The sequence below is a fragment of the Panicum virgatum genome, chromosome 8N (genome assembly GCF_016808335.1).
Source record: "Panicum virgatum strain AP13 chromosome 8N, P.virgatum_v5, whole genome shotgun sequence".
In the NCBI taxonomy this organism is placed as follows: domain Eukaryota; kingdom Viridiplantae; phylum Streptophyta; class Magnoliopsida; order Poales; family Poaceae; genus Panicum; species Panicum virgatum.
The window spans coordinates 19,430,697-19,574,875 of record NC_053152.1 but is presented as its reverse complement, the minus strand read 5'-3'; the positions used below and the strand labels follow the sequence as shown (position 1 = coordinate 19,574,875).

The 144,179-nt window shown below is 45.6% G+C and overlaps 2 protein-coding genes, 1 long non-coding RNA gene, 1 other non-coding gene and 1 pseudogene across 6 annotated transcripts; 3 read left to right on the top strand and 2 right to left on the bottom strand.

The window, feature by feature from the left end:
* Positions 1 to 19,836: 19,836 nt before the first annotated feature.
* Positions 19,837 to 19,975, bottom strand: LOC120687105. The gene has a single exon (XR_005680601.1). It is a non-coding gene; the product is annotated as a small nucleolar RNA Z247 (small nucleolar RNA).
* An 11,831-nt stretch (positions 19,976 to 31,806) lies between these two features.
* On the top strand, positions 31,807 to 36,112 carry LOC120684869 (putative disease resistance protein RGA1). Its single transcript, XM_039966734.1, has 2 exons — positions 31,807 to 32,811; positions 36,050 to 36,112. Exons 1-2 carry the CDS (start codon positions 31,918 to 31,920, stop codon positions 36,110 to 36,112), a joined length of 957 nt encoding a protein of 318 aa, XP_039822668.1. The 5' UTR covers positions 31,807 to 31,917.
* A 16,994-nt stretch (positions 36,113 to 53,106) lies between these two features.
* Positions 53,107 to 107,643, top strand: LOC120686105. Of its 3 annotated transcripts, none has more exons than XM_039968260.1 (16): positions 53,107 to 53,392; positions 53,490 to 53,608; positions 64,393 to 64,568; positions 64,682 to 64,943; positions 65,501 to 65,723; positions 65,828 to 66,026; positions 66,105 to 66,320; positions 66,978 to 67,391; positions 70,082 to 70,093; positions 70,369 to 70,433; positions 70,548 to 70,611; positions 79,197 to 79,610; positions 79,708 to 79,842; positions 79,934 to 80,082; positions 107,088 to 107,156; positions 107,294 to 107,643. In XM_039968260.1, exons 2-16 carry the CDS (start codon positions 53,563 to 53,565, stop codon positions 107,391 to 107,393), a joined length of 2,544 nt encoding a protein of 847 aa, XP_039824194.1. In that variant the 5' UTR covers positions 53,107 to 53,392; positions 53,490 to 53,562; the 3' UTR covers positions 107,394 to 107,643. The 3 variants fall into 3 exon arrangements, with proteins under 3 accessions (XP_039824194.1, XP_039824196.1, XP_039824195.1); XM_039968262.1 differs by having other exon boundaries at positions 53,490 to 53,874; XM_039968261.1 differs by having other exon boundaries at positions 53,107 to 53,874.
* A 492-nt stretch (positions 107,644 to 108,135) lies between these two features.
* Positions 108,136 to 113,598, top strand: LOC120686595. Its single transcript, XR_005680265.1, has 3 exons — positions 108,136 to 111,114; positions 111,202 to 111,351; positions 113,179 to 113,598. It is a non-coding gene; the product is annotated as an uncharacterized LOC120686595 (long non-coding RNA).
* A 19,254-nt stretch (positions 113,599 to 132,852) lies between these two features.
* LOC120684868 lies at positions 132,853 to 138,255 on the bottom strand (annotated as a pseudogene).
* Between the last annotated feature and the right edge of the window lie 5,924 nt (positions 138,256 to 144,179).

Sequence of the window (144,179 nt, the reverse complement as noted above, 5' to 3'; positions counted from 1 at the left end):
AACTAGAAGGGCAAGGTCATGACGTGCTTGGCTTGGAATGATCTTGATTTGGCATTAAGGGAGGATAAGCCTGCTGTTGCTGCAGGACAGTCTTCAGCTGCTTTGGAAAAGTGGGCAAGATCAGACCGCATGGCGCTTATAGTCATGTCTCAAACCATCAGTGCTGGCATTAAGGGCGCCATCCCCACCAAGGATGCGCAGGGAGCAGATCTGAGTGCTAAGGCCTTTCTGGCAAATATTGAGGAGAACTTCAAGAGCTCATCCAAGACTTATGCAAGCACTCTCATCATGAAGTTAGTGGCCTCTCAGTATGAGGGATGGCTTCCTTGTTCACTTCATCATGACCTCGCTGCCCTCACAGTATAGTGCTTTCAAGATCAACTACAACACCAACAAGGATATTTGGTCTATCAGTGAGCTGATCAGTTACTGTGTTGAAGAAGAAGAGAGGCTTAAGACTGAGAAGATGAAGGATGTGGTGAACATGGTTCATCACATGAGCATCAGTGAAAATCCTCCTAAGAATCAGCATGAGTCAAGTAGCAGCAAGCAAGGCCAGAAGAAGTTTAAGAAGAAAGGGAACCAGAATTTTGGTCCAAGGAACAACAACAAGTTCAAAGGCAAGCAGTCCCAAGGTGGAAAGATGTTGTGTTCATTCTGTGTTTCAACCAAGCATCTTCAGAAGGGCTGCTCAGGCTTTAAGGAATGGCTGAAATACCAAGGTAATATTAAGATTGATGTTGTTTCTTTCATTGATGAGATATCCTTAGCACATTTATCCCCTAATACTTGGTTAATTGACTCAGGTGTCACTGTGCATATTTCTAATTCATTACAGGTATTTAGTACGATCCGAACTATAAGAAGGGGGGAGCGAAGCCTAAGAGTGGCTGATGGGAACATGGTTGAAGTCGAAGGCGTTGGAAGCTTCTCCTTAGAGTTGCCAGGCGGCTTCTAGCTTAATTTAGATGATGTCCTTTATGTTCCTAGTTTAAAGAGAAACATTATTTCCATTTCACGTTTAGATAAATCTGGACATGTGTGTGAGTTTGGCAACTCGGTTTGCAACATTAAATTTCATAATATTAGTGTTGGCCTTGGTTATTTGCAAGGCGATCTTTATTTGCTCTCTCTTGATGATAATTATTCTGTAATGAATATCTGTGATGTGATGCATAAGCGTAAGTGTGATAATGAGACTTCTTCGAAATTGTGGCACTGTCGCCTTGGCCACATTTTGAGGGGGAGAATGGAGCGTCTCATTAAAAATGAGATACTTCAGGAGTTAGACTTTTCAGATTCAGAGCAGTGCATCGACTGCATTAAGGGAAAATATGCTAAGACTATTAAGAAAGGAGTGACTAGGAGTACGGGTGTATTAGAGATAATTCACATAGATATATGTGGCCCTCTCTCAATAACATCGGTAGACGGTTATGACTCTTTATAACATTTGCTGATGATTATTCCCGTTATGGACACATTTACCCAATCCAAAAGCGTTCCGACGCTTTGGAAATATTTAAGATTTATAAGGCAGAAGTTGAGAAACAGCACAACACTTCCATTAAAATTGTAAGATCAAACCGGGGAGGTGAATATTATGGGAAACATGCTCAATGTGGTCAGATTAAAGGACCATTCGCTAAGTACTTAGAAGAAAATGGCATTAGAGCGCAATACTCTATGCCAGGCGAACCATAGCAAAATGGAGTCACTGAGCAACGCAACCGTACACTGCTTGACATGGTACGGAGCATGCTCAGTTATTCTAGTTTGCTTGTGGAGCTGTGGATGGAAGAATTAAAAACAGCTGCTCACACACTTAATCGGGTTCCGTCTAAGTCAGTTTCCAAGACACCTTTTGAGCTGTGGAATGGGAGAAAGCCGTCACTTAACTATTTAAAAGTGTGGGGCTATCCTGCTGAGGCTAAATTATTTGATCCACAGCAAAAGAAATTAGATTCTAAGACGGTAAGCTGCCACTTCATTGGATACCCAGAAAAGTCTAAGGGGTACATATTCTACTGTCCTAGTCGTCACACTAAGTTCGTAGAAACCAGGCAGGCTATGTTCCCAGAGGACTCAGGAGTTAGTGGGAGTTTTCCAAGGAGGGAAGTGAGTCTCGAAGAACTACGGGTTGAGCTTCCTGATCCAGTAGTTCAAGAGCCCCACAGAGGTATATCAGTTTGTACCACCTGTCATTCCTCTTGTTCAGGTAAGTGGCACCATGCCTACTACTACTGTTCAGCAGGAGAACATGGAGCAAATGGTTGGGAACCAGGCGCAACCTGCGCCACAAGATCAAAATCCTCAACCAATTCCTCAACCAGTTGCGATTGAATCAGTAAGAAGGTCGCAACGGGCAAAGAGATCAGCTATTCCTGATTATTATGAGACATACTTAAGTGAGGATGTATATGATATCGGGAATGTAAGTGACCCTGCCACATTCAGACAGGAAGTGTCATGTGAGAATTCCACTAAGTGGATTGAAACCATGGAAGATGAGCTAAGGTCTATGAGTACTAATAAACTATGGGATTTAGTAGAAATTCCCGATGGAGTCAAACTAGTAGGCTGTAAGTGGGTCTACAAAACCAAACGTGATTCCAAAGGGAAGGTCGAACGATTCAAAGCTAGGCTCGTAGCAAAAGGGTTTACACAGAAGGAAGGAATTGATTATAATGAGACCTTTTCTCATGTGTCTACCAAAGATTCTTTTAGAGTCGTTATGGCATTAGTAGCCCATTTTGATATGGAGATACATCAGATGGATGTTAAGATTGCGTTCCTAAATGGAGACTTAAATGAAACAATTTTTATGGCACAGCCAGAAGGTTTTGCCATAAAGGGTAAAGAACATATGAGATGCAAATTAAAGAAGTCCATTTATGGACTTAAGCAAGCGTCCAGGCAGTGGAACCTTAAATTCGATGAGGTCATTAAGAAATTCGGATTTAAGGAGAATGATGTGGATAGCTGTATCTACGTCAAAGTTAAGGGTGGCAAATTAATAATTCTAGTACTGTATGTGGATGACATACTATTAGCATGCAACGATAAGAACATGTTGCATGAGACTAAGAATTTCCTCTCATCCAATTTTGATATGAAGGATCTTGGTGATGCCTCATATGTCTTTGGCATTGAGATACACCAAGATAGAGCCCAAGGAGTACTAAGATTATCTCAGAAAGCTTATATTGAGAAAATGCTTAAGAGATATAACATGGATAAGTGCAACACTTCACCTGTTCCTATTCAAAAGGGCGATAAGTCTAGTCAAGCGCAATGCCCTAAGAATGACTTAGAAAGAGAAAAATGAACAATGTTCCTTATGCATCAACTGTCGGAAGTCTGATGTATGCACAAGTATGTACGCGTCCAGACTTGGCATTTGCAATCGGAGTTTTTAGTAGATATCATTTAAATCCAGGATGGGCTCACTGGGTAGGTGTCAAGAAGGCGTTAAGATATTGCCAAGGCACCAAAGATTACATGCTTACATATAAGAGGACAGACAATCTTGAGGTTGTATGTTACACTGATGCTGATCTTCCTGGTGATGAAGATGATAGAAAATCCACTTCTGGATATATCTTCACTCTGGCAGGGGGAGCAATTTCATGGAGAAGTGGTAAGCAAGGTGTAACTGTTACATCTACGATGCAAGCTGAATTTGTGGCATGTTATGATGCAACAGGACAGGCAGTGTGGCTTAAGAATTTTATTTCGGCATTAAGAGATGTGGATAGTATCTCGAGACCTATCACAATGCACTACGATAATCAATCTGCAGTATTCTTTTGCGCAAACGATAAGTCGTCTGGTGCTTCCAAAGCACATTGACCTCAAGTATCGTGTCGTGAAAGATAGAAACCGGGATCGCACAGTTAAGATTGAGCATATAAGTACTACAGCAAACATTGCGGATCCGCTCACAAAAGGTTTATCACCATCTCTCTTTCAGAATCATGTCCTAGGTATGGGTTTGGTTGATACTTTTGATCAGGTCTTGGTTCAGGGCCATTAATATTTTCCCAAATAAGAATTAAGAATCCTAACAAAGTTTTTCAGTAAGGCTATGGATAATGTTGTCCCAGTATGCCGTTGTGCTGCTGACGATGCATTGGTCTGGTACTTGCTAATTTACGGAGGATGGATTTTAGTTTAAGTTAAGAATAAGTTGTTGACCTTCGGTCAAGGGGCAGAATGTTGGTTTTGTTTTTGTTTGACCTCTGTCAACAACTGAAACAACAGAAAAAGGGGGATAACTCATCCCATGAGTTTAGGGATCGGTTCCCAGCAACCAATCCGTGATTGCCTTGATCGGGAGGCAATCCTAAGCTAATTGGACTTGGCCCTGGGCCTACAGTGCTTATAAATAAGATGGGGTTGACCCAGGGTTAGTAACATAATCATTTCCACCATCCACCGATCAATCAGAGCACTAAAAGGCTCAGAAGCGCGAGCACCACCACCGGGGCAGTGCTGGTGGCGTCCTGAAGTCCGCCGCTACCCCGACAGGATGCTCAAGGAGCGTCTGCGCTACGTCCCCGACGCCGTTCACACCATCGACGACGTCACGCCTACACCTACTTGCACCAGCGCCGTGGTCGCCACTACCGCTGGCATAGACCGAACATTTGATTCCGCATTAGTTAATGTACTAGGAATGATCTACTTTAGATTAGTGATCCTGGTTAATCAAGTCAGTGCTAAGTTTTGTTAGTTTTAATCCTAACATTTTGATCCCGTTTTCTAGCTGTCTAACGAGCCCTCTATGAGGCGTCTCTGTATCAGTGGAGCTTGTTGCGCCACCTTCCCTTCCTCAAACAGTAAAAAATCACGGACTGCAGTGATCTCACATGTGCAACACCCTAGGTATTAATTAGGTGCTTCATCACATGTTTAAACCAAGTTTAAACTTTCAAATTTGGGTCAAATTGGGTCAAAACCTTCACCTGCTCCCGTCTCACACCCATGGGCGCTTGACGCATGGCGAGCGTAGCATGCTATGCTGTGCCACTTCTCCTGTCCTCGTGCACGGCACAACAATTAACTCCACCGCGGCCTTATCTCGTTCCTCAGCGCCCGATTCCGTTCCTTCATTCTGCCTCATCACGCCGAGCCGAGTAGACTCCATCGCCAGCTGAAAGCCACCGTCCACACCCCATCCCTTTCCGATTCCTCACACCTCGAGCCTCCTCGCCACCCCCTCCACTTTCCATGCCATTCAGCCGAGCTTCACCTGAGCCAAATAGGCCACAATCGACCCTCTGCACCACCTACCTCCATTAAAACTCCATCGAAACTTGGGCCGCCATCGATCCTTCCTCTTCAGCCATCCTCTGCTCGAACCGACCCTAAGTGTAAGGGTAATAAGAGGGGCTTTAAGCCACTTCCATGTCATCTAGAGACACTACTTGGAGACATAAACTACAATAATATGTCTTTTACATTGTCTCTTGTGGGGTATAGGAATATTAAATTTTTACATACAAAAATAAATAAAAGCTCATGAAATACGTGCGCAAGAGATAGGTTGGGCTCCAAAATCGACTCTTATACTTTGTTTCTCGTGCTGGAGGCGTCTCTTACGTAAGAGCCCATGACACTCTCTCACCTCATTTCTCTCTCATCCACATAGGACTGTTGCTGACATGGACAGCTGTAACACTCTAATTTAAATTTCAGCATTTAATAATAAATTTAACTGGCTTTATTTAATTTTCTAAGGTTTATTATGATTAGTCTTGCTTTTAATCTAATTTTTGTTTCACCAGTAATTAAAATTTTTCTAAGTTAAACTTGTTTGTGCATTCATGCTGGTGCATAAATATTATTGGTTGAGTGGATAGGGATTGAATTCAAAATTTAGTTTGAATTCAAATAGATTTGGGTGGTGTTTGAAATAGAAAAGAGAACAGAAATTGGAAAACCCAAATCAACCCAGGCAGCCCAGCAGCCCAGTTAGACGGCCCAACCCACAACCGCTCTCCCTCTTCTCCCCGCGGCCCAGCTCCCTCCAGCTCTCGGCCCAGCTAGCGCTCGCTTCCCGCTTCGGCCCGGTTCCGCACCGCGCGCTCGCCTTCGCTATCACGCCAGGCCCAGCTGTCAGCTCCTTCGCCCCGTTTCGCCCGCTCGCTCCGCGCACCAGCACCCGCGTTCCCGCTGACGAAGATGGCCCACGAGTCAGGTCTTTCCTCTTCCTCCACCCACGATCTTCGCCTGAGCTCTCTGCTCCGCCCCACTTCGCTCACCTCGCTGCCCTGTGGACCACCCCAACCCCGAAGCGCCACCTGCCAGCCACCCGAACACCCCCGACCATCTAGAAGTCGTTCCCCGCTCGGGATCACGCCGAGCAGCGCACTCTCTGCGCTCGCGCAGTAACAACCCGCCGCGATCCTTGCCGGGATCACGCACGGGCACGCACGCCCAAAATCCCCAGGCATCTCCTTTAAACACACCCCCGCGGCCCCCCTGCACTCCACCTCCCTATTCAACGCTGCCCCAAGCCGAGATCCACCCCACCGCTCTGCTCCGCCGCGCAGACCTCCCTGCGCCGCCGCAGACCGGCCACACCACCGCCTCCCAGGCCCTGCCCAGCACTTCAAAAGCTCAGCCGTGCATCCAGGGAGCTTCCCGAGCCCTCTGCACCGGCCCTAGAGCCCTGCCTCACTGGAATCGTGCCCGAGCATCGCCGCCGCAGGTACTCCGATCCTCGAGCAATTGCTCGCCGCCGTTGATCCCCGGACCCTCCTGACCCCTAGGCCATCTTCGCAGCTCGGCACCGCGTCGAACAGTGGAGATCCGGAGACCGGAGGAGCACGCCGACGAACCCCGCCGCCCAGAGCCACCGCCGCCGTTACACGTGCAGCTCCGAGCACCACCGTGCCCTGATCTTGGCCCAGGTGAATCACGCATGAGGCGCTGATGCTCCCAGGCTAAAGCCCCGCTCGATTTGACCCCCGGAGGGCCGAGTTCGGCCATCTCCGGTGAGCCTCCGCCGCGGGAGAGTCGTCTCCGGCGACTCACGCCGCCGCCCCGCGCCTCCACAGGTCCTGGCCATCCGATCTGTTTCCTGCGGCCGAGATTAGATCGCGAACCGTTACGTCCTCAGCCGCCGGATCGTGATCCAACGGATCAGATTCGTGCGTACCGCTTCGCCCTGGCATTTTTGCTAAAGAGTCCCTGACTTTTCCTTGAATCAACCCGCGGTCCTTCTCAGTTCAAAAGAATTTACAGATCGGCCCAGAATCTTGCACAGACCCCCCTCAGCTTTCCAGTTTTCGGGTCCGCAGTCCAGCCTTGGTGTTTTTGCGCGTTAGACCCTAGATCTACCCTTTAATTACATATAGGTCCCTGGTTTTTGCTGAAAACCCCTGGAAACTTAGTTTTTCTTGCAGAAAAGCCCCAAGAACCTGTTTTAAGCCTAGTTTTCGCGTTCTAGCTCCGTTTTAGGTGTTCTTTATGTCCACGCGATCGTTGTAATGCGTAGAATAGTTCTAGCTTAGTTTTGTTTGCTGTTTTTATGTATTGTTGTACTATTTCTTAGTGTTTGCTCCTGTTTGCTTGTATGTTTATGTTGTTGCCTTGTCTTTGGCCATGTGTTCGTGAGTAGACGTTGAGCCACCGGAGGAGCACCAGTACCCGGAGCAGCCACCTTCCTTTGAGCAGTTTGAGCAGCAGGAACAGTTTGAGGAAGGCAAGTATAACATGAACACCACCTATCACTTTTAAATACAATTTCACACTGTATTTTAATACTGTATGCCTATAAGGATTTCCTAGCCACAATTATCCTTTATATATATCCCTTGGGTTGCATTTTGGTTATTTGTGCTAGGTGCCATGCTATAACACACTCGATCCATTTTAATTAATTTGATTAATGGTATATGCAACTTAATTCTGGGAGTGGCCCGCTTGAGTGGCTCACGTCTCGTTAAAATTGGTTTTTCTAGAAACATGGTTTAGGGGGCTACCACGGTGCTTAGTGCTTGGTTGGCCACTCTCCTTAAGGACCGGTTCATAGAGCGACAATCTGGGACAACAGCGCTACCACTAGACTAGAATGGGACGGTCTTGGCTTACTAATTAGGTCTTTTTGGTTTGGAGTAACTTACCTGTGGGGCAAGGGTGGTAAGCTTCTATGGCCCTCGTGCTGAGTGGCCTCGTCTGTGCTTTGTGTCTTGACGCCCACTAGACCTGCTCCATCGTCGCCGATCCAACCCTCGCGGTTACTCCTTACCAACGAGATTCTTTGTAAAGGCCTCGTAGTGAGTTTGCTAGCCATCTCACCTAAGAAAGTGTGATGGACAACTAGCGTGGCTCACGACTTGTGGGTAAAGATGTGCAACCTCTGCAGAGTGTAAAACTGGTATACTAGCCATGCTCACGGTTATGAGCGGCCCAGATCCTCCTTTTGATTAGTGGGGTTATCTTCCTTTGATTAGGGGGGTTTCCCCGGGTGGCTTGGTTTGGTTTGGTTCTCAGTAGTTCATAATTAATTTTGATTAATTACTATGCAACTAGATATATGGTAATTCATCAACTTGTAGTAATTAGCTTTAATAAAATTTTGCCAAGACTTTAAAGCTAATGCAGTTGAGTCAGCCAACCTTAGAGCCTCATAGTTTGTGTTATACTTGTTGAGTACAAGTTGTGTACTCACACTTCCCTCCTCTACTCTTTTTCCTCTTGTTTTTTTTGGGGATACCCTACTGCTGCTCAGTTCCTGTCGACGCGAGGGAGTTCACTCAGAGCTACAAGGAGTACGAAGACTTCTAGGTGGTCGTCTCCCAGTCAACGTCCCTGTGGTGCCCAGCTTCTACGAGAGTTTTTCGTATATGTTTTTACACTTCCGCTGTATCAGACATTTTGTCATTTATGTAATAAATAACATTCGTACTCGCTTTATTATATCTTTTTACGTGATATGTGCTGTGATATACTGTTTATTCTGTTGTATATATGTGTGACTTGATTCTGACATGTATATGATTGCTCGGTTTGTCCTTTTATAAACCGGGTGTTACAGAGTGGTATCAGAGCTATATCGACTGTAGGACAAAAGCCTAGATAGAACTGGTCGAGTTTTAGGTCTGCTTCTCTCTAAGCCTTGTCTGTTGAAACTATTTTGCTATTATATCCCTTGAATCTAAGATTTTTACTCGTCTTGCCTTGATTTCTCTCTGTAGAATAGTTTCCGTAGATTCTGACCTGAAGTAAGTCGACTGACCATCATAGGTGTAAGCTAAATGACCCCTTTATAATAGCACGATAGAACGTTCTGCGACACGATTGTGTTAGTCGAGTTGTGTGTTAAACTCGGCTAAAGTGTAAATTTGTATGCTTGTTATGATGCAACATGTTTGATTTGGATTTTTGGATGATTGCATAGCTTAGTAGTTAAATTTTGTTTAATAAAAATCAGTCTTAAGTTAAAGTTAATTATTTGATAAATTGAGTTAGACCGTTTGGGTTAAGACCATACACTCTCTCCTGTCTAACTTATCATGCCTAAGTCTTCCTTGCAGAAAGATATCATATCCGTCTAAAATTATTTCTGCGATATCTTTGCTCATGAATCTTTTGCTGAAATTAGATGGTGAACACCAGGTGCACCGGTTCTGACCAGCAGCAGGGGCAGAACAACTAGGGTGCTGAACAGCCATTGCCGGTGCCTCCACCCTTGACTCCGGAGCAGTACTTCCAGCTCCAGATGCTGATGATGGCCACCCTGAATAACACTGTTCAGGCACTGCAGCAGGTTCACACGCAGCCTCCGCCTCCTCCACCACCGCAGACCTACGACAGGCGTGTGGAGTTTCTGAGGGGTCACCCACCGAAGTTCTCCCACACGTCTGACCCACTCCAGGCAGACGACTGTCTCTGTGCAGTGGAGCGCCAGTTGGACATCGCCCAGTGCGATGATCGGGAGCGTGTCCTGTACGCAGCAGGACAGCTGCGAGGGGCAGCTCTTGACAGGTGGGAGTCCCACCGGATTCAGGACCGCGAGGCTTTCACCTGGATCCAATTCCGGGAGCGGTTTCGCAGCCACAACGTCCCCGCAGGCATGATGAAGACGAAGAAGAAGGAGTTCCTTGCGCTTAAGCAGGTAAACTCAGATATAATCCTTCAGCATTTCCTTTTTGAGCTAAGATCTCCCTTATTCTATCTTTCTGAAACAGGAAAAGTTAAGCTAATCATTCGTCATACATCTTTCTTTTTCCACTTCAGGGGACTATGATGGTCATGGAGCACCGCGATCGTTTCCTTCAGCTCGCTTGCTACGCCCCTGCCGAGGTCGCAGATGACCGCGACAAGCAGGAGCACTTCATGGAGGGTCTTGAGACTGCATCCAGTACGCGTTGCTCAAACTCTGCTTTGATGACTTCAACCATCTGGTTGACAGTGCGCTTAACAAGGAGCACAAGCACCGGGAGATGGAGGATAAGAAGAGGAAGATCACTCCAGTTGCTTCCGGCAGCAACACCCGTCCCGCCTCCAGCCGCCTCAGCAGCAACAGCAGTACCGACCGCCCCAGCAGTACCAGCAGCGGCCCCAGCAGTACCCATCTCGACAGCAGCAGAAGGCGGGGCAGGGCTCGAGGCTTCTAGCACCTCCGACTCATGCCGCTCCACTAGCTCCGCCAGCACCTCAGGCTCCACGGCGGGCAGCTCCTCCTGCTGGACAGCAAGCTCCAGCACTCCCTCGCACATGCTATCACTGCGCCCAGCCGGGGCACTACGCCAACTCTTGCCCCCGGAAGGTGCGGGCGGGACAGCAGGGGCACCCAGCTCAGCCCAGGGCGCCAGCATAGGGTCGGGTGAACCACGTGACGGCCGAGTCAGCGACCGAGGCTCCTAACATGATTATTGGTACATTCATGGTCAACTCTCATCCAGCTACAGTGCTTTTCGATACTGGTGCTACTCATTCTTTCATTACCAAGTCATTTGCCGAGAAGCATGGTATACCAGTTTCTTGTATGAGGACAGCTATGGTAGTTACCTCACCTGGGGGCCAGATACATACCTGCTCTATATGCTCCAGAGTTAGTATTGTCATAAGGGGGGTAGAGTTCCGCACTGGTTTGATAGTTATTGATTCCTCGGGGATAGATGTGATATTGGGCATGGAGACCCTTACCAGATGGGGAGTCCATATTGATTGTGCTCAGTGGACAGTTCACTTGTCAGCATCTGATGGCCAAGAGGTGACGGTCAGTGCTACGGAGAATTCGGGATTTCTTCATCAGATGGAGGTTAGACCCACATATGGTATTCGCATGGTGTCTGAATTCCCGGATGTCTTTCCGGATGATTTGCCAGGTATGCCGCCTGAACGCGACATCGAGTTTTCTATTGATCTCTTGCCTGGCACAGCTCCTATTGCAAAGCGGCCCTACCGTATGGCACCTATAGAGCATGAGGAAGTCAAGAAGACTATTGATGAGTTGCTAGCCAAGGGCTATATCCGTCGCAGCTTTTCTCCTTGGGCTTTTCCGTTGCTGTTAGTAGATAAGAAGGATGGTTCAAAGAGAATGTGCGTCGATTATCGGGATCTAAACACAGTTACCATCAAGAACAAGCATTCACTGCCCCGTATTGAGGATCATTTTGATCTGCTTCAGGGTGCTTGTGTATTCTCGAAGATTGATCTGCGTTCGGGATATTTTCAGCTGAGGATCCATCCCGAGGATATTCCGAAGACGGCATTCACCTGCAAGTACGGGTTGTATGAGTACACAGTCATGTATTTCGGCTTAACTAATGCCCCAGCTTTCTTCATGCACCTGATGAACATGGTTTTCATGGATTATCTAGATGTCTTCGTGGTGATCTTTATTGATGATATTATGATCTTTTCCATGTCAGAGGCAGAGCATGAAGTTCATCTGAAGCTCGTGTTACAGAGATTGAGGGAGCATCAGCTATATGCTAAGTTCAGCAAGTGCGAGTTCTGGATTGACGAGGTTCCATTCCTCGGTCATATCATCTCCAAGGGAGGCATTGCTGTTGATCCGAGCAAGGTGAAGGAAGTGCTCGAGTGGGAGACACCGCAGACGGTGAAGGAAGTCCGGTCATTCTTGGGCTTAGCAGGATATTATCGGAGGTTCATTGAGAATTTCTCCAAAATCGTGAAGCCCTTGACTTCTTTGCTAGAGAAGAATGCAAATTTCATATGGACTGATGAGCGTCAGATGGCATTCGAAGAGTTGAAGAAGAGGTTGACTACGGCGCCAGTCCTTACTCTGCCAGACCAGAGCAAGAGGTTCACAGTCTATTGTGATGCTTTGAAGGATGGTCTTGGTTGTGTTCTGATGCAGGAGGGCAGAGTGATTGCTTATGCTTCACGGCAGTTACGCCGGCATGAGCTGAATTATCCCACTCATGATCTTGACTTAGCCGCAGTTGTGCATGCACTAAAGATTTGGAGGCATTACTTGTACGGGCAGCAGTGTGATATCTACACTGATCACAAGAGCCTCAAGTATATTTTCACGCAGAATGAGCTGAACATGCAGCAGAGAAGATGGTTAGAGCTGGTCAAGGATTATGACCTGGAGATTCACTATCATCCGGTTAAGGCCAATGTTGTGGCAGATGCTCTGAGCAGAAGAAGCTATGTCAACATGGCCGTGGCTTTCCAGATGCCTCCAGAGTTATGCGAGGAATTTGAGCAGTTGAATCTGGGTTTCTTGCATCATACTTCGAGTGCAGCATTCGAGGCAGAGCCCACTCTAGAGGCAGAGATCCGGCAACATCAGAAGGAAGATAAGAAGCTGCAGGAGATTCGTGAGTTGCTCAAGAAAGACATGGCTCCTCATTTCAGAGAGGATGATCAGGGAACCTTGTGGTACAAGAACCGGATCTGTGTGCTAGATGTGAAGGATCTCAGAAAGTTGATTTTGAGTGAGGCTCGTGATACAGCTTACTCTATTCATCCGAGCAGTACCAAGATGTACTATAATCTCAAGGAACGCTTCTGGTGGTATGGGATGAAGCGTTCAGTGGCAGAGTACGTGGCTATTTGTGACATCTGTCAGCGTGTCAAGGCTGAACATCAGAGGCCAGCAGGTCTGTTATAGCCATTGAAGACTCTAGAGTGGAAATGGGAGGAGATCACTATGGACTTCATTGTTGTGTTGCCTCGTACTCAGAAAGGGTACAACTCTATATGGGTAGTAGTGGATCGTTTGACGAAGGTTGCTCACTTCATTCCAGTGAACACTACTTACTCTGGTGCTAGACTTGCAGAGTTGTACATCTCTCGGATTGTCTATTTGCATGGTGTGCCCAAGAAGATCATATCTGACAGAGGATCTCATTTCACTTCATGGTTCTGGGAGCAACTTGAAGATTCGTTGGATACGAAGCTGCGCTTCAGTACCGCCTATCATCCTCAGATAGATGGGCAGACCGAGAGAACCAACCAAGTGTTGGAGGATATGCTGAGAGCTTGTGCTATTCAGTATGGTACCAGTTGGGATAAGTGCCTATCGTACGCTGAGTTTTCCTACAACAACAGCTACCTAGCCAGTCTGAAGAAGTCCCCCTTTGAGGCATTATATGGCAGAAAGTGCGGGACTCCTCTTTATTGGGATCAGATTGGTGAGAAGCAGCTCTTTGGCCCTGACATTATAGAAGATGCAGAGCAGATGGTACAGGCTATGTGGGAGAATCTGAGGATTGCACAGACTAGGCAGAAGAGCTATGCAGATGGCAAACGGAGGGACCTGACCTTCAGCGTTGATGATTATGTATATCTGAAGGTGTCCCCGATGCGAGGAGTCCGCAGATTCAACGTCAAGGGGAAGCTAGCACCTCGGTATATTGGTCCATTCAAGGTGCTAGAGAGGAAAGCCGAAGTTGCTTATTGCCTGGAGTTGCCTACCAACCTCTCTGGAGTGCATGATGTCTTCCACATTTCTCAGTTGAAGAGGTGTCTACGAGTACCTGAGGAGCAGGCACCACTGGATGGGTTAGATGTGCAGGAAGATCTGACCTATATTGAGCATCCGGTGAAGATTCTGGAGACATCAGAGAGGGTTCACGGAACAAGCGCATCAAGATGTGCAGAGTACAGTGGAGTCATCACAGAGAAGTTGAGGCTACCTGGCAGTGAGAAGATGAGCTAAGGAAGACATACCCAGATCTCTTTGCTAGCCAGTCCAGCTGAATCTCGGTGACGAGATTCCTATAAGGGGGTAGGGTTTGTAACACTCTAATTTAGATTTCAGCATTTAATAATAAATTTAATTGGCTTTATTTAATTTTCTAAGGTTTATTATGATTAGTCTTGCTTTTAATCTAATTTTTGTTTCACAAGTCATTAAATTTTTCTAAGTTAAAATTGTTTGTGCATTCATGCTGGTGCATAAATTTTATTGGTTGAGTGGATAGGGTTTGAATTCAAAATTTAGTTTGAATTCAAATAGATTTGGGTGGACTTTGTAATAGAAAAGAGAAAAGAAATAGGAAAACCCAAATCAACCCAGGCAGCCCAGCAGCCTAGTTGGCGGCCAACCCACAACCGCTCTCCCTCTTCTCCCCGCGGCCCAGCTCCCTCCTACGCTCGGCCTAGCTAGCGCTCGCTTCCCGCTTCGGTCCTCTTCCACACCGCGCGCTCACCTTCTCTGTCGCGCCAGGCCCAGCTGTCAGCGCCTTCGCCCTGTTTTGCCCGCTCGCTCCGCGCACCAACGCCCGCGTTCCCGCTGACGAGGATGGCCCATGAGTCAGGTCTTTTCCCTTCCTCCACCCGCGATCTCCGCCCGAGCTCTCTGCTCCGCCCCACTTCGCTCACCTCGCTGCCCTATGGACCACCCCAACCCCGAAGCCCCACCTGCCAGCCACCTGAACACCCCGACCTTCTAGAAGTCGTTCCCCGCTCGGGATCACGCCGACCAACGCACTCTCCGCGCTCGCGCAGTAACAACCCGCCGCGATCCTCGCCGGGATCACGCACGGACACGCACGCCCAAAATCCCCGGGCATCTCCTTTAATCACACCCCCGCGGCACCCTGCACTCCACCTACCTGTTCAACGCCGCCCCAAGCTGAGATCCACCCCACCGCTCTGCTCCGCCGCGCAGACCTCCCTGCGCCGCCGTAGACCGGCCACGTCACCGCCTCCCAGGCCCTGCCCAGCACCGCAGAAGCTCAGCCGTGCATCCAGGGAGCTTCCCGAGCCCTCTGCACCGGCCCTAGAGCCCTGCCTCGCCGGAATCGTGCCCGAGCATCGCCGCCGCAAGTACTACGATCCTCGAGCAATTGCTCACCGCCGTTGATCCCCGGACCCTCCTGACCCCTAGGCCATCTTCACAGCTCGGCACCGCGTCGACCAGTGGAGATCCAGAGACCGGAGGAGCACGCCACCGCCCGGACCGCAAGCTTCGTCCTAACGCCGCCGCCCGACCTCGCCGCCGACGTCCCTGCACGCCGTCCCAGCTCGCATCCGAGCCTCGGTGAGCTACACCCCGACCCCCTCCTTCTTCAGCGCTAGTTCCCGTAGCCTGTAGGCCACTGCAGGGGCCAGAACGTCGCACGCCGGCGTTCCGCCGCTGTGCGGACGTAGCCTCACCGTGGCGAGCATCCTGTAGCGCCGCGCAGCCATGCACGAGCCCCGCATTAGCCCACCCTTGCTTTGCAGATGCTCTACAAGCCCTTTGCAGCCTTGTTCCTGCACTGGCGCAGCCCGCACCCCGCACGCCGGCGAACCCCGCCGCCCAGAGCCGCCACTACCGTTACATGTGCAACTCTAAGCACCCCCGTGCCCTGATCTTGGCCCAGGTGAATCATGCATGAGGCGCTGATCCTCCCAGGCCAAAGCCCCGCTCGATTTGACCCCCGGAGGGCCGAGTTCGGCCATCTCCGGTGAGCCTCCGCCGCGGGAGCATCATCTCCGGCGACTCACGCCACCGCCCCGCGCCTCCACAGGTCCTGGCCGTCCGATCTGTTTCCTGTGGCTGAGATTAGATCATGAACAGTTACGTCCTCAGCCGCCGGATCGTGATCCAACGGATCAGATCCGTGCGTACCACTTCGCCCTGGCATTTTTGCTAAAGAGTCCCTGACTTTTCCTTGAATCAACCCGCGGTCCTTCTCAGTTCAAAAGAATTTACAGATCGGCCCAGAATCTTGCACTGACCCCCCCCTCAGCTTTCCAGTTTTTGGGTCCGCAGTCTAGCCTTGGTGTTTTTGCGCGCTAGACCCTAGATCTACCCTTTAATTACATATAGGTCCCTGGTTTTTGCAGAAAACCCCTGGAAACTTAGTTTTTTCTTGCAGAAAAGCCTCTAGAACCCGTTTTAAGCCTAGTTTTCGCGTTCTAGCTCCGTTTTAGGTGTTCTTTATGTCCACGTGATCCTTGTAACGCGTAGAATAGTTCTAGCTTAGTTTTGTTTGCTGTTTTTATGTATTGTTGTACTATTTCTTAGTGTTTGCTCCTGTTTGCTTGTATGTTTATGTTGTTGCCTTGTCTTTGGCCATGTGTTTGTGAGTAGACGTTGAGCTACCGGAGGAGCTCCAGTACCCGGAGCAGCCACCTTCCTTTGAGCAGTTTGAGCAGCAGGAACAGTTTGAGGAAGGCAAGTATAACATGAACACCACCTATCACTTTTAAATACAATTTCAAACTGCATTTTAATACTGTATGCCTATAAGGATTTCCTAGCCACATTTATCCTTTATATATATCCCTTGGGTTGCATTTTAGTTAGTTGTGCTAGGTGCCATGCTATAACACACTCGGTCCTTTTTAATTAATTTAATTAATGGTATATGCAACTTAATTCTGGGAGTGGCCCGCTTGAGTGGTTCAAGTCTCATTAAAATTGGTTTTTCTAGAAACATGGTTTAGGGGGCCAGCACGGTGCTTAGTGCTTGGTTGGCCACTCTCCTTAAGGATCGGTTCATAGAGTGACAACCTGGGACAACAGCGCTACCACAAGACTAGAATGGGACGGTCTTGGCTTACTAATTAGGTCTTTTTGGTTTGGAGTAACTTACCTGTGGGGCAAGGGTGGTAAGCTTCTATGGCCCTCGTGCTGAGTGGCATCGATTGTGCTTTGTGTCTTGACGCCCACTAGACCTGCTCCATCGTCACCGATCCAACCCTCGTGGTTACTCCTTATCAACGAGATTCTTTGTAAAGGCCTCGTAGTGAGTTTGCTAGCCATCTCACCTAAGGAAGTGTGATGGACAACTAGCGTAGCTCACGATTTTTGGGTAAAGATGTGCAACCTCTGCAGATTGTAAAACTGGTATACTAGCCGTGCTCACGGTTATGAGCGGCCCAGATCCTCCTTTTGTTTAGTGGGGTTATCTTCCTTTGATTAGGGGGGTTTCCCTGGGTGGCTTGGTTTGGTTTGGTTCTCAGTAGTTCATAATTAATTCTGATTAGTTACTATGCAATTGGGTTTATGGTAATTCATCAACTTATAGTAATTAGCTTTAATAAAATTTTGCCAAGACTTTAAAGCTAATGCAGTTGAGTCAGCCAACCTTAGAGCCTCATAGTTTATGTTATACTTGTTGAGTACAAGTTGTGTACTCACACTTGCCTCCTCTACTCTTTTAACTCTTATTCTTTTTGGGGATACCCTACTGCTGCTCAGTTCCTGCTGACGCGAGGGAGTTCACTAAGAGCTACCAGGAGTACGAGGACTTCTAGGTGGTCGTCTCCCAGTCGACGCCCCTGTGGTGCCCAGCTTCTATGAGAGTTTTTCGTATATGTTTTTACACTTCCGCTGTATCAGACATTTTTTCATTTATATAATAAATAACATTCGTACTCGCTTTATTATATCTTTTTACGTGATATGTGCTGTGATATATTATTCATTCTGTTGTATATATGTGTGACTTGATCCTGTCACGTATATGATTGCTCGGTTTATGTCCTTTTATAAACCGGGTGTTACAACAGCCTAATATACCCTTATTGTACCTGCTCTAAAATGGAACACTAGTTCCTCGTCCTCCCTGGCCCTTTCCCCACGCCGCCTAGCACCGCGCCATGCTGCCGCGCGCTGGCTACGCCCAGTCACACTGGCCACCGCCGGATGCATATTCACCTGTGGTTGACCGTCGGCAGCACCTAGTTGGATGCAATCCGGCTGGGATTGGGCACCCGGATCACCTGCAACCAGTCGGTCCATGTCACGAGGAAGACCAGCAAAATCGTCATGTACTGCACCTGCAGCTTGCTGCACACTATCTTCAAGTGAGGCATCAATAATATTATGATCAGTACAACTCACACCCCCTAGAGAATCAGGTAGAAGGAGAATTTCTTTTTGAAGGAGAGCACCAGCATTTGGATGAAGGTGAGCAAACGGAAAGACATTCTCATCAAACACCACGTCTCTTGATATGTAAACCCGGCCAGATGTGGGGTCTAAGCATTTGAACCCCTTATGCATAGAGCTGTACCCAAGAAAGGCACAACGAGTGGATCTGAAGAAGAGTTTTCGTGTATTATAGGGCCCAAGGTTGGGCCAGCAGGCACAACCAAAGGTTCAAAGAGAGGCATAATCAGAAGTTTCATGGAAGAGACGGTGAACAGGGGTGTCATAGTTGATAACTTTGCTAGGTAAGAGATTAATAAGATAGGTTGCTGTTAGGAACGCTTGATCCCAAAATTTCAAGGGCAAGGAAAACTTCAACAATATGACGATGTTTCCGTTGTGCACGCCCATTTTGTTGATGTGATGCGGACAGGAGACGCGATGGGCTATCCCAATACACTGAAAGAAGGAACCAAGCTTTTCATACTCACCTCCCCAATCGGTTTGCATAGCATGGATTTTCCTGCCAAATTTTTGCTCAACCAAGTTCTGAAAGTCTCAAAAAACTTGGAAAACATCATATTTCTTTTTAAGAAGATATATCCAAGTATACCTACTATAATCATCAATAAAGCTAACATAGTAGGTGTGTCTACCCACTGATGTTAGAGCCGGGTCCCAGACATCAGACGAAATCAATTCTAAAGGAGCAGTAGCAATTTTATTTGATCTCGAATAAGGTAGCTGATGGCTCTTGGCCAACTGACATGAATCACAAACCGACTTATTGTTCTCATCACTAACAAAGGGAAGATTATTATCACTAAGAATCTGATCAACAATGGGAGAAGCTGGATGACCTAAACGACTATGCCATCTAGACAGGGACGGCTTTGTGACACCAAAGGCTTCCTTCCTCAACTCAACTTCAGGAGATGACGGAGCTAGAGGGTAAAGGCCACCACGACATCTACCTTTGTGCAGAATTGCCTTCGTTGCCTGATCCTTGATAAGAAAGAAATTGGGGTGAAATTCAAGGAAGGCATTATTATCTCGAGCTAACTTATGGACTGATACTAGATTTTTATTTGCACTAGGCACATGAAGAATGTTCTTTAGATGCAGACCTCGACTAGGGGTATGTAAAGTTGTATGACCAATATTACAAATGCTTATACCTGATCCACTAGTAGTGTGCACTTGATCTCGGCCCGTGCACTTGTCATGGACTGTCATCTTCTCAAGTTCATTGGTGACATGGTCTGTGGCACCACTGTCTGCAGACCAATTGTTGTCAAAGCCATAATCAGTGGTCATGGCGCCAGCCACCTTGGTGTTCTGTTCCTCTTCATCTTCATCATACCGGTACCAACACCTGTCCGCCTCATGCCCAACCTTCTTACAGATGTTGGGGCCGGAGTTGCCTTGGCGGCCGCCACCATTGCCGCTGCGACCACGGGGCATGCCACGACCACGGCCTGCGATATTGGCGGATGATTGGAACTATCCCCCTTGTTGATATGCCGCAAGACGATAGTCATAGGACATCATCTGGGAGTACAGATCGTCGATGGAGATGGGATCTGCCCTGCTGAGGATGGACGAGACAAAGGGGTTGTAATCAATGTCAAGACCATTCAGAATGTAAGCTACCACTTCATCATATTGGACGGTCTTGCCGGCGGCAGCGGGCTCATCAGTGATGGCTCAGACGGTGTCAAAGTAGTCGGTGGTAGATGCACCGCCCTTCTTCAGATTGGCGAGCTGCAGGCGTAGGTTCGTCACCCGTGTGCTCGACCGCGCCGAGAACATCCGTTCCAGTGCCATCCATGCTTCAGCGGAGGAGGTTGTAGTCGCCACATGGCCGAGCACCTCCTTGGTGATGGAGTTCATCAGATAGCTGAGCAGGGCCTGGTCCTTGGTCACCCACGAGTCGTACTCGGGGTTCGGGACCTGCTGCTTCTTGTCGTCCTCGATGGTCTTCGACGGCTCCTTGATTGACCCGTCAAGGATCCCCAGGAGCTGTGCGCCACGGACGGCAGGCAAGAACTGCGCCTTCCATAGGTGGTAGTTCGTCCTTGTGAGTTTCTCAGAGACACTCGACCCTAGTTGGATCGGCGCCTGAGAGGAGGAAGAAGCCGTGAAAGGCAGTAGATGTGTTTTAGGAAGAAATGGCTCTGATAACCATGTGAAATTTGGTGGAACGTGGATTGCCAAACTCAGCACATCCACGGCTTCGTGTTAATATAGGCGCTATGGCCAGGATATACATTAGAGTTTGTTAGGATTACATGCGAAAGACTAGCACATCTATCTCAACTAAACTCACGCCTAACAAACTCAGGGAGAGTCCGGAGTACTACTCCGTTTACATTGGATCACAACTACTTCTAACAAATCGGTGATCACAACTACTCCGTTTACATGTGCTACTTGCCTCGTCGAATGTACAGGTTTTTTTAGATGAAAATGGGAGCAGTAGCGTCGTAGTGAACACGGTGAACCAGCAAGCGTCAAAGGCAAATCAGGGCAGCAAACAGAGCATTGCAACCAGTGGGGAATGTGGAAAAGGTTCTGCTGCCCCAACCAAGTGGTGGCCATGTTCTTGCTGTCAGCTGCTACGAGGACCACTGAATAGAATTTTACATGCGACTTAATTTAGATCTTTTTACTCCGGAATTTTACTCTTTTTTCACGGACCGAGATAAGAGTGGCTGTGGGAGGGGACCTGGAGACAGAGTAGAGATTTACTTAACCATCTGGACGGCAGAGTATGATGTATTTGCCTCAAAGTTTTAGTCTCTGCAACCCATCGTTATTCTGTGGCGCAGTGATTAACTTAATCCGATCCTCTGAACAGCGCATCACCTTGGTGACAAGCTGCCAACTGCGGGGCATGTGCTACTTGCTCCGGGAACTTAACCGCGACATGAAATGAATAGATTTAAGCTTGTAGTTCATCGGGATTCTGTGGTGTAGTGATTAATAACTTAACCCTCGAGCTAATAACCATTTCCCATCAATTACACGCATAACTATGCTCGATCCAACTCCCTGGTCAGACGAGACCTGCAAGCTTGCATTGGCCTCACGGCTGAGCACTCGCCTCTCGGAAGCGGCTGTTTCTTCTTCCAGTCATACGGTACGTGTGTCCTTCCCTTAATCTCGGGGGTCATTTCTTCATTGTCCGCTGATTGCTTCCAGTCACAGATCAAATCTGCATCAACTTGCGAGTGGAGACCTTTTGGCGTGCAACTGATTGGCCTTTTTCGTGCTCATGTTAAACGGATCTTCGAGGTTTGCCGAGCAAGCAGCTGGTAACAAAGGTAAAACTTCTACCCTTTTCTCTTAGATTCGTCAGCTTATGCTTTCATTGGCTCACAGGCGGAAGGTTCTTCCGCGCCACATGCCTGGGGTTTCTAGAGCTCTATTGCCTCATCCATGGTGAAAGGCAAGAAAATGGGTTTCATGTCTAACCTCTAGGCCATGCATCAATGCATCATGGCAAATGATTGACCTAGGAAAGTGGTGGGTGCTGGTCAACATCATTACATCAAGAAGAGCTTGCACCGTACCAGCTAGGTCCATGTGTTGTGTCGGCATAGCAGGGTGTTGATGAACAAGCTTGCTCATGCCCCTTACGGTGCATGGTAAGGATGCAAATGAGTGACTCTTAGGTGCACCTTCAACCTTCCAAATATTTATACTGTTTCTCTAAAATAGCACCCATTTGGAAGTGAAATGGGAAAAGACGAAGATGAAGCAAACTCACGATCCACAAAAGAAGCAAACAAACTCATGCACACCGCACCCACACACTCACGCACGCCCAGAGCTCTCGCCACGGCCACATCCTGCATGAGCTCCTGAAGACGTGCTCCCTGCTGACTCCATCACGCTAACGACTAGAACACCTATGTGCCACGACCTGGATTAAGTCCAACAAGGGAAGCTCCTAGCCCGAATACATGGTGAGAATGGGTCAAGTGCACTGTGGAGTAGCTTTCCGTTGAGTCCTCGCTGAGTCCTCGCGATAAGCTCCGTCCATTTTTGCCATGGTTATAGCCCTATAGGGATGACGTGGATTTGATGTGTTACTGTTTTATCCTTCTCTCCAGCTTTTTTTAATACTTCACTCCAACTAATTATTGACCCTTCTTCCTCACTAAGTCAATAAATCTCCAACCAATTATTGAATTAGTGAGGAAGAAGGGGAAGAATGAGAGATGGTCAAGGTGGAGAGGGTGCTGGTAAGCTTGTTAACGGGTGCTGACATTTAGGGTGATCTGAGATAGAAAGGGGACAAGTGTCCATGCATGTCATGGTCGTGGAAGGGGAATGATGGCAGGGGCAGAGCTTTGTTGCGACAAAACATGACCATGCCCCCGAGCTCTAGGCGCTTGGAAAATTTGCTTGAATCAATTCGCTCAATGCCATCAAAATTTTCATGGCTTTTCTTAGTGCCACAGAATTTGTCGAGATTCCCTTAGTGCTATTGAATCAAACTTATGTGCCCGTCGCCCACTACTGGATTGAACGGGGGCACTGAACAGGAATAGAAACGAACATGGGTGCGCCCAGTTCGTCAGTTTGTTATGTGCAAACATGCCATTTCACTTGATGGTTGTGCCTCTCCATCCAGCTTACTCCCTACGTCCTATATTAGGAATGCATTTCTAAGATTTTAAAAAAAAATTCACAAAAGAGTACAATTTTAGCATTAACTACATGCCTTATCCTTCCAGATATATCTTTTAGGAATTAATTATTTGCATGATGTAACTAACTCGGTGGAAATAGAACACCTTCTATGCCTAAATCAGAGATAATTATTAAGTGTAGTGCGGACATTTGCCAATAACACTAATATGTCTAAAAATTGCACTCTTCATGGAATGGAGGGAGTAAATAAAGTAATAGATAGAATCTAACGGAAGTGGCATTGAGGGGATAAAATTTTGATTCAATGGCTCTGATGGAATTTCATTAAATTTTGTGCCATGGAGGGAAGCCATGTAAATTTGGATGACACTAAAGGAAATGACTCAATTCTCTTTAGTAAACAGTAAACTTCACCTTTTAGTTATATGCTAACAAAAACGCTAAATTGAGTGAGTTTTGAGGATGTTGAAACTTGCCCACTCTGAAAATGGGTTTGAAGACCATGTGCGCGGCTAGCTAGTCCTTGACGGGATGGGCTGACAACTTAACTAGAAGTTTATCTTTCGGAGATCAAGTCTAGAACACTAGCGGAGATCCGTGTTACGTGTGCATTTGGATTAAAATATTTCTTGCATCTTGGTCAGGTTCTGAGCATGGAGCCGTGGAGGGCGAGCGCAGGGCCTCGTCTTACGTGTTAGAGATCTCCTAGCCTAGAAAATGCAAATGGTTGGCCCATTTGTCATACGTTGCAACCGTGCATGTTTTACCAACATGAGCATCTACTTAAGGATCGTCTCGAGTGCATCTTACTTCAGTTTGTCGGGCAAGTTAGTATTGATCTCCACCGGGCCAGTCTAACGACTGGGCCAACCTTGACTCGCGTCCTGATCGGGGACGCCCAGACCAATAGATGGCTGGTGGGCCCCCGTCGCGCAGTGCCATATATAGAGGAGGTGGGGACTGTGGCACAGGTCATGAGGTTCGTCGCCGCCACAGTGTTCCCACCGTCCTAAACCCTAACCCGATCTAGAGAGGGGGCTGCTGCTGCGGGAAGCCTACCGAAGCCACCGTCCTCGACACAGCGAGGACGTCACCGCCCCTGCGCCACGCCGCCAACGCCCGCGACTTCGAACCTCTCCGGCTCGTCCACGACTCCGTCGCCGGCGTTCTGGACATCGGAGTTGGGTTCGTATTCAACCATTGATGGTATGTTCTTCAAGAATCAGTGAGTAACCCGCCGATCTACTACCTAGTCGATCTAAAGAGTATAACAATGGCATCAGAGCCGGTCTAGAGAGTAGATCGAATTGGGACAGAAAGGATTCGGTCACGAATCGAAAGAGGGAGAAAGAAATTTCGATCTCGGATCGAAAGAAGAAAAAGAATAGAGCTCAAATCCTAACCCTAAGAGAAAGGACGAGAGGAGCAGGGACGCACCTGGCTCCATGCCGCCGCCGCCGGCCAACGACGTGCGCAATAGAACTCCCGAGACGCCGGCTTGCCGGTGCTCCACCGCCTCCGTGCGGGAAAGAACGGGCCGACGCCGCGCACACCACTCGGCGTCCCTCTGAGCGCGCGCGCACGGGCTCCAAAGGGCACCACCGAGGTGCCGCTAGACGGCACCGCACGCGGCTCCGGCCGCACGCGTGCACCGGCGAGGGGTGCCACAGTGGTGCAACCGGCCATCTTCCTACGTCACCTCCGTGCGGCGCTGAGAGAGAATAAAAAGGGGGAGGGCCACGGCCACGTGTGGGCGGGGCCGCTCCTCACCGGCGCCGTCGAAAGGGGGAGGGCCACGGCGATGCGGCGCCCCTGCGACCGCCATGGCTGCTGCCGCTCGGCGCTGTGAAAAGAAAGGAGGGGGAAAAGAAGCAAGTAAGGCAAGGGCTCAAAGTCCCGCGGCCATGGCGCGGCGGCCGAACCGGGCGGCGCGGGGGCCGGTGGCCGCCGGCGGCGCCGCCGGACACGAGAGGGAGAAACGGGAGTGAAGCAAATGGTCTAGGGTTTTCCAGGGAGAGGCAGCCGGCGCCGGGTTTTGACCCGGCGAAATCAACGGAGAGCCGTCGGATCCAATCCGACGGCCAGGATCAGCTGCGAGCAGCTAATGACGGATCGGGCCAAATTCGGCCCAGGTGGGAGGGCTCTTTCCCGGCCCAGGCCCATGCTGAGGCCTGGGACGCGGGGGCGCTGTCCGCCAAAATGGGCCGCGGGCCGGTTTTGCTGCTGGGTCTCGGTTTTTCGGCTTACACAGTAAAGTTTGTCAATTGTTTTACTCATTTTCAGAAGCATTTCCTATAAGTTTTGATTCTTTATTCAAATTTGAACCAACGGAATAATTTGTCTAAGAGAATGGTAAAGTTTTAAAGTGTTTTTGCTTCTAAATATGAGTATGTTTACATGTTTCCGCTGCAAAGTAAAAGTCTCATTCTCTATTTAAATTCGAACCAACGGGAAAATTTAAATAGAGGAATAGAAAGGTATTGATTTAAAGTTAAAGTATGATATTGTTATTTTCTGACCAACGTTGATGATAACAATATTATAATTTCATTGTGATTTTAAGTTCAATGTTAATTCTTTGACATTTTTGCATCAATTTTCAGAGAATAAAGAAAAACAAAGAAAAACTTATGAAAGAAAGAAAAAGTTTTCCGCTGCAATAAAGAAAAATAAACTCAGATGAGTTTTTTTTCCTGTGGGAAAAAGGAGCCTTTAAGTTTAAGGTTAAGAAAAGCTTCCGCTGTTGTATGTCAAAGAAAGGATGTTTTGGCACCTTTTTGCCATTGTAAGTGTCAAGTTAAGCATTAATTTGCTCTTAAAAGAAAAGAAATTTAAAGTTTATTATGATATTGTCATTTTCTGACCAAAGTTGATGATGGCAATATTATAATTTTTATTCTACTCATGTGTTCTATTTCTGCCCAATGGTGATATAGAATTGAAAGTAAAGGAAAGTTATATGTTTTATTTTTGACCAACGTTAAATTAAGACATATAATTCTTCCCAAGTAGAGAGAAATTAATAGACAAAAGTTGATTCCGATCGATGCTACAGATAAAGTTTTGATGTTACTCAGCTGTATAGTTGAGGTTAAGAAAGAAAAGTGTTTGTTCCATTCTGACTTTTAGTTGATATGGAAAAGAGATGCAACTGTTTTCGAAAAGTTTTTGGTTTCTCTCACTAAAGTTTTGCGAATATTTTAATTCGTTAAATTTTCTGATTAAATTGGAACCAACGGGAAGATTTAATCAGAAAAGAAAGTATATGTGCATATTTTAGTCATTGTGACTCAAATTTTATTACTATAAAGTGTTTTCCTTTGTCCTTCAATAGTAAAGATAATGGTTGAAATGAGTTTGACGCATGTTCAATTTTACCAACGTAGAATTAAATATGTGTTACCATTGCCTTTAAAGTTTTATACCGCATGTCAGAAAAGTTTTTGGCACTTGTACCATTCATATCCTGCATGGCAGGGGAAAGTTTTGTGATAACTCACGTGCTACTTGAGTATCACATAAAAGTAAAGAAGTCTGGGGGAGCTTTTAAAGTTATTCCAATAATTCCCATGCACTACTATAGTGGCATGTTGGATAATGACTTGAAAAGAATCGAAGGACAAAAGAAAGTTGTGTGCTAACCAATATTGCAAGAATGACTTGCAAAACTATAGCAAAATGAAGAACTTGATGAGTTCTTGAAAGTGCAACAAATCAAGAACTCCGAGGAGCTCTTGAAAAGAAACGAGGAAATAGTACTCCCATTATTTTGTATGACTTGGTCATATGAATAAAGTTCTAGTAATGAAATGCTCCTCGTTCACAAGTGTTAAAAATAGTTTCGAAATTATGGCAGTAAAGTTTGTGCCATATTTCGAGGGGAGAAAGATTAGAAAGACAAGAAAGATTAAAATTTAGAGAGAATTTCCCCAGAAAGTTAAATGCGATGCATTTTTAAAAGCAAAGATGATCTATTAAAGTGAATATGACCGACCGAAAAGGGAGTACAACAGTCATACTATTAATACCCCAATAATAAAGTAAGTGAAATTTCTGGAGTTTTTAGCTCGAAATAGGGAGAAAATATAGTTAAGCCTCAAATCAACCGAAAAAAGAAAAGGTGGTGCTTGAAGCATCTTACGAGGTTTGTAAAAACTGAACCGAGGCTTGTAAAGAACAAACCCAAACAAAAGTTTGAAGATATTCCATCTTTGCAATAGATGGGATTATCTGGGGGAGTAAAGTATGTCAAGAACTAAGGCTTAAAGAGAAGTGGGACTGTATGTTCACTCCTATGATTCAAGCACTGAAATTGTCTTAACATATGTTTTCACGTTGTATGAATGTCATAAATTGAGTTGTCTCATTCATCGACGTGACGAGAAGCAATGGAAGATATAATGAGACCTAAAAGTTCCAAATTTATTTTGGAACATCGAATAAGTTTCTAATGGAGCCAAGACAGTAGGCTATAATGGGTCTACAAGATTGAAACATGACTCTGGAGGGAACATGAAAAGTTGCTAAGCACGACTTATGGCAAAAAGTTTTGTGCAAAGAAAAGAATAAGTTATAATGAGACATTTTATTCAGTCTCATAAAAGTATTCTTTTAGAATCATAATACAATTAATGGCATTTTAAATTGCATCAGATGGATGGTAGAGCAATATCTCCCGACGGAGATTTGCACAAGAAAGTATATACATGACATAACCAAATGGTTTTGTTGTGAAAAGAAAAGAATATTGCAGTATCACTTGATGATATCAGATCATAGAATAGTAGTATCTAAAGTTTTATGAGAACAAAAAAAAGTTGGGTTTTAAGTAAAGGTCAATGCAAATTGACAATTTGCAAATATGCAAAATTCAAAAGATGGGAAATCCTTTTCCTGAAAAGATTCAAAGAAGGTTATTTTGACTCTAGTTTTGATAAGAATAATCTCGGTAAAGAGTCATTTGCTCTAGGAAAGAAAATTCACCGGAATAAAAGAGAAAGGGGGTATCAGGACTATCGCAAAAAGAATATTAAGAAAAGAGTTCTAAAGATATATAGTATGCATGCGAGTAAGCCTACGCCTGTCCAATTGTCAAGGGTAATAGTTTTGGAATTTTCAGAATTCCAGGAACCGTTATATGATCGATCAAAAGAAAAGGTTCCATATGCTTCAGCTGTTGGAAGCAAAATTAGTGCTCAAAAGAATTTACCCTGACATAGTGCAAGTATCCGGGACATTTTGGCAGAAGTCCAGTCCAGCAATAGATCACTGGAATGGAGTTAAAGAATGTTTTGCAATTTTGCAAAATATTGTCAGCCTCATGCTAAGTAAGAAAGGAACATGTACTCTCAAAAGGATGTGAGTAAAAGGAATTAAGTTTTGGCGAGATGTTTAGTGAAGCCTACAGTAGTAGCTAACACTCGCGCTTGGAGTTTTATTGTGGAAAAGCTCCAAAGCAAAATAGTTGTGATTCATGGGTTGTGTACCCAAAGTTTGGCGTTATATGAGGCTACAGGACAGGCAAAATGGTTAAGAAAACCATTACCCAGAATTGATAATGGTAGACAACAGCAATATACCATTCGAATGTTTTCACTCCTATGGCAACAAGTTAAGTGTGCTGCCAAACACATTGACAATGGCTTATATGTTGCAAAGGAGAAAATCCAGAATCATATGAAATCATGGAGCACCAAAGTATCAAACAAATGTTTGCGGATCCGCTTACCAAAAGGCCTACCGCCCAAGTCGACATGGGTTTTACGGGAGGCCTATGATTTCTGGATTACTAAAGGGCCCAAAGAAAGGTTAAGGTCTTGTTTCAATACAGAAAGGTGCATTGTGGCTGTTAAGTCTGACGGTAACTAATAACTGTCATGATGAGGCACGCCCTACATACTGATCTGCAATGAGATGAGACAAATAGCAAAGCGACTAAAGAGAAAGTAAAGAGTTAAGTTCAAATTGAGAAATTTTAAAGTACAAAGGTGATATCAAGGGGGAGAAAGTTAGTATTGATCTCCACCGGGCCAGTCCAACGACTGGGCCAACCTTGACTCGCGTCCTGATCAGGGACGCCCAGCCCAATAGACGGCTGGTGGGCCCCCGTCGCGCAGTGCCATATATAGAGGAGGTGGGGACTGCGGCACAGGTCACGAGGTTCGTCGCCGCCACAGTGTTCCCACCGTCCTAAACCCTAACCCGATCTAGAGAGGGGGCTGCTGCTGCGGGAAGCCTACTGAAGCCACCGTCCGCGACACAGCGAGGACGTCACCGCCCCTGCGCCACGCCGCCAACGCCCGTGACTTCGAACCTCTCCGGCTCGTCCACGACTCCGTCGCCGGCGTTCTGGACATCGGAGTCGGGTTCGTATTCAACCATTGATGTTATGTTCTTCAAGAATCAGTGAGTAACCCGCCGATCTACTACCTAGTCGATCTAAAGAGTATAACAGGGCATGCCACTGCGGTGCAAAAGCCTACATAGTGAGGTGCAATGCACCTATTCCATCGTTGTGCAGCACTGTGCTTCCAATGCATAGCCCCATGCCCCCACCCAAGTTAATGGAGAAGCTCCAACATGCCTCACGCTGCACCCTGCACACTGATCTTTTACTCTTCATTTTTTAAACGGAGGCATATGATTCAATCCTCTAACCCAGTGTCTTTAGTTTATCTTGAACTAGCAGAGAAATTATTACAGGGCATATCAATGGAACTGGATGATGTATCATTTCAATTCTTACAAGAAATCACAGATGGTTTCTCCAAGGAGCGGATACTTGGTGAAGGAGCATTTAGAGTTGTTTACAAGGTAAAATTTGGGCATGCTTGGCTTTTATAAACAAATGTATTCTCAATAAGTCTGGCCAATACACTGTGAGTTCTTCTAAATAATATGTTGTTCGTGCAAAGTCGCCAACAAGCATACAACAAAAAAATGGCCAACCTGTATTGAGTTGTACCGACATGTATTTGGCAGGGAGTGACTAAAAACGGTGATGATGTTGCTGTGAAGAAACTGAAGCCTTGTGATGTCAAGCTTGACTATAAGTAGTTCCGAAATGAGTTCTATAACCTCAGGAAACTCAAGCATGAAAACATTATACAGATTCTTGGCTATTGCTATGAAACAAAGGAACAAACTTTTATCATGCCCGATGGAAGTAAGATATCTGCTGATGAGAGATATACAGCGCTCTGCTTCGAGTATTTGCACAATGGGAGCCTTCAAAAGCATATTTCTGGTATGCTGCTGCTTCATTTTCAGCATGTCTTGGAAAAATATTGGGTATATTTACGTTTGATTAATAAAATTTTGTTTTGTACCGCAGATGAGTTTAGTGAACTTGACTGGCTCACACGGTTCAAAATAATTAAGGGGATTTGTGATGGTCTGAAGTATATTCATGTGGAGCAGGAAAAACCAATTTATCACTTGGACCTATAACCTAACAACATATTGCTAGATAAGGACATGGTTCCAAAGATTGCAGATTTTGGTTTGTCCAGGATCTTTGGTAACGAACTAACACGGATCACACAAAGTCCCTATGGAACACTGTAAGTTGAATGCCTCAAGTGAACATATCGTATTTTCTTATCCAACAAAACATGTTTATTAAAACATGGTTGCATGTGATGCAATGCAGTGGGTACCAGCCACCATAATACATCGACAATGGTGAAATCTCAGAGAAGTTTGACATATTCAGCTTGGGTGTCATAATGATAAGGATAGTGTCCGGACCCAAAGGTTACCCCAATTGTTTAGACATATCTTCGGATGAGTTCATTGATCAAGCGAGAAATTATATTTCTTGTTAACAGTACCACATTTTGAATCTATTTCTAGGTCATATTTACATTAGTGCTGTATCAGCCAAGCTTGACAGTTCCTTTAATCAGGTCCGAAAAGACTGGAGGAAGAGGTTGCAGGCAACATGCATTACTGATTCCGCACTAGAAGCATATTGCCTCCAAGTAAAAACATGCACTCAGATAGCATTGGACTATGTGGAGAAAGAGAAACATAAAAGGCCCGATATAGTGTATATCACTAAGAAGCTGAAAGAGATTGAAATTGGCAATATTGGCCAGGTAATTAATATTGTTTTTAAAGACATACAGTGGACAGCTAGGATAGGAAATAATCTTATTACATGCACAATCTTATGATCGGCTCCTATCTTTCCTGTAGAAGGATTTTTTTCTCAACAATACTCATCCCTCAATGATTCAAGACATATTGATTGATAGAAAGAAAGCTCAACTCTAAAACTGATATTGATTATATATGGCATATTGATCTATAGGAAGATAGCTCAACTCTATTATAGTGTATACTATCTATATAAATTTGGCGAAAAACTAATCCACGCATGAGACAACAACATGCAATTAGTTTCTTTTAGATACTAAATGATTTGGCGAAAAAACTACACTGACATGTCAACAATTATTGTGTAATATATGTTCTAGATTACTTCGTGTGTGGTAAAAAAAAGCTGAAATTTGTGTGCTATTTAAACATTATTTCATTTATTGCAAAATATATTATGTTTTATTATCCATTTTCATCAAACATTGACCTCCACAATAATTTGAATTACAAATTTCAAAGAAATTGTTAGTCGCAATGTTAACCTTGAAAATTATTTCAGTTACTTAAACAACTAACAGTATTAATCGAATTGGCTAGTTTATTCACAAACAAACTGAAATCTTGCAGCTTCCTGAGGTTTCCAGAATGACAGTGAGCAATAACAAGATAGAGATGAGCACAGAATCAAAGGATATCACTTGTCAACACCAAAATATTAATTTGAGCTCAGACCCTAGTTGCAATGAGCTGGAATATGTTGATGCACTTGAAACATCATTGGATATAATAGATGAAATAATTGTAGGGAGGACAGAAGAAAAGAGAAAACAATTGATTCATTGCTTGAGGCCATGTCACAAAAGATCACCATCCTTCCTATACATGGTATTGGAGGCATTGGCAAGACAACTTTTGCAAGATTGATTTACAATGATCCAAAGTTAAAATGTTATTCTCATGTATGGGTTTATGTGTCCCAGAGATTTGACTTGAATAAAATTTGTGAGTCTATAGTTTCACAGCTTTCAAGGAAAGAGGTGCAGGCTAATGAAGGACAGATGACACATTGTAGCCTCACGGAACTACTTTCTGGTAAGAAGATTTTGATTGTTTTAGATGACCTATGGGAGGATAATCAGTTCCAGCTGCAGGAGTTGAAGGATATACTATATCATGATCACAGCAACATAATTATTTTTGTAACAACACACAGTAAACATGTTGCAGAGAGAATATGTACTAACCTTAACCCATACAAGATATTGCCCTTAACAAATGACATGTGTTGGGATATAATAAAACAAATAAGTGGTTTTGAAGATAGAGATGACAAAGAACAGTTGAAGGGTATAGGATTCGAGATCGCCAAGAAGTGTGGTGGTGTGCCTTTAGCAGCTAAATCTCTTGGCTTCACTTTGCGGTCAATGAATTTTGATCAATGGATGAAAGTTAAAGACAGTGATATCTGGAATGAACTTGTTTCAAAGGATTTATCTTTGCCAAATCATGTTCTTGCATCTTTGAAGTTAAGTTATAGCTATATGCCTCATCACTTGAAGTCATGCTTTACCTACTGTGCAACCTATCCAAAAGGTCACAAGATAGTTAAAAATGATCTTATTTACCAATGGATTTCTATGGATTTCGTCAAGCCAACAAAATTACTCTCGAATATGCAGCAATATGAAAAGTATATTATGCAGCTCCTAGGACTGTCTTTTTTTCAACAACCAGTGTCACCTAAGGTGCGTTATTTCAGCATACAAGTACTACATTTAAATTTTTCTTACTTTTCCTTCAATCAATTGAAAAGAGACATACATATTGTAAGATTTGATAAAGCATGCTGACAAAATACATAGGACACTAGATTACGATGGTGAAGAGCCAATATTTTGAACAAATACTATCTATAATCATAGACAAATACTGGGGTGTCAACATTAAATTTATTAGTTTGTAGAATTGGTGGTTGGATGTTTATGTTTTTTTTGAGGATTTCTAGAATTTACCTCTTTTCTAGCGTGTCTTGTGAGGATTAATGTGTTGGCTTAAGGAGTTTTCAAATTTTTTGTTGAATTGATGGTTGGTTGTTTATATTTTGTTTTGTGAGGATTTCTAGGATTTACCTCTTTTGCTAGCTATCATGTCTTGTGAGGATAAATGTGGAGGCTTAAGAAGGAGTTTTCAATTTTTTTGTAAAACAATGTACAAACACAGATGCTTAGATACATGAATGCATACACCTAAAATATATGTACGCAATACCACCCCTATGAGCACTTTTGAGAGATTGGACAGACAGGTCTTGAGATTGACAAGTCACCATATGCTCTTGGTGTTTGACGGGCATGTCACCTACAATTGAATGAATAGCGTTGTTAACTTATAGAATATTTTTTGGAAAATACAAGGGCTCAGCTCATGCTGAGTGGAGGTCTCAAAACCTGATAGGTAGGTTGTATCGTAATGAACCTAATAACAATCTAAGTTATGCTCCGTTCACACGAGTCTTTAATTGTAATAATAAGATTATTTCTTTTCTTAAGGGAAAAAGTCCATAGTACTCCCCTCAAGAATCATCAAAGTCATGATAAGCCCCTAAACTATGTCATTTGGTCCAATTTACCCCTTAATAAGATTAATATTTTTTTATTTATCCATGCACAGGCAAAGTCTTGAGTTAAAATTTTACAAGATGATAGCGGAAATAATAACAAATTTTAGAAAAATATGTCAAAATTTTTTCATCATTATTTTAATACACTAAGATATTTAATAATAAATTAACCCTTATGATATAAAATTATAGAAAAAATAATGGCGGAAATTCATAATATATTTTTTGGACATACATTGTGATGACCACTACAACTTTGCAAAATTGTAAATTAAGATTCCACTTGTATGTGGAGAAATAAAAAAATTGTATTGGAAAAAGTCCATTTTACCTCCCTCAATTATTGTAAAAGTGAGCTTTTCCTCCCTCAACTACAAAACTAGATACTGTTCCTCCCTCACCTCTTAAAACTGGACACATGACCTCCCTCACGGTTTTTCTCGGTGATTTTTCTATTTTTTTATGTTTATTTTAGCTGGATCTTTGAAAAATTGTGGTAAATCACAGAAAAATCATAAAATGGAAACCTATTTTTATTGGACTTCACATGAGTAGATCTATATAGTGAACATATGATATGATATAATTTAGTACAAAGTTTTTGCTATACCTTTAGATATATACTTTTCTATAATTAATTCATAGCTACAGTTATGTGGTCCAATTATGGTGAAATTTTTATGGTAGGCTAATAATTACATGCTTGAGCTGTAGTAAAAATTTTGTGCTCATTGGATCATGTATGCCTGAGTTATAGATTTGTCTAGTTTTATCTATAGATTTATCTAGGTTTATCTACATAAATCTATAACTCAGTCATACATGATCTAATGAGCATGAAATTTTTGTTGGACTCTATGGCAGAACCGTCTAAATTAAACCAGTTTAAGTGCACTAACCATCATCTTTAGAATTAATCAGGTCCATTGCACTTAAAATGGTATAATCTTGACAATCTATCGTGTAATTCCCGATTCAGCTACTGTAATCAAGGATCGAAACATACACCGGAAGTCTTGCACGAAGATGAGCACAGATGATACAAGCATAGAGGGATTCTGAAATTTAATTTACAACACAGAGTTTTACAAATAAGATTGAAACATAAGTTAACTGAGTTCAACACGCAGCGGAAATTAAACAGGAGTTTAAATTTAAAATGCAATAGCTAAACAAATGACAATACAAGGTAAGCTTCACATCTTGCCCATCGATGTGTTGCCAACCTGCCCAAGCTTCAAGGAGAAGATGGGACCCACTCGATGGTCCAACCAAGAGGAAGAGGATGACCAGTTCAAGGCATAAATTCCTCAAAGTCAGCAGGAACATAACCGGCTCAAAGGGTTGCGACCACAACCCTGAGTATACTAATACTCGCAAGACTTACCCGAATATGAACTACACTTAGCCGACTCCTAAACATGTAAGGCTTTTGCTGCTGGGTTTGTTTTGCCAAAAAGTGACTAAAATATATCCTTACTTTCAATATCTTAGCCATTATTAGAGTTACAACTATTATTCTCTAGATTTGCAATGTAAGTAACCAATCAATGTGGAAAAACAATTGATTAAGCAACAACTATCATGTATGAGCACAATTCATCCTTCGTTCCAATTATTTCTTTTACTATGTGACATAGTGACCAAAGTTCTCTTATCCCAGAAGTATGGCGAATCAATTCGATTTACATCCTTGCAAGGGAAACCTAATCACACGACACGTGTGTGCCACGCCGGGCCACACGTGGCAACTGTTACCATGATCACCCCGACCCTTGAATCATGCCTACCAAAACCCGAGTGAGGAGCCCCACATGGCGAACCCGAGCAAACCCAGCGAACTCGAGGGTGACTACAACCCCTGTCATCATTCCAATCCCAGAGTAGAAAGTCATAGTTCAAAAAGTCATTGTGAATCAGGTGCATTAGTTTACCAATTTCGACTATCTTCTACTCCCAGCATGGACTAGTACTGTTTAAACTTGACCAACAATGCCAACAATAGTACGGTCCTCAATTTACATGGACGGTGTCATTTTCCAAACAACAACATAAGTACCAACCACAAACTCCCCGTCCGGTCTCCAGTTATTACAAGTGAAGCAACTCAAGCACTTGCCATTAGTAACAAGGTCCTATATCTCGCGAGTGATAGAAAATCACTCAACTTTTACCAAATTTCTAATTAGCAATGTATTTCTAATGACCTATGCATACTAGTAAGGACTCAAAGGTATCTAGGGAGAAAATATGCATACTAAGTTTTTAGGCTACACCTAGAATGTAAATATACAAATACATAACAAAATAAGACATTGCGAAGTTCTCGAGTTAACGGTTATGCTCCGGGGCTTGCCTTGTAGGTCAGCGGGGTTAGCGACTTCTTCCAGAGCTTGCTCGACTGCTTCTTCTTGCTGCTCTCCTGACTGCTGTTCCAGGACCGGCTCAGCAATCAACTCGTAGGCTATTTCGTTTGTTGCATCTACACGAATAAAAATGATGCAATGCAAGTATTAGAACAGTGGTGCAATGATATGATGCATGAGTGCCCATGATGCAATGCAATGTAATTAAAAAGAGATGACTGGCAGACATTCACTGATTAACCAAAGCAACAAAACAAACAAGCTTAAAAAAGAAAATGGTTTGGTGCTGATGTGTGGGTTCAGATTTCACACTCATTTTAGCCTGAATTGTTTTCTTCAAAAAGCATTACTAAACTTACTTAGAAAAGCCAAGCAATGCTATAAAGTAAGAAGGATTAACTAGAGACTTCTTTCAATTAACAAGCAAGCATAAGCAACTTATATTAAAACAACCAACACTCTGGTCCTAAAAGGGTTAAAACAATTTACACAGGAATAACACATTTTGTTGAAATTACCCAAGCATAAAAGAATTAATTAGCAACAATTTAAAAAGATAAATATATAGCTAGGAACTAAACAAATGCAAAAACTTAACTTGCAGACATGATCTAGTAACAAAAGCTTACCAGCATGATATGTTATTGATAAAGCATGCAACAAAATTTTCCAACATTTATTGATAACACAAAGTATTTATTTTAGGTTTAGCAAGACAAATTAAACAATTAAAGGTCAAACATGCACATAGCTTCTGCACATGAAACTTTTACAGAGAACTACACATGCCAAGAGTAAGCTATTGCATAAATTTTATGATTTTTGGACAAGCAGATGTGCAGAAATTAAATAAAAGCTTAAGTATTTCCTGCAGTTTTTGTGCTGGTCATAAGTTCTGACCCTACGTCAGAAGTGTCGGGCTTCTTCCGACAAGAGGTGCTCAGCCTGCCTGATTTAACCATGATGGAAGTTTCGACAAAGTGTCGGAAGTTCCAACAATTGTTGGAAGTGTCGGGTTTCTTCTGACAAGGGGTGCTAATACGGCCGGCTTTAATTGTGTCGCAAGGTCCGACAAGCACTGGTTCTGCACAGCAACGTACGCCATGAGGAGCGGTGGCGCGCGCGGCATGGCTGTTCCCACCAGCGGGAGGCTGACCGGTGGGGCGGCAGGCTTGCCCGCGGCCAGGGCCCGCCGTGTGGGGCCACACAAAAGCGGGCCGAGACGGGTGTGTGCTGGTGGCGGGCTGGCCATGGCAGTGAGGCCTTGTCACAGTGGCGGCGGTGCCGGAAAGGAAGGAGAAAAGGACTGGGAAGTAAGAGGGGACTGCGGGGAAGCTCACCGCGGCAAGAATCGGGTGGAGGATGGCCGGAAGGTTGATCTCGATGGGCGGCTGGGCTCCAGCGAAAGCGAGCCACTCCAGCCGGCCAGAAATCGGTCGATTTACAATGGAGAAGGTCTTAGCTGGCTGGGGAAATGATGGCCGGAGGTGCCGGACAAGGTGGGGAGGCTCTTGCCCCGCGGAATCGAAGTGGGGCTATGGCCGGGAAGCGCGGTACGGGCGGCGGCTCTGCTCCTGCTCGGCTCGACCCCACCTGAAGGAGGAAGAAAGCAGAGGGAGAACGGAAAAAATGGGATGCTGGGGAGAGGATAAGGGCGTGCTCGCAGAGAATGAGGATCTCTGGGCCGGCTGACGCGTGGTGGCCACCGAAACTATACCGGGTCGCCGGCATGGGCATGCTATGGGAGCAGGTGAAATAGGGGAGGGAGGTTCAAATGATTTTGACCCGCTAAAACATAAAATTTTGCACTACAACTTGAATTTCGGCCAAAACGAAAGTTGTAGAGGAAGAAAAGATCTAAAACATTGATGTTGGACAAAAGTTGATTTGACTTTTGGATTTGGGAGAAAATCGGGATTAACGCTCAGCTATGATTGAAATGCACTTAAGCATACAAGTTAACATTAATGACAAAGCTTAGGCTATAACTAGCGACTAATGTGCGTGATTAACACCTAGGGTGTTGCAGACTCCACATAAGTAGATTTACACAGTGAATATGGTATGCTTTAGTATAAAGTTTTTGTTGTACTTTTGGATTTATGATTTTTTATAATTAATTCATAGCTACAGTTCTGTGGTCCCATTATGGTGAATTTTTTATGGTGGGATAATCATTGCATACTTGAGATGTCATAAAAACTTTGTGCTCATTGGATTATGTATGGCTGAGTTATAGATTTGTTTACATAAACCTAGATAAATCTATAGATAAACCTAGACAAATCTATAACTCAGGCATATATGGTCCAATGAGCACGAAATTTTAACTAAAGCTCAAACTTGTAATTATTAGCCCACCATAAAAATTTACCATAATTCGACCACGAAACTTTAGCTGTGAATTAATTAAAGAAAAGTATATAAATAAAACTACAACAAAAATTTTGTACTAAATTATACCATATCATATGTTTACTCAATAGATCTACTCATGTGGAGTTCAACAAGTCATTTTATAATTTTTTGCGATTTACGATGATTTTTTAAAGATTCAGCCAAAATAAACATAAAAGAAAAATAGAAAAACTGCCGAGCGAAAACAGCCATGGAGGTCGTGTGTCCAGTTTTGAAGAGGAAGCAACTATGTCCAGTTTTGTAGTCGAGTGATGGAAAAGATGGCTTTGGCGATAGTTGAGGGAGGTAAAATGGACCTTTTACAATTGTATTAGGACATAATTTAGGGCCCAATTTGAACCAAGAGATAGTTAAGGGTGTTATTCGGACTATGGCCATACTTGAGAGGAGTAATTTGATTTTTTTCCTATAATGGGAAAAGTCAGTGTATGACTCGCTAGGAAAAAAAATTGTGGATTTGTATTGGTATAGTCATGGGCTTTTGATGTATATCATGTTGTTATATAATTTAAGTTGAGTTGAGAAATCCTAATACTTGCTAGGATGTACTTTTCATGCAGACTTTTGAAACCTACTATAATCAGGCTATGTTTTTCACCATGCACGATCTGGTGCATGACTTGGCAATTTCACTGCTTGGCAATCAAATTCTAGATCAAAGCAAACAAGGCAATACTAGGGGAAGCAGCTGCCAATATGCATTGCTCAGGGATTGTAGCAGGCCACTAGAGTTATGCTTGACTTCACGTGCAAGGTTAATAGCACTGCGTTTTCTTGAAGGTTACAGAAGCAAATTAAGTGGTGCTGCATTTGCACCTGCTAGGTCCTTGCGAATATTGGATTTAAGTGACTGCTTCATACAGAGGTTGCCAAATTCCATTGGCCAACTGAAGCAGTGGAGATATCTTAATGCTCCAAAGATCCGGGATAAAATTGTTCCAGAATGCATCACGAAGCTCACGAATTTGATTTATCTAAATCTCCATGGATCTAATATTACCTCCCTGCCAAAGTCAATTGGAGTACTAGAAAGGTTAGTGCATCTTGATTTATCAAACTGTCGAGAAATAAATAAATTGCCAGTCTCATTCAGGAATCTAGAAAAACTGGTGCATCTGGATTTGTCATGTTGCGGCAGAATTTTAGGTGTAATAGAATCCTTGCAGAGCTTGAGCCGATTGGAGCATTTGAACTTATCATGTTGTGAAATGATTGGAGACCTGACAGGGGCAATGAGTGGCCTCACAGGACTGCAATATTTGAATTTATCATGGGTCCCTTGTGTTGGATTACAACAAGTCTTGGTCAATCTCACTAAACTCAGGTATTTAAATTTAGAAGGTAGCCTGGACAACGGATTAGATGAAGCTATGTTTGGCAGTCTACTAGAGAGTGTCGGTACCCTATCCAATTTAGAGTACCTTAATTTAGGTTACAGTCTTCATCTGTGTACCATACCTGAAAGCATTGGGAAGCTAAGAAAGCTAAATACACTAGACCTCTCGTATTGCGGAAATCTACAGAGGCTGCCAGGTAGCATATCTGCAATTCATAGTCTGATATTTCTACATGTAACTGATTGCTCGAAGTTAGATAAGTCCACTCTACCTAAGAACACAAGTCGTTCAGCCTTGCTACCATATTTTGTGGTCCATGCTGGTGATGGTGAATCTAGCAGCAATCTTTCTGAGCTTGAGGATAAACATATCCAGCTTCCTTGGAGATAAGCAGGCTTGAGAACGCGAAGTCTGCAGAAGAGGCAAAGAGAATAAAACTTGCGGAAAAGCAGAGTATTGAAAAGCTAGGATTGGCATGGACTAGGGATGCTAAGAGATTTGCAGATGATGAGGAAGTTTTATCAGAACTGGTGCCACCAGACACGATAGTAACATTAACACTACAAGGATATAGTAGTATTAGCTCTCCATCCTGGATGATGAGTATTGCTACCTATCTACCTCGCCTGAAATATGTCACCCTGCGGGACTTGCCCAGTTGCACCGTCCTACCACCACTTGGTCAGTTACAAAACCTCGAGCGGCTGAAGATTGATGGAATGGGCAGCATTAGGAAGATTGATGGGGGCTTTTACGGGGGCAGAAGAGCATTTCCTCGACTTGATTACTTTCCCCTATCCCATATGGATTGCCTGGAAGAGTGGAGCGTGACATGCTCCAGTGATGAGGATGCTTTGAATGAGCTCGCGTTCCCAAAACTTGACTGCTGAGTATAGATCTCTGCCCCTTGTTGAGGTTCAAAGCGTGTTCGCCTCCAGGTTGGCACGTGATCATAGATAGAAGTGACCAAGCACTATTGTCGTCATTGGAGAACAGAGGCCACGTGGGTGTTTCCTCCTGTGCTGCCACCAAACATCTTTCCGTGGAATGCTGTGAGGTGCCTCTGCATCAGTGGATGTTGCTGTGCCACCTTCCCCGCCTTGCACAGTTAGAAATTACTGACTGCAGTGATCTGACATGCGGCTCAACAGATTTGCTACAATGTATCTCCTCCCTCGAGAGACTACTTGTGGAGGAAGATTGCAAGAACGGAACTGTGGCGCTTCCGGAGAGGTTAGGAGACCTCACCTCTCTTACGGAACTAAGCTTACTCAGTTGCAAAGGCATCAAAACTCTACCAGAGAGCATACAACATCTCACATGCCTCCGACATCTCAAAATTAATGGCTGTCCCGAACTTGTGGCGCTGCCAGAGAGGTTAGGAGACCTCACGTCTCTCGTGTATCTCATGTTACGCGATTGCGATGGCATCAAGAGCCTACCAGAGAGCATCCAACAACTCACACGCCTCCAACTGCTAGAAATTAATGGCTGTCCCGAACTAGTTCAGTGGTGCATATTAGAGGAGAATAAGATGAAGCTCGCTCACATCAAAGATATAGTACGTGCCCTGCCATTCTATATTTCAATCAGAGGAGAATGCTCTTTATTTGCAATGGCTATTCTTTTTTGCCATCATATATAGCATATATCGGATCTATTGTCAATTACCTATCTTAGAGGTTTGTCAGTCTTGCAGTAATGTACATATTATCATAAATTTTCCTTCCTTTTTCTCAAGAGGAAAGGTATTCCAGTTTTTTTACAGACAAAAATGAAAACATATAACGGTAGACTGATTTACAAATGAAAAACATACGCTTTCTAGTTCATAAAGACTAGTCTATCAACCCGTGCTCCCGACCGGTTAATTAGAATTAATATAAATTAAGATTAATAATTATAATTATCTATCTAACATCCTTTTTCTATTAAATATTCTAACGCATACTCTAAATATATATTTATCATTATCTAGTTACAATAGATTTTATTTTGCATGGCACCTCCATATGTATTCGATACATATTTAGTTGAAATATTAGTTTGTGAATTGGTACTATTATCTCTTCTATAATATATGGTGACATATATCGTGGGTAGTATTTTTATATAAACAATAATATAAATAATATACTGATAATGATAGAAATAGTAATTTAGAATTTATATTGGTGCCCTTTAATATTTCATTGTAATTCTATAATTTAAATTCAGATTTAGGAGTAATTTAACTTGTAACAATAATGACATAATTGGATAATTTATATATAAATTTAGGGTGTATTTGTTTTATTTTATAATGGCATAGGTGGGTAATTTATACAAAGATTAGAGGTTACTTTAGATTTTTTATAATGGTAGAGGTGGGTAATTTAGATATATGTTTAGGGGGTTACTTTAGTCTATTTTCATAATGCCAGAGGTCGGTAATTTATTAGAAAGGATAACAGATCCGATAGTTATTATAATTAGAGTTGTTGCATTGATGGCCGGATGTTTCTGATTTTTTTGAGAATTTATAGGAATTCTCTATTTTTTAGAGTGTCCACGTAGAATTCTAGGTGGCTTCATGTGGAGGCTCCAAAGAGCCCCCAATTAATAATAGTAAGATTGACTTATCAGCCAATTTCAACGCCTAGTAAATGCAAAGCTTTAGCAATTACAACACAAAAGGAAATCGCAAAAGCTTTCTTATCTATTTATTTTCTCAAATGCAAATTTGCTTTTCAGGAATTAGATGGCATTATGGCAACAGGTTAGAGATCAGCCACAGGTTTGTGATCAGGCATCCGTATCGACGGTATGTGACGGGCCGGGAACAAAAACTAAAGGTATGTTGCATGACAGTTTCTGCAAATTGGTGTCGCCGGATTTGGACCAGCTCGTCCACAATCATGATGAGGCTTAGGTGCTCCGATGAGGACGATGGAAGATTTAGAGGACATGACCAGGGATGTAGATGGCATTGATACGAGCCAACCAACACGTCTGATGTCAGTAGAATATGGATTTTCTAAGGCGCAAGATGACGGCAGTAAATATGAACGCGAGGCTTCAAAGCAATGGAGGTAAAAAAAAATTCCTAATATTTAAGTGCCATGTGTGCCTGCTCATTTGTTACTTTTCATCGACGTAGTTCCTTGCTTCTCCTTATGCAGAGAAGTGCTAAAGCTGTCAAGAGATTTTGAATCGTTAACGGCAAAGGATGAAAAGAGCGGTGCAAGTGAGGTTGGCCATGATGACAACACACTAGAGGATCTGCCACTGATAGCGCTGCAATTCAGCCTGGGAAGCTGGATCGGCTCTACTACTACGCCAGGAACCAGCAGATCAACCCAGAGGCGACGCAAGCCTGCAGCCGAGCTGATCCGTCGTAAGGGTGGCACGGCGAGACCACGCCACGGGACCCTGCTGGCTGCACCTCAGACGCCGCCTGTCGCTGGTCCATCCACCAGTGATATGGGTGTCTTCGGATCATCTGCTGCTACACACCTCACCAGTCTACAGTGCCTAGCGCTGCCACCCACCACTCCTCGTTCCATGTACACCTTCATGGCCACCACTCGTCCGCACCTGCACCTGCCGTCGACGGCAAGGACAAAGGACGAAAACGAAGCAGATGGAGAAGGGATCGAACGTTCTTTCTAATAAGTTGCTACATGCATAATGCCAACTCGTCGAGTAGTTATCAAACGAGCTTGATACAAGGTTCATATATATATATAAAATGTGTAACATGTAACAGTGGGATGAAAACAAAAGCTACGAGTAACTGCACATATCAATTAAATAATCTGGTTCCCGGAAGTAAAACTACTATTGTAAAATGCTACACTTTGCATTTTTTTAAGCCTTGTATGTTCGCCTAAAATGAGCGGTGCCAAACCTGGAAATGGGCTTTGTCGTCACAAACGTCTGACTCGTGCTGACCAATTCTGGCTTGCCAACAGTAAGAGAACTGGTTGCGTTGTGGGTTCACTGAACTTTCGGTAGTAGGCAAGAAGACAATAATTCAGTCGGAAAATATTTGCAGCCATATCATCAGAGACCGGGGATAACAAAGAAAAGGAGCTGTGGGAATCCCCTAGTTATGAGTCTGGGTTAGTATATACACATACACTACATGGAACAAAACCTAATCGTTAATCTAGACAATGCTTACAGAGCATCATTTAACGTCCTCTATGGACTATGGCTACTTGCTGAACTGATGAACAACCTAAAATAAGCCATCCAAATTGAATTTTGCTGTGTGTTGGCATATAGTTATCCCGTATCCATCCACACACTACTAGAAAACATGCCAAAGGTCCACTCCAAAAGTACCGGTATGAAGATGAACCGGTACCTATGCTGCTAGGTACCGGTTCATCTTCATACCGGTACTTTTGGGGTGGATGGAACCTATATGGATAAGCCTTAGGTACTGGTTGGTAATATCAACCGTTACCTAAGGTTCTCCATAGCTACTAGGTGGTAACTTTTACATTAGTACTGGATGGTACCACCAATCGATACCTTAAGAGCCTTAGGTACCAGTTGGTGTTACCAACCGGTACCTTAGGCTCATTCATGGGTTACTTCAAAAGAAAAATATCTATCTTCCCATCAGAAGTGATGTGTAGGTGAGATGGTAAGAAATATACACACGAGGCAAGAGATGCTGAGTTCGAATCCTGACCAACCTTTTTTGCCAAAAATATAGCTTTAGGCACCGGTTCTTTTACCCGGTGCTGATGACCGAGACTTTTCCAATAGTGACACACCTGTACCTAAGGCTCTTACTAACTGGTGCCCATGGGATTTTTTCCAATAGTGACAATTGGATGGGTACCCTCTCAATTTCTTATCTGGTTCCTCTACTTGTGAGTTCGTATATTATCTTCATTCCTACAAAAATTATTTGTAGGGGCGGACTTCGCATCCGTCCCTAGTTTTGGCTGCTAAAAATGCTATTTTTAGAGGCGAATAACACACCCACCTCTAAAAATGATTTTTAGGAACAGGTCATGGCCAGAAAACAAAAAAATTTAAAAATCCAAAAAATTGCAAAATAAAAAAGAAAAAAATATTCCAGTCAACTGGCCACCACCACAAGATTTGTAGTGTTGAGGTACCATTTTTTTAGAGCATGTGTTTCTTTGTTACTTAGCATGAGACTTACAATACTTTGCAAGAATGCAAAATCATTTTCTAACTCCATTCCAGGGATCTGCGGCTGGACTAGACTTTTCCCAAAATATCCCGAATACTTGAGCTATGCCAAGGTAGATTCTTTCTTGAGCACTGATTTTGCTTCCAACAGCTAAAGCACATAGAACCCTTTTCTTTCGATCGATCTCATATTGGTTTCTAGAATACTGAAAATTCCAAAACTATTACCCTTGACAATAGGACAGGCGTAGGCTTACTCGCATGCATACTATATATCTTTAGAACCCTTTTCTAAGTATGTTCTTTGTGATAGTCCAAATACCCCTTTTCTTTTATCCCATTGAATTTCCATTCCTACAGCGAATGGGTCTTCACCGAGATTTTCCTTATCAAAACTAGAGGTCATAATAACATTCTTCTTTGAACTTTACGGGAAAGGTATTTCCCATTTTTGAACTTTGCATATTTGCAATTTGGCATCTTGCATTTACCTTTACTTAGAACCCAAAACTTTTCTTTGTTGTCACAAAATTTTACATACCACTGTTCTATGATCTGATTTCATCAGGTGGTAGCCTAATGTTTTTTTCTTTCCACAACAAAAACCATTTGGTTATGTCATGTATATACATTCTCGTACAAATCTCCGTTGGGAGATATTGCTCCAACATCTATCTGATGCAATTCTAAAAGTGGTATGCCACCAGTGTCATTATGATTCTAAAAGAATTCTTTCATGAGACTATATAAAATATCTCGTTATAACTTATCCTTTTCTTTGCATAAAGATTTTTTTCACAAGTCGCGCTTGGCGACTTTCCATATTCCTTCTGGAGTCATATTTTAATGAGTTAAATACACCAGCGGCCCTCGAACTTGTCTCCAGGTGCCACTTAGGTCCACGAACTCGCAAAATCGAAATCTGGCACCCTGAACTTGTTAAGTTGTGCCACTTAGGTCCATACCCCTTCAAGGGGCATGAATATATGCAAAAATGCCCTTAAGTTTTATCATCTTCACTTCCATGCGCCCTCCGCCGCTTCCTCCCCTGCGCCATCTCCTTCCCTGCGCCCTCCGCCGCGCTCTCCGCCTCCTAGCTCCCTCCGCCGCCCCTACCCCTCCCTGCTCCCTCTGCCGCCCCCTCCCCCTCACTGCTCCGGTGGCTCCACCACCGAGCGCGTGTGCCGGCCCCGCCGACTCGGCTCCTCCGCTCGATGCCGCGATGCGCCAAGGACGGGGCGGATCCAGGCGGCGGAAAGGAGTCACGGTGGAGGCCATGGCATGGCGGAGGTGGCGGCGGCGCGCCGCCCCCTCCTCCCTCCCTCCTCCTCCTCCCTCCGCCGCACCGAGCTCGTCCCATCTCCCTCCTCGCGCGCGCTATTCCACAACCCGCACGCGGCCGCGAGCCCCGCGGGGGCTTCGGCCCGCCTCGCCGCCACCTCGGCCTCGTTCCCGTTCGCGGCGCCTGCGGCGCAGCTCCGAGCAAATCTGGGTGGCGGGGGAGGACCGATGGCGAGCAGGGCCGGCGCGAGGTCCTCCCTCCTCAGATGCGGCTTCCTCCGCCTCCCTCCTCCGGCACGACTTCCTTCGAGCAGCGACGACAAGCAGCGGCGGAACCCCGAGCCCACTCTCTCACCGGTGCTCCTGCCTCCCTCCTCCCTCCTACTCCTTGCCGGAGCTCGAGCGGATCTGGGCATCCCCCCGCCTCCTCGCCGGAGCACGCGCGGGCCGCCATGCCCGCCGCGCCCGCCCGCTCGCCGCGCTCGCCGCGCCCGCCTCACCCGCCATGCCCGCCGCGTTCGCTATGCGCGACGTGGGCGCCACGCCCGCCATGCCCGCCGTGCCGGCCCGCTCGCCGTGCCCCGGCACCAGCAACAGCGGCGGCCTCGCCTGCCATGCCCACTGTGGCCGCCGCGTTCACTGTGCGCGCCACGGCCGCCCCGCACGCGGAGGACAGGGGCTGCGGGACCTGCTCGGCGCCGGAGAGCTCGAGACCGGGGTCACGACCGGCGGCGGAGGTGGGGGCTGCGACGGAGAGGCACGGTGCGACGGCTGGCAGCGGAGGTGCGGCCCGCGGTGGAGGTGCAACCGCCGGTGGAGATGAAAGCCCAGCGCTCCTCGTCCTCCTTCTCGTCCTCCTCCTCGTCCTCCTCCTCCTCCGGCACTCCTCGGAGGACGCCGCGGAGGCCGCGAACTCTAGGGGGCAGCGAGCGCAGAGTCGCGGGCTCTAGGGGTGGCGGCGAGCGAGTCCGCGAGCTCCAAGGGCGGCGGCGAGCGCGGAGTCCGCGAGATCCAGGGGCGGTAGTCACGAGCTACAAGGGGGCGGCGGCGGCGGCGGCCGCGAGCTCCAAGGCGGCGGCGCACTGGCGGAGGAAGCAGGGGAGGCGAAAAATGGGGGGAGAGAAAGAGATAGAATGGGAGGGGGAGGGGGTGAATGTAGAAGATAGCAACTTTGGAGGAGTTTTCTGCATATATTCATGCCACGTGGCGCCATATCAAGGGGTATGGACCTAAGTGGCACAACTTAACAAGTTCAAGGTGCAAGATTTTGATTTTGCGAGTTCGTGGACCTAAATGGCACCTGGGGACAAGTTCGAGGGCCGCTGGTGTATTTAACTCTATTTTAATCTTGTAGACTCATTATAGACTATTATCTTGGCTCCATTAGGAACTTATTTTGTGTTCCAAATAATTTTGAAATTTCAAGGTCTCGTGACATCTTCCATGGCTTCTTGCCACTTAGATGAATGAGCGCCTCTCATGACTTCTCCAAATGAGGTGGAATCACCTTCATTTGTACTTCTTTACTTACGTACATTTCTTATCCTTTAACAATAGATAGCTAGACATATTGTTTTCTATATGGGGTTGTTGTTGCTCTACTTTACCAAAAAGCAATTGGTACTACAGAGTCTTGAGTAACAAGAGCTTGCTTGACTTTATTTTCTTTTGAATAGTTAACGATGGGTGTTGAACTACCTCAACATCTGTCGTCACCTCAACTTCTACTGTTCATACAATGCCAAAAACATATGTTGAGACAATTGTTATGCTTGAATCATAGAAGTGGACATACGATCCCACTTCTCTTCAAACCTTAGTTCTCGACATACTTTACTCCGCCGGATTATCTCATCTATTGTAAAGATAGAATATCTTCAAGTATTTGTTTGGGTTTAGTCTTTACAAGCCTTACAGGGTGCTTTAAGCACCATCTTTTTATTTTCAGTTGCTTTGAGGCTCAACTATCTTTTTTTCTATTGGAGCTGAAAAACTCTAGGAATTTTGCTAATTTTATGGTTGGGGTATCAATGTTATGACCTTCCCTTTTCAGTCATATTCTTGTTTAATAGATCATTCTTGCTAACTTTGAGGGCAATTTCTTTCTAAATCTTAGTCTTTCTTATCTTTCTCCCCCTTGAAATATGGCACAAACTTTGCATCCATAATTTCGAAACTATTTTTAACACTTGTGAACGAGGAACCTTTCATTACTTGGTTTATTCACATGATCAAGTCATGCAAAATAATGGGAGTTCCATTTCCTCGTTCTGTTTCATATGCTCATCAGAGTTTTCAGATTGCTATACTTTTGCAAGTCATGATTGGAATCTTGACTTTTGGTTTGTATACAACTTTCTTTTTTTCCTTTGACTCTTTCTAAGTCACTGTCCAACATAAATCTATTGAAGTTCTTGGGTATTGCTGGGATAGTTTAAAGGCTCCCCTAGACCTCTCATCTTTTCTGTGATACTCAAGTAGCACATGAGTTATCACAAACATCCCCTGCCATGCAGGATATGAATGGCACAAGCACCAAAATCTTTTTTAACATTTGGTATTAAACTTTAAATGCATCGGTTAACAATCAATACATTAATTTCAAAAATAAATCCAAAAACTTTGCTAACACACATGTTGAATTCAACGTTGGTCAAATTGAACATGCATATTACTCATTTGAACCATTATCTTTATCCTTACTATTGAAGGATAAGAAATCATTTGACAGTGATAAAACTTTAGTCACAATGACTAAAACATGCATATATACTTTCTTTTCTGATTAAATCTTCCCGCTTATTCCAATTTAATCAGAAAATTTAACAAATTACAATATCATGAAAAGCTTTCGAAGGAGTTACGTCTTTTTTTCTTATCAACCAAAGGTCATAATGACCCAACCTCTTTTCTTTCTTAACCTTAACAATGCAGCTGAGTAAGCTAAAAACCTTATCTGTAGCGTTGGTCGAAATTAACTTTTGTCTGCTGATTTCTCTCTACTAGAAAGAATTGTATATCTTAGTTTAATTTTGGTCAAAATTAAAACATACATTTTTCTGGTACTTTCAATTCTATAGCACCTTTGGGCAGAAATAGAACTAATGACTAGAATAAAATTATAATATTGCCATCATCAATTTTGGTCAGAAAATGATTTTCTTTAAGAGCAAACTAATGCCCAACTTGACATTTAAAATGGCAAAATAATACTAAAAAGTCAACTTTGATTTAAAACAGCGGAAGATTTCTGAAGCTTAAACATTAAATGTGACTTTTACCCACAGGAAAAACTCATCTTATCTTTCTTCATTACAGCGGGAAACTTTTCTTTCTTTCAGAAGCATTTTTTTATCTTTCTCTATTCCCTAGAAATTGATCACTTTGATGCAAAATTTGTCAGAGATTTAATTTTTAACTTGAACTCATAAAATTATAGTATTGTTATCATCAATGTTGGTCAAAAAAATAACAATACTATAGTTTAACTTTAAACAAAAAACTTTCTGCTCCTCTACTTAAATTTTTCCATTAGTTCCAATTTAAATAGAGGATGAAACTTTTACTTTGTAGCGGAAACAATACAAACATTGATTCAGAAGCAATAAATCACTGTACTCACTAAACAATTTTCATGTTGGTTCATATTGATTAGAGAATCAAAACTGTACAAATTCATCAAAAATTGTCTCTGAAAATGAGAAAAACTTAACCCAAAAGTTCACTATTGTCTTTGCTTTCAGCCCAATGGTCGAAAAAACTGGGCTTGGAGCGCTCAGCTCGGCCTGCTTCGGTCCCGCACGGCGCTCCCGCCGCGCCCAGGCCGCAACCTAGGCCTAGGTTGGGATTTTGGCCTGTGCTCGATCCCTCCTGGGCCAAGATCTGGCCCTTTAGCTGCTGGCCGCCCTTGACTTTCATGGTCAAAACCCGTCGGCCGCCACCCCAAACCCTAAATCCATTTTCCTTTCTTCCCTTTCTTTCTCAGACCCGAGCAGCGGCAAAGCCGGTGAAGGCCGGAGGAGCTGGCTGGTGCCGCCGTCGGTGGCCTCACGCCGCCACGTCACCCAGTTTGGTCGCCACGTCAATCAGGCCTGGAACTTCTTTTCCTTTTCTTTCTCCTCTTTCTTCCTCTTGCTGCAAGCGGCAGGGGTGGCCGGCACTGCTACTCACCGGAGGTGATGGCGGCTCCGACGTGGGCCCTCTCACCAGCGCGTGCGTCCACCGGAGTGTGGGCGCACCGCCATCGAGGGGCTCCTCGTCAGTGCTTTGCCGTGCATAGGCAAAGACCCGCGGCAGTTCTATCTCTCGAGCAAGCTCGTGGCTCTTTTTCCGCACGACGGCGGTGATGCGCTGGCAAGCCGGTGCCTCTGGAGGCTTTCCCACGCGGCGACAAGCGGCAGTGTGGGGCGGCGCCGAGACCGAGGTGTGTCCCGCCGCCTCTATCTTTGCTAGGGTTAGGGTTCACTATGTTCTTTGATTTTTCATCGAATTTCCTCTGTCTTTTCCTTTTGCCAACCCGATCTACTCACTAAATTGGCGTCTGATACCATTGTTAGGATCTCTAGATCGACTATTAATAAATCGAGAGGGGAAAATCACTTTTAGTACGGGAACCCTTCCCAATAGTCTCCGTTACCTCTATGGTGCCGTTGTTGACGCGCCGGAGTGGGTCGAGGTCGAGGGCGGCGTGGCGCAGGGGCAGCGACGTGCAGTGGTGGCGGGCATCTTGCCGCTCCCGGCACTCACTTGGTCGGTAGGGTCATGGAGGTGGGCGAGAGGGTACGATACTGTCTTAGCGTGCGCGTGCATCAGCATCCCCCACTTCCTCTATATAGTGCTGGCGCGTCTGGGGCCCACAACCCAGTTGGGTTGGGCTCCCACGACCAGGGAGCCAAGTGAAGGGCCTGACTCGGTCGTTTGAACGAGTCGGTGGAGATCAACACTAACAAAGATGGCATAAGAAAGAAAAAACATGAGTGTAGTGGTCTAAAGAAAACAAATGAGGAGCTAAACATTATATTGTTGAATGGGGCACCTGCTCATATGGGCACATCGTATTTTCCGTTTGTCTATATGATATCCTTTGATTCGGAAGTTTGAAAAAATATTAATGTTGATATCTCACACACAGAAACAAAATTGGAAGTGCAAGATAAATCTAATATTACCACCAAAGATGCATAAAATGCCGCTAGTAGTGGAACAATAAATTTAATGTCTGGATTTTACATCCATATGTAAACTTAAACTATTGGATCATAACCCTAGTTCCTAAAGTGAAGGATGTTAAGAAAATTCAGTAGCACTGGAACATTTGTCTATTGAATTGCTAGTACAAGCGGATAACCAAAGTTCCAACACTCTGATACTTAGGTACGGTTTAGTTCCCAAAACATTTTGCACAGTACCCATCACATCATATCTTCGGACACATACATGGAGTATTAAATGTAGTTGAAAAAAATAACTAATTACACAGTCTAACTGATTAGCACGAGCTGAATCTTTTAAGCCTAATTAGTCCATAATTGGACATTTTTTATCAAGTAACAACGAAATATGCTACAGTACCAAAATCCAAATTTTTTCACCAACTAAACACACCTAGAAAAAATTAATCGTTTCTAGCTTGAAGTAGGTAAGAGGATCTAAGCTCTGTCCATCTCTCTATGTTTCCAATGCTTAACGGGAATCGGGTTGAGGCTCATCTCGGAAAAAAATCATACAATATCGTCCCTGAGACCGATGTTGACGACGACCGGGACGACACGGGCAGCCGAATAATGTGCATCCGTTCACAGTGCAACACGGATACGCTGACTGTAATTTCCGGCACGCTGTGTCTAGATCCCAAAATTTTACGTCAAAAAACATCACATCAAATATTTGGACATATGTATGGAGTATTAAATAAAATCTATTTACAAAATTTTTTCACGAATAGATTGTAAATCGCAAGATGAATCTAATGAGTCTACTTAATCCATGATTTGCAATAGTGATGCTACAGTAATCACCTGATAATTATGAATTAATCATGAATGAATTAAGCTCATTAAATTCGTCTCACGATTTACAATCAATCCGTGCAAAAAGTTTTGTAAATAAATTAGTCCATATTTGGACATTAATTGTCAAATAACAATGAAAGTGCTACGGTACACAAATCCAAAAAATTTCACGAACTAAACACAACCTAATTTGATTGGAGAACTGCTGGAATTCCTAGAAAACACTTGGTATACTGCAGTTGGTCAAGTCTTTTTTTTTTGAGTAATTGCAGTTGCTCAAGTCTCGCACGGGAGAAGACCAAGACCAAGGCGACACGGACAGCGGCATGTGCGTCCATTCATTCACGCAGTAATTTCCTGGCAATTCTGATGGCCCTGTGCTATGTACTCTGTACTCTGTTTCGGTTTTTGCATGCTGGAACGCACCATGGTCTTTGCATGCCAAGGAGAGATATTTTCTTACAACTCTGGAATGATTCTGAATATTTTCCTTGGTTCAAAAGGCGTTATCTAGACTTTTCTATTTTTTTGAATTGGAATGTGATTATCATAAAAAACTGAAACCAATGTTTATCTAGACTTCTTGGTTAAAAACCGAGATGAACATGAGCAGGTTACATAGAGCTTCTATGGCGGCCATTAAAAATGGTATAAGATTAATTTCTCCAAATACCGCATTAGCAGGTTGATTTTGTTTAGGCTAAGTTATCGAATGATTTACTTGCTATTTATGCTAATTAGAACATGAGCATCATATCCAGAGATAGGAGACATTAAGGATGGATTTAAGATATTGGCACGTACGGAATGCAGCGTATTCAGTTGAACGTTTCCTGTAAAGCACTTGGCGATGGCATCTGTGCAACTGGTCATAACGCGGATTCTTCTTGTCCACATATCAGAAGAACCCAGCCTGTTCTGTTCTCGTCCGCTGTCCACAGCCTCTCTCTTTCCCTGCGTCTCCTGCTAAGCTCTGCGTGGCCGCGTGGGGATTGATCCTTGCGTACACGCCAGAGATATGCTCGGATCTCGGCAAGGAGCTTGATCTTGGCCTTGGCGGTCGATCAAGTTAGGGGCGATGAGGAGATCAATCCCCGTGGAGAGAAGCATCATTTGGCTCTGAAGAGCTCGATTTGGTCAGTAGGGTGTTGGATCAGGCGGGCTGAAGCTTGAGGTAGTCCTTTGCCTTACATGTCTGCGCGTCTACTTTAACAAGGATCGCCTCCACTGCAGCTGCGTTTCAGTTCGTCGGTCGTCGTGCCACTGCCGGGCTGTGAGTATTGAAGAGGATTGCAACCACCCCCCGATGATGTCCGATCCCATGGAGAAGGGGATTAACTGCAAAACAGAAGGTCTGTGCACCATTAGAAACTATTGCAAACGGCAGCAAGTTACCTGTTCTTTCTTCGTCAGTTTCCATATTACTTGTTTCAACAAAAGAAATGAACAGTTGCTTCCTCCACACTATTCATCGGTAGAGCCGTAGAGGGCCTACCTCAGTATGTTTCATCTTCTCGTCCGAAAATTTCATGATACTACTCGACCAAGATCTCCCATCTTTGGTTTTGTTCCTATCAAATTTAATTGGGTCTTTCTATTAATAATTGCTTTTGCGAAGGTGAGGAATGTTGAGTACTCTATCATGCTTGTGATGAGTGAATTGTCAACCGTGCGGTGTGATCGTACGCTTGATCTTTGGATTGCAGGTACACGGGCGTCGAGTGTCGACGGGGAGCTGCCGTGGAGGTGCTGTGGCCGATGGACCGTGCGGTGGACGGCGGTGAAGGGCAGCCCGGACCGGAGCTCGGACCAGGCGCCAGCTGTGGCGTCCACTCCTGGATCGAGGGCGCAAGCGGCGACGGAAGGCGGGCTTTTTGGTTTGCGCCACAAAACCAAGGAGGCGGACGGCGGTCGAAGACGCCAAGTCGTGGAGGCACGGGCGTCGGTCTCGGGACTGACGGAGGCGACGGGCGTCGACGGCGTCTAGGGCCTCGCTGCGGGCGAGGAGGTGACGGGCGTCGGGCGGCGTCTAGGGCCGTCAGAAGGCCGAGGCGGGAACGGCGTCTAGGGCCACGGCGTGGAGGCGGGAATCTTCCCGCGCGTGAGGTTTTGGCGGTTTTCTCAAAACCGGCCATCTACCCGGGTTTCGCGGACCCTCCAAAACCGCGGACCGGATCTTCGTCGACGTGACGGCATCGCAGCAAAGACTTCGAGTCGGAGAAAGAAGCTCCGCCGTCGATCGAGGCTGTACAGCGGGGTGCTGCTGCCCGACCGGTCTGACCGGTCTGACCGGTCCCCTGAACCGGTCTGACCGCAGCAGCCGGGTATAAATACCCCCACCAGCCCGTGGCCGGTTGAGCCTCTTGAGTCTTTTGTTTTCTCTGGGTTTTTCCTTCTCCCAGCCTCTGCTCTAGGTTAGGGCCAAGAATTCCAACGCAAAAGAGGGTTAGGTATAGCTAATCTCTCAAATTTAGAGGGTGGATGATGGGCGGATGGCTCTATCTTTGTATAGGTGAATTCCTCCGAAATTTATGAATGAAATCCTGTTGAGATTTACCTTTGTGTGCTGAGTACTCGTCCTCTCCCTTCCCTTTGCGTTTTGGTCTTGATTTCTCCTCTTTTGGATTGTTTCGTGTTTAGAGGAATCAAGCTCGTGAATTCGTGGTTTGATGGACTCGTTGTGACGATTCTAATCTATCTAGCCTAGTGCCAAACCTGCAGGAATCGCGAGTTCTCACGGATTGAGATTTTTGGGTTCTTGAGAAAACCCCAATTCTCTTTGATCTTTCCATAATTTCTCACGATTTGTTATTCTTTTGGGAAAGATCTTTTGGGAATATGTTCAGGGGGTAGATGCGAACCTTTCCTCCATGTTTCGTTGGATTTGGACTTCGTTTGCTCGAGATTTGACATTTGAAGCTTTGTTGGCGGGCTGTCTGGGAGCGACCGGTCTGACCGGTCTGCAGTTTGAATTTCCCAGCTCGACCGGTCAGACCGGTCCAGTACACCGGTCAGACCGGTATGTGTGTGCTGTGCTGCGATTTGTGAAGTTTCTCTCTCCTTTGCTTCCGCGCTGCGATCTAGGTTTTTTGCTTCGAGATAGCTTATCTATAGCAATTCTCGCTGACCTAAGTTCAAGGGCTTGCGGTGATTTTGGGACATAGGCCTACGGTTCGAATTTCGAAGAAATTTCGATCGGCTCCCATTCACCCCCCCCTCTGGTCGCCGGCTTCGGTCCCACAATTGGTATCAGAGCTTGGTTGAGGTTTTCAGTACCTTAACCGGTTCGAAAACCAGTCGGCGACCATGGCGAGTCTTTGTAAAGATCCCGGTGTTTTCCGGCGAAGACTATGCCTACTGGAAGGTTCGCATGAGAGCCTTCCTGTAGAGCATGGGAGCCGATGTCTGGGAGATTACCACGAACCAGCTTTACGAGGTGCTTGCTGTTCGGACCACACCTCTCCAGGTGACCCAGCACGAGGCTAACGCCAAGGCCGTCAATGCCTTGTTCGCTGGCGTTTCTCGTGCGGAGTTCTCACGCGTCCAGGGTTTTCAGGAAGCCCACAAAATTTCGACGTGCCTTGAGAACTACCACGAGGGTACACCTCAGGTGAAGGCCAGACTGTTCGAGACTCACCGGCGTGAGTACGAGAACTTCACACAGGAGCCGGGTGAGAGCATTGACCTGATGTTCAGTCATTTTCAGTCGATTGTGAACAAGGTCAATGCGAACAGATTTGCTGGTTTCCTTGAGTACACAGAGCACGAGAAGGCCCTCAAGTTGCTATACGCACTTGATCGCTCTGTGTGGGATCTCAAGGTGAACACCATCATTGAGTCTGCTGGCTATGAGACTCTGACGGTGAACGAGCTTTTCAGCAAGCTCAAGGCCACGGAGGTGGATAACCAGACACGAGCCAAGCTCAATGGTGCCCCTCCTTCCAAGAGCGTCGCTCTTGTGACTGGCCCAGGTGGATCGAGCTCTAACGCTAACTCTGCTCTTGGCTTTTCTCTTGCCTCTTTGCCTTCTGTTTCAGATGAGCAGCTGGAGACGCTGGGCGACGACGACTTGTGCCTTCTGATCAGCAAGTTCCAGCGCGTCTACCACAACAGGCAGAGGAAGAAGAACCCCGGGTGCTACAACAGCGGCGATCTGAACCACTTCGTCGCCGATTGCCCCAAAAAGTCCGGCGGTGGCCAGAACAACTCCTTCGACTACTACTGCCACCGCGACCGCGACGAGGGAGGCTCCAACAAGGAGCGTCGGCGCCACAAGCACCGCAGTCGTGACCGGGGAGGACGCTTCGATAAGGAGTCGCTCAAGAAGCGCTTCCAGTACAAGACCAAGAAGCGGGAGAAGGCCTTCCTGGCGCAGCTCAGCGACCTCGACAAGAGCTCTGACACCGACCTCTGTTCTTCACCGACCTCCGACGACGACGACAAGAAGAAGAAGAAGCGGGACAAGGAAGCCACCGGCTTCATCGGCCTTTGCTTGGCGGCCGGTCGGCGCAAGAGCTTCTGCACCATGGCGGGCGAAGCCGATGGTGCTCGCGCGTCTTCGGGTGGACATGCTACATCGATGCACTCCGGCTCTTCTCCTGGATCCGAGAGCGATTCAGAGGTAAACTCCACGATCGACCTGCTTGATACAGAGGTTAGGGAGTTGTACGCCGCTCTCGACAACTAGAAGAGGCTGCTTAAGGAAGCAGCTAGAGAGCGTAGAAAGCTTAGGGCTGAGTTGGCTTGTGCTAGGGAGAAGTCTAGTGAGGATGAGTGCGCTGGCTGCATATCTCACATGAACGATCTTGTTGCTCTCCGTGCCAAGCATGATGAGAACGTCGCGAACTTAGATGTTGCTAAGACTTCGCTTTCTGACGTGTCTCACGAGCTAGCCAAGGCCAAGCATGAGCTTGAACTTGTCAAGGATGCTCCCATTGTTAGTGATGTGCTTGAATGCGATGAGTGTCCTATCTTCAAGTCTGATCTAGCTTCTTTGCAGTCCAAGTTTGCTACTGTTGTTTGTGAACTAGAGGAGCTTAGATCTAGGCCTGCGTTGCTTGGCGCTTGTAAGCTTTGTCCCACGCTTAGGTTGGAGCTAGAGGAGAAGAACGCTTTGATCAAGTCTTTTGGAAAGACTAAGGTTGTAGAGTCTAGCCCACCTATTGACTGCTCTGTTTGCCCTGGTTTGATTGCTGATTTAGATAGTCTTGCGGTAGAGAAAGCCAACTTAGGGTGATTCTGAGTTGGGTCTCTAGTAGTGAGCCGCAGTTGGGCATGATGATTAAGCAGTTTAAGCGTGGTGATGGGTTTGGGGTCGGTTACACATACACGAAGTCAGACTTTGACAAGTTGTATGGCAAGATTGGTAAGGCTGCTGGAAACACTGCTAGCACGAGCACGCAGCCTTCGCTTGTTGACCCCGCGGATGGTGTGCTTAAAGAACCACCGAAAGCACCTCCGCAGAAGAAGGTTTGGGTTCCAAAGCCTAATGCGCTGAGGAACCCCCTTGACACGCTCCCTGCTACCACAGCCCAGGTTGCCCAGAAGAAGCGGGCTGTGAGGAGAGAGCAGGAGATACGGAACGCGGACATGTACTCTGCTCGGGTGCATGATCCTCCTCGGTGTGGTGATAGGCGAGATGCTAGGGCGTGCCGTGTAGGTGGAGGTCAGGGAGACAGAGGTTGTTACCGTGCTCCAGCTGGTGGTCGCTTTGCCGGCCGTGCTCCTGGTCGTTTTCAGTACGGCTATGGACCACGGGACCGAGGCTTTGGAGGAGGTTGTGAGGCTCCACGCTTTCCTCGCGGTGGTGTTCGTCAGTCACGCGGCAGACGGGACGGGGGATACGCTTTGTCTGGTTTTGCTAACCCTTCTGTAGAGCAAATGGCTCGACACTGGTTTGCTTCTCACTTTGCTAACCCCAGTGTTGAGACATTTGCTCACCCTTTGTCTCACTACTGATGTGCAGGTCGGAGGCTTGGAGAACAGGTGGATCATAGACTCCGGTTGTTCGCTCCACATGACCGGGAATGACAAATGGTTCTCCAGCCTTACCCCGATGCGCTCAAAGGAATACATTGTGTTCGGGGATAATAGAAGAGGAAAAGTACATGGACTTGGCGCTGTTCGGGTTTCTGATCGCTTTACCCTGAGAGAAGTTGCTTTGGTTTCAAATTTTGGCTTTAATTTGCTCTCTGTTTTGCAACTTCTTGATGAGGGGTTTGAGGTTCGCTTCATGGAGGGTTGCTCGCGTGTTTTGGATTCCAGGGGAGATTTGGTTTGCCGGATTACACCTCGCGATCGGGTTTTCTTGGTTGACTTCTCTGGAACTCCTTTTGGCTCTTCTCATTGCTTGATGGCTGGTCCTTCTTCTGATCTGTGGAAGTGGCATAGGAGACTTGGACATTTGAGCTTTGACTTGTTGTCGAGACTGAGATCACTTGGCCTGATCCGAGGATTGCCCAAATTGAAGTTTGAAAAGGACCTTGTTTGCCATCCGTGTCGTCACGGGAAGATGATTGCCGCTTCTCATCCGCCTGTTAATCAGGTGATGACCGCTCACCCTGGAGAATTGCTACACATGGACACAGTTGGTACTTCTCGGGTGATGTCTGTTGGTGGGAAGTGGTATATTCTTGTGATCGTGGACGACTTTTCTCGCTATTCTTGGGTCTTTTTCATGAGAACCAAGGATGAGGCTTTCGAGTTTGTTCGAGACTTGATCTTGAGGTTGAAAAATGAGCTACCCCAGGCCATGCAAGAGATTCGCAGTGATAATGGCACAGAATTCAAAAACGCTCGTTTTGACCCCTTTTGCAGTGATCAAGGGCTTGAACATCAGTATTCTTCTCCCTACACTCCACAGCAGAATGGAGTTGTAGAGCGGAAGAATCGGATGCTGGTTGAGATGGCGTGGACGATGCTCAATGAGCATAGGACTCCTCGCAAATACTGGGCTGAGGCGGTTAACACCGCTTGTTACGTGTCCACCGCATTTTCTTGCGTGTTTTCATGCACAGGACTTCTTATGAGTTGCGGTTTGGACGCCAGCCCCGTGTTACCCATCTCAGAGTTTTTGGTTGCCGGTGCTTTGTGCTGAAAGATGGAAATCTTGATAAGTTTGAGTCTCGCTTGTCTGACGGTGTTTTTCTCGGTTATGCTTCTCACTCTAGAGCGTACCGTGTGCTGATTATTGGTACTAACATCGTCTGAGAGACTTGTGAAGTCACTTTTGACGAGACTGCACCGTGCAATTCTTATGTCTTTGAAGTTGCAGGAGATGATGAGCTCGGCACCTCCATCTTTGAAGATGAGGAGGAAGAAGCTGCAGAAGGCGACGCTGAGGCTACCACGCGTGCTGTGGACCCAGCTATCTCTGCCACGAGCTCAGACGATGACGACGGCCCCGATCTGACTACGTCTACTTCACGGGGGCTGATTGAGGAGGTGACTCAGGTTTCACCAGCTGCACCTGAGGAGGCACCAGCATTGGTTGAGGAGGAGACGACTTCGACACGTGAAACACCGCGACACATTCAGCGTCGCCATCCACCTCAACAGATGCTAGGTGATCTCAACGAGCGAGACACCAGGTCCAAGGTAACAAGTATCGCTGGCTTTGCTCATTCAGCGTTTGTTGCTTCTTTTGAGCCCAAAGATATTGGACACGCTCTTTCTGATTCTAATTGGGTCAATGCCATGCATGAGGAACTTGAAAATTTTGAAAGAAACCAAGTTTGAGTTTTGGTCGAACCTCCACCTGCTTGTAATCCCATCGGAACGAAGTGGGTTTTCAAAAACAAGCAGGGTGAGGATGGGTTGGTTGTTCGAAACAAGGCTCGTCTTATTGCCCAGGGGTTTTGCCAAAAAGAGGGTATTGATTTTGAGGAGACTTTTGCCCCTGTTGCTCGTTTGGAAGCTATTCGAATCTTTCTTGCATTTGCTGCTTCCAAGGGTTTTAAAGTTTTCCAAATGGATGTTAAATCTGCCTTCTTAAATGGTTTTATCGAAGAAGAGGTTTATGTGAAGCAACCCCCTAGTTTCGAAAATCCCAAGTTTCCAAACCGTGTTTATAAACTTTAGAAAGCTCTTTACGGTTTGAAACAGGCGCCTAGAGCTTGGTATGATAGACTGAAAACATTTCTGCTGGCTCAGGGTTTTAAAATGGGATGTGTGGATAAAACTTTGTTCCTCATGCGGTCTGGCATTGATTTTCTTTTAGTTCAGATATACGTGGATGATATTATCTTTGGTGGCTCTTCTCACGCTCTTGTCTCCAAGTTTTCTGAGCAGATGTCTAGGGAGTTCGAGATGAGCATGATGGGTGAGTTGCAGTTCTTCCTCGGGCTGCAAATCAAGCAAACTCTCAGGGCACTTTTGTCCATCAAGCCAAGTACACTAGAGACTTGCTGCGGAAGTTCGACATGAGTGACTTGTCTCCTTAGCCGACTTCAATCAGCACATCTACAGCGCTTGATGAGGACTTGGACGGCGAGGCGGTGGACCAGAAGGAGTATAGGAGCATGATCGGCTCTCTCCTGTACCTGACGGCGACGCGACCGGACATCCAGTTCGGCGTCTGCCTCTGCACGCGGTATCAGGCTTCGCCGCGCACCTCTCACAGGCAGGTGGTGAAACGCATCTTCAGGTATCTTAAATTCACCCCTGAATTTGGTCTTTGGAATTCTGCGAATTCTTCTCTGGTTTTATTGGGCTTTTCTGATGCCGATTTCGGTGGGTGTTGGCTAGATCGCAAGTCGACATCTGGCACTTGTCAATTTCTCGGTACATCTTTGGTGTCTTGGTCCTCTCGCAAGCAGGCTAGCGTAGCGCTTTCTTCCACAGAAGCTGAGTATGTTGCCGCTGCTAGTTGCTGCTCCCAGATACTTTGGATGAAACAAATCTTGCAGGATTATGGATTGAGTTTTGGTAGGATTTCCATCTTTGTAGACAACATGTCCGCTATTAGCATTGCAAAGAACCCTATCCTACACTCCAGAACCAAGCACATAGACATCCAATTCCATTTCCTGCGAGATATCCTCACCAAACCGCTAGAGCAGGACACATTTGCTCGCTTGCGAGGGGAGCTTGGGGTTTGTTACCCCTTTTGATCGCTGACTTTTCTTTGGTTAGCTTTGTGGATTTTATTTGCTTCTCTTTGTTTTCTAGGTTTGGTAGTTGCATTGTGCATATGCATTGTACATGTTTGCATTTTGCATTGTCTCACTTGCACTAGCATTCTTGTATACATTGCTATGATCTTCTAGTGCCTGCTAGTGTGAGTTGATAAATTTGATCATGTATAGCTTGCTCCATTGTGTATATGACATCATCTGAGTTAAGCTATTTGGATTTGAAAATCTGAAAACATGATCACCCTGTTTTGGCTACTAGCATGTTAGGGCGTGTTGATATGCTTTGCAATCTTATTCATGCTAGTGTGGCCTTTCGTTCAGCAATTCGTACTTGAAATGATCTAAATCTGATACAATTGCTTGAACTGTTCTTGAAATGGATTGAAAAGATCCAGGCGGGATTGCTTGTCACACTGATCGAGCTTTCGGGATGGCTCACTTTGCACTTGTGAGAACCCGGGCAAGGCTGTGCATGACTGAAACAAGTGCCTTAAGCTTCTGATTGTCTTTGGCATAGGCTTGGCCTCGTTGCGAAGTAAAACATAACAAGCTTTCAACCCCTGGCATTAAGAATTGCTTGTGATAAATTTGATTGAAAAATGAATGTTGGCAACTTGTTTTGACTGTTTTGGCTCACCTGTATGAGTTTGATTAGCACTGCTTTCCATTCCTTACTTGTTAGTTCTAGATCTTGGGTGATGCTTTTATTTCTCCTAAACTGAACTTGCCTAGCTCTAGACTGATTTAATATACCCTGTTGAGATAGATGCAGGTCTTGTTTATGGATGCACACGTGCTTGAGACTAGATGTTGCTCATATCATTGTATCCCTGAATGCTTTCACTTACACCTCCTGCATTGCATTCATTGCATAGCATCTATTCAGGGGGAGTTTCAGCTTCAGGGGGAGCTTTAGGTCTTTTAAGCTTGATGTGTGCATGTGCCAACAAGGGGGAGAATTTTGAGAGAAGTGATTGAACAAGGGGGAGACTTGTTTGTTTTTTGAAAAACTTGTTGTGCACAGGGCTTCGAGAGTGCATCATTTTGGGAGAGTTGCACTTGTGAGAGGGAAAAGCTTTGCTTGGGGAGTTTCTGCTTTGGTTTTGGCTCCTGGTTTTTCTCGTTTTCCCTCTGCTTCTTGCATGACTGCGTCGAGCGTTACCTCTGTCTTTGAGGAGTCATGTTTTGGCTTTTGATCGATTGCGTCGAGCCGTTGCCCTTGTCTTAGGGGATCGATATTTTCTTGAGTAAGTGACTGGTCTTGCCTTTCTGAGCTTTTTGTCATTTGCTTGAGTTCTTCACTTTCTTGCTTCTATTTTATCACTTCTCTGCTTTCAGGTGGTGTGTTGACAATGCACTCATCAAGGAGGAGATTGAGGAATGTCGAGTACTCTATCCTGCTTGTGATGAGTGAATTGTCAACTGTGCGGTGTGATCGTGCGCTTGGTCTTTGGGTTGCAGGTACACGGGCGTCGAGTGTCGACGGGGAGCTGCCGTGGAGGTGCTGTGGCCGATGGACCGTGCGGTGGACGGCGGTGAAGGGCAGCCGGGACCGGAGCTTGGACCGAGCGGCAGCTGTGGCGTCCATTCCTGGATCGAGGGCGCAAGCGGCGACGGAAGGTGGGTTTCTTGGTTTGCACCACAAAACCAAGGTGGCGGACGGCGGTCGAAGACGCCAAGTCGTGGAGGCACGGGCGTCGATCTCGGGACTGACGGAGGCGATGGGCGTCGACGGCGTCTAGGGCCTCGCTGTGGGCAAGGAGGTGACGGCGTCTGGCGGTGTCTAGGGCCGTCAGAAGGCCGAGGCGGGAACGGCGTCTAGGGCCACGGCGTGGAGGCGGGAATCTTCCCGCGCGTGAGGTTTTGGCAGTTTTCTCAAAACCGGCCACCTACCCGGGTTTCGCGGACCCTCCAAAACCGCGGACCGGATCTTCATCGACGTGACGGCATCGAAGCAAAGACTTCGAGTCGAATAAAGAAGCTCCGCCGTCGATCGAGGCTGTACAGCGGGGTGCTGCTGCCCGACCGGTCTGACCGGTCCCCTAGACTGGTCTGACCGCAGCAGCCGGGTATAAATACCCCCACCAGCCCGTGGCTGGTTGAGCCTCTTGAGTCTTTTGTTTTCTCTGGGTTTTTCCTTCTCCCAGCCTCTGCTCTAGGTTAGGGCCAAGAATTCCAACGCAAAAGAGGGTTAGGTATAGCTAATCTCTCAAATTTAGAGGATGGATGATGGGCGGATGGCTCTAGCTTAGTATAGGTGAATTCCTCCGAAATTTATGAATGAAATCCTGTTGAGATTCACCTTTGTGTGCTGAGTACTCGTCCTCTCCCTTCCCTTTGCGTTTTGGTCTTGATTTCTCCTCTTTTGGGTTGTTTCGTGTTTAGAGGAATCAAGCTCGTGAATTCGTGGTTTGATGGACTCGTTGTGATGATTCTAATCTATCTAGCCAAGTGCCAAACCTGCAGGAATCGCGAGTTCTCACGGATTGAGATTTTTGGGTTCTTGAGAAAACCCCAATTCTCTTTGATCTTTCCTTAATTTCTCACGATTTGTTATTCTTTTGGGAAAGATCTTTTGGGAATATGTTCAGGGGGTAGATGCGAAGCTTTCCTCCAAGTTTCGTTGGATTTGGACTTCGTTTGCTCGAGATTTTACATTTGGAGCTTTGTTGGCGGGCTGTCTGGGAACGACCGGTTTGACCGGTCTGTGCAACCGGTCTGCAGTTTGAATTTCCCAGCTCGACCGGTCAGACCGGTCCAGTACACCGGTCAGACCGGTCTGTGTGTGCTGTGCTGCGATTTGTGAAGTTTCTCTCGCCTTTGCTTCCGCGCTGCTATCTAGGTCTTTTGCTTCGAGATAGCTTGTCTATAGCTATTCTCGCTGACCTAGGTTCAAGGGCTTGCGGTAATTTTGGGACATAGGCCTACGGTTCGAATTTCGAAGAAATTTCGATCGGCTCCCATTCACCCCCCTCTGGTCGCCGGCTTCGGTCCCACAGAAGGAGGAATGGACAGTACAGCAAGGAGATATGATATGTACGAGAAGATGCTGGAGAATATACTGCAGGATCCAAGTGAACCGCCAGTCTCTTTGCCACTGGAATTTTTGAAAGCCATCACAGATAATTTCTCCAGCAACCATGAACTCGGCAGGGGTGGCTTTGGAGTGGTTTACAAGGTACAAGATGTTTTTTCTTATTCAATCAAGTAATATTACTTTTATTTTTCTTTCGGGCAATTCTTCCAATTTTCACAGCCATAACTAATCAAGGCTACGTGTGTTCTTTGAAGGGAATTCTCCGGAGCGGGAAAGTCATTGCAGTGAAGAAGATTTACGATAGGTACCCTTTTGAGAAGGACAGCTCTTTAGACGAGATCAGCCGTGTTATGGGGATCATGCACCCAAATGTGGTACAGCTCATAGGTTACTGTGCCGAGACTAAGATGGATACAATGACACACGACAGTGGGAAGCTGATTGTGGCAGAAATACGCTCACGGTTACTCTGCTTCGAGTATATTAGCAATGGAGGCCTCGACATGTATATTTCCAGTTAAATACTGCCTCACTTTCGTGTTATAAACCTCTAGTTAGTTTACTGCTCTTTTAAAACGTTTGGGCTATCCATAACTTTGGGGCACATTTCACATAAATTCACCTTGTTCATTGCAGTAAATACGCAACACCAACATAATTTATAGCAGGGATTGATGGCTAATATAGGGAGTGTTTGGATGTGCTAAAATAGGGCTGCTAGATGTGCTAATGGGGCTAAACATAAGCTAATGAGAGCTAATCAAGAGCTAATGGATTCTAATGACTAATTAGCCATCATCTGTGTAATTAGACGAACAATTAGCCTATATTTAATTCTAATATTTGGCATGTAAATAAGTGGGCTAAAGTTTATCTCCTTGGATCCAAACAATCCCATAATCTAGTCATTGCTCGACCACCCAATTCTCTGCGCAAATCTAGGTCGTTTACTTGTTGCATGGGAAGGAGTGGAGTACAAATTAAACATTATCCTTTGACCCACCCATTTACTAGATGGTATTATTAGTCTACAATAATTGAATTATTTCTTGTTTACCAAAATATTTCCACAGAAGAACATTTGGAGCTTGGCTGGGACGAGGTATACAAGATAATTAATGGGATTTGTAGTGGCTTAGATGCCCTTCACGAGGAAAACATTATTCATCTGGACCTGAAGCCACAGAATGTGTTGATGGATGGTAATATGATGCCTAAAATAGTCGACTTTGGTTTGGCAAGGCTCTTGCGCGAAAATAAATCTAAAATATACACTCAGAGGCCCACAGGGACAGTGTAAAGCCCCTATCCCTTGCAACAACAACTCTTTTTGTTTTTACTATCTTCATGGACTGAATATGCTTGCAGTATGTTAGTAAAACTTTCAAATTGTGCTGCAGCGGATATATGGCACCGGAATACTATAGTGATGGCAAAATATCTCCCAAGGCAGACATATTTAGTTTGGGTGTTATAATGATTGAGTTACTCACAGGAAGTAGGAAGCATCCCCGAAGCACGCCACATTATTCCTACACCTCTTATGACGATAATACCCTCGATAGTACCCAAGCAAATCTGCAGCAATTCACCGGGAATGTAAGTTGAATCAATTACGGTTTGAGTACTATAGTAGTATGCTCTGTGTACGCTCCACTCAGTTATGCAACTGTGCAGGTGCTTGGCAAATGGAAGAAAATATTTCAAAAAACACTGAATGACGCATCAGTCATTCAAGTTTATACCCATCAGTTGAAGCAATTGATTGATATAGCCCTAAAATGTGTGGACAGTGACGTAAATAAAAGACCTACTGCAGCAGATATACTGCAATTTTTCGATCATAATGAAGCAGGAGGAAGTTCATGCGATCCAATCTGCAAATATAGCCAGGTATAATCTCTCATCAAGCATTGCAATCATAATCAGATGAAAAACGGTGACAGGTGAGGTTTCCGAGTGAAATACTCATCACACGTTGAAAACGGCACAAAATCTTTTAGGCAGGACAGTTATAGTGATTGGTTTGACGTAGCATTAGCTAAGCAGTAATTGACGTAGCATTAGCTAGGCAGTAATTTTTATTTTTTTTTGAAACGAGGCACACCCCCAATTCCATTTCAAGAAACGGAATTACAGCGTTTGAGACAGACCAAGAAAAGGAGCCACGAACAGAAGAGAGAAACAGGGGTGAGGGCCTAGAACCTCTAACCTGACTTTCAAGCTAGAGCAAAACGAAGAGGCATCCTGACCCGGGCTTCCCGAGCAGAGGAAGTTCGACAGAACAAAACAAGTATCACCTACGAAGACTAGGACGAACAACCATACGAAAGTACATGAACCAAGCAGCTTTCCAAGCCAGGCACAGTTTAACTCAAATCTTGCCTGATTGTGTGGCCTAATAAATCGCTGTCAGATGGTACTTTGTTAACAGGCTGATTCACAATAATCGATACCATATGGGATGGAAATTACACTTTTGCAACTCGAGTGATGAACGCATTTTTGCCTAAGTACAATACTGACTTTATTGCGTCCTGTTGCCTGCAGGTTAGAGATCTCATCAGTGTGCAGCCCATCGAACTCAAAATCCCCATGGCAGATCCAAACAAGTTCCTGCGGTCTTCAAGCTTGCTACACTTAAATAACAACACAGTTGGACATGTCGCCTACAGGATCCTTTCCAATAGTCTATCGCCGCATTTAGTTTGGCCGTCATTTGGTTTTGTGCCTCCCGGGTGCAGGTACACTATTGCTGTCACAATGCGCTACCAGCAAAATCCACCACCCAGAAAAGACATGTTTTTTACACTAGAGAGCACCAGAGCGAGTGATCAGGAAATAAAGAACGCCATTTCAAGGTATTTAATATATGACCACAATGATTTTTTTACAAAAGCAAAAGATAAAGGCCGCCAGGTGCACGAGGCAAAACTTACTGCAGTTTATGGAAATAGTGATCAGGTGAGTTTCCTACTTTCCTTAATAACACCGATCGATCCAGGGATAACTAACCCATGTCTTTTTGTATTAGTTATAGTTTGTCACTTTAGAAAACGTAAACTAATATATATATATATATATATATATATAGTATTTTACAGGTACTATATATCAGAGCACTACAAAAAAATGATTTATCGTGATCTTTTCTACATCTCCAAGGCGGGCAGAAATTCTAACCGCCTCGGTTAATGACAGGCATTAACCGAGGCAATCATTTTGTATTAACTGTGGTAGCAGCCTTGCAAAATCCATTAACTGAGGTGGTCACCATTAAAATTCCCGCCTCGGTTAATACCCCTATTTTCGGAGGTGGACGCCTTATAAAGGCCCGCCTCAGTTAATAAACTAAGCCCAATGGAAGCCCATACGAGCCTAGGGCGGACAGTTCGATCATAGGGGGCGGACAGTTCGCTAGCTCAGATGTCCGAACTTACATTGCAGAAGGTTTGGATGTCCGAAAGTCTTTACCGGCGGACGGTCCGCCCAGGCTATGCGAACAGTCCGCCAGCTAACCCCTAGTCTTGGACAGAAACAAAGTATTTCTGCTCGTGTGCAGAATGGAAGGGGTGGTAACTATTATGTGCCCTATAAATCCTAAGTGCTCGGCGCCTGCCACTTTAAAACTTGATCTCTCCCTCTCTACTCTCTATCTCTCTTCCTCCCTCCCTCCCCACCTGCGTGGGGCCGAATCCAGCGGCAGACGCGGCGGCGGCGGCGCGGCTCCCTCCACTCCCTCCAATCCCCTCCATCCGCGGCCACAGTAGGGCAGCGGCGAGGCGGTCGCCGCCGCCTCGACGATGCAGATCCGGTGGCAGGGTGGCGAAACGGGCTCGGCGGCGCGGGCGCAATGGCTCGATGGCCACGAAGTGCGGTGGTACAGATCCGGTGGCAGGGCGGCGACATGGGCTTGGCGGGCGGCACTGGGATACGGCGGCGGCGGGACACAGTGTCTTTGGAGCGGTAGCGGCGCCGGGATGCGGCAACCTGCGCGGAGCGGCGGTGCCAAATCCGGCGACGGCGGGGCCGGATCCGGCGGTGGCGGGACGCGGCGGCCGCGGCCGATGGGCTAGGCGGGCTTTTCCTTTTTTTAATTTTTTATTAGATTAACTGAGCGGGTAGCACAACAGCCTCACAAAATAGGTCATTTACCGTGACCTTAGATCCAAGACGATTAGGGTTACCCAACTCAGTTAATATTTTTTGATCGTCCCGATTTTTTTTTGTAGTAGTGGCACACTCCAATATGACCAGTCCCAGTGCACAATTTCATGGCTCAGTTACTAAGACTAGGAACTCTCCTCACATCCTATGAAACTACATCCTTCTCCCTCCTTACCATGTCAGCAAAATTGATGAAATATAACATTAGCCCTTGATGGTACACACACATGTCACCACCTATTGCTAGTGCTTGTGAGCACACTGTACACAACCCTAAAATGGCGACATCCTAGGTGTTTGTAAAATTCCCTTCGGCAGGCTACTGCCTACGGTTAGTTAGTATAGAATTTTAGTCGGTTGGTTACCAAATGACTATCCAATGCTCAATAGATAAATATATTACTAACGGGTGGATGCGTTTTCCTACTCAGAGTGTGTTGATATTATTGCCGACAGACTGCTATAATAAGGTATAGATATATTTACGGACCATGGAACACCCCAACATGCATATGGTTTGTTAAGTTGATAGTGGTTAGTATGTGCTGGATCCAACATTTTAAATTAGTATATTATAAATGTTGAAATAATCACTATGGCATGAGTAATCATGTGAACGATGCAATCATTAATTCATTTATCCATATATGAGCAAGTGCACCAAAAAGTCACATTTGTGCACAATCTACGATTTTTGAGTTTTTTTTTTTACCCTTATCTCACAACTGACCATAAGAACAAAGCTAGACATGTCTTGGTTGGCTTGAACACCGATTTAAAAAAACTTGACTTATGGGGGAAAGAATACCCTCAAAGCATTGTATTAAGAAGAAGACCCTCACATGGGTCAAATAAACCCTCAAACCCCTGCTCATCCATACATAGTGTTTAGGACGGATCCCTAACTATACTTTGAACAGGGGACAAGCAAGCGAATTTTTTCGCGCAAGACGGCGGGAGTCGAACTCCCGAGCTGCTTGCTCCCCGTCACGGGCTTGCACCAGCCAGGCAAAAGCCCGCTTGCTTGAACACTGATTAGATTTATGCACACAAAATTTCATCTCTATAATGTCATAAAAATAAAAAGAAACTAAAGTGCATCATCAGCACTTTTACTAGCTTGATTTCAAACGTTCAACACAATAATCCTGCTTGCTAGCTAGCACCTGGCAGAATTGCAGAAGTATGTAGCATCATAACAAAACTAGTGAGCATCAGCAATTCATTGCAATGTCAACATGACATTTGACCACCACCAATCTGATCCACTTTCTGGAACTTTAAGAACTTGTTTTGGAACTGAACTGCTGCCAGTATTTAATTTACATATCTTTAGCGATATATACTGACTTTCGATATCCTTTGTTCCCCTTTACATGTCAACTTCTCAACTCTTAATTGTGATGAGGTGGTATATATATATATATATATATATATATATATATATATATATATATATATAAACCGTGGATGATCATGTAATCAAGTCCGAAATCAAGGTACGTGATTTCCATTGTATATGTTATTGTTTTGGTTTACTGTATATTAAAGTGCAAATTGGTGATCCTATGGTGCATCTCTGACCCTGTTTAGTTCAAATATTTGTACTACTTTTTTCAAATTAGATCTTACTTTGAAGAAATGGTATAAATACTGAAACTAAAGAGAGTTAGAGGTGTACCTAAGGGTCACCAATTTACACCTATAACTGTATATATATCCATGCCCTTATTTCACAAATATCATGCCGTTTGTTTCTTTTATCCTGGACCAGATTGTACCCCTGGAAAAGTCTGATTATATGTTGGGTTCCATTGACGTGCATCCAACGAAGCCATGGTGAGAGAGAAAAGTTTCTCTACAGGCAGAAGCTAGTTTTGATATGCGTTTTCTATTTCGCTCCTAACAAACAGAGTGAAGCCACGATTCGTATTGATCTCCATGCTACTGCAGGATTCTGATTGTTGTCCGTAGGAAAAGGGAGACCTCAATTATCATCTGGGACTATAACACGGAGGCAAGCGACTGCTCTCATTAATCAGCATGTACAGTATATAATCCATTCCATAATTGCATTGTTACAACACGGTAGTCAATATTTTTTTTTACACCTGGGCGTTCTTCAACATTTTTTGCTTAATCTATGAGTTCTTATCAGTACTTTCGATAGGCTAAGTGAACTTGATGTTTTTATACCTAATACTGCCCAGAAAAGCATTTGTACGTACGAAAAGCGTTTGTAGGAGCGGTTGAAAACATATTTTTTGGGATAGGTACGGTATCTGTGCCTGCGTTTTTCATCTAAAAATGCTATTTGCAGGAGCGGGTAACGCGCCCACTCCTGAAAACCCATTTGGGTTTTCCAGCCCACTAAAACATTCACCGATTTGAATTTAAATTTTTTTATTCAATTTCCCACTATATTTTAGAATTTGGATTCTCGCCAATTTTTAGCTAGCTGCTAGTTCGCAATCAAATGTCATTGTAATCGATACATAGAATATGTTTGATAAATATAAATACTTATGCATACAAAATGAAATAAAATAGAAATAAAATGTAATATTATTATAGAGCATAATTAAAGTGCGCACATAATACATTTTTCCCCCTTTGTCCCTACAATCGCTACCAGAGGCGGCCCGGTACTCTTGAATCTCCCACTCACGAACAGAATTGTATTTAGGGTCCGTTTCTACCTGTGAATTATAGAAGTATTTGCCCCTTACTTTGACCACCTCACGCACAATCAAATGGCACAAATCCTCGATTTCATTTAGAAGTTCTTGCTTATGAAGTTGCGTCTGGTGCATTTCTTGCCGAATCAGCGCACGGCCAGGGACCTCCCAGAGCACACAAACACACTCTCGCCGCTGGGAAAGAGGCAGACGGAGCTTCGAGCATCTCTCACCCACAGCTGCCCTAACCAGATGAGAGCCACAAACACTCTCCCCTTCCACCGATCTTAGAGACTTGGGACGCTCGTCCCTCTCTCGACCGTTTGTAACCCCCTACTACAAACCAGTGCAAGATACACAAGCAGCACGAACTGGATGTAGGGTATTACGCCTCCCGACGGTCTGAACCAGTATAACCCTTGTATCTTCCTGCATTACCATCCGCCACTAAACGCGCATCCACGATAATCACTAGCCGGTGCTAAAAAACACCGACAGGTAGGTACCACATAACTGTTGTAGGAATTCTGCTCAAAAATACCTAAAGCAGTTCCACTGGCTCAACAGCGCAGTACTATTCCTCGACCCATTACTCTTCCTTTTATTCTCATTGGCTGGACCTTGATTGTCACCACCCCTGTAACTGGTATTGTTTTTGTATTTTGCAGAACATACAAGGCATTTATCCATGTCTTTAAAACTATCTCCATGATACAAAATATCATGATTTTTACATGCACGAATTCTTTCCACACCCATTAACGGGCTGATAAGTTTCTTTGATCGATATGTGTTGGGTGACGTTTTATTTGGCTTTGGAAGCAACCAAGCCAAGATACACAGCATTTTATTGAAACCGCCTGACCAACTGTGCTTAGCCTTTAGAGTATATACAACTAAAGAATGAAACGAAGCACGGTCCAGTATTTCTGACATCACTTTGACTTCTCGTATACATTATCCTCTGCTGATTTTTTCACCATCTCGAAGTTTGCTAACCCTTTGGCACTAAGGATGGCAACAGATCGGGTTCGGATCGGGTGGAGTGGAGTGTCTGGGCACCCAAAATCGAAACCTGAACTTAAAATCCGAACCCGAACCGAACACTGTTTCGAGTGAAAATCCATCCCCAAAACCGAACCCGCGGATACCCGAAACCCAATTGGATACCCGAAACCCGTTATATATGATAATATAGTAAGAGCCACAAGTACTTCCTATAAACATATACATGATATATATAACATTCACACATATAAACAAGAGGCAATAAATAGCAAATAATTTTCTAAGTCAATTTAGAATAAATTTAATAGTATAAATAAACAAAATTATTATTAAGTATACTATAAAACAAGAGTTTTTATTCAAAAACAGTTATCCATTGGGTATCCACAGGTGAAAAACCAAACCCAACCAAGAACCTGATAAATTTCGGGGCCCCGAACCCGAAAACCGTGGGTGAGGAATCATCCTCGACCCGAATCCGCTAGACCCGAAACCCGTGGATGAAGCGTCCCCTCATAAGAGAAGACTTAAATGTGATACAAAACACCAGTCCCAGGAGGCTGATGCCACATTTATTACATCAGATGGTTCAAAACCGTACAAACCTTGGAGGACACTCGATACAGATAATGATAATAATTAGCCAAGCTACGACATAACACCAGACCGCAAACCACATAGGGTCTAGCACGGGCTCAGAGTATTGCGACAGCGGAGGCATCTCGAACAGGGCCGGTTCCACAGGCAAGGTTGGGAGCAGAACGATAACCCTACTCAGCGTCGTCTGGCACGAAGTCTGGGTCTTCTTCTATAAAAAGTAAGAGTGGGGTGAGTACGAACGTACTCAGCAAGTCCAACCACACCCACGGAGGGGTTATATCAAATAATATGCATAGGTAAATCAAGGATAAGGTTACGGTTTAAATTGCAGAAAAACGATATTTTATGCAGGGGTTATTTAACAGAAAACCCTTCTAGAAAATCAGTTTTTGTAATAATACGGAGTTCAAATTTTAAAACTGCTACCGGACTCCCCGTCCGTCGTAGCACACGGCATGACTGCCGGACACAATTCCAAAACACTCACACCAGCCCATCCCAGTGAAACACTAGTTATGTGACCACACCGTAACTCGCCCAATACCGTGGGCACGGCTATTCGAATAGATTCTTAACTCTGCAGAGGTGTGCAACTTTACCCACAAGTAGGATACCACAACTCGAACACCGTCGTGTCGGTGTAGATCCCAACATAGCCATTACCCACCATAGCTAAGCCTGACTAGCCATCACGGGATGCACCAAGGGGTCATCGACCGTTCACTTAGGTATAACCGGGCATAAGTCACTCGGGGCTTATCCCTTTTCCTTAGTCACCCGTTGCTCTCAGCTCTCCTGATGGCTATCACACCAACTAGTGGGATTTATGCTACGCTGTTGCCCATTCAACGGTCGAGTGGTTTGCACGATAGTGGAGTTAGATGAGATGACACACCAACTCGGTCCTTAGACACGACAAGATGGATATCTCCCTCCTTTGCCCTGCCACATTGGCACGAGCACACCTAATGGCAAGTCCGTAGAAATGCCATCCATCCCGTCTACACTTTCTTTACAAAAACACCACATTTATCCCATCCCACACGCACACATTTTCTTTATAAAATAAACTGTATTATGAGTAAAGTCCTAAGCGTTCTAATATCAATTAACGTCCAAGCAAAATCAGACATTAATCTAGGTGGTCAAGGAATGGTCATCACAAATCAAGGGGGTGGCTATCCAACCATGTTTTCATGCAAGCGAAACACATGCAATTTATTAAAACAGGCCATCGGGTTGTGTTGATAAAAACTAGGACAGAAACATGCATCAAAGGATGAGATTGAACTTGCCGTCTTCAAAGCTTTCGGGGAAGTCCTGTCCTTCGGGCTCGGGGTCGCGGAGCTGATCCTCGTTCTCCTGCTCACAGTACTGCTCGTTGATGGGCTCTCCTTCGTTCACTCCGTGGTCTACAGCTCACACAAACAAGCATCCAATCAATACAAAGATCTATCGTTGAGCTCGAATCAGAACACATAAAATATGGAGATAGATGTGGCATTTTTGAGTGGTTTCTTAATGGTAAGGCCAAAACTTGGTTAAGTGAGGCGTGGTAAAGTTCCGGGTTGTTTCAGGGTCGTTTGGTACATGAAATGATAGGTTTAGTAAAGGTTCGGGGGTCGGATAAGGGGTCAGGGGCCTAGTTGTAATTAATCTAGAGGGGGTAGGGGCCTGGTTGAGATTTTTGGAAACATCTGGTTTATTCTGGAAAGGTCTAGGATGTATTTAGAATTTTGTTTATATGGGAAAAGGGTTTATTTGAGAATAGAAACTTAGACAGGGTTTCTTTCGTAAAAAGACAGAAAGGTGGAAGGTCCCTTTAAGGAATAGAGGAAAGGGGGAGGGGTTTTTGGCAAAATTGCCATCCCCTTCCTCCCTCCTCCGCGGGAAACAGAGGAGGCGGCCCAGGGGTGTCGGTGGCGGCCAATCCGGCCGCTCCGCCCTCGGAGGCGGCCGGGGACCGGGGAAGGAGGGAGAGGGGGTTGTGGGGAACCGATCCCCTGCCTCACCTCAAGCTAGGACGGCGTGCAGAGGCGGCTCGACGGGAGCGGGCGGCGGCGGTTGGGGAAGTTTGTGGCGGCGGCGTTAGGGAAGCAGGGGGGGCGCTGGTGGCGGCGGCCGGAGATGCGGGGCTCAGGAGCGACGGCGAGCTCCTTTTATAGCGGGGGAATGGCGATGGGATGGCGCGGTTAGGTGGGGCAAGGCGATGGCGTCCAGCGAGTTCGGCGGGGTGCCTTAATGGCGTCCCAGCCGCTAGCGGCCGTCGTGGGGCGGCGCTCGCGCCGAGGGCGGCGTTCCGGGGCGGGGTGCTGTTCGGGACGATTGGCGGCGCAGCGTTGGCTGGGGCCGCGCACAGGGCCGCGCGTGCGGTGCGCTGGCAGGGCACAGGCGGGGGCGAGACGCGTGCGCGTGGACGCCGCCGAGCGGAGCGGGGCAGCGGCGGGGCAAGCGTGCGGGCACGAGGGCGCAGGCGAGCGGAATCGGGGCAAGGTGGCGGGCGTCGCGGCGTTGAGCGGGGCAGCGCAGCGACGGGCGGCGCGTGGTGTGGCCAGGCTCGCACGCGGGCTCGACGAGCGGCGCGGGTGCAGACCTGCACGCGGCGCGGGCACGCGATGCGCGTGCGCGACGCTGCTCGGCGCGAACTGAGTGTGCACGCGCAGGCGTTCGATTGACCGAGGCGCCATGTGCGTGCACGCGCGCGCGTTCGCACGGGCAGGCACGCGCACAGGACCGGAGCGAGCGAGCTGGGCGAGGCCGGGGTCGGGGCGGCGTGGCGCAGCCAGCGCAGGCGCGCGCGAGTGCGGCCATGCGGCGAGCCGAGGCGTGTGCGCGGCGCGGGGAGCGGCCGAGCACGGCGGCGCTCGGGGCGAGTGGGAGCGAGGCAAAGGAGGGAGAGGGAGAAAGGAAGGAGAGGGAGAGAAAAGAAAAAGGGAAAAGAGAAAAAGGGAAAAAGAAAAGGAAATAGGGGAAAAGAAGAAAAAGGAAGAAAAAAATGGGAGGGAAAGGAAAAGGAGAGGGGGGGCGGTGCGCGCCAGCGGCGACTGCGGCCGCGGTCGGCCACGCGTGGCGTCGCCATGCGAGCGCGAGCCACGGGGGATGGGCACGCGGCCAGGAGGGAAAGGAGGAAAAAGGAGAGAGGAAAAAGAGGGGGCGAGATTCGCGGCGGCCGGTCGCGGCGCGTCGCGTTGGATGGGAAAGATGGGACGCGAATTGAATTCGGATGTCGGGTTGTTCGGGAGAGACTCTGGAAATTAGGGTTCAAGGTTTGAGTCGAGCTTAACGACAAAAACAACTTTAGCGCATGATTTATTTTGGTGAGTTTTCGGGATGTTACGGCGGATATCCGACCCGAACCCGCCCCATTGCCATCCCTACTTGGCACTACCAACCAATAGCTCCGCTTTGGTCTGATGCAACAACTAGCTCAAAAAATCACCATCGTCATGTTCACTGTCACTACTATCACCATTGATAGGCCCCTGTCAATATTGGAAAATGACAATTTAACATGTACTAACTAAAAAATGAAAGCCCAACCTATTATTGTACCATTAAATCTTAGAAAAGAAAACTATCATGCATGCGTGTAAACATTGAAAAAATTAAATTAAATCTTATTCTCTACCCTCCATGGATCTAGAAAATTATTTACTTAGGAATGAAGCTAAAACATAAAGATTGGGCCCAAATGATTAGATAATCTTCTTCTTCTACTAAAATAACATAACATCATCTAAAGTTTGAGGCAAGCAGAGCCCCAAATGGTCATAAATATATACTTCTATATATGCATAGATATTGGAAAGTCAATTTAACATGTACTGAATAAAAAGAATCAAAACCCAACCTATTATTGTATCAGTAAATCTTAGGGAAAAACTATCCTGCATGTGTGTAAAGATAGAAAAAACAAATATTTTTCTCTCTTCTACATAAATCTAGGAAATTATTTACTTAGGAATAGGCGAAAACTTATACATTAAGTTCAAATGATTACATAATCTTGTTTTCCTACTAAAATAACATAACTCCATCCAAAAGTTTGAGACAAATAGAGCCCAAACGGCAAAAACACACCATGGAGATCTAGATCTGGCTAGTGGCAAGAAAGCTCCATTTGAGCATTAAAACTAAAAAAAGCATAGAAATGACATGGGATTAGCATCAACTTACCTCCTATTGCCCCAACTCGAAGGAAATAAAGTTTGAACCTTCCCTCCCTTTTTTTTTCTTTTTTTCAGATTTTTGGGCAGCACCTCCCCCAAGCATGCAATGAGCTATCGGGAGGTGGAAGAACGTGGCTTCCAGATTTTAATGTGTATTTTTAGGGGTGGGTGATGGCATCACTCACCCCAAAAAATGGGACTCATTTCAAGGGCGGGTGATGGCGTCACCCGCCTCTCAAAATAGGTTTCCAGGGGTGGGTCAACTGCTACAGTAACCATGCTTCTTTTGAAGAATTATGTTACATTTTGACCTGCTCCTAGAAAATAATGGGGTATTGCTATGTTTTTGTAGTAGTGTAACTGAACTAGTCCGTGTTCAAAAGGTATAGTTTTTTATAGATGAGTGAAATGGTTCGGGTTCAAACTGACATACCAGCTTCGGTAAAAGAGTTAGAGATCGGATTCTTGTTCCTGCCCTGGGATTAAAAATAGGAGAGCATGATCTATTCAGCACGTACTGTTTGCTCGGATTCTTTCTAGGTTAATGTGCGAACCAAATGTAGTTCAGCTTGGTATCTTTGAATTCGGAGAACAAATTTTGATTCGCGCATTTCATATTTTGCAATCAAGTTTCTCCATAAATTCTTAATATTTTGTTGATATACATTTTGTCCATCCCAAAATGTGTGTTCCCTTAGCATTTAGATTTTGTCCCACAAAAAGTGTTGTTTTAGTGAGATCCATCTAATTAATACAATTTCAAATACCAAGAAAAAAATGTAGAGAAGCGTACACAGTCAATCAAATGCTTAGTAACGGCTACTTTTCTAATGCCAATGTATATGCATTGATTAAGAATCTAGAGAACCAAACTTATATATGGTTTTCAATCACAACTAATATAAATAATTATGGGTCATGAGGTCATTTCTCACTATTAGTAAATTGTCTGAAGTTTTCTAAAAAAACATAATACTACTCCCTCTATCCTAAAAATGTCATTTTAGGAATTGTATAACAGATGAATAAGGTGGTAAAGTGACATTACTTTCCCTTATTATTAACCATGTTTGCCAATAATTGATTTCTACATGTACATGCACATACTAAATAGAGTAAAATGACTTATTTTTAGATAGATATTAAATCTTAGAATGACTTGTTCTTTTGGGCACAGATGGAGTAAGTTTATCGGACCATACACAATATATAAATATGAAGCATACATTCATTTATTTATTTTTGTATGATTAGAGCAACTCCAACACATCCCATTTCTCATTTTTCCTTTTATCCTTTTATAGGAAAATCCCCTTCCAAGTTTTCAATATAAGAATGATACGTGCTGCACAGCGGATCCTCTTTAATTTCCTTTTTTTTTGTCTCCCGTAAAATGGAGCACCTACATACTAGTTGCTAATCTATTTCCTCTCTCCTCTCTATCCTTTGGTTAATGCTGTGAGACCGAAGACCAGGCACGTTAGGTGTCAGAGTTAGAACAATATATAGATAATGGGGATCGTAAAGGGGTTCCATTGGAACGGTGTTTAGACCGGTCTCAACGGATGTTTCATGGAGGGTTTTATGATATTAAATATCATCAATTTTGCTGACATAGTAAAGAGAGAGAATGGTGGAGTTTCATGACTGTGAGAAAAATTTCATCACCATAAAACTCATCTAGCACAGTTACCTAGTTTCCAGTCTAGGTAACTATGACATAAAACTATACACTGAGACTGGCCTTTTACCCTCCCCAAATCCGATTCATCCAGGAATAAAGGGAAAAAGGGATAGTTTTTCTCTAACTATAAGAGTTCCTTTTTTTAGATTACCCCATACAGCTCAGACACTCACAGCGTATACATATACTCACACCTCTATGAACACAAGTACGCAAACCCTACCCCTATGAGCATCTTCGAAGACCGAGCCGGCAAATCCTCGAGAAATTGACGAAGTCACCACATGCGACTCGCTGTCGACGGGAACGTCGCTGTTCCACATTGAAAAGGAATGCTTTCATATTTATTTTGATTCATCGAGGAATGATATATAAGGAAATTCTATTATGATTGGAATAAATAATGACTGTTCATTACCGAAATATGCTGTAACAAGTCTCATGCTATATATCTTCTGTGCAGGAGATGGCACGCCTCCCTGCTCACCGAGATAGAAAAGTGTCTCCGTTGACTGCAAAGTTTCTTGCACGAAAGAAGTGGATTATAGTCGGATGTTCGTCTGGTTACATAAAAGTATACAGTTATTGCACTCTGTTTTCTGAAACAGAGAGTTTTAAAGCTCACGAATATGGTGTCGTAACCTCGTTGGAACTCCATCAAATTGAGCCTTATGTACTATCGGCAGTCACCGAAGGGCCCGAAGTGCCAAATACATCCGTGTGGTATAACCCAATGGACAAGATAAAGTTGTGGGACTGGGAGAACGGCTGGAAACTAATTCGCACATTTAACACGGATACATATATTCGTCAGGTCAAATTTAACCCAAATGACGTAAATATATTTGCTACTACGACTTCTACTGGGCCGATAAAGGTAGAGAAATGATGATTTGGTTTCTTATCCCGTACCCTGCTGCAAAAAAGCTGGATGTGCATATTTTTACATATATTCTTATGTTCAATATATATAGGTCTGGGATACCAGTTCAACAGATTCGGTATACGAATTTTCTGGAATGCGATATGCAAGGTGTTTGGATTTCTTTTCACGAGATGGCGTGCTGCACATAATTACTGTTCAAGATTCGGATACGAGAAAGGCCACGGTATCACATCTCCATTCATTGAACAAAATTAGAGTTATTGGGACTTCAGTCGTCTGTATTATGTAGTTGATGCACTTATTTTCTGAATCAGATATGGGATTGCCAGAAATCGAAATGTGTTGCAACGCTCAAAGGGCACGTTGATTCTGTTAATGTAGTCTTTTCTTGTCCTGAATTTCCAGTACTGATTACAGGTTCAGTCGATGGGTCAATTCGTTTATGGAACTCAAGTACTTTCAGGTATGCCCCTAGGCCACCTTCCTATAAGTCTACATATTGCATTCGTTTATAGGATTCTAGGTTATTAGGCTCCCAAACGGTTCCAAATTTTTAATTATTTGTCATGTCATTGTAAAGTCGTTTAATAGGTACTATAAAAGTCGAAGTCTCCAACAGTCTAACTGTAGCACACTGCATATGTCCAAAATGGCCCCAAAACAAATAAATATGAACCGAGGATATAAGACGCTAGGCCACAAAAAATCAGGTAGTGCACTTGAGACTATATTTCCATGAAGGGCTAGTTCTTTTTCTCCTTTCCCTTTCTCCTCCACATAAGACAATTGGCATTATGTAGTAGCTAAGAGCTAGTTGAGGTGACCTTTTTGGAATACTCTTAGGTCATTCTCAGTTGCCACAGTTTTATTTTACTGTTTCCTACGTATCAGACCATCAAGAGTAGGATGAAACAGTGAATGAAACAAACATCTACAATGCAAAGATTTCATTTTCATGTGTTTACCATAACATCTAAGTGTTGGCACTCACCCTTCACATTCTCAGCACAAAACAGCTCCAAAAAATTGTAGAAATTTTATGATTCATTCTTCCATCGCTGCGATGGCAACACCAAGCTTTTTTTATGATCACAGTAAATTCAGACACTCACGATGCACGCACACTTACCCCTATGAATACACAAATGCGAATCCTACCCCTATGAGCATCTTCAAAGACTAAACCGGCAAATCATTGAGATTGATAAAGTCACCATAACACCTCACTGTCGACGGGAACGTCATCAACCACTGAAAGCATAATGCGCTAAATCCTAGAATATTCATTTATTCAATTAAGGAGCTGAGAAATCAAAATATAATCACGGGTGCACCATTTATTTACCACCACTTGGTTGCCATTTTGTTAGTTGTATCTGGTATTAGAGTATATTCGGTATATCTCTATAATAGGTAGGTTAGGACTATATCTGGACTCTACCATACTGTAGGAGATGCAAGCCCTCCAAGTCATGTACTAGTCTAGGCCTCAATCCAATACAATCACCCATTACACCAATTCTATTATTCAACATGGTATCACAAGTTTGGGTTCTAACCCTTAGCCTCAAACCCTAGTTGTCCACTGCTCACAGTGTCGGCACCCCTCCTCTCCCCCCGCTAGCGCTCCTGACCCCTACGACGTGCATCCAGCACGCCCCACGATGATCCACTAGCCCCCTCTCTACCCCCCGAAGATGTCGATCTCCATCGGGGGAGGGGGGGTACACCCTCCACCACTTCCAGCAAATCCCTCGCTCTGCCATTCCTTTAGGTGTCACGGCTAAATGATCTAATCTGCCACCATCATCGTCAAGCAGTAGCAAATCGTGATGGAATTCACCCTAGATGCGTATCCATGGCCTCCCCATGCCCCTGCTTCATCCTCCTCATCGGGATCAGCCACTGCGGGGACGCCTCACGCCTCCACTGCCAGTCTCCACCCCTCCACCGGTGGCCTAGCTCTGCACTCTTCTTCCATGCTGACGATTTGCTGGGCGCATCCACATGGAGACTGGCCGCCTTGTCTGGCACCATCGCACCTGGATGGGCTACCCCAACGACCTCTTCACTATGACCTTCCCCGCCGCCAACCTCTTTGACCAGACTCTGACGCACATACCCTCATCTCTTTGTCGTTTCTCTCCCTTCTCTAGTCACGTGCGTGCCGGCATCTTGCCAGTGCTGTGCGTGCGAGATGCAAGAGAAGTGATGAGGGAGTTAAGGCAGAGGCGGGGCGTACTACGTGCACCTAATGACTTCACCATGAGATGCCACTGCAGTATTTTTTCTGTTTCGCCCGATCAGATATTGGGATTGTATCGCCACCGCCTGTCGACCTCACGCCTCAACTCTAATGATGGCAAGGTGCGCGGCGCCCTAGTGGATGCCCATAGCCGCCCACCTCGCTGCTTCGTCCGCAGATCGACCTTTGTTAGCTCGTTGATCGGGATTCCTACCTTGTCGTCTCCTCACTGGCGTGCAGTGTGTTGTTCCAAACATCGAACTATGTTGTCGCTCCCCGGATGTGCCTCCTTCGACATTGAGTGCGATCGGTCTGGTCAACCATTTGTGGGTGACTTCCAGGATCATGTGTTGGTCATCATCTAGTATTGTGCGCATCTTCTCCGAGCACAAGGGCTGCCGCTGCTTTGCCTTCGTAGGCTGCAGTGTTGCTGACCATGTCCAGGACCTCATCATTGACTATGTGTCGCTGTGCCTCGTGCGCATGGTCTTGCTCAGGCTGTTCGAGTTCTTTGCCAACTTCTACGATCACCTCCACTGCGATCACTACTCCAAGCTAGTTGGCCAAAGGGCTAGTGCTTGGCTGCAATATCTCTACGCTTCATCTAGCACGACCTCATTGCACCACCATCGTGTCTACTTTGCCTACTTCGTCTACTCCGACAACCGTGAGCTACTTCAGCATCTCCCTCGCCGTTCTGCAGCATAACTATTATCAAGACCTCCTCTGCTGGTCCCCTACATTCTGCGACTTGGTTGTGCACTCTTCCCTGTACATTCGGTATTGGCAACATCGGCGCGTGCCTTCGCCACCGACGTGTTGTTGGGCCTGGCAAACCCGGTACTCACCTCGGCCTTGGCAGTTTGACAGTGCCATCCTCGCTTCATCCTCGATGTGTTGACATAGAATCGTGCCAAACACACTCGAATGCACTACAACGCGCGAACGATCGTCAAAACGATCAACACCAGCGAAACCCTGGGCGGACCGGTCTGACCATTTGCGCCGACCGGTCTGACCGGTCTGTGCAGTGCTTCACGTCGACCTAGAAACACGAGCTCGGGAGGGACCCCATCGGAGCTCGCGGTGCTAGGGTTGTCCTGAGATCGGCAAGGCCACTCAGAATGCCTTCAAACGTCGCCAGGACGCAGGAAGAACAACATGTTTGGGTTTGGAAGATCCTAGGGTTTGGGAGGAACAAAAGTAATATAAATTGATTTGATTCGATTGGGAATAACCTCAATTTTCCTTAGCCTTTATATATATAGGCCGGGGAAGTCGTACCCCTTCCAAGTCAATTTGTACAAGGATTCTAAACATAAAAACGAAACCTACTCGGACTACACTGAGCAGACCGATCTGACCGGTCGGGCCAACCGGTCAGACCGGTCAGCCTCTAACTCCGCCAATTTTGGCTGTCAACATATGCCCACTTGCTTTTTGGTGAGTTTTACATGTCAAAAAGCAAGAACTAAAATCTAGCTTAATATGCATGCTTTACACAGATTACACAGGCCTAAAAACAAAAAGTAAGGTCGATATCCAATACCGGCCATCTTCATCTTCATGCACTCTGCCACACGCTGGGATAATATTTGTTGAAGTACCTCCCATTGATAGCTCTTGATAGATGCTCCCCTTGCATCGTCTCTATCATATATGAATTCCTAGAGATAACCTTGATAATCTTGTACGGATCTTCCCAACTTGGCCACCATTTGCCAAACTTATTGCTTTTCATCCCAAGAGGCAAAATTATCTTCCAACCAGATCTCCAACCTGAAAAGATTTAATTTTTACCTTCTTGTTGTAAGCTTTGGCCACCTGAAGCTTGTCCTTCTCAATCTCCTTTAAAGCCCTCAAACGCTTGTCGGTCACCTCACCAATGTTGTTCATCATCAAGTCATGGTAATCAACAGCGGAAATGTCATTTTGTTTAGCCAATCTATAAGCATCCAGATTTACCTCAACGGGTAAATCAAGTCATGGTAATCAACAGCGGAAATGTCATTTTGTTTAGCCAATCTATAAGCATCCAGATTTACCTCAACGGGTAAAACGGCCTCTTGACCATACACAAGCTCAAAAGGAGTAACCTTAGTAGCACAATGTCGAGATATGCGATGAGCCCATAATGCTCCCGCTAATACTTCATGCCACCTCCTAGGATTTTCTTCTATCTTTTTCTTGATAAGTTACTCGGCCTGTCCATTGGCCTGAGCATAGTATGGAGATGAATTGAGCAATTTAATTTTGTAAGATTTGGTAAAAGCACGCACCTCCTTTGATATAAATAAAGAACCTTGATCTATTGTTAAAGTTTGTGAAATACCGAATCTATAAATAATATGCTCTGTAATAAACTCAATCACCTCTCTATGTGTCATATTTTTCAAAGGAACCGCTTCGGTCCATTTAGTAAAATAATCTGTAGCAACCAACACGAAGTGATGTCCCTTTAAAGATGGAGGATTAATTTATCCAATGAAATCCAACCCCCGACCTCGAAACGGTCATGGTTTAATAATAGGATGGGCACTAACTGCAAATCACCAAACCGCTGACACTCTTCACATCCTTTATAATATTTGAAGCAATCGGACATCATGGTAGGCCAATAAAAACCGGCTCTTCTAAGCAACCACTTCATCTTCGGAGCAGATTGATGAGTACCACAAATGTCTTCATGAACTTCGCCTATAGCAACTCTGGCCTGATCCAAGTCCAAACACTTGAGAAGCAAATCTTCGGCAGTTCGACGATAAAGTTCATCGTCAATCAAAACATACTTGAAAGCCAAACGCCGAATATTTCTCTTTGCACCACGACCAGGATCCCTTAAATAGGATATAAGAGGAACCCTCCAATCCTGATCGTCGGCCTTGATGATTAAATCATCCTTCATGGCCGAATTAGCATTGCCAGCAGAACTACCGGTGTAAGGATCGATGGACCAAGAGGGGGGGGTGAATTGGGCCTTTTTCAAATTTCTAAGATAGTTAAAACAACCTTAACCTATGCAATGCTAGTAAGGCTCAATTCACCAACCGGCTAAACAAAGCAAACTACACAAGCTAACAAAGATATGAAACTAAGCAAGGTAGAGCTAAGCTATGATCTCTAAGGTCAAGCACATGAAAGATTGCATGAAAGTAAGTGCTTGAAATGAGAGAGAGTGCAAGAGACAACCGGATTTTTTCCCGTGGTGTCGATGTGTTGGCACACACCCCTAATCCACGTTGTGACACTCACTAAGAGTCTTGTCACCTCCCATGTCACCGAGACTTGGGCGCTCACTAAGAGTCTCCGTTCACCATCCCGGCGTGGTGGAGCTCAAGCCACGTACAATCTTCTTCTCCGGGCTCCCACAATCCTTGGCAAGCTCCGCGAGAAACACCTCGATCACCAAGATCGCATAGGTGATGCCAATCACCAAGAGTAACAAGCTAGGGCCTTCACTTGAGCAAGAACCGATCACCAAGAACGGATGCACACAAGCTTCTCTCTACTCAAGTCCTTAGTCTTGCTTCTTGATTGATTGAATGAACAAGTATGTGAAGGATGAAGCTCAAGGTGGCTCTTGACTATATTATGAGTGTATGGATGTTGCCTGGTGTCAAGAGTAGCAAAATGATCCATTGGAGGGGTATATATATAGGCAGCTCACACGAATAGAGCCGTTGGAGAAAAAGCTGCCAGAAAACTGCGTAGCGCCGGTTAATCTGACGTACCTCCAATAGTCATCGTCGGTTTAAACGATGAATGTAAACTGCCCCTTCTGAAAACTAGCCGTTACAACTTGGGCAGATTAACCGACATATCATCGGTTTAACCGGTGAGTGTAGTTGTCCACTGATCAACTGAAAAATCAAGTCTCTGGACAACTGCACCGATGTTAACTCAAAACCATCGTCGGTTTAACCGGTGAGTATAACTTCAGAAATCCCTGGAAAAACCATATCACTAGTCAATTGCACCGACGTCTCAATTCAAACATCGTCGGTTTAACCGGTGAATAGAACCTTGAAACACCTTGGAAAAACCAACTCTGGACTAATGCACCGACGTTCAATTCAAACACGTCGGTTTAACCGGTGTATTGACTTGTCCAGACTCTGCTGACTTCGTTTAACCGACGTATAGAAAAATGAAAGCGTCGGTTAAACCGGTGTTAAAGACTTTTTCTGATTTTGCCTTTTCTGATTTGAGTCTTGAATGAAATCCAAATATTCTTGACATATAAGTTGAGAACCACTTATTTGAACTTCTAGGAACCTGAGTGATCATAGTGTGCATCCATTTTTGATTGACCATGTCCATGCTCAAGTTACTTGGCCTTAACCCCTCTTAATAGTGCGATCACTACAAAACTATAAAACCTATACTAACCTAAGTGTCCTTCTCAACCTTATGACACTTAGGACTAGAAAGATCCTTAGTCTTGACATATATATGAGTTGAATACCGAGATCGCCTTTTTGGATAATGAAATTGAGGGGCCTCTTTTGACATATGACCAAATGAGCGATAATGATCTATTAAGCTGCACAAACTCATTAGTCACAATAATGGTTGTCATTAATCACCGAAACATACCTTGAGGGCCTAGATGCTTACAATCTCCGCCTTTTTGGTGATTGATAACAACACAAATATAAATAACGAGAGAGCGAGAAAGATAAAACAAGATAAACACAAGCAAACTCGAAAAAGGACCAAAGAGCTCAACGGCTCAAACGAAATCCATAGATATGTCTCAAACCACAGCATACTCAAACGACAAATGTACATATCTATGAACTAACACCAAATGTGATACAAAGTATCAAAGTCCTGATAACTACGAGCTCTCTCTAACTCTACCCTCCCCCTGACTCCAACTCCCCCTGACTCTCTCCCCCTTTGGCGTCAAAGCACCAAAAAGGCAAGCTACTGATCCGGCTATCGCGGCATGGCGAGGAAGCGGTCCAGGTCATCATCGTCATCTTCGTCGTCGGACGGTGTACCCTCGGTAACAGACGGGAGCTGCTGGTCAGTACTGCCTGCTGGATCTGAACTGACTGGGGGTGTAGCTGTCGTCGAGGCTCTCGTGCTGGCACTGCCTGGAAGAGGGTCCGTAGACGTGGTAATCGGCTCAGCAGAAGATGTGTCAACATCTGAAGTAGTAAGTGCTGAAGCTGCCGGCTGTGTCGACTGCTGAAGCAAGGAACCCTCTCCTCCTCCCCCTGAAGGTAGTGTCTGTGGTACGACGGGGAGGGCGACTGACTGGACTGCTGAAGGAGACTCCTGGAAGAGTGGACGACCGGCAGACCCGAGTAGTGCGGACATCGAGAACGTGGTCTCCGGTGTCGCTGAGGTAGCTGGAGCTACAGTAGGGCTGGAGCTGGAGTGACTGCAAGCGGAGGTGCTCCAACACCCTGAAGGCCTGGCTGTCCTGGCTGCTGCGGGGCGAGTCCGATGTGAGTGTACAGCTGAGTAATCATCCCGAACATCGCCATCATGCCCTGCTGCATCTGCTGGAACTGAGCGTCTGTCCTCTGTGAACCTCTGTCAATGAGCCCGACAAAGCGCTCCTCCGCTGCAGCCCGCTCTCGGGCGGCCTCCCTCTGTATAGCAGCAAGCTGAGCCTCATGGGCTCTCTTGGCCTCCTCCTGTGCAAGCCGGTCCTCTCTCTGCTGAGTCACGAGCTGCTGTAGAAGTGCGGTGAGCTCGGACGGCTGAGACACCTAGGACTTAGAGACTGTAGCAGCAGCGGCTGACTCTGGGGCTGGCTGCAGGGAAGTACTCGACGTCCTCGGAGGAGTCTGACTCAAGCTCAGACCAGTGTATCTCATCATCTCCTCCGGGAAGCTGGGCCTCGGCAGCTAGCAGTGCCTCATCCTCCTGTGCCACTCGGGCCTGTGCCTCTAGGACAACTGTGCCATGGCAGCTCTCTCGGCCTGTCTGCCTCTCCTCCGGTCCTGGGGTGCTGTCGGACGGTAAACTGGGAACCGGGGAGCCTCGTCCTGACGGTAGAATGCACTGACGGGTGACTCAGCTGGCACGATCATAGAACAGATATAGCTGATCCAGTGAGCATACGGAAACTATCGCACAACACCCATCCCATCTGTGATCACATCCTCGATCTCAGCCAAAATAAAATCAACAATATCGAACGGCTCGTGAGTGAGGATGTGAAGTAGTAACAGCTGCTGCAAGCCTGTAAACCCCTCTGGGTAGCCACTCCTCGGTAGCAAGGTCCTCCGGAGGGCCATGTGAACTGCGTACGCCTCCGGGGTCAGCAAGCTGGGCACTCTGGCATATGACACTGGAAACGGCTGGCGGAAGCACTGAGAGATCGCCTCGTGAGAAGATGCAATCCCGCCAATCATAGCTCTGCGCGGTGGATCTGCGTCTCCGTATACCATCTCGTGCAGGGAGACATCAACCAAGTCAACTCCAAGAATCCCTGCAATTGTCGCCCTCGACAGACCAAAGACCTGGCCTCCAAAAACAAAGTGTACGGCTCTACGCTCGGCAGCTATCCAGGCAGTGGCATAGAAAACTCTGACCCAGTCCTCGATATATCTGTTCTGCTCTATCTGGAGTAACCTGGGCAGGCCCCTGAAGTGAGCGAAGTGCTCTCTGACGTTTTCTCCCCCTGCGGCTGTCCTCAGTAACACCCAGTCAAGCACTCTGTGTGGGAAAATCCTGTGGCCCCGTCTCTGATAGGTCTCGTAGAAACTGGCCTGAAGAAGCGTCCAGAACCTACGGTCGACCCTGCTGTCACGGGTCACAGGGAACCAGACCTCCTCCTGAACACTCCACCTGAGCCTCTTGACCTTCGCCGCATTGGCCTTGGTCAAGTTTTGGAGCAGCACACCTGGCTCCAGACGCACAACAGTGTCCATACGGAACACTGCGTGCTCGGCCTCTAGGGCCTCGGCTCTACGAGCTGCTGCTGCTGCGGACCTGCGAGGCTCATGTGGCTGGTGACCTCCTCGCGTCCTCAGTCCAGTGCGACGCTCGGTCGCTGGCGAAGTCTCTGCTGCTGGGGACGTCTGCCGAGTGCGGCCAGAACGTCGTAGAGTCGGTGACTCCTGTGTGCCCTGCCCCTGTGACTGCTCAGACTGCTCTGCCTCTGAATCTGCATCTGACTCTGCAGCTGAAACTGACTGATCTGGCTCTGCTGCAGTGGCCCTGGTGGCCCTGGCACCTCTGACTCGGCCCATACCTCGGCCTCTGCCCCTGCCCCTGGCTGGCGGATCTCTGATCGCGAACGGGCGAGCACGGCCTGACGCCTGCTCCTCGGCGGCCTTGGCCACCATCTCGGCCCTCTCGGCCTCTCTCTCTGCGCGAGTCCGCTTGCGGACTGGCTTCTCGACCACGACCTCCTTTCCCTTCCTCTTCTCGCATCCCATCTCAAGCGGGCAAAAGATCGAACACTTTGCGGGCACTAGGCGAGGAAGTGCTGCGGCTGTGCGGATGAGTGAAGGCGGGCCGCGCAGGCTGCGCTGCTACGTAGGCGTGCGAGGGTGGTGCATGGTGATGCACGGGCGGCGCTAGGAGCACACGGCGGCGTTTGGCGGCGGAGGCGCGCGCGGGCTGCGCAGGGTGCGCTGCGGTGGATGCGCGGCGGCGAGAATAGAGCGCAGCGGCGGCGGCTAAACGTGCAGGCGAGCAGGGGTGTGAGCGTGGGCGAACGGGGGCGCGACGGCGTCGGGGCGAAACAAGCGGCGACGGCGAGTGGTGGCGGCGCGGAGGCGGGTGTCGAGCGGCAGCGGCGTGAGATGGAACTAAGAAAACAGAGGCTGCGGGCAAAGGATAAATGACAGGTGGACCCCGCGATTTTCTTTAACACTGGTCGATCCGACGCATAGGGTTTGAACGCCGGTTGATTGCGTCGGTTTAGTTGACCCGAGACTCCAGCAAAAATTCATCTGATCGTCGGTTGATCCGACGTGAAGTATTTTGAACTCGCCGGTTAAACACTGCTAACACCTGTTGATTGACAGGTCAGATCTGTGTTACGTTCACCGGTTGATCCGATGCTCCGAAATTTGTATACGCCGGTTGAACACCTGGTTTGACTGAACTGAGGCTAAAACTTAGTAACGCCGGTTAAACCGATGAGTAAAAACCTTTTAAGCGTTGGTTTAACCGGTGAACCAAAAAACCTTCTCTCAGCTCACACTTCTATGCTAAGTCCAATAAACTTATAAAATTCAACTAAACTCAAGTTAATGGACTTGCATAGGCGACTTTACCCCTCAAAATAACTAGGGTAGCACACTAGCTTAAATAGTTTTCTTTTTGAATACAAGGAAAAGCCGCAAAGCGAGACAAGGCGCCAAATAAAATGTATGAGCCATGTCATAGGAATATTGAAGATAGAAAGCTTCAAACTCATCATGACATTGCTCACTAGGCAATAACGCACCTAACACTTTGTTCTTTTCACTTTTCATGAATTAAGATCTTGTATATGAAATAAGTCTCATTTTCATCAAGTGATCTTCTTTGTGACCCTTACGCATGCAATGATGGTGCAAGCTATAACCATATGCGAAAGTAAGGTAAACATGAAGTGCACATCTATATGACAAGAAATGCATAACAAGAATTTAAATTCTACCTGTCAAGTTTGAACCCACGGGAAGCTTCTTCATGATGAGCCTTTCTATAAGCCTAGAGGAAAACAAGTGGACCACCACCTCTAGCTAAACCCTTGCTCATCACTATCTTACCATGGTTAGACAAGTGTCCTATATGTATGCATTTTTCTATATGACATGGCAACTTACATAACGTTTGCCGCATCTAACACATTAAGCTCATTCCTTAGCCTTACAAAAGTGCTCTCGTCTAAAGGTTTTGTGAAAATATCCGGCAATTGCTCCTCGGATCTCACACCTTGAAGAGATATGTCTCCTTTGGCTTCGTGATCACGCAAGAAGTGATGGCAAATATCAATGTGCTTTGCGCGAGAGTGTTGAACCGGGTTCTTGGCAATTTTTACGGCACTTTCATTGTCACAAAGGAGTGGGATCCTATCTAGTTTCACACCAAAGTCCAAAAGGGTTTGCTTCATATATAGGATTTGGGCACAACATGCACCGGCCGCTATATATTCCGCTTCCGCGGTGGACAAAGCCACGGAATTTTGCTTCTTACTCGACCAAGAAACTAGAGAATGCCCAAGCAAGTGGCAACCCCCGGAGGTACTCTTGCGATCCACACGGCTTCCGGCAAAATCCGAATCTGAGTATCCCAAGAGATCTAAGCTAGCGCCTTTGGGGTACCACAAGCCTATGCTAGGGGTGTGCTTGAGATACCGAAGGATCCTATTCACAGCCGAAAGGTATGATTCCTTTGGACTAGCTTGAAAGCGGGCACACAAGCACACACTAAACATTATATCGGGCCTAGATGCGGTAAGGTAAAGCAAAGACCCTATCATAGAACGATAGAGGGATTGATCAACCGATTTACCGTCCACATCCAAGTCGAGATGCCAATTGGTTGCCATGGGTGTCTTGATTGGCTTGCACTCATCCATCTTGAACTTCTTCAAGATATCTTTAGTATATTTTTCTTGATGGATGAATGTCCCTTCCTTCATTTGTTTGACTTGAAAACCAAAGAAGAAGGTCAATTCGCCAATCAAGGACATCTCGAATTCCCTAGACATCATGGTAGCAAACTCATGGCTTAGTAAATCATTAGTTGAGCCAAAGATAATATCGTCAACATAAATTTGACAAATGAAAAGATCCCCGTTGACGTCTTTTGTGAACAACGTGGTGTCCACCCTCCCGATCTTGAAGCCTTGCATGATTAGGAAGTCACGAAGCCTCTCATACCAAGCCCTTGGAGCTTGTTTGAGCCCATAGAGTGCCTTGTGCAACCTATAAACATGGTTAGGATTCCTCGGATCTTCAAACCCGGGAGGTTGCTCAACATAAACAACAAGTTTGTTAATAACGCCATTTAAGAATGCACTTTTCACATCCATTTGATACAACTTAATGTTATGATGTGAAGAGTAAGCAAGAAGGATGCGGATAGCTTCAAGTCTTGCGATCGGAGCAAAAGTTTCACCAAAATCCAAACCTTCGACTTGAGAAAACCCTTTTGCCACAAGTCTAGCTTTGTTGCGTATCACCACCCCATGTTCATCTTGCTTGTTTCGAAAGACCCACTTGGTGCCGATGATGTTCTTGTCTTTCAGAGGAGCTTCGAGGACCCAAACTTCATTGCGGGTGAAGTTGTTCAATTCTTCTTGCATGGCCATCACCCAATCCGAGTCCTCAAGCGCTTCCTCTATGCTAGTGGGTTCAATACAAGAAACAAACGAGTAATATTCGCAAAATGAAGCATGCTTGGAGCGAGTTCTTACTCCCTTGGAAGGACTACCAATGATTTGACCAATTGGATGATCCTTGGAGATGCGACCATGCTTCACTAGCAGTGCTTGCGTGGATGCTTGTTGGGGTGGATCATGGGTGACTTGTGCTTGTGGTGGAACACTTTGCTCTTCTTGTTCTTGGACTTGGGGTGTTGGCGTTGGCACATCTTCTTGAGGTTGTGTATCATCTTTGTCTTGATCTTCATCCACTTGGGGTGCCATGGAGGTGCTTGGTGTAGATGAGGAAGGTCCTCCCCCTTGATCATTGCCTTCATGCACCTCTTCCGGCTTGATATCCCCAATGGACATCTTCTTCAAAGCTTCGTCAATCTCCTCATCACCTACATTTTCATAGCCAACAACCTCCTCTTGGGAGCCATTAGATTCATCAAACTCCACATCACATGTTTCTTCAACTAACCCAGAGGTTTGATTGAATACTCTATATGCTTTGGAGTTTGATGCATAACCAAGAAAGAAACCCTCATCACATCTACTTTCAAACTTACCGAGCCTTTTCTTCTTATAGATGTAGCATTTGCAACCAAAGACTCGAAAGTAGGATATATTTGGTTTCTTCCCGGTGATGAGCTCATATGGAGTTTTCTTGAGGAGTCGGTGGGGATACACTCGGTTGGATGCATGACACGCCGTATTGATTGCTCCCGCCCAAAACTTCTCGGACGTGCCATAATCATCCAACATTGCTCTTGCTAGAGTGATGAGTGTCTTATTCTTTCTTTCCACCACTCCATTTTGTTGAGGCGTGTAGGTGGCGGAGAACTCATGCTTGATGCCCTCTTCATCGCACCATTCTTCAATCTTCATATTCTTGAACTCGGTGCCGTTGTCACTCTGGATCTTTACAATTGGGGAGTATTACTCCCTTTGAGCTCTTCTTGCAAATGTCTTGAAGATTTCCGGAGTTTCACCCTTATCGCCTAGAAACATGACCCAAGTATGACGTGAAAAATCATCAACGATAACTAGGCAATAGAGGTTACCACCAATGCTCTTGTATGTAGTTGGACCAAAGAGATCCATGTGAAGTAGCTCGAGCGGCTTGGAGGTAGACAACATCGTCTTGATGGGATGATGTGTTGCAACTTGCTTCCCGGCTTGACATGCTTTGCATAATTTGTTCTTGTCAAAGGTAACGTCCTTCAAGCCGGTGATCATCCCTTTCTTGTGGGCCTTCTTGAGATTGCTCATGCCAATATGAGCAATTCTCCTATGCCAAAGCCACCCAAGAGACGACTTGGTGAAGAGGCATGTCATGGTGCTTGTTTGCTTTGAAGAGAAATCCACCAAATAGATGTTGCCATGCCTAAACCCCGTGAATACCATTGACTTGTCTTCTTCAAGAGTTACTACAACACCATTCTTGTCAAAGGTACACGTTAGTCCAAGATCACATAATTGAGCAATAGAAATAAGATTAAAACTTAGTGCTTCTACAAACAAGACATTAGAAATAGATAAATCTTTAGAAATTTCTATTCTACCCAAACCTAAAATTTTTCCCCTTGAGTTATCACCATAGGTGACATGTTCATGATCGCCGGGGTCTTCAAGAGTGGTGAACATGCTATCATTGCTGGTCATGTGTTGAGAGCAACCGCTATCAAGTACCCAATGTTTTCCACCGGCTTTGTAGTTCACCTACACACACGAGAATTCACTTTTGAGTTTTAGGAACCCAAACAAGCTTTGGGCCTTGCACATGTGTGACAAGAGCTTTTGGGACCCAAAGTTGCTTGGGGAGCTTCTTCTTTGACTCCTTAGCAATTTTGCCAATGAATTTGGCCTTCACCTTGAACTTCACTTTACTCAAAAGAAAATGGTTATTTTGAAACATTGATGAGTAATTCTTAGGTAAAGTGGGAAGAGGGCGTGACGGTAAGGTGCACTCCCTAGTGTGGTGCCCGGTGACTTGGCAATGTTGGCAATATGAACCAACTTCCTTGATGAAGCTAGTCTTGATCTCCGGAGAAGGAGTAGTGCCTTGATTTGGCTCCGAAAATGAACCAAGACCCCTCTTGCCATAGTCACGAGCATTGTTGAAGAGAATTTCCTTGTGGATATATTCTCCTCTTGAGAGCTTCTCCACACTACTCTTGAGGCTTGCTACTTGATCCATCAATTCCTTTTCCCTAGAAGGAGCAAGCTCGGGCACAATATTAGTGGCATTAGCATTAATGAGTAGGTCATCACATGAAGTAGAAGCATTGACCTTTTCAATAGTTTCATGAGCAAAGTTCTCAAGACTTGGGTCAATTGCTTCATAGGCAAATTCAAGTTCTTGATGCTTGTGAGCCAACTCCCTATGCTCTTGTTTAAGCTTTTTGTGGCTCTCTTCAACTTGCTTAGCAAGTACAAGTGACTCATTGTGCTTTTTGAGCAAGTCATTGTACTTACCAAGCAAGTTGGAGTGGGCAAGCTCTAACTTGGCATGAGTGCTCTCAAGAATCTTGACTTTGCACTTTTCCCTCTTGATGACGGATGTATACTCATTAATGAGGTTAGTGAATTCATAAGGATCAAGCTCTTCATCACTATCATCTTCACTATCTACCTCACATACCTTTGTGTTACCTTTTACCATGAGGCACATGGGAGGCGGAGGTAGTGGTGATTCTTCATTTGTGAGGGCGATGGTGACTATGTCTTCTTCATCACTTGAATCTTCGCTTGATGAGACATCGGTCACCCACTCTTGTTTTTCCACCAAGAAGCTTCTCTTGGTGTGCCATTTCTTCTTTGGGAAGAGCTTGGTCTTCTTGTCATGGCTCTTCTTCTTCCCAAGCTTCTTGTTTTTATTTTTCTTCTCATCCTCTTCATCATCGCTTGAATCATGGCGATGTTTTCCTTTGTTGTCCTTCTTTCTCTTGTCCGGCTTGGGGCAATCGGGAGAGATGTGGCATTTTTCTCCACAATTGTAGCATGTTTTGTACTTGACATCTTCCCTAGGCCGGAACATCCTTCTTTTGGGGTCAAAGTTGTAACCCTTCTTGTTTATCTTGTCACTCAAGCGTGTGAACTTTCTCATCATGAGAGCAAGTTCCCCATCTTCTTCATCATCGGATGAGCTCTCATGATGATCTTCTTCTTCATTGCTTGAGCTAGATTCTTGCTTGACCATCTTGAGCTTGCGGTGCTTGTTGGCCTTGGTTTTGAGAGCAATTGACTTGCTTGTTGTTGGCTCTTCGGACATACCAAGGATACCCATTTCATGAGCACGAATTTCGCCCACAAGCTCTCCCACTTCCATTGTATCAAGATTCTCCTTTTGAAGCATAGCATTGATAATGTTGTACTTGGGCTTCAGAAGGAGCATGAGAATTTTGCGGTTGATGGAGCCACTGTCAATTTTAGAAACTTCAAGAGCATTAATGTCCTTGACAATGACATTCAAGCGAGAATACATATCATTGCAATTTTCATGAGCAAGCATCTTAAAAGAATCATACTTTGCTATAAACAAGTGATATTTTTGTTCACAGACTTTTATGGAGCCTTCATGAATTTCAATTAGCTCTTTCCATATATCACTTGCTAAGTCCATGCCATTTACTCTAGCAAAGACTTCCTCACAAATGGCTTCGAAAATTACACTTCTAGCCTTAGCATTCCACTTTAGTTGTTCGGTGGTGGGAGTTCCGGTGAACCCGGTCTTAGTTGCCAACCACACTTCGGGGGCAATCGCATCAAGGTATGCGGCCATGCGAACTTTCCAATAAGCAAAGTTCTTGCCCTCGAAGTGAGGCGGCGAACCACCCATCTTGGCCATAGCTCTAGGCAGTGAAGCCTAATGATCCAAATGAGCAACGAGGCTCCGATACCAATTGTAAGGATCGATGGACCAAGAGGGGGGTGAATTGGATCTTTTTCAAATTTCTAAGATGGTTAAAACAACCTTAACCTATGCAATGCTAGTAAGGCTCAATTCACCAACCGGCTAAACAAAACAAACTACACAAGCTAACAAAGATATGAAACTAAGCAAGGTAGAGCTAAGCTATGATCTCTAAGGTCAAGCACATGAAAGATTGCATGAAAGTAAGTGCTTGAAATGAGAGAGAGTGCAAGAGACAACCGGATTTTTTCCCGTGGTGTCGATGTGTTGGCACACACCCATAATCCACGTTGTGACACTCACTAAGAGTCTTGTCACCTCCCATGTCACCGAGACTTGGGCGCTCACTAAGAGTCTCCGTTCACCATCCCGGCGTGGTGGAGCTCAAGCCACGTACAATCTTCTTCTCCGGGATCCCACAATCCTTGGCAAGCTCCGCGAGAAACACCTCGATCACCAAGATCGCCTAGGTGATGCCAATCACCAAGAGTAACAAGCTAGGGCCTTCACTTGAGCAAGAACCGATCACCAAGAACGGATGCACACAAGCTTCTCTCTACTCAAGTCCTTAGTCTTGCTTCTTGATTGATTGAATGAACAAGTATGTGAAGGATGAAGCTCAAGGTGGCTCTTGACAATATTATGAGTGTATGGATGTTGTCTGGTGTCAAGAGTAGCAAAATGACCCATTGGAGGGGTATATATAGGCAGCTCACACGAATAGAGCCGTTGGAGAAAAAGCTGTCAGAAAACTGCGTAGCGCCGGTTAATCCGACATACCTCCAATAATTATCGTCGGTTTAACCGATGAATGTAAACTGTCCCTTCTGAAAACTAGCCGTTACAACTTGGGCAGATTAACCGACGTATCATCGGTTTAACCGGTGAGTGTAGTTGTCCACTGATCAACTGAAAAATCAAGTCTCTGGACAACTGCACCGATGTTAACTCAAAACCATCGTCGGTTTAACCGGTGAGTATAACTTCAGAAATCCCTGGAAAAACCATCTCACTGGTCAATTGCACCGACGTCTCAATTCAAACATCGTCGGTTTAACCGGTGAATAGAACCTTGAAACACCATGGAAAAACCAACTCTGGACTAATGCACCAACGTTCAATTCAAACACGTCGGTTTAACCGGTGTATTGACTTGTCCAGACTCTGCTGACTTTGTTTAACCGACATATAGAAAAATGAAAGCGTCGGTTAAACCGGTGTTAAAGACTTTTTCTGATTTTGCCTTTTCTGATTTGAGTCTTGAATGAAATCCAAATATTCTTGACATATAAGTTGAGAACCACTTATTTGAACTTCTAGGAACCTGAGTGACCATAGTGTGCATCCATTTTTGATTGACCTTGTCCATGCTCAAGTTACTTGGCCTTAACCCCTCTTAATAGTGCGATCACTACAAAACTATAAAACCTATACTAACCTAAGTGTCCTTCTCAACCTTATGACACTTAGGACTAGAAAGATCCTTAGTCTTGACATATATATGAGTTGAATACCGAGATCGCCTTTTTGGATAATGAAATTGAGGGGCCTCTTTTGACATATGACCAAATGAGCGATAATGATCTATTAAGCTGCACAAACTCATTAGTCACAATAATGGTTGTCATTAATCACCGAAACATACCTTGAAGGCCTAGATGCTTACAACCGGTCAGACCGGTCTCTGGACCGGTCAGACCGGTTTCGCCGACCGGTCGGACCGGTTCGTCCAGAACCTGAAACTCGGCTTTTGCTTGCATCAGCTTGCGAATGTTAAAATACTTCTTTGTAACATTATAGCCATATGCTTGCTGAGCCAGAACGTTTGCCTTTTCATTCTCTTCCGTCGGGATATGTTTTATAACAAATTCATCAAAGAAAGAAACAATACCAAGGCATCTATCAAAATATGCATTTAAGAAACCGTTATAGCATTGGCATACCTTGAATACTTGCTGCACCACCAAAAGAGAGTCTCCAAAGGCTTCGACATGCTTCACGCCCATGGATTGTAAGAATTCCAAGCCAAATAGAAGCGCTTCATACTCAACTTGGTTATTTGTGCACTCTTCTTCTAATCGGTTTAAGAATTCAAAAACAGCACTATTCGGAGAAATAAGAACAACACCAATTCATTGACCATAATCACAAACCGACCCATCAAAGTACAACTTCCATGGTGTGCAAGTAACATAACCGACTTCTAAATCATGCTCGTCATTAATCCGATACTTCGCTATAAAATCCGCTATAATTTGGCCTCTTATAGATTTCAAAGGTTCACATGCCAAATCATATTCAATTAAATCATAAGCCCACTTGCTGATTCTACCACTCAAAATCGGCTTCTGTAACATATGCTTGATTACATCGGTTTGACACACCACTATGCAAGTACTAGATATTAGATAATGCCTCAATTTGGTATAAGCATAATAGAGAGACAAACATAACTTCTCAATAAAAGTATACCTTGTCTCTGCATCAATAAGTCGTCGGCTTAAATATGTGATGATATACTCCTTGCCTTCGGTTTCTTGAGTCAAAACAACCCCAATAACCTTGTCTTCAGCAGCCACATAAAGCCTGAAAGGCACCCCTCTCCTAGGCGCTTTAAGCACAGGTGGTGAAGACAAATAAATCTTGATCTTCTCAAACGCTTCTTGCTGTTTTGCCCCCCAAGTAAATTCAGTTTCAACTTTCAACCGAAGAATAGGAGTGAAAGCATCGATTTTTCCAGACAAGTTAGATATAAATCTCCTTAAGAAATTTACCTTGCCCAAGAACTTCTACAAGTCTTTCTTGCAGGTAGGAGCTTCAACTTTCTTCATGGCTTCAATTCTCTTAGGATCAATCTCTATGCCATTCACATGAATAATGAAACCAAGAAACTTCCCAGCCGATACTCCAAAAGCACACATGAGCGGATTCATGTTCAAACCATACCGGTGCATTCTTTCAAGAGCGAGTCTCAAATCGGCCAAATGATGATCCAAACTAGCCGACTTAATGACAATATCATCAATGTACACTTCCAGGATAACACCAAGCAAATCTTGAAAGATTAAATTCATAGCTCTTTGATAACTTGCACCTGCATTTTTTAAACCAAAAGTCATGACAACCCACTCAAACAAACTGACAAATCCAAGACATCTAAAGGCCGTTTTAGACGTATCTTCTTCGGCCATAAATATTTGATTATAACCAGCGCTACCATCAAGAAAGCTAATGACACGATGTCCGGAAGCCTCATTAATCAACATATCGGCTATGGTCAAAGGATACTCATCCTTGGAAGTAGTTTTATTAAGATCTCTAAAATCAATGCACACTCTGATTTCCCCAAATCCTTTTTCTCAACAGGCACAATATTAGAGATCCAATCAGTATAACAACAAGACCGAATAAACCCAGCATCAAGTAAACTATTAATTTCAGCTTTAATTTGGTCATAAATAATAGGATTGAAATGCCTAGCCGGTTGTTTATAAGGTCTAAAACGGGCTTTAATTGGTAAACGATGTTCAACAAGATCATGACTGAAACCAGGCATTTCATGATACTCCCAAGCAAAGTAATCAATATACTCTTTCAATAAATTAATCAAATTGGCTTTAAATTCAATCGATAAATTTTTGTTTACAAAAGTCAGCCTAGGAATAGTCCCATCACTAATGTCTATCTTTTCTAATGGATCAGCCGATGTAAACCATTGGCCCAGCTTGTCCAGATCATCAAAATCCTCAATGGCTTCACACATTTTGTTCGTATGCGCCCGATATTGATAGCCTCTGCTGCATCCACTCTGAATTGGACCGGTCTGATCGGTCGGGGTATCCGGTCTGACCGGTCGCCTCTTCGCGCCGACCTGGGTTAGACCGGTCCGACCAGTCGGTGCTGGCGGTCTGACCGGTCGCCTCTGAAGTTCCTGCTGAACTCATTTTATTTACATTAAATTATTTAGCCGACTGTCCATCGGCTTTAGCACAGCAGAAACAAAACCATTCTTGGTGCAGCAGATCAAATCATAATCAGACAGATCCATGCCCGATAAACAATTGGCGTTGTCATGCGCACCAATAGAATCATAATCGGCCATAGCAACAAAAGATGAAGTGTCTCCATGGACTACCTCAACCCGTCGCCGATCCACTGAATAAGAAGCTGATGCAAGGTAGAAGGGACACACTGGTTTGCATGAATCCAATCCCTTCCAAGAATTAAATTGAAATTACCTTGCACCTCGGAGACGAAGAAGGTTGCAGCAAGCGTCTTACTCCCGATGGTGACCTCCATGGAAGCAAATCCTTTGGCACCAATGGGCACACTGCCCCCGATGCTGCTGACCATCATATTTGTCTTGGCAACCAAGCTTCTTATATAAAGAGTAGGGCATAAGATTTGCAATGGCCCCACCATCCACTAGCATGCGAGTGACCAGCTTCCCGATGATGTGTCCCCTCATGTATAGAGCCTTTAGATGGTTATCTTTGTCGCTGGGCTTCTGGAACACAGCCTCAAGGAACCCAAACTGAAGATGAGCCACGTCTTCCTCCAGAACCACGAAGTAATCCGAAGACAAATGCACAACATTGATTTCCATATTGGTGTGCTCCGGAGATGCTTCATAGTCCACCATTTCCTCATCTTCTGGAGCTGGAGGAACTGCCGGGGCTTCACCAATAGAAGGGACTGAAATAGGCGCTACTGATTCGGTCATCGGCTCTGCACTGGGCTCGATCGGTTTGATCGGTTGCTCAGAGCGTTCAGACCGGTCTGGCTCACCGGTCTAACTAGTCGGCGGTAGTGGTCCGACCGGTCCTGCTGGCTGGTCGACTGCCTTGACCTGCCAAACTTTGCCTTGAGGGTTCATGGGTCTGTACTTGTTGAAGTGCTCATCTCTCATCTTTTCTGCCTCCTGTTCCTTCTTCTCCTTATTGCGAAGGTGCTGCTACTTCCTCTTTTGTGTGTGAGTCAAGCCAGGAGGGCACCACCTAGGTTGATGGTACTTGTCCACTACACTGTTGCTGATACCGACCTCATGATCATTAGCCATGACTGGCCTTTGCATAAGAGTGTCAACTGATTTTTCAATAATCATCGGTCCTTTGCCCGCATCCTTTATAGCCACCTTGACACCGTCGATCTGAACAACAGCATCAGCTTTAAGCTTCTCTGCATCAACAGTGGGCTTTGGCTCCTCTTTCCTCTCCTTGACGCGGTATTCGTTCCTTGGAACAGGATTTTTACCCGGCCTCTGATGAGACCGGTCTGACCGGTCGGCGGTGACCGGTCTGATCAGTTATGCCTGCTGCACCGGACCCGATTGGCATGGTCCCAATCGGTCATGCACGGGTCTCCTAGAACTCTCCCCCTAATGATGTGCAGGATAAGGCATGGGGAAACACTGCATCCAGATCCCTTCATGCTCCCATGTAGGATTTACAGCATTCGAAGCTGGCGGCGCCCACGACATGGTGGCATACACCTTCTAGGCAGGAAATAGTGTGGTAACCTCACCCCTACGCCTGCTGGATTCCCTCCTTGGGGACACTGGCCAGCCTTGGCGCAGTGGTGATTGCAGTCTCTTTTTTAACAGCTTATCCTTCTGAACGGCCTTTGTGTACTTGTTCAACAACTGGTTAAAGGTGGACTTCTGATTAGCAACTCTTCCCTACACCTTTACCTCGTTGGTCTTTCAAGTACCCACTTTCGGACGCTTCGGCTTGAAGGTCCGGAGATGGTCACTGGGCCAGTCTGACCAGCTGGGGGAACTGGTCTGACCAGTCGTGCCTAGGCAGCAGACCGACTATCTGGTGGAGAGCTCCGTTGCCCCCCCCCCCGAGCCTTGGATCTCGAACGGTGATCTTCAGAGTGTGTTCACCATCCGCAATTTTCTCCTTGACAACCTCTCTGGCCAGAATCTTTTCATTAGCATTCATCGGCCTAGGATCACCAATGACAACGTTCTTCCCCTTAGCTCCTTTGGCTTTGTTCTGGCCGAATGAGTATCTTTGGATTTTTTAATTCCAGCATATGAATAGGGGAAATGAGCCTTGTCAATCTGCATCTCAGAAAGTACCAATCATCCTTCATTAATGGCTGACTGTACCTATCGACGGAAAACATTACAATCATTAGTCGCATGAGATGTAGAATTATGCTACTTACAATATGCATGTCGCTTAAGCTCCTCGGGCGATGGTATAGCATATCATAATCGGATGTTCCCGTTTTTAAGCATTTCATCAAAAATTCAATCACACTTAGAAACATCAAAAGTAAATCACATCTCTTCTTGCTGATTCTTTTGAATCAGCTTGAGAGACGGAACCGAACCGGGTTTGGCCTTTGATGGCCAAACAAATTCAGCGGCATACACTTCCTTGCCCTCATCGTCCGAATTATCGAAATCATGATCAAGAAGATGAGTATTGGACCGATGGGGCTTATAAGTGTCTTTGGCATTTTTAAGCTTAACCTCTAAACCCAAGATGTTCATTTGCAAATAATTAACAGTGTGATACTCAAAGCTTTCGAGTTTTTCTTTCAAATAAGAATGTAAGCCATTAAATGCCATATCCGCCAAATCTTTTTTAGAAATTGTCAAACTAAAACATTAGTTTTTTATAAAATAATCAAAGGTAGGCTCATCTCAGCCTTGCCTAACCAATGTCAAATCTGACAATTTTGCTTCAGTTTCCCCACTAAAGAAGTGCTCATGAAACTTATGCTCCAACTAATTCCAATTGCGAATAGAATTTGGAGCAAGCAAGGAAAACCAAGAGAAAGCCATTCCAGTCAAAGATAAAGAAAATAAACGCACATGTGAAGCGTCATTGAAAACAACTTCCCCCATTTGCAAAATATACTGACTTACATGTTCCCAAGTTGTACTAGAGTCATCACCATTAAATTTAATGAACTCAAGAACACGCCAACCAGCAGGATAAGAAACAAAATCAAACTCAGGAGGATAAGGTTTTTGATATAAACGCGAACCACCCATATCCACCCGAAGCTTACTTTTAATCGCATTAGCCAGATGCTCTTTGAATTTAATGAGATCAGCTTGATAATGCGCGCTGGTGTAAAAGTTAGAAGAAGGACGATGTGCATTAGTGATTCCGTGTGTCATCGTCTGTGTAGAAGTTGAGATCGGGCCATAATTAGGCCCAGATCCTCGTGACCCGCCCGCCACAGCACTAGTGCGAGGCAGTGTATACAGAGATAACTCATTAGTTCGGCTAGGGGCAGCCAAACCCGGAATCATCTCAAGGGGCGTAGGTGACGGCGTCATCCCTGCGTCATCGGTCTGACTGGTTGGGTAACCGGTCTGACCGGTCGAACCGGTCTAACCGGTCGTTGGGACTGTCCAACCGGTGTCGTGTACATAGACGACCGTGGTGGAGTTTGTCCTGGAAATGAGTTTGGCGGCATACCATAGATTGGTTCAGATGTGAACGCAGGAGTAGCTGAACTCGGATCTGATGAATGAGATTCATCCATAGGTTTTTTACCTTTAAGTGCATCAATCTCGCTATCCATCTTAGCAAACATATCGCCCGCAGCATGTTGTGCAGCAACAAGTTTTTGATCTACCATGAGCGATAATTTTTGAAACACGTCAGAGGGAGAGGTGCTTACATTGGGGATCTCTTCAATCTTATCTTTATTAAACTCGAGAGACGGCAGAACGAACTCCTCGACCCTCTTGACAAGGCCACCACGATCCTTCTTCAAGTCCTTTAAAAATTGTGCCTTGACGTGCTCCTCAAGAAGCAAGTACGCCTTGCGCTCCTCTCCGCTGAGCTTCTCAATTGTAGCCGTGATGATGTTGTTCTTATCGATCTCGGAGGAACTCATCTTCTTCGAGAACTAGATTAGATCGGTTGGAAAACCAAATTAATCTGTCCCCAGCGGAGTTGCCAAAAAGTGTGTTGACACAGAGTCGCGCCAAACACACTCGAATGCGCTAGAACGCGTGGAGATCGTCAAAGCGATCAACACCAGTGAAACCCTTGGCGGACTGGTAGGACCGGTTGCTTCGACCGGTCTAACCAGTCTGTGTAGAGCTTCACATCGACCTAGAAACACGAGCTCAGGAGGGACCCCGTTAGAGCTCGTGGTGCTACGGTTGCCCTGAGGTCGGCAAGGAAACTCAAATGCCTTCAAACGTCGCTGGGACGCAGAAAGAACAGCAAGTTAGGGTTTGGAAGAGGCTAGTGTTTGAGAGGAACAAATTAATGTAAATTGATTTAATTCGATTGGGAATAACCTCAATCGGCCTTAGCCTTTATATATATAGGCCGAGGAAGTCGTACCCCTTCGAAGTCGATTTGTATAAGGATTCTAAACATAAAGACGAAACCTACTCGAACTACACTGGGCCTCTAACTCCGCCAATTTTGGCTGGCAACAGCATCACCGTCTTCCTCCACGCGCCTCCGCGCCACCACTGTTTGGCGCCTCCTTGTGCGCTAGCAGCTTCATGTGCGGCTAACTCGACACCTACTGCAACCAATACTACTTCAAGCAGGACGTTATCGACCATGGCTACAAGCTCTCGGCTCGGCTTGCTCGACATCGTCCCCTTGTCCGCATGAGGCTTAACCAGATTTTCTCCAGTCACAACATTCGTATTGCACCGATGTTATGTTTACGGGTGGATGTCAGTTCGTTGGTTTATATCTTCAGCTTCTTCTCCAATCTCACCATCTGCATTGCTCCCGCTATGACTACGGGGAATATTAGAGTATATTTGGGATATCTCTATAGTAGGTTATGATTGTATCCGGATTCTACCATATCATAGGAGAGGGCTTGCCCAAGTCATGTACCCCAATATATACCAGCCTAGACCTCAATACAATACAATCATCTATTACATCAATTCTATTATTCTACATGTGGGAACCCATGGAACCGCTCTTCCAGTAGCACGATCGTTTTCCTTCCTGAATTAGATCTATCTCTTCCTAGTGCCAAACTTAGTGCGACCGGAGTCTGACGGTCAGGCACTGCGCCTCCATTCTGGCCAATTTATTTACATCCTCTTTGGGATCCCTCTGTTTGGGCTGAATTGTAATCTAAATCTTGGACCGGGTTGTTTGGCTGCAGCATGGAATAGAGGCCTGCATCAAATTTGCTGAGTAAAAATTGGAAAGATTTTCCATTGGCATTGTTTGCTCTGTCCGGCCTCCGACTCTCCTCTCGGCCTCATCCTCATGCCGGATACTGGTTTTCAGGTTGACCGTAAATTCCAAAGCTCACGGTCGATCCGCCCACTCCGCGTCTTAGGTGCGCCATGCTATCTCCACACCTACCGCTCCCCCTTCCTTATTCTTTTCCCCTTCACCTTCTCATTTTTCCTCCTCCCCCCACCTTCTGCTCCATGGCAGCGAGCGCACGGGCCTCATCGGGATGGAGCTGGCTCGGTGGCGGCGGAGAGGCACGGTGGCCGGGTGGCGCGACACGGTGGAGTGCGGCAGGGCCGTGGTGGGAGCGGCGGTGCTGGCGGATCTGAGCGGCGCGTCTTAACTGCGCCATGCTTTCTCCTTCCCCTTCCCCCTTCATCTTCTTCTTCGCGGATCTGAGCCGGCGCGCTCGACGCGGCGGCGGGGTGACCGGGTGGCACAGCGGCGGGGCAGCGGGGCGGCCGGGTGACGCGGCGGCGGCCGGGCGGCAGGAAGGCGCGTGCGGGGAGGTCCGCCGCCGCCCCGATAGGGTTTAATTTTTTATTTTTTCATTTTTTTCTTTTTTTTTATTCAAAACATTTTGTATCTGAGTTTTTTATTTTCTGAATGTAAAATTTTTTCTTGAGATTTTTTAATTTTTTTATGTACATTTTTTCTATTGAATTTATTTTAATTTATTTCGTACAATTTTTTCTCTTAAAGGTTCCCTCTTCCCTAATTTTATCTTGAAAAAATTTCTGCTCTCCAATTTTTTTCTTTGATTTTTTCCTTGAAAAAACTTTTTGCTGTCTAATTTTAATTTGCTGCTGCTCCAAAATTTTTCTTGAATTTTTTTTCTAAATTTTTTCGCCAATAAAAAACTTACTATAAATAGAAAAAAAAACACTGTCGGAAAGTCGACCGTACAGAGAGGCTTTGTATGGTTGACCGCAAATTAGCGTGACCCATCCTCATGCTGCGCCGTCGGCAGCAGGGGTGACGCCACCACCGCTACTACAGGGTCAGTCAGCGCCTGCTCACCGTGGAGCGGCACTACATGAACCTGAGCTGGAGCCGCATCCCAGTTGGATCCGATTGTACTCGTAACTCGTGTATCAAATCATCCAACAATATTAGAAATTCACTTTTAGAAAAGTTCTAAGTACATCTAAACAAGAAAATTGAATTGAATCAACTTGTCAATAATTCATTTTTTGTTGAATCTAGTTAATTTCTATAATCTATGGAATGAGTTTCAATTCCAACGATCCAACTGGGTCCTTACAGTCACCAGCACACAGGTGATGGTAAATTCTACTTGTCACTTCAATTTCAGTTTGAGAACGTTGTGTCTTCTGTAAGGTCCACTTCCAAACATACTGCGTGTACAATTAATGATGGAAACTGGATATTAACCGTTCAACTATAAATAATAAATTGCCCTTATTTGTCAGTATATTTTATAGGCTGAATTGGTTGGTGATAATTCATTATTTTCGTGATCGTGCTTGAGCACGTTTTTCATTAAGACGGGTGATAATTCATTATGAGTTTGATCTACACAGTCTCCACAGACATATCCCGCTGCAACCATAGCCATGCTATCACATAAACTTGCAGTATGTTATTCATGCCTGCTGCTGGCATTTAGCTCATCTGATATATATTTTAAGAAATATAATATTGCCTATATCGATCTGCATACTTTCAATTTTCATTTGTGAGATGTTCTTTGCTTATTTGGTTGAACATCACGGTTTCAGTAAAATAATAATAATTCGGCCCCCTGCTGTTTCAGTCTTCTGGGTGTACTGAACTGTGGCATCTGTCACGTGATGGCTATAGCATGGTTAAAGAAACCAGGAAGGTATGTATCTATATCCCCTATGTTCTTGTTGATGTTCAACTACTGGGCATATTGCTTCCCTTCACTGCTGCACATATTTGTTTCCCTGTTCCATCGATGACAAATACGTCTAACACAAAATATGTTTAACGGTGTAGAATTGCAATCTTACATCGTGATGGATTGGCTATTACTGAAATTGACCTGAGCAAACAGTTGTTAGCATCTGAAGGACCGTACGAGTCAGAAGCAAGCTAGATTGTTGGAGAATATATGCATATTATTTTACCCTACTTGATACAATTTCTGGATTACATGGAGATTTGGGTTCAGTGCTTGGTTATCGTTGCCCCCCACCATTTGAGCATTAGACAATGTACCGTTCGAGCAAAACTGGTAGACCATAAATTGGAGATTATGATCTACAATAAAGAGATTAATGTAAATCGTTATTGTGTCGACAACTGTGTAACCGCTCCACATGTATATGTTTTACGTGTCTTCGCTATACTTTGCTGTCGATGAGGACCAACTAGAACAAATGAGCACTTATCTCTTGTCTTTTTAACGTCTTCCACAGTTCCACAAAAGTATCACTATGATGCTAATAAATGAGAGTCCTTAATCGTGGTAATGGTATAATCAATTGATGAAATATAAGAGGTACCTAGATGTATGTAGAAAAAAGTTACCGAAAATATAGGGCCATTACCAAAATATGTGGGGCCGGTACCAAAATATGTGGGGCCAGTACTGTGATTAATTTTTTTTAATACAAATATTAGATCAACGATTGGCAATGACCAACAAAAAATAATACTGGATGAACGTGTTGTGTGATCTCCTACAGGATGTATAATATTGAGACCTTTTACAATGTTTGGAAATACTTTCCGACCCCTCGCAACGCCTACACAAAATAGGTATTTTGGTTGTTTTTATTCACCGGGGGGCAATATGGTCATTGCACATCCTCAGATAAGAAAGGGCGGCCCGGCGCCCGTTCCACGGCCGACTCCCGCACGCCGCCGACTCCGTGCCGTCGCCCTCGCCTGGCGATCGCGGGCCGCCTCCTGGACACCGCGCGTCCGCCCCTCCAGCACGCCTTCCTTCCCTCCGGGCTGCTCTGGCCGGCCTCGAGGACCCCGCCTCCCTCCGCGCTCCCTGCGGCTTCATCCAGCAAGCGGCTGCTCCGGCCGGCGTCGAGGACGCCGCCTCCCTCCGAGCTGCTGCCGGCGTCCCCCCGGCGATCGACCGCCCCACGTTCCCTGCAATATCACCTGGTACCCACTCATCCATTCATTAATTTGCATTCTGAACCCTAAAATCAGTGATGCCTAATTTGCTTCTCCATGATTGTCATATAGTACAGTTAATATTTGCTAATTATTGTTCAATTGCATTTTTGTTGCAATTCTTTCCTATCACATGTAATTTGCTATTCCCCCGCACCGCCCATGGTAATTGCACCTGTGCATTACTAGCGTTTTGACCATGTTTTGACTAGCGTGTTTAATTAGACAAAAAAAATACAGTTCACTATGCCTAACAGATAGCATGCAAACTTCAAGTTTTATTTGTCATTTGCACATTTCTGTGAGTATGCATCTATGCGTCCTAGAGAATAGAGACCCTTAATCAGTGTTTCATGTGTAAGTTAAACACTTTGCATGTCCTCACATATAAATTTAGGAGCAGGTAGAGATAGAACGAACGCAGCTAAGAAAAGAGCATTGCCTCAAATGAATTGGTCCGTAAAAAATAATGGTACTGATGAATCCATCGGTTAACATGAATGGACCTGAGAACCAATTTCATATGACAGTGAATCCATCAACTTATGAAAACGTGTGCCACTATATAGTGTCCATGTAGATTGGTATGTGATTTTGTTTTTCACTCTACGCCTGCTATAATTTCTTGCTGAGTACTCTGACTTGCTCCAGTCGAAACATTCATCTCGCGTATTCACAATTGCACAATTGCAGAAATACTTGCGGATACCTTCACAAGTGCACAATTGCAGAATTACTAGCGTTAAACCATTTACATGTAAATTGTTTGATGTCATAAAATAGTTTGAAGAAAAGCAGCAAACAACATATTCGCTCTAGTAAATGAGCACTCTGTTTGAAATTTAGACCTCCAAATGTAATGTCATCTCTGTCCAGATAGGGCTGGGCAAGCTCATTTTGCATGATATTACTGTTGTTGGTTTTCATGTTCATTGTGCCTTACTCAAGAATAAAATATATCCCAATTAACTTGCGCGAGAAGATAGTTCCCTATGATAACATACCGCAACAAACCGACGGGTACTCTTTTTCTATTTTATATTAATGTTTTACTACAATGACTTATGTTTATGTTCCATTGCATAATTTCATGTGGGGCATATGTAATAAAATATATACTGGCATGGGACAGAGATCGTATGGGATTTCACACCGGTGAGTCACAGAAATTTTGTCACTTCCAATTTGCCCCTGCATGGAGTAAATGCTCTGTCCTCGCTGCAGCTCCAATCACGGTGCCATGCAAAAAAATGTGTCGCGGCCAGGAGTTGATCCTGCGACCTTGCACTCCGGGATGCGCTTCTCTAACTAATCGAGTTGCTTGCGTATTGATAATAATACTGCACCCGCGTCACTAATTAATAGATGCCAATTATGATTAAGAAATAAATACCATGGCCTCATACATAAGTACTAGCACAGTGGTAAGGTCGCTCTCTAAAAAAGTCATTCCTTGTGTTCGAATCTCCCCAGTGTTAACTTTTTCCCCTTTTTTTTACAATAGTGATTGCTCAAATAATTAAAATAATGCGCCATATTTTTATTTCTTTTTATGCAATAGTGATTGTTCAACTAATAAAAATAACGCCCTCTATATCATGACTTAATGCATTACCCATTTTTTTCAAGTTTAAAATATCCCTACCCTCGTGTTACGTAAACGGTCTATACGTCCATTGATCAGACGAGACGGGAGAGTGTAGGTTGAGTAGCTGTCGTGCTACGAGTACTAGTCTAGCTACTCAGACGAGACATGAGAGTGATCAATTGACTTTGTTATCGTCTTAATAGCCTGTTAGTGAGTCTTCATTGAGTGATCATCAAACCGAGTGATCATCAAACCGAAGTTTACCCAACGCCAATCCTTTCGTTTCTCATATATGAATGTTTTATGACCAAAAATAACAAATTTATCCCGACAACTGGACCATGATTCCCAACATGAATAATAACTTCTTGAAAGCCACGTGTATTGGAGTGATCTCAAATATATAGGGGTATTCATAAAGATTCTTAAGGCCACAGATAGAGTTGCAAGGATCAAAACCATATGTATGCACAAGGTTTATAACACTCTAAGTTTCAAATTTTGATATTAAATAATATATTTACAAAATTGTTTGATTTCAAAATTGTTTGAATTGATTTTGGAATTATAATTCAAAGGAAAAAATGGCAAAACGTATCTTCTCTCGTGGGCCGTCGGCCCAGCTGGCCCAGCCGCCCTCCCTCTCTTCCCTCCGATCCATCTCCAACCCCCGCGCAGTTTCCTCCCTCCAATCCCGCTGCCGCCACCTCTCTTCCCCCCGAACGAATCCATCTCTTCCCTTCCAATCCCGCCGCCGCGCCAGGGTTCCTGATGCCCCCTCGACGTCCGCGTCGCACCCCTATAAATATGAGACCTGCGCCGCCCCCTCTCGCTTTCTGCACGCGCAATCCTCAGCAGGCACCGCGCGCTTCCCAAACCCTAGCCGCCGGGCCGCCCTTGGAGCCGACCTCCAAGCCACCCGCGCCGCCGCCGCCGTCCGCAGTCCACGCCAAGATTCGATGCCAAAGAACACCGGGACGACCAGCAAGACCTCGGAAGGAGCGCCTCCGGCCGCTCGTTGTCGTCCACCGTCGCTCCTGGCGTCGTGCTCGCGTCGCCGAACTCCAGCCATCTTGAGTCGTCCCGGGCCGTCCTGGTGAACTTCACAACCAATGTCCTTTTCTTTATTTGCAACATTCGCCAGGGAGGTGGAGAAGAGCATTAATTTTGTATCTGTCTACAGATGAAGCCAGGAAAAGCACCTGCTGCGAAGAAGATCGTCGGGGGCGTCAAGGTGTCCTTGCCTGCAAAGAAGGAGCGCCCTTTCCAATTCAAAGAAGAACGAAGTGGGGATTCGAGTTCGAGCTCCGATGATGACGTGTTAGAAGAACAGGTACAGAATTTCTCTCTGCTGATAACAACCAATGTCATTACGGTTACCACGATTGAATGTGTATCAAATTGGATCTTTCTGGTTGCAAGCAATTTGATTATGCCTAACATTAATGTTGTGTATGAATTAGATAATACTTGTAATGAATTGCTTCTATGACATTGAAGTCATTGTCTGCAATTTTGGAAGCCATGTGTTGTTGCTGTGGAAGCGTGTTGTTAATGCCTACCACTATCATGAGGCCGGCACTGTTTTATGCCTTTTTCAAGCTGATGATAGAGGACTGCTTGCTGCTGTTCGTTAAATCTTCATTTGTTAGTTTACAATATCATGTGAGTTTTTGTTACTTGGACATCATGGGCTGCTGAAACAAACTTCATTCTGCCCGCATTTTTAAATTGTGTATGAATTAGCTAAGACTTGGAATGAAGTGCTTCTGAAACATTGATGATAGGAGAGTGAACTTAATTTGCTATTAATTTATATCAATAGTCATGCATTCTGGACCATCTAACCAAGGGGTAACTTATAAAGGACAAGCTGATCCTTGAAACACATAAGTCTAGGCTGTTTTTTTTGTAAAGAAAATGTAAGTGCTTCTTCATCTGGTAATAACAACTTTACACTATGTCCAAAAGTTTGCATTACATTATTCATCTGCTTAAAAAGGGGTACAAAAATAAAAAGTATGCTCCCATATACATGGTTATTAAGGCGTCGCCTAGTCGTCGCCTAGGCGTCGCCTAGGCGTCGAGGCGCTAAAAAAACCTGGGCGTCGGGGGACGCCATGACCAAAAATCAGCAAAATGAGAGAGGAGGGTAGGCAGAAGAGAAGGGAAGAACTGGAGGAGGACTGGGAAGGCCAAGAACTTGTCTCTGCTCCATCCCCATCGGCTCCAGACGCAATAGCCACCGCAAACTTCTGCAGAATCGAACATCTGGGAAGGGCAGAAGTCGGCAACCCTCGATCTGCAATCTGTAGGCGACTGGAGGGGATCTGGAAGGGGCGGCATCAGCAGTGAGGATGGGGAGGGGAAGGGAGGAATGGTTGTGTGCGGCAGCAGCACAAATGGAGAACGGGAGAGGGGAGGGATGCAGAGAAGAGTAAGTGGCGGCGGAGACCTGGAATGCTTGTCGATGGGGGAGGGCTGAGGAACAGGTAGGTCACACAATATGTCAGGAAGGGATATATGGGCTGGCTAGTGGGCTGGGCCTTTCTTACTGTCTTGTTCTTCTTCTTTTCTTGTTTTCTTTTTCTTTTTTTTTCTTCCTCTGTGCTGCTGCTTTGAAGTTTCTTACAATCATATGGCGTCGCCTTGCTCGCCTTATGATCGCCTAGGCGTCGCCTAGGTGATTGGAAGGGGGTGGCTCGCCACGTCTCGCCTTAGCGCCTTAATAACCATGCCCATATATTTCTACAGCTATGAATCTGGACAGCTGCATCCAAAAAATAATAAAAGTATAGAGCAAATGAAGCATGTACAATTCCCTACCTGTGCTTAATCTAGGCAAACCTAGAGCAAAAATGACTGCTTTCTTTTCTTGCTCAGGAGAAATGTCTGTCAGACTAACAGCATGTTCATGTTCATAATTTATTGTTTACTCTATCAGGACAGTCTTTATGTCGGTAGCAAGCTGAAATTCTTTGTTTAGCACGTGCATTACGGAACATACAGCAAATTTATAGCATCTGTTCAATTATTAATAAGAAAAGATTGCAACAATTTGACTTTTACGATTTAGTACCATTTATTTCACTCTTATGGCGAAAATGAACTTTATCTGGACAGTCCACCCTCATTCATGAATGCACTTTATCTTCCACAGTTACCGTAGAGCCGACTCATTATTGAACTGATGATCGATGAGCTCAAAGATCAGATCGATGCCATGGAAAGGGACATCGAAAACCTCAAAAAGATGGTGGGGAGAGTGGCTAAGGCGATCCAGAAGCTCTACAAGCTAGTCGAAGCCAACATTGCCGATATTTAGAAGCATTACAAGCCATGCTTAATTTGATTTAATTTCCTTGTGGCTACGTTCATGAAGTTTCTGAATAATGTGCCCAGACTTGTATGGATGCTCCTGTTATCATCAGAATCTTTGTATGGATGGTGTCTTTTTTTTTACCTTGGGTAACATAATTATGCAATTATCATGACTTCTTCCATTGAAACACTTTCTGGGAGATACACCATGTATATGCAGGTTGCCACACTTTTTTAGTTCAAAATAGTTTCAGTCAAATTTTCCACAACTGTTAATGACTTGATGTCTGAACCGTCAAATTGCCTGTCATAGGTCCAGATTAATACTATTATTTGTACAATACTGTTATCTTCCAAGCATCTTCTAAGAAGCACTATTACTTTGTAACAAAGACGCCTATGATCATAGTACATGCAGCCATGAACAAACCCTCATACAGCAAGGATAAGAATGAAGATGTCCTACGCTTGCAACAATATGGCAATTCAGTTTCACAAAAGTTACATAGAAATGGTTCCATCAGACATTTTACATGGATATGTCACATGGCACCTAGCATCAGGCCAAAGAACAAGCCAACAAGTAACATTACAAAGCCACAACAGATTCTCATTAAAGTACACCTACTCCCTGAACTGATCCTGTTAGCCAGTAGTACCAATTGCTGACTCTTCTCTTCCAGGTCCTTCTCCTGTGCCTTTAGGACTGAAACCTTCTCTTTATTCTCACTGGACAGCAAGTCATTGTTTTGCTTCAGCTCAGCAATCTCCTCCGCTTTGCTCCTCAATTCCCAAACAGCATTACGGAGATCCAAAAGTAAATTCTTCATAAATGTTGTGTGCTCAGGATCATACCACACATAGAAGCCACAGTCCACATCAGTCTATACAGCAGATAACTGACAAATTAGATGCCAAGTAAGATCAGACATGCACCAAAGCAAAAAAAAAAAAAGCTAATTTCTTACCCTTGCTCGGCTGCATCTTGTAACATCCTAATTTAAATTTCAGCATTTAATAATAAATTTAATTGGTTTTATTTGTTTTTCTAAGGATTTTTGTGTTAGTTTTGCATTTAATCCAATTTTTGTTCCTCAAGTAATTAAAATTTTGTCTAAGGTTAAATTATGTTGTTGCATCATGCTGGAGCATTTTTTTTATTTGCTTGAGTGCATAAGGTTGTTGAATTCAAATTTTGTTTGAATTCAAATAGATTTGTTTTGCTTGGAAATAGAATAGAAATAGGAAGGGACCCAGCCCAAAAACCCAACAAACCAGCCCGAGCCCACTCCCTTTCTGTCTTCCCGCGTCCGGCCCAGTGCACCTTCGTCCCGGCCCGTTTCCCTCCACGCCGGCCCAGCCCTTCTCCCTTTCACCCCGGCAGCTCAGCCCAACTCGTGCACAGCCTAGGTCCTTTCCCCAGCCGGCCCGCTTCTTTCCCCCGAGACCCAGCCCAGCACTCACTCGTTCAACGCCCTCTCTCTCTGACACCAAGGCCCCACCCGTCAGCGCCCCTTCTCCCACCTTCCTTCTTTCTTCCCCGCACCAGCTCCCTCTGCTCCTCTCCCGCCGCGCTCCCTCGCTGTCCCGTGGCCCTGCTCCGCCCCGCGCGCGCGCCCGAGGCCCACCGGCCAGCCACACCGCTCCCCTTCCCTCTAGAAGCTTCGCCCAGAGCCGGGCCGAAGCCGTTGCGCGATCCGCCTCTCACGCGCACGCATCGCGGCTGCAATCACCGCAACGCCCGTGCGGTGCGCGCCTCCCCAAGATCCCCGGTGCCCTTTAATTGGCACCGCTGCGACCTCCCCCGCACACTACCCTCCTCCACAGCCGCCACTGAGCCCTAGGGCGACGCCGCCCCATCGCTCTGCATTGCTCCGCCCGGCGCAGAGCAACCTCGCCGCCGTGCCGAGCCGCGGCGCCGTCGCTGCGCCGCTTCACCACCTCCCCACCTTCGCCGAGCACCGCAGGAGCTCCGCCGGGCTGCCAGGAGACTCCCCGACCTCGCTGCTCTCGGCTCCAACTTCTGCTTCGACCCGTCCGCGAGCACATCGCCGCCCTCGCCGCCGGACATCGTCGTCGCTCCCCCGGCACGCCGTCCTTGCTCGATTCGGGCCTAGGTGAGCCCCACCTCGACCTGTCTTTCCTTCTGCACCCGACGTCTTGGCCCGTGTGTCACCCCAGAGGCCGGGCACCGCCCGCCGGCGGATTCCCGATGCCCAGAGTCGCCGCCGCCGTCGCGAGCGCAACTCCGAGCACCCCCGCTCCCCGCGATTGGCACGGGTGGATTAAGCGTGCCGTGATGAGCCTCCCTAGCCCTTCTCCCGCTCGAGTTAGCTCCGGGAGGACTGAGTTTGGCCTCCTCCGGCTAACCCGCCGCCGCGGAACCCAACTCCGGCGTTGAGCGCCGCCGCCCAGCACCCCAAACCTCCCTGGCCGTCCGATCCGAGACACGCGGCCCAGATTAGACCTAGGACCGAGCCGCCCTGAGCCATCGGATTGAGATCCAACGATCCCGATCTAAAGATACCGGTTCGCCTTGCACATTTTGCTAAAGAGCCCCTCTGCTTTCCTGAAATTAACCCGCGATCCATCTGTATACAAAACTAATTACAGCTAGGTCCCGGTTTTTACCCAAAACTCCCTGACCTTCCTAGATTTAGTGCCCGCAGTCCAGAGCCTTTGGTTTTGCACGTTAGCCCCTGCATCTAGCCGTTAATTATGTTTTAGTCCTCAGTTTAGCCCAGAAACCCCCCTGGAACTCCAGTTTTCTTACAAATAAGCCCCTAGATCTTGTTTTTAGCCTAGATTATGCGTTTTAGCTCCGTTTTAAGCGTTCTTTATATCCACGCGATCGTTGTAACACGTAGAATAGGTTTAGACTAGTTTAGTGTACTGTTTTTATGTATTGATGTATTGTTTCTTAGTTTTTGTTAGTATTTGCGTGTATGCTTATTGTTGTGTATTGTTTTGGCCATGTGTTCGTGAGTAGACGCTGATCCATCTGAGGAGCCCCAGTATCAGTACCAGGAGCAGCCGTCTTCCGAGCACTTTGAGCAGCAGCAGGAGCAGTACGAGGAAGGCAAGTATAACATGAACAACCTATCACTTTTAAATACAATTTCATACTGCATTTTAATACTGTATGCCTATAAGGACTTTCCTAGCCACTTTATATCCTTTATATATATCCTTTGGGTTGCATTATGGTTAGTTGTGCTAGGTGCCGCGCTATAACACATAATGGTCCTTTTAATTAATTTGATTAATGGTATATGCAACTTAATTCTGAGAGTTGCCCTCTGTGTGGCTTGAGTGGCTCATGTCTCGTTAAAAATTGGTTTTGTTAGAAACATGGTTTAGGGGGCCAGCACGGTGCTTACTGCCTGGTTGGCCACTCTCCATAAGGACCGGTTCATAGAGCGACAACCTGGGACAACAACGCTACCACAAGACTGGAATGGGACGGTCTTGGCTTACTAATTAGGCCATTTTGGTTCGGGAGTAACTTACCGATGGGGCATGGGGGGTGGTGAGCTTCAATGGTGGCCAGGCTACGAGGCTTGGTCTGCGTACCCCTCGAGGTGGTTACCATCGTTGCGGAGCCTGATTCCTTAGCGGTTACACCTTACCAACGTGTCCTTTGTAACGGCCTCGTAGTGAGTTTGCTAGTGATCTCACCTAAGGAAGTGTGATGAACAACTAGCGTAGCTCACGACTTATGGGTAAAGATGTGCAACCTCTGCAGAGTGTAAAACTGGTATACTAGCCGTGCTCACAGTCATGAGCGGCCCAGATCATCCTTTTGATTAGTGGGGTTATCTCCTTCCGATGAGGGAGGTGCCTCTCGGGGTTACCTTGGTGGTTTCGGTTTGGTTCTCAGTAGTAACATGATTAATTCTGATTAATTACTATGTAACTGGGTTTATGGTAATTCATCAACTTGTAGTAAATAGCTTTAATAAAATTTTGCCAAGACTTAAAAGCTAATGCAGTCAGTCAGCCAACCTAGAGCCTCATAGTTTGTGTTATACTTGTTGAGTACAAGTTGTGTACTCACTCTTGCCTCTTCTCTACTTTTCCTCTTGGATACTCTACTGCTGCTCAGTTCCTGCCGACGCCAGGGAGTTTCCTCAGCGCTACCGGGACTACGAGGACTTCTAGGTGTTCGTCTCCCAGTCGACGTCCCTGTGGCGCCTTGCTCAGCTTCGGAGAGTTTTTATCGTATTTGTACTTCGCTTCCGCTGTATCAGACAGTTTTGTCATTAATGTAATAAATAACATTCGTACTCGCTTTATTATATCTTTTTACGTGATATGTATTGTGATATACTGTTCATTCTGTTGTATATACGTGTGACTTGATCCTGGCACGTATATGACTGCTCGGTTTATGTCCTTTTATAAATCGGGTGTTACAGAGTGGTATCAGAGCCATATCGACTGTAGGATGAAGCCTAGATAGAACTGGTCGAGTTTTAGGACTTCTTCTCTCCAAATCCTTGCCGGCTGAAACTATTTTACTATCATACCCCTTGAATTCTATGACTTTTACTCGTCTTGCCTTGATTTCTCTCTCTAAAGAATAGTTTTCGTAGACTTTGGCCTGAATCAGTCATCTGACCACCATGAGTATGAGATAGGTGACCCTTTTATAATAATACAATAGCACGTTCTGCGACGCATTGTGTTAGTCGAGTTGTGTGTTAAACTCGGCTAAGTTGTGAAAATTGTCTGCTTGTTATTATGCTACATGTTTGATTTGGATTTTTGAATGATTGCATAGCTTAGTAGTTTACATTTGTTTAAAGAGAATCACTCTGATGTTAAAGTTAATTAATTAATAAAATGAGTTAGATCGTTGGGGGGTAAAACAGTCCACTCTATACTATCTACTTTATCATGTCTGAGTCTTTTCCACAAAAGCGTTATCATATCCGTCTAAATTATTCCTGCAATATCATTGCTCATACATCTTTTGTTCAAATCAGATGGTGAACACCAGGAGCACCGGTTCCGGTTCTAGCCAGCAGCAGGGTCAGAACAACCAGGGTACCGGGATGCCGATGCCTCCACCCTTGACTCCGGAGCAGTTCTTTCAGCTCCAGATGCAGATGATGGCCACCCTGAACAACATTGTTCAGGCACTGCAGCAGATCCACACTCAGCCTCCGCCTCCTCCACCGCCGCAGCCCCGCGACAGGCGTGCCGAGTTTCTGAGGGGTCACCCGCCGATGTTCTCTCACACGTCCGACCCTCTTCAGGCTGACGACTGGCTCCGTGCAGTGGAGTGTCAGTTGGATATCGCCCAGTGCAATGATCGGGAGCGAGTTCTGTACACAGCAGGACAGCTGCGAGGGGCAGCTTTGGACTGGTGGGAGTCCCACACAGTTCAGGACCACGAGTCTCTCACTTGGCTCCAGTTCAGGGAGCGTTTCCGCAGCCACAACGTCCACGCGGGCGTTATGAAGATGAAGCAGAAGGCGTTCCTTGCACTGAAGCAGGTAATCTCAAATATAATCATTTAGCGTTTCCCTTTTGAGCTAATACCCCCTTGTTCTATCTTTCTGAGTCATGAATTAATCCTTCGATAAATATATCTGTCTTTTTCACTTCAGGGGACTATGACGGTCACGGAGTATCGTGATCGTTTTCTGCAGCTTGCTCGCTACGCCCCTGCCGAGGTTGCGGATGACCGCAAGAAGCAGGAGCACTTCATGGAGGGCCTTGAGGACTACCTCCAGTACGCGCTGCTCAACCTCCGCTTCGACGACTTCAACCATCTGGTTGACAGCGCGCTCAACACGGAGCGCAAGCACTTGGAGATGGAGGACAAGAAGAGGAAGATTGTCCCCGTTGCTTCCGGCAGCAACACTCGTCCTCGCCTCCAGCCACCCCAGCAGTACCAGCAGCAGCAGTATCGGCCTCCCCAGCAGTACCAGCAGAGGCCGCAGCAGTACCCGCCTCGACAGCAGCAAGCAGGTCAAGGCCCGAGGTTACCGGCACCTCCGGCTTGTGCTGCTCCACCAGCTCCGCCAGCACCTCAGGCTCCACGGCAGGCAGCTCCTCCTGCCGGACAGCAGGCACCTCCTCGCACGTGCTTTCACTGCGGCCAGCTGGGGCACTACGCCAACGCCTGCCCCCGGAAGGCACAGGCGGGACAGCAGGGGCGCCCAGCTCAGCCCAGGGCGCCACTTCAGGGCAGAGTGAACCACGTGACGGCCGAGTCAGCGGCCGAGGCTCCTAACGTGGTTATTGGTACATTCATGGTCAACTCCCACCCAGCTACAGTGCTTTTCGATACTGGTGCTACTCACTCATTCATCACCAAGTCATATGTTGAGCAGCATAGTTTCTTTACCACCCCATTAAAGAAGTATCTGCTAGTCTCTTCACCGGGAGGGGATTTGAGATCCCATATTGTTAGCCCTCGAGTCAGTATAGCCATAAGGGGGGCAACGTTCAGTGCTGATCTGAGGGTGCTAGACACCAAGGGTATTGATGTGATTCTGGGAATGGATACTCTTGCCAAGTGGGGAGTCAGAATTGATTGTGCTCATCGGGCAGTTCACCTGACAGCATCTGATGGCCAAGAGGTGACAGTCAGTGCTTCAGAGCCCTCGGGATTTCTTCATCAGATGGAGTCTAGACCCACGGATGGTATTCGCGTGGTGTCTGAATTCCCGGATGTCTTTCCGGATGATTTGCCAGGTATGCCGCCTGTACGCGACATTGAGTTTTGTATTGATCTCTTGCCTGGCACTGCTCCTATTGCAAAGCGGCCCTACCGCATGGCACCTATAGAGCATGAGGAAGTTAAGAAGACTATTGATGAGTTGCTAGCCAAGGGCTATATCCGTCGCAGCTTCTCTCCTTGGGCTTTTCCATTGTTGCTAGTAGATAAGAAGGATGGCTCGAAGAGGATGTGTGTCGATTATCGGGAGCTGAATGTAGTTACCATCAAGAACAAGCATCCACTGCCCCGTATTGAGGATCTCTTCGATCTGCTTCGAGGTGCTCGTATATTCTCGAAGATTGATCTGCGTTCGGGTTATTTTCAGCTGAGGATCCGTCCTGGGGATATTCCGAAGACGGCATTCACTTGCAAGTATGGGCTATATGAGTACACGGTCATGTCCTTCGGCTTGACTAATGCCCCGGTTTTCTTCATGCATCTGATGAACATGGTTTTCATGGATTATCTGGATGTCTTCGTGGTGATATTCATTGATGATATTCTGATCTTCTCCAAGACAGAGGAAGAGCATGAAGAGCATCTGAGGCTCGTGTTGCAGAGATTAAGAGAGCATCAGCTGTATGCTAAGTTCAGCAAGTGCGAGTTCTGGATTGACGAGGTTCCATTCCTCGGTCATATCATCTCCAAGGGAGGTATTGCAGTTGATCCGAGCAAGGTGAAGGATGTGCTCGAGTGGGAGACACCGCAGACAGTGAAGGAAGTCTGGTCATTCTTGGGCTTAGCAGGATATTATCGGAGGTTCATTGAGAATTTCTCCAAGATCGCGAAGCCTTTGACTTCCTTGCTAGAGAAGAATGCGGCATTTATATGGACTGATGAGCGTCAGATGGCCTTTGATGAGCTGAAGAAAAGGTTGACTACGGCGCCAGTCCTGACTCTGCCAGACCAGACGAAGAGGTTCACGGTATATTGTGATGCTTCGAAGGATGGTCTTGGGTGTGTCCTGATGCAGGAGGGCAGAGTGATTGCTTATGCTTCACGGCAGTTATGTCGGCATGAGCTGAATTATCCCACTCATGATCTTGAGTTAGCCGCAGTTGTGCATGCTCTGAAGATTTGGAGGCATTACTTGTATGGGCAACAGTGTGATATCTACACTGATCACAAGAGCCTCAAGTATATTTTCACGCAGAATGAGCTGAACATGCGGCAGAGAAGATGGTTAGAGTTGGTCAAGGACTATGACCTGGAGATTCACTATCATCCGGGTAAGGCCAATGTTGTAGCAGATGCTTTGAGCAGGAGAAGCTATGTCAACATGGTCGTGGCTTTCCAGATGCCTCCAGAGTTATGCGAGGAATTCGAGCAGTTGAGTCTGGGCTTCTTGCATCATACCTCCAGTGCAGCGTTTGAGGCAGTACCGACTCTAGAGTCAGAGATCAGGTAGCATCAGAAGGAAGATGAGAAGCTGCAGGAGATCCGTGAGTTGCTCAAGAAGGGCAAGGCTCCTCATTTCAGAGAGGATGATCAGGGTACCTTGTGGTACAAGAACCGGATCTGTGTGCCAGATGTGAAGGATCTCCGGAAGTTGATTCTAAGTGAGGCCTATGATACAGCTTACTCTATTCATCCGGGCAGCATGAAGATGTATTATGATCTCAAAGAACATTTCTGGTGGTATGGAATGAAGCGTTCAGTGGCAGAGTACGTGGCTATTTGTGACACCTGTCAGCGTGTCAAGGCTGAGCATCAGAGGCCAGCAGGTCAGTTACAGCCTTTGAAGATTCCAGAGTGGAAATGAGAGGAAATCACTATGGACTTCATTGTTGGATTGCCTCGTACTCAGAAAGGGTACAACTCTATATGGGTAGTAGTTGATCGATTGATGAAGGTTGCTCACTTCATTCCAGTGAACACTACTTACTCCGGTGCTAGACTTGCAGAGTTGTACATCTCTCGAATTGTCTGCTTGCATGGTGTGCCCAAGAAGATTATATTAGACAGAGGGTCTCAGTTCACTTCACGATTCTGGGAGCAGCTCCACGATTCGCTGGATACGAAACTGCGTTTCAGTACCGCCTATCATCCTCAGACAGATGGGCAGACAGAGAGAACCAACCAAGTGTTGGAAGATATGTTGCGAGCCTGTGCTATTCAGTATGGTACTAGTTGGGATAAATGCCTGTCGTATGCTGAGTTCTCCTACAACAACAGCTATCAGGCCAGTCTGAAGAAGTCCCCCTTCGAGGCATTGTATGGCAGAAAATGCAGGACTCCTCTCTATTGGGATCAGATTGGTGAGAACCAGCTCTTTGGCCCTGACATTATAGAAGATGCAGAGCAGATGGTTCAGGCTGTGCGAGAAAATCTGAGGATTGCACAGAGTAGGCAAAAGAGCTATGCAGATGGCAAACGGAGAGACCTAACTTTCAATGTTGGTGATCATGTATACCTGAAGGTGCCTCCGATGAGAGGAATCCGCAGGTTTAATGTCAAGGGGAAGTTAGCACCTCGGTATGTTGGTCCATTCAAGGTGCTAGAGAGGAAAGGCGAAGTTGCTTATCGCCTGGAGTTACCTCTCAGCCTCTCAGGAGTTCACGATGTCTTCCATATATCTCAGCTGAAGAAGTGTCTGCGGGTACCCGAGGAGCAGGCACCACTGGATGGATTAGAGGTTCAAGAAGATCTGACTTATACTGAGCATCCGGTGAAAATTCTGGAGACATCAGAGAGGGTTACTCGGAACAAGTGCATCAAGATGTACAGAGTTTAGTGGAGTCACCACAGTGAAGCTGAGGCTACATGGGAGCGAGAAGATGAGCTGAGGAAGACCTATCCAGATCTCTTTGCTAGCCAGCCCAGCTAAATCTCGGGGACGAGATTTCTTTAAGGGGGCAGGGTCTGTAACACCCTAATTTAAATTTCAGCATTTAATAATAAATTTAATTGGCTTTATTTATTTTTCTAAGGATTTTTGTGTTAGTCTTGCATTTAATCCAATTTTTGTTCCTCAAGTAATTAAAATTTTGTCTAAGGTTAAATTATGTTGTTGCATCATGCTGAAGCATTTTTTTTATTTGCTTGAGTGCATAAGGTTGTTGAATTCAAATTTTGTTTGAATTCAAATAGATTTGTTTTGCTTGGAAATAGAATAGAAATAGGAAGGGACCCAGCCCAAAAACCCAACAAACCAGCCCGAGCCCACTCCCTTTCTGTCTTCCCGCGTCCGGCCCAGTGCACCTTCGTCCAGGCCCGTTTCCCTCCACGCCGGCCCAGCCCTTCTCCCTTTCACCCCGGCAGCTCAGCCCAACTCGTGCACAGCCCAGGTCCTTTCCCCAGCCGGCCCGCTTCTTTCCCCCAAGACCCAGCCCAGCACTCACTCGTTCAGCGCCCTCTCTCTCTCTGACGGCAAGGCCCCACCCGTCAGCGCCCCTTCTTCCACCTTCCTTCTTTCTTCCTCGCGCCAGCTCCCTCTGCTCCTCTCCCACCGCGCTCCCTCGCTGTCCCGTGGCCCTGCTCCGCCCCGCGCGCGTGCCCGAGGCCCACCGGCCAGCCACACTGCTCCCCTTCCCTTTAGAAGCTTCGCCCAGAGCTGGGCCGAAGCCGTTGCGCGATCCGTCTCTCACGCGCACGGATCGCAGCCGCAATCACCGCAATGCCCGTGCGGTGCGCGCTTCCCCAAGATCCCCGGTGCCCTTTAATTGGCACCACTGCAACCTCCCCCGCACGCTACCCTCCTCCACAGCCGCCACTGAGCCCTAGGGCGACGCCGCCCCATCGCTCTGCATTGCTCCGCCCGGCGCAGAGCAACCTCAACGCCGTGCCGAGCCGCGGCGCTGCCGCTGCGCCGCTTCACCACCTCCCCGCCTTCACCGAGCACCGCAGGAGCTCCGCCGGGCTGCCAGGAGACTCCCTGACCTCGCTGCTCTCGGCTCCGACTTCTGCTTCGACCCGTCCGCGAGCACATCGCCGCCCTCGCCGCCGGACGTCGTCGTCGCTCCCCCGGCACGTCGTCCTTGCTCGATTCGGGCCTAGGTGAGCCCCACCTCGACCTGTCTTTCCTTTTGCACCCGACGTCTTGGCCCGTGTATCACCCCAGAGGCCGGGCACCGCCCGCCGGCGGATTCCCGATGCCCAGAGTCGCCGCCGCCGTCGCGAGCGCAGCTCCGAGCACCCCCGCTCCCCGCGATTGGCACGGGTGGATTAAGCGTGCCGTGATGAGCCTCCCTAGCCCTTCTCCCGCTCGAGTTAGCCCCGGGAGGAACGAGTTTGGCCTCCTCCGGCGAACCCGCCGCCGCGGAACCCAACTCCGGCGTTGAGCGCCGCCGCCCAGCACCCCAAACCTCCCTGGCCGTCCGATCCGAGACACGCGGCCCAGATTAGACCTAGGACCGAGCCGCCCTGAGCCATCGGATTGAGATCCAACGATCCCGATCTAAAGATACCGGTTCGCCTTGCACATTTTGCTAAAGAGCCCCTCTGCTTTCCTGAAATTAACCCGCGATCCATCTGTATACAAAACTAATTACAGCTAGGTCCCGGTTTTTACCCAAAACTCCCTGACCTTCCTAGATTTAGCGCCCGCAGTCCAGAGCCTTTGGTTTTGCACGTTAGCCCCTGCATCTAGCCGTTAATTATGTTTTAGTCCTCAGTTTAGCCCAGAAACCCCCCTGGAACTCTAGTTTTCTTACAAATAAGCCCCTAGATCTTGTTTTTAGCCTAGATTATGCATTTTAGCTCCGTTTTAAGCGTTCTTTATATCCACGCGATCGTTGTAACGCGTAGAATAGGTTTAGACTAGTTTAGTGTGCTATTTTTATGTATTGATGTATTGTTTCTTAGTTTTTGTTAGTATTTGCGTGTATGCTTATTGTTGTGTATTGTTTTGGCCATGTGTTCGTGAGTAGACGCTGATCCATCTGAGGAGCCCCAGTATCAGTACCAGGAGCAGCCATCTTCCGAGCACTTTGAGCAGCAGCAGGAGCAGTACGAGGAAGGCAAGTATAACATGAACAACCTATCACTTTTAAATACAATTTCATACTGCATTTTAATACTGTATGCCTATAAGGACTTTCCTAGCCACTTTATATCCTTTATATATATCCTTTGGGTTGCGTTCTGGTTAGTTGTGCTAGGTGCTGCGCTATAACACATAATGGTCCTTTTAATTAATTTGATTAATGGTATATGCAACTTAATTCTGAGAGTTGCCCTCTGTGTGGCTTGAGTGGCTCACGTCTCGTTAAAAATTGGTTTTGTTAGAAACATGGTTTAGGGGGCCAGCACGATGCTTACTGCTTGGTTGGCCACTCTCCATAAGGACCGGTTCATAGAGCGACAACCTGGGACAACAGCGCTACCATAAGACTGGAATGGGACAGTCTTGGCTTACTAATTAGGCCATTTTGGTTCGGGAGTAACTTACCGACGGGGCATGGGGGGTGGTGAGCTTCAATGGTGGCCAGGCTACGAGGCTTGGTCTGCGTACCCCTCGAGGTGGTTACCATCATTGCGGAGCCTGATTCCTTAGCGGTTACACCTTACCAACGTGTCCTTTGTAACGGCCTCGTAGTGAGTTTGCTAGTCATCTCACCTAAGGAAGTGTGATGAACAACTAGCGTAGCTCACGACTTGTGGGTAAAGATGTGCAACCTCTGCAGAGTGTAAAACTGGTATACTAGCCGTGCTCACGGTCATGAGCGGCCCAGATCCTCCTTTTGATTAGTGGGGTTATCTCCTTCCGACGAGGGAGGTGCCTCTCGCGGTTACCTTGGTGGTTTCGATTTGGTTCTCAGTAGTAACATGATTAATTCTGATTAATTACTATGTAACTGGGTTTATGGTAATTCATCAACTTGTAGTAAATAGCTTTAATAAAATTTTGCCAAGACTTAAAAGCTAATGCAGTCAGTCAGCCAACCTAGAGCCTCATAGTTTGTGTTATACTTGTTGAGTACAAGTTGTGTACTCACTCTTGCCTCTTCTCTACTTTTCCTCTTGGATACTCTGCTGCTGCTCAGTTCCTGCTGACGCGAGGGAGTTCGCTCAGCGCTACCAGGACTACGAGGACTTCTAGGCGTTCGTCTCCCAGTCGACGTCCCTGTGGCGCCCTGCTCAGCTTCGGAGAGTTTTTATCGTATTTGTACTTCGCTTCCTCTGTATCAGACATTCGTACTCGCTTTATTATATCTTTTTACATGATATGTGCTGTGATATACTGTTCATTCTGTTGTATATACGTGTGACTTGATCCTGGCACGTATATGACTGCTCGGTTTATGTCCTTTTATAAACCGGGTGTTACACATCCATAATACCTCCGACCTGGATTATCATCACTCCACGAAAACCACCGTGGTGCCTTTCTGTTGCACACACACCACGGTGGGCTCATAAGCAAGAGGGCCTTTTCTGTAGGGCACCGGAGGTCGCAACCTCAGAAGCCCACGGGCACCACGACTGCCTGCACTTATCCTGGAACCTTGCGAGCTCGACACTGCCATGCCTGCAACAGAAATAAGGAGGCATAACGACTCCGTGAGTTTTCAAAGCTACCGTAACAAAAGGCATCCAATTATCATCTCATTGTATCTGCAGCAGAGATACTTTTGATTCTTGAATATATGACTAATGTCATTCTGAAACTGAAAAGCTAATTCAAACCACATATGGTCAGCAGAACCATCAAGCCTACACTACCAAAAACAGGTCTTGCTTGAGTAAGCTGAAGCTATCAGAACAAAACAAGTACTTTTCAATTACAAAATAGATGTATTGCCATGCCGTTGTCAGAAAGCTTGCTCTCTTGCTCTCGGAAACAAGCTAGGTACATTGGTTAACAGGTTTCAAAAGTTCAACATAAGATACTCAGTAACAAGCTAAGTACGGTTAACAGGTGAAAAAACTTAAATGTCTTCACAGTGAAGCAGAGTAGTAGCAGTACAACTTAATTTTCTGAACTAATGTGGCAATGAATCTGAACATTCGGTGTGATCTTCTAAGCATCTTTGAAGAAGCAACAAATTCAGGATTGGTGTTTCAACTTCCAAGCGACTCATTCATGGGATGAAACCGACAGGTTACAAGAATCCTGCTCCACACAAATCAATGCGAGGGGATGGCAAACTCACAGGAATTGGCGCTTCCAGCCTCTGGGGATGATCGCGGCTGCTCGGGCGACGACCGTCGACGCGGGACGGGCGGGGAGGGGTTAGGCAGTATCGAATCGGCGGCAATGGGCCAGAGGAGGGGCCAGTCCAGTCGGGCGGTGACGAGTGCCGCAGATCAAATCGCCTGTTGGGCGTCGGCGACTGGCGCCGAGGATCGAATCGGCGGCGACGTGCGAGGGGAGCGACGACGGTGAGGCAGGACAGGCAGGGAGGGGTGAGGCAGGATCGAATCTTTGGCGACGGGCCAGGGGAGGGGCCACAATAGTCGGGCAGTGACGGGTGCCGCAGATCAAATCGCCTGTTGGGCATCGGCGACTGGCGCCGAGGATCGAATCGGCAGCGACGGGCGAGGGGAGGTCACTGCCGGAGTCGATGAGGAAGAGCGTGCGCGTGGACGGGTCGCTGACGTCGATGACCGCGAAAGAGAGCCCAGAGAGAACGGGGGAGCGGAGGCGATCGTCGGCGGCGGTGGCGCTGCACGCCACAGATCCAACTGATCAGTCAGGAAACCCTAAGAATGAACATCCTTTTCTTTTTTGTTTAAACAAATATTCATCTCACTACATTAAAATCAGGAATTTACCATTTTAACCTTGATTAAAAAAAGAACTACAAAAAAGCAATTGCCATGGAATTCCAAACCCTCTAAACTTTGGAGGTATTGGGAAGTGTTGGGAGGCGTTACGGTACCTATAGGCCCACCGACCATAAACACAACTAATACCTCCCGACGCTTCCTCATTGACGCCTCCCAACGCCTAACCTCAATTGAGCCCATAAATCATAGGCACATGAAATACTTCCCAATGCCTCTCCAAGCATCATAAAAAACTTCATATGTTTTACGTGTCTTTGCTATGCTTTGTGGTCGATGAGGACCAACAACAACAAATGAGCACTTATCTCATGTTTTTTTAACGTCTTCCACAGTTTCAGAAAAGTATCAACAAATGAACACTATGTCTTCCACAGTTCCGAAAAAGTAACACTAACGTCTTCCACAGTTCCAGAAAAGTAACAACCACTACTACACAGTTCCAGAAAAGTAACAACCACTACTACAGAACATGTCTTTGTTCCAGGCCATTTGTCCCGGCCCCCTTTTTGTCCCGGTTGGTGGCTCCAACCGGGACAAAAGCCCGCGCGGACCTTTAGTCCCGGGTGGAGTTACCAGCCGGGACTAAAGGTACCATTTAGTCCCGGTTCGACACTCCACCCGGGACAAAATGGTTCACGGGGACACCTTTCATCTTATTTTACTGTAGCTCCCCACCCTCTCTCTCATCCTTATCACTTTCTCTTCTTCGACATTTTTCCTCTAGCAAAACTTCCTTAGCTTCCCTCTGATCCCTTCCTCACCTTCCCTCAAATCCCTTCCTCACCTTCCTCCCTCTCCGGCGCAGGCAGAGTCCGGTAAGCCTCCGTTGCCAGCGGGTCCGGCGAGCCTCGGGCGCGGGGTGGCGAGCTGCGGTCCGGCGCCGGCGGGGACGGGTGGACCAGCGAGCCACCGATGCCGCGCGCGGCCAGGCGCAGGCTGCGCGGCTGGGGCCGGCAAGATATGCCCCCGCGCACAGCTCGGCGTAGGCAGGGGCCGGCGACCCACCGCCAGGCTGGCGCGTGCGGCGAGCCCAGGTCAAGCTGGCGGCCTGGCGGGGACGGGCACGAGTGTGTCCCGGCGAGGCGCTGCTGCCGCTCGCGGCCATGAGCAGGGGTGCGGTGACTCCCGCTGCCATGAGCTGATTTGCTTTTGATTTTTTTTCCCGATTGTGAATGTCTCTGTGAATTGAATCAATAAATTTCAGATCTTGTATTTTGTTACTTGTGTGATGGTCATGAGATAAGCATGTTACTTGTATGATGTGTTATGAATTAGATATTGATTTTGACTTTTTGAGATTGCAAATTTGGTTAATTTTTTGGATTTGAAGAAGCTAGCTGACAAACATGGGAGCTAGCAACCTAATTTTTTTTGTTCGTGAAAATGGCATTGATCCCGGGTCAATAGCTGCCGGGACAAAAGTGGTACATGCATTTGTCCCAGATGGTCAATCCTGGATGAAAAAACGGGACTAAAGGGTGTTGACGACCGGGACAAAAAGCCTATTCTCCAGTAGTGAACAAATGAACACTATGTAAGTGGTACCTAGATGTAGGTAGAAAAAAGTTACGGAAAATATAGGGCCATTACCAAAATATGTGGTGTCGGTACCAAAATATGTGTGGCCAGTACTGGGATTAATTTTTTTAATACAAATATTAGATCAACGGTTAGCAATGATCAACAAAAAATAATACTGGATGAACGTGTTGTATGATCTCCTACAGGATGTATAATACTGCATTTCTCGGTTATAAATAACGCATGATCACGTCTGAACAGCGTAAACATTAATGACTATGCAACGATGAAAAGAATTGGTGCTCATAACCAAGAGTGGGAGGGGGTAAATTAGGCAGCTTAAAATCTTAACTGGGTCTCCAACTAAATTGCGCAAAACTTAAATTAAACTAGATCATGCTATTTAGACATGCAACTAAGGTCCGGTTAGTGTTTCAACCAACCCAATAAGAGTTTTGCAATCTACAGATAATTCTAGCAAGATACTAATGTAAGTAAAGGTACATAAGTTGCAAGTATAAAATGCGGAAATATAAATGAGTAGGTTAGAGACATGCAAACTCAGCACGATAATTTTATCCCATCCACCGGTCACCTTGATGCTGTCTTCACTATGGAGTTTATCCATCAAGGAAGGAGTCTCCTTGTCCTCTGAACAAGGTTGTCATTGCAGCTCCACACCAAACAAGAGGGTCGACGACTTGTCTGTGAACCCCTAAGGGTCTGGCACACTAAGATTAATTACAGTGGTTTACTCCAGAACAAAACACAAGGCAGCTACACATTTCTCTCTCACTCTCCCTTGGCCTAACCGAGCACTTACACTCATAAGCACGTGCTAAAGCCTTTTGATCTGATCACTTAGCACTATGGTTGCTTGGATGTCCTCTGCAATGTATATGAGCTTCCCCTGGACTCTAGAACTCTCTAGAATGGGCGAGTAGAGGGGGTATAAATAGCCAAACAACTCCAAGGAGTCGTTGCTCCAACAGCCTAGTAGCAGATGAACCTGACTGGGTAGTTATAATTATGGGTTCATCTGTTACCCCCTTTTCATCCATATAGCCGTTGACCCCTCTCTCCCGAAAATCTTCATTTGTTTGCATCATTGCACCTATGCTTATTCTGATGCTTCATACGACGTTCGTAGGTTTATTCGGCGCTGAAGAGTTTCTTCCAAAAATCTTGGGGGTTTTTTTGCATTATGCCCAAGTTAAATGGTGATTTTACCCTCATTTTTGCAGCTATGCGAATTTGTTCCTCCTTTTTAAAAATGAAGGTAGTGTTTACCCCTATTCCATAAAGATCAATTAATGGTGTTAAAATTGCGATACAAAGACTAGTCTGCCTATGCGGATTTTCTCTTACTATTATGTGAACTTTGTGATTTTACCATTTTTTAAAAATAAGAGCTGGAAAATATTTTGACAGGTCTACAAGGAATTTTTTCAAGCAAATTCAAACAAAATTTTTATAATTTACAACCATGAGCTTAATTTGATAAATTTTTCAAAATTTTATCAGCAACATGACACAATGTGCATTGAAGTTCAAGTACACATGACTTTATCATACCAACACCACGAAGCCCCTATCTCTCCCCTAGCCACCAGATATCCTCCACGGCTCCGCCGGCATCCCAATGGCCTTGCCTCGCCGCCCCACGCCCACCACCATCACTGGGTCGGTCATCCACCACCTAAAAGCTCCCTCTAGATCTGACCAGGCGTGGGATTCCCTGACAAGCCCCAAACCCAAAAAAATAAAGATCCAATATAGTGGCAAAGCGAATTATGTTGACAACACAGTGTCGAACAAGCGAAGGATGCTGAAGGTATGAGCAGCAGCGTTCGGAACATAATTCGCTTTGCCACCATATTTCACGGGTGCACATTACCGTGTGGGACGGGAATCCTTTTTATCACTCCCAATGTTAGAAAAATCAGATTTGGAGCTTCAGATGTTTGTTCTATTCCTTTTGGCCATTCCAAAATCGTCGGTTCATTTTGTTTTTTCAAGCTTCTGTCACATAACACACTTGTTCAGGTGCCTCCTATTTGTCGCCTTCTGCGACTTGCGCCGGTTCCATCACACAAGGCTGGCCGGCCATCCTTTGCCCGAGCTCCTCGTCCTCCACCCCGACCAGAGGCTCTCGCCGCCACTCCATCCACCCACCACCTACCACCTCCTTCGACCTCCTCTTCCCAACCTTCTCCTCTAGAGCTGCCGGCCATCGGAAGCCCGCAACCTAGAAACCCTAACCTGCCAACCTCAAACACCACCCCCGCCGCCGGCGACCAACGCCCCCCACCCTACCACCTCCCCTCGATGGCTGCTCCCCCTCCCCGTCCCCTAGCCGACGGCAGCGGTGGTGGCGGAGATCAATAGATTTCACCCTTGTTCGGGGCCAAAATAGTGACTATGGTGCAGGAGTTTTAACAATAGAATCAAGGAGGAAAATACACTTGTTCAGAGCCACAATGTCAGGCCCTCCAAAAAACGGATTTTAAAAACCAAATAATCTTCGGAATAGAGAAATTTCAAATCAAGGTACCTTAGCTAGTGATTGACATCAATTGTCTATACCCGTGCAACTAGAGTTGTCATGTTATTTTCCATACCAGTTGACCACAATTTACATAATAATTCTAAAATCTTCCTCGAGCCACCATCGATATCGGAAAGGAATCGGTGCTCGTAGCCTAAGAGGAGGAGAGGGTCAATTAGGCAAACTTAAACTATGGTTCAAACTAGTTTACACAAAACATCATGCTATCTAGATGTGCAACTGTGGTTCAACTAGTGTCAAACTCTCAACCCAAAATAAGTTTTGCAACCTATAGCCAATTCTAGCAAGATACTACACTAAGAATGTAAAGACACACAAGTTGCAAGTAGGAGATTTAGAAACATAATGAGGGGGGTGAGAGAAAGCGAACTCTTGATGCAAGTGTTTATCCATGGTATCATTAGGCACTAAATCACCCCTAGTCCATGTTGTTGAAGCAGTCACCGGGAGTATTGCTTTCCGGTCACCAAGTCTCTTTCTAGGACAACCTTGACTTGCCATAAAAGCTTGGTCACTATGGCTCACGCCAAGTTTTTCTGTCACCTTGATGCTGCTTTCCACTAAGAAGCTTCTCCATGAAAGAAGACAGCAACACCTTGCTCTATCACTCTCTCCGGCGCTAGCTTAGCACTCACCAGTTGAAATAGAACTGGAATATAATGGCCCCTGGACATGTTCTCTGTCCACCCCTGATTTTGCCCTTTCTTCTCAAAGGAATGGTATTGAAAGTTGAAATCGATAAACCAACAAAAGAATGATCGACTTTCTCAAAAAAGAAAAAAAAGAGGAGAGGAAACGACAAACAAGAGAATATCTGGAACGATAGAGTAGAATGATCAGTCTTTTGCAGTCTTTCACAAAAGAGCCATTCTACTTCTAAGTTCTCATCCATGGCTCGCATTGTTGTGGCGCTGTGCTCGATAGATGGTGGCAATGATGGCAATGGCGTAATCGCCTAGCTAGGAGTGCCGCTCAGAGGATACCCGGAGGAGCTCCTCTTCCGAGTAATCGGAGCCGAGGCCCTCAAGCTCCACAGTGTTGTAGGCACACGGAGATGCCTCATGGCGCCACTACATCTTGAGGCTGTTGCTCATGACGGAGGGCTTGCTCCTGCGCATGCCGTTGGAGTGGCGGCCCTTCAGCACCAGTATGGGGGAGTTCCCGGCAGCGACGGTGAGCCGAGCTCGCTGAGCGAGACTCCCATACGCGCTCGACGGGGAAGTTGAGCACCACGGCGGCGCCGCGCGTGGCGTAGGCGGCGTGGTCGTAGGCGAGCGTGACGGCTTCGGGGGTGTCGAAGGTGCCGAGCCACACGCGGGTGCCCCGGTGCGTGGAGTCCCGGATCTCAGCGGCGAACTTGCCCCACGGCCGCTTGAGCACGATGATGAAAGCCTCCGGCCGCCGCCGCCACTCCTCAGCCGTCGACGAGGACTCCTTCCACCGCAATTCGTCGCCAATGGTCGTTCCCACCTCCGACCGAAGAAGCCGGGGACGAGGAAGAGAACAAGTCGGAGCACTCGTTGTCGGCCTCCATCTGGAGGAGGAGAGCTTTGAGCTGCATGTACATCTTGTTTGAAATATGTGTTTAAAGATACAAGATTTTAATTTGAGGCAAAATATAAATAGCAACGCTACTGCTATCTCAAACAAAATTGAAAACCGATAGACTAAATCGAACTGAAATATACTCATGTTAAATTCAATTACTTTTACCGATTAGCGCTCTGTCCTCGTGAAGAGATGATGCGGTGCAGATCGTAGCAGTGCAGAACATAGTCAATCGGCCTCGAGCGGTCGCGCAGATGCGTTGTCCAGAAACCTTATTGTTGTCCCTCGTGCAGGCTTCACGATGGCAAAGGTTCGGAGATACCGCTCACCCTCCTCCTCAATGCACGCTAAGGGAAGGGCCGGTGAGATCCAGCAGCTCGATGATACAATACAGCGAGAGGTGTAAAAACAGGAGAGAAATTGAGAGAGAGCCAATCCTGAATGCTTCCAGTTAACTTTTATAGGCACGGCTGGTCTTAAGGAGCTGTTATGTCTTTGATGACACACATAAAAGATATTAAAACTCATTGAGGATGATAATGACGATTTACTGGGTATTATGGCATTAACCGGGCATGATTAGCACCTAATCAGTGCACAACGGTTCAAATGTGAGAGACACAAGTGGCAAAATATGTGCTGAATTACAGCCACATGACCGCATGTCGCAAGTCACAAGTCACGCAAATATACATTCGAAAAGACACGGATACACGCGTGTGTCATTGGTATGTGTTTAGCAAAGCCTTACACACTCCATCTCTTTGCTGCTCGATGAAAAGTGCTCCAATATTTAAGTTGGTGTACAATTGCTTGTACTAGCAATGTGGGACAATACCAATCAGCCACATGTTGCTTTGGAATTCTCTAGAATGAGCCAAATTCCAACAATTCCCCACCAATTCCAAAGTAAGAAATGAAGGAAAAGGATCACTGTGTTGTAGCATTGTTAATATACCAGTCTTTCGGTATGAGTGAACTTGAACTAATACCTAGAATAATAAGATTCAACTTTCCACAACTGAAGAATGGACTAGGCGTTGAATTCTCAGTGATATGTGGGCAGATTTCACCTGAAATCACAATTGATACTAGGCTGCCAAAACAACCTCACCTAATCGCAGCGTTAATGGTCTACTCCCATATCTTTTAGTGAGTTTTCAATGAGAGCGCCCTGTCTCAAGAACTGTGACCTACAGTTAAGACTCACGTAGGTGTTCCCCTTCAAGAATATCATGCTGGCTAATATCTTTTCAATGGGAAACATTAAGGCTTTATGCCATCCTTCCAAGCAGTAAAGAGTACTATAGTTGTCATTTGGACACGGGTACATTTTTATTTGTTTTAATATACTCTTTGAGTTCAATCATCAACTTGTTCTTCCTATTTCCTACTTTACGGGATCTCCGATCACATAGGGTAAGTTACCATTGTGGTGTAACATACTCAAATGGGCCTCATACCCATGTCCTTAGACATCACATAAATCACATTCCGTGATAATCCCTTTGTGAAAGGGTCTGCCAGATTATTTTCAGTTTTTACATAACTCACAACTATTACTCCGGAGTTTCTCATTTTTCTGACAGTTTTAAGCCTCCACTTATTATGATTGTTGGACTTGGAATTATCCTTTGTATTTATAACCTGAGCTAACATTGATTGGTTATCGCAATACATTAGGATGGGTAGTACCGTCTTCTCAAGCAAAGACAAGTCCATAAGCAGCTCTCTAAGCCATTCAACCTCATTAGTTGCAGTCTCTAGTGCTAAAAGTTCTGCTTCAGTCGTTGATTTTGTCAAGACTGTTTGTTTGCAGGACCTCCACGCAACTGCAGCACTCGTTACAGTGAATATATAGGGACTAGTAGCTTTGATCTCGTCCACATCTGAGATCCAATTGGAATCACTATACCCCTCTAACACAGGTGGGTATCCCTTCTAGTGAATTCCACAATCTGAAGTACCTCTCAGATGACGACAAACTCGCTCGAGTGCTTTCCAATGATCATCTCCTGGGTTTGATGTGAATCGGCTCAGTTTATTCACAGCATAGGAGATGTCTGGTCTGGTCGCACCAACTAAATACATAAGGGATCCAATTATTTGAGAATATCTCAATTGATCTTTTTGTCCTTCGAATTTTCAAAGTTTCACACTTGCGTTGTAGGGAGTTGGAGCGATCTTACAATCTGCAAAGCCAAAGTGGCTAAGGACCTTTTCTGTATAATGGAGTTGAGTCAATGTAATCCCATTCTTATTTTTAATCAAATTAATATTCAGAATTGCATCTGCTGGACCTATGTCTTTCATATCAAAACACCGAGATAGGAAAGACTTGATTTCATCAATCACAGTAGTGCTGGTCCCAAATATAAGTATGTCATCGACATACAAGCACATTATAACACCTTCACCCCCATCATAACGATAGTACACACACTTATCTGCCTCGTTTAAGCTAAATCCTACAGATGTTAAAGTGGTGTCGAATTTTTTGTGCCACTGTTTAGGTGCTTGCATTAGGCCATATAAGGATTTTATTAATCTGCACACTTTGTTCTCCTCTCCAGCAACAACAAAGCCATCCGGTTGCTCCATATATATTTCTTCCTCCAACTCTCCATAAAGGAAAGCTGTTTTTACATCCATTTGATGGACATGTAAACCATAGGAAGCTCCTAACGCAAGCAGTACTCTAATTATTGCAATCCAATCTACTGGATAGTAAGTATCAAAGAAATCCTCTCCTTCCCTTTATGTATAACCCTTGGCGACAGTTTTGCCTTGTACTTTTCAATAGTACCATCAGGCTCATTTTCTTTTTAAAGATCCACTTACATCCAACTGGTTTGCACCCGCTTGGACAATCACTGATCTACCAAGTCCCAATGGACATGATGGAGTCCATCTCACTACGGACTGCTTCTTTCCAATACTCTGCATCAGATGACGCATAAGCCTCTGTAAGTATTTTTGCACCCGCTTGGACAATCAGTGATCTACCAAGTCCCAATGGACATGATGGAGTCCATCTCACTACAGACTGCTTCTTTCCAATACTCTGCATCAGATGACGCATAAGCCTCTGTAAGTATTTTTGGCACATCATCCACAAGATAAACAATAATGTCGTCACCAAAGGATTTTGCAACCCTTTGTCTCTTACTTCTGCGTGGAGGATCATCGACTTTATCATTATCTTCGTCGGAAGTAACCGTTTTGCTTAGGTTCAGGAGGAGCAATTGTTTCAGATTGAGTGTAAATCTGAGTTTCACTATTGCTTGTTATTCTCATGGGATAAATATCCCAAAGAATGAAGCATCACGCGATCCATGATTGTGTAAATGCTCACATCAGGAGAACCTGATTTCACAACGAAAAACCTATAAGCCGCGATGTTTTGTGAGTAACCCAAAAACACACAATCAACTGTCTTTGGTCCAAACTTTCTCTTTTTGGGCGTCGGTATATTGACTTTTGCCAAACAACCCCATGTGCGCAGAAAAATGACATTAGGCTTGCACCCTTTTCATCCCTCATAAGGAGTGATGTCTTTGTTCTTTAGATTAAGGATAAAATTTGCTGTCAAAATAGCTTCCCCCCACCATTCATAGGACATACCGGAACTCTCTAACATGGCATTTAGCAAGTCTGCAATTGTCCGATTTTTCCTCTTAGCCACCCCATTTGATTGAGGTGAATATGGTGGTGTGACCTCATGGATTATACCATGTTCAGCACAGAATTGAGAGAACTCATTGGAGATGTATTCTCCTCCACGATCATCACGTAAATGCTTAATCTTTCTCTCAATTTGGTTCTCAACCTCAGCCTTAAAGACTTTAAAGTAGTGAAATGCTTCATCTTTTGTTTTCAGCAAGTAAACATAGCAGTAACATGTAGCATCATCTATTAAGGTCATGAAATATCTCTTGCCTCCTCTAGTTAACAGTTCATTCATCTTGCATAGATCTGAGTGAATAAGATCTAATGGTGCCAAGTTTTTCTTTTCCACTAAACCCTTGAAAAGGTTTTCGAGGTTGTTTTGCTTGTACACATGAATGACACTTTGATCCTTTGACTACTTCCAATTTTGGAATAAACTCTAATCTGGGCATTCTAGCAATGGTGTCAAAATTGATATGACAAAAATGAGAGTGCCACACAATGGACTCAAAAAATTTATTCATGGATGCAATATTCAGATGGAAATTTGGCTCAACAGTATTTAAGAGGAACAAGCGTCCGCTATCATAGCCTTTACCAACAAAGTTTCCGAATTTAGATATTACAACTTTATTGGACTCAAACACTAACTTATAACCATCTCGACATAACAAGGACCCGCTAATTAGGTTCTTGTTTATTGACGAAGCATGCTGCACATTCTTCAAGCGGACAGTCTTCCCTGAACTCGGCTTCAGTTCGACCGTACCAACACCAAAAACAGGTGCAATAGATCCGTTTCCCATGAAGACGGAGGAAGTTCGCTCTCTCTGGTAAGAAGTAAACAACGATATGTCAGAGCATACATGTATATTTGCACTAGTATCAACCCACCAATCTGTGGATTGAAGTACCAAAAATACAACTAAATAATTACCATACTGAGATCCACCGGCCTCATCGCTGTTACCTATGGTGACGTTGACCTTCTTGTTAGGCTTGCCATCATCTCGGTCCTTGCGGTAGCGGTAATTCTTCGCAAGATGCCCTTCTTTGCCACACACATAACATGCTCTGACCTTACCATTCTTCTCAGATTTCTTCTTGAAGTTAGAGGTTTTCTTAGGCTTTCCACCATAGATCATCTTACCCTTCACCTTACCCTTGTGGGGGGGGGGGGCTTGTTCACTATGATGTTTGTGATTGCACCTTGAGCAGATGTTCCTAGAACATCCTTTGCCCTTGCCTTCTCTTCCACGTCGAGAGCTATAATCAGATCCTCAGTGGAGATATCCTCTCTTTTGTGTTTCAGGGTTGTGGCAAAATCCCTCCAAGATGTAGGGAGTTTGGCAATAATGCCCGCTGCCACAAACCTGTCTGGTAAAGGACAGCCCAAACTTGCAATCTCGCCATCCAGTAGCTGCATCTCATGTGCCTGTGCAACTATCAACTTTGTAGTATCAATGCTGTAGTCATAGAACTGCTCATAGGTATAGAGTAAGTGACCACCCTCTGAGACTACATATTTGCGCTCAAGTGCATCTCACAACTCTGTGGGGTTAGTGCAATCCATGTATAGATCGTAGAGCTAATCTCACAAAAGGGATAAGATACATATGAGCGTTGTACCATTATCACCCGCAAATGCCGAGGTCTGCTCAACCGTGAATGACATCATTGGGTGGATCACCCACCACAGTCCCATAGGCATGAGCCAAAATTTGACTCTAGTCTGCCATCTACGGTAGTTACCACTGGCAAACCTCTCAGGTTTAATTGCATCCGAAGGACCGGCCATTGCTGAATTACAATAAACACATACATAAGGTTTCTGGATTGTTTGAAATATGCACCAGATTTCAATTTCAGGTAAAATATAAATAGCAACACTACTGCTATCTCAAACAGAATTGAAAACTGATAGAGTAAATCGAGCTGAAACATACTCATGTTAAATTCAATTACTCTTATCGATCAGCACTCCGTCCTTGTAAAGAGACGATGTAGTGCAGATCATAGCAGTGCAAAATGTAGTCGATCGGCCTCGAGGGGTCGTGCAGATGCGCTGCCTAGAAACCTTATTGCCGCCCCTCGTGTAGGCTTCACGACGGCAAGGGTTCGGAGATACCGCTCACCCTCCTCCTCAGTGCACGCTAAGGGAAGGACCGTCAAGATCCAGCAGCTCGATGACACAGCTCAGCAAGAGGTGTAAAAACGGGAGAGAAATTGAGAGACAGCCAATCCTGAATGCTTCCAGTTAACTTGTATAGGCACGGCTGCCCTCAAGGAGCCAATATCTTTTTGATGACGCACATAAAAGATACTAAAACTCATTGATAATGAGCATGATGATTTACTTGGTATTATGACATTAACCAGGCAATGATTAGCGCCTAATCAGTGCACAACGGTTCAAATGTGATAGACACAAGTGGCAAAATATGTGCTGAATTGCAGCCACACGACGTGCACGTCACGCGAAAAGATGCAGATACGCGCGCTTGTGCATGCGTTGGTGTGTGTTTAGCAAAGCCTTACACACTCCATCTCTTGGATGCTCCATTCAATGCATGAAAAGTGCTCCAATATTTAAGTTGGTGTCCAATTACTTATACTAATAATCACTACTACAAAACAGGCCTTTGTTCTAGGCCATTTGTCCCGGCAGCCTTTGGGCCCGGGACAATAGGTGGCTTTTGTCCCGGGTCCAACGGCTAGCCGGGCCAGCGGGGGGGACAGGGGCCTTTTGTCCCGGTTGGAGACACCAACCGGGACAAAAGTCCCCCCTTTTGTCCCGGTTGGTGCCTCCAACCGGGACACAAGGCCTTGGGCCCCTTATCCCCTTCCCTCTCCCCCCGCCCGAGCCATTCAACTCACTTGTTTTCTTGCTGTTCTTGGCTCGGGATAGAGGAGTTCTTGCTCATTTCTTCACCACATTTGTGAAGATCTTTGATTCCCCATCCATCCATCAGCGCTAAAGGTTTGGAGCTTGTTTTTCTCTTCTTCCTTGGCTTGTATACCTCATTTCATGCTTTAGAAATAGAGAAAATGTGTAGCTAGCTCATTTCTTGGACATTTAGCTAGCTAGATTGCATATGTAGGTGTGATTTTCTTTTAGATTTAGATGAGTATGTGGATAGTAGAAATTTTTAGAATGAGTGTAGACACTTCATGTGATGTACTTGTATATATGACCATATTGTGGATAGTTGATTTTTTTATTCATGAATGAATTAATGAAATGAGTATATTAGAATTTTTTGTATTATGAATGGATTATTTTGACACGCTAGTGATGTATTTAATCAGGCTCACATTGAAACCATCTAGAAGCTAAAAAATCTTTATTTCGAAACAAGTATACGTCATTAATCTCCATCCAACGGTGATGGCACTACCTTTCGGGGATACACGATGCGCTATAAGGACGTCGCAAATCGGTTGGTCGCATCACCAGCACTTCCGATTGATAAGAATACAGCATTTGACGCAGTCAGCATGCCCGTTGTTGTACTGAGAGCATATCAACGAGCATGCTGCCTGTGCCAAGTGCTGTGCCTATTAATCGTAAATGTTGGTGCTGCGACTGGCCGATTGGTGACATCCTTGTACCGCACCGTGTCCCCCCCGAAAGGCAGTGTCATCACCGCAGGGTTGAGGTTACTGACATATACATTTTCAGAAATAAAGGTTTATTTTTCTTCTAGAGGGTTTCTGGATATTGAAAAGAGTGTACTCCTGGAACTGAAGGGTGTCAAAGTAATTAGAAGTTATAGAGATTTCTTTCAATTAATTAGAGATTTCTTGAGGATTAATGATACATTTCATCTTTTTATATGATTTCATTGTTATTTGCAAGAGTTATTAATCTGATCATTGTAATTGTAATAGTAAATAATTTTTGCATTGTAATGGTAAGAATTTATAATTTTGTGGAAAATAAAGGTATTTTTCAGTAAAATATGGCTTCAGCAGCTGGAGGGAGTGGCGCCGGTGGGGGTGATCATTGTCCTTCTGGAGAGAAGGGCACAACTCGAGTAGGTCGTCGGTCCAAAAAACCTAGTGCTTTTCATAGGGCAGCGCTCCGTTATTTGGAAAAAGAATATAGAGAATGCATGGCAAGGGGCGAGGAACCTCCGTTTGATCATGATGATTTATTGCGGTGTTACGGTTCGTCACCACCAAACTCGGAGGTTTCAGCTCCGCCATCTTCTTCTGCACCAGCAAGAAATCCGTTAGAGCATTCTGCGTTCCAACGCAAGGATGGTTAAAAACCTATGTGTTATTAACCGAATTTTTAAGTTTCATGTATAGTACTCCTTTGTTAAGTTCTGTAATGGATTAAATACTCCTTTTAATTAATCAAGATGTATGATGGATATTGCATATCTTTTAATTATTCATGTTATGTTACATTTAGTTTAATTTAGGTTTGATATATTTTATTTATTCGATACGTGTAAAGAATTCAAATCGATTTATTTAAAATGCAGATGGACCGGCAATAGATGTATAATGCTGACTGACGTTCGAAAGAATTCATTGATGGCCTGTATTATTTTTTGTCTGTGGCTGAGGCAAACAAGCAGAATGGTTTTATGTGCTGCTCGTGTGTTCATTGCAACAATAACAAGGATTACTCATCTTCAAGAATCCTACACAGCCACATTTTCGCAAATGGTTTCATGGAGAAGTATGTTTGTTGGACGAAGCACGGAGAACAGGGGATTACCATGGAAGACAATGAAGAAGAAGATTTTGACGACCACTTTCCCGGGAATGCTGGAATCGGTGCATTCGAGGACGATATTCCCATGGAAGAGCCCGAAGTAGATGTAGCAGAAAATGATCCCAGCGACGATCTGGGGCAGGCATTGCACAATGTGCAGGCAGACTGTGAGAGTGAAACGGAGAGGTTGAAGTTCCAGAAGTTGTTAGAGGACCACCATAAGTTGTTGTACCCAGATTGTCAAAATGGATTGAAGAAACTTGACACCACCTTGGAGTTGCTGCAATGGAAGGCGACAAATGGTGTATCCGACAAGGGATTTGGTGAATTAGTCAAACTTGTTAAAAAATGCTTCCTAAGGACAATGAATTGCCTGCCACAACGTATGAAGCCAAAAAACTTGTTTGCCCTTTAGGACTGGAAGTGCAAAAGATACATGCATGCTCCAACGACTGCATCCTCTACCGAGGCGAGTACGAGAATTTGGATGCAGTGCATTGCGTTACAAGATTAGAAAAGATGATCCTGGAGATGTCGAGGGGGAGCCTCCCCGGAAGAGAGTTCCTGCGAAGGTCATGTGGTATTGGCCTATAATACCACGTTTGAAGCGTCTGTTTAGAAATAAAGATAATGCTAAGTTGATGCGATGGCACAAAGAGGAACGCAAGAAAGACTCGATGTTGAGACACCCCGCTGATGGGTCGCAGTGGAGAAAAATAGATAGAACGTACCCTGAATTTGATTTGGATGCGAGAAACATAAGGTTCGGTTTGAGTACGGATGGCATGAATCCTTTTGGTGAGATGAGCAGTGGTCATAGCACTTGGCCTGTGACTCTTTGTCTGTACAATCTTCCACCATGGCTCTGCATGAAACGAAAGTTCATCATGATGCCAGTGCTTATCCAGGGTCCAAAGCAGCCCGGAAATGACATTGATGTGTACCTAAGACCATTGGTCGAAGAACTCTTATTGCTCTGGGGGGATGAAGGTGTACGAATGTGGGATGAATACAAACAGGAAAACTTCAACCTATGAGCATTGCTGTTCGTAATGATCAATGACTGGCCTGCTCTTTGTAACTTGTCAGGACATTCGAACAAGGGATACAAAACATGCACACACTGTTTAGATGATAACGATAATATATGGTTGACTCACTGTAAGAAAGTTGTATACATGGGTCATCGTTGGTTTCTTCCCATCAGGCATGCGGTACGAAAGAAGGGCAAGCATTTCAAAGGCCAAGCGGACCACCGAACAAAACCGATGCACCATAGTGGTAAAGACGTCTTCAACATGGTAAAAGATCTAGAAGTTATTTTTGGAAAGAGATCTGGTAGCCAACCTATTCCGAACGAAAACGGAATGGCGCCCATGTGGAAGAAGAAATCTATATTTTGGGAGCTACCATATTGGGAAGTCTTAGATGTTCGTCATGCAATTGATGTGATGCACCTCACGAAGAATTTTTGCATCAACCTGATAGCATTCTTGGGAGTGTACGGAAAGACAAAAGATACAGTAGAAGCACGTCAAGAATTGCAATGTATGGAAGAACGAGATGACTTACATCCACAACAGCGAGATAATGGACGACAATACTTAAGTCCTGCCAGCTATACTCTTAGCAAGGAAGAGAAAGAAACCATGTTTGACTTCTTGAGCAGTATAAAGGTTCCATTTGGATACTCATCCAATATAAAAGGAATCTTAAATTTGGCAGAGAAGAAATTTACAAATCTCAAGTCCCATGACTGCCATGTGCTTATGACTGAACTTCTTCCGGTTGTGCTGCGGGGGATTCTGCCAGATAATGTCCGGTTAACCATCATGAAGATATGTGCCTTCCTCAATGCAGTTTCTCAGAAGATAATTGACCCGGAGAATTTGATAAAGGTGCAAAACAATGTGGTGCAATGTCTTGTTGGCTTTGAGCTGATATTTCTACCATCTTTCTTCAACATCATGACACATCTTCTAGTGCACCTTGTCAAAGAGATTGATATCCTCGGACCAGTATTTCTACACAACATGTTCCCATTCGAAAGGTTCATGGGGGTACTCAAGAATTGTGTTCGTAATAGAGCTCGTCCAGAAGGAAGCATCGCCAGTGCCTGCGGAACTGAGGTCATTGACTTTTGTGTTGATTTTATTGATGACCTTAAACCGATTGGAGTCCCTGAATCGCGATATGAGGGGAGACTAACTGGAAAGGGTACATTAGGAAAGAAATCTTATGTCTGCACAGATGATTTCTCATTCAAGAAAGCACATTATACGGTTCTTCAACAATCATCCTTGGTTGACCCATATATCGAGGAACACAAGAAAATTCTGC

What these genes read in the sequence shown, in the direction of transcription:
- LOC120684869 (XM_039966734.1), top strand. Translation starts at nt 31,918, where the DNA reads ATGTCACAAAAGATCACCATCCTTCCTATACATGGTATTGGAGGCATT. An exon ending in AACAACCAGTGTCACCTAAG is followed by an intron (nt 32,812 to 36,049) that starts GTGCGTTATTTC and finishes CTTGCCTTGTAG; the next exon opens with GTCAGCGGGGTTAGCGACTT.
- LOC120686105 (XM_039968260.1), top strand. Translation starts at nt 53,563, where the DNA reads ATGATGTCCGATCCCATGGAGAAGGGGATTAACTGCAAAACAGAAG. An exon ending in CGGATACGAGAAAGGCCACG is followed by an intron (nt 79,843 to 79,933) that starts GTATCACATCTC and finishes TTTCTGAATCAG; the next exon opens with ATATGGGATTGCCAGAAATC. An exon ending in TGGAACTCAAGTACTTTCAG is followed by an intron (nt 80,083 to 107,087) that starts GTATGCCCCTAG and finishes CTGCTGTTTCAG; the next exon opens with TCTTCTGGGTGTACTGAACT.